Below are 144179 nucleotides of genomic sequence, written 5' to 3'. Positions count from 1 at the left end.
ATATACATTGTGTTGAAGTGGACAGTGCGTTATGAGAAGATTTATTGAAACTTGGTACAATGCGATACACCCATTGCACTGTAGCCTGATTTAGTGACCCAAGCCTGACATATACTGTTTGTGATCAGAAGATGCGTGTGACAATTTCCCTGTGACATCAATGCAAACTGTGCCACTATGCATAGCTCTCAACCTGCCGGCTTTAATGAGGGTCATCCAGGAATGAAACGTTGATCTAACTTGAAGTCACTGTCCGAGTTCTATGGAGGGCCACAACAAGATGCACGTTACTGGTGGATTAAAAGCAGGGCAGAGGTTTGGCACAGGAAGGGGTCAGCCTCTCTAAAGAAGCTCCGACATGAAAGCCTATGCCATTGGCATGGCCTGGGGAAATGACATAGTGCAGTGTTTTTAAGCTGTGTGGTATGCAATGCGCTTGCGGCACTGAAACGTGTTGCGAACGGAACCATTTCATTCTGAGAGTGGCAATGCGGTCTGTACTACTGGGACATATGCAGATTTGCCAATAATCTGGAGCCTGATTCGCGGGGGAGTTTTATAATGGCAGGATCCCATAAGAAAACGCTCAGTGAATCACGGTGGGATGCAAAGGGACGGTGCGCGCTAGGCACAGGAGTCTAAGGCAAAAAAGTAAACACAGTTCCCATCCTCCCACAGACCCACTTCAAATCACTCCCAGACCTCCTGCTGGGGGGAACGAGGCATGGAGTGATGCTGACAGCAGCGGGCCGCGGCACTGATTGCAGTAGGCCATGTGACTGCAACGGTATCCAGTGATATTAATCAAAACCATAACACTGAATCATATCGAAAGTGATTTGATATTATTTTTGAAAAGGCACTATTCAACACTTTCCCCAAATATTCTAGGACTGGAGTTTGATTATATAATTGCACCAGTCCGAAATTATGGTGGGGAGGGTGTTAAGTGCTTTTAAAAAAAATATCAAATCACTTTCGATGTGATTCGGTGTTATGGTTTTCGTTACTATCACCTAGCTCGGACTGCAACCTGCGTCTCTCAAGATGTTTTGGACTAAGACTGCTATGATCCCTCACCATTAACTGTGCTGGCAAGGGCGGATGGGAGTTTTAGTACAAAACCTCTGGCCAGCCAAATGTAGACCCATGAAGTATGCAGTGCTGGGGGAGGGGCTTCTAAGAAAGATGTTGTGCCCAAAGACTTTTATTTAACAAATTAAACACTGGGCTGGGGTAAAAGAACCTTCCCTCTGGTCTGCTCGGGGGAAAGCTGTTATTTGAATATTGATCAAATCTATTTACACAATAAGTGGCCTCGCAGCACCGCCAGGCCTCGAGGGACAGAAACCTGATGGGTTTTCAGGCTATCACTCATTAACATTCATGAGCAAAAATGTGCATACATTTAAAATCATTGCATGCAAATGTATCTCATGAATATTAATGAGGGATGTCCTGAAATTCTGACATGGATCTGGTCCTCAAGGCCTGGAGTTGGACAACCCTGCTGTAGAGCAAGGCTGCCTGTGGCACTCTGGGTGTTTTAGACTATGACTCCCATGATCCCACTTCATTGACTATGCCAGCTAGACCTGATGGGAGTAGTGGTTCAAAACACCTGAAGCGCCGACGTTTGCTGATCAAGGCTGCAGAAGATTCAGCATATACGCGGTATTGTTATTAATTGACTAATTAAAAACGATATGATCAAAGTTCCGGGAGGATAGCTCAGTGGCAACGTGCTCGCCTTGGAAACAAGACGACACAAAACAACGCAGGTTTGATCCCCGGATCCGCGCTTAGAAACCTCTGGGTATTAAGTGCGTTATAAATATGCAATTATGGGGCATATTCCTGAAACAACGTCTCGATGCCCGCGGGCAGTGTGAGCGCTTTAAAAATGCAAAAAATAAAAGTGCATTTGCCATGATCTGTTTTGTTGATATTTTTTTGGCAGGGGGAAATATTGATCATGTATGTGTGTTGATTAAACTGTGGTTCCGGTTGGAACATGGTGGAGCCGATGTCAATAACTGAACCCTTGACGCACTGAAATGTCAACTCTCGCGCACGCATGATCAATGCTGACTCGCTTGAGTGCATGTCTCGCCAGAAGCAAAACTGCAGTCAGTTCCCCTGAGCTGGCAACATTCTGGGCGCCCCGCATCCCTTAGCCTATGGCGACAAATGCATGTTTGCACCTGATTATTATGGGAGGAACTGTCTGGCCATGTGCAAAAGTGCAAAATGTGGTGCGCCCAGGATGTGGTGTGTGTTTATAAATGTGTAGCCTCGCTTGGTTTCCGGGGTGCTGTGCTCCCCAATAAGATACACTGTAAACATTTTATTTGCTTGATTGAAATTTTAAATTTGTATGCCAAAGGTTTCACTTAATTCATTTTATTGGAGTGTTTTTAGTAATGTTCTCAAGACCCCTGGGCACCAAAGCACACAGCGCCACACATCGGGGGACCTGGGGGAGGGGAGAAATTAGAAAGGCGGAGTTGGGGTTTTCTTTTCGGGGCACATGTGTGCAGTTCTTCGCTTGCCATGTCTGGTAGCATGTGAGATCCCATGTGTGCTGTAACCGAGAGGACAAGCTGCACACGCCTGCACATTCCCTTCTCAGAGCTGAAGCTGCTTGGCGCTGCTGGGTGATTAATGGCACCATGGACGCTAATCATTCGATTCCGTTGGTGAGATAGCTCAGTGGGTTGAGTGCCCACTACTGAGATCTGTGTGCTATCTGCAGGCATGTCACAGGTTCGAGGGCCGGCAGGGCCAACTCCGCTTTTCATCCTTCCAAGGTCGATGCATGAGTGTCAATACTGTGTCTGGGTGATAATAATGGGATATAGAAAATGCCCTCTGCAGCCTACCCCGCTGCTGTATATCCCTTCTGTGGTTACCACTGAACAGCGCTCCGTTATGCATCTGTAATGTTGTACACCCCTGTAAAGCGCTCTGCTGTGTGTCTGTATTGTTGTTACCTCTGTAAAGCGGTCTGTTATGCATCTGTAATGTTGTATACCTCTGTAAAGCGCTCTGCTATGTGTCTGTAATGTTGTATACCTCTGTAAAGCGCTCTGCTGTGTGTCTGTATTGTTGTTACCTCTGTAAAGCGGTCTGTTATGCATCTGTAATGTTGTATACCTCTGTAAAGCGCTCTGCTATGTGTCTGTATTGTTGTATACCTCTGTAAAGCGCTCCGTTATGCATCTGTAATGTTGTATACCTCTGTAAAGCGCTCTGCTATGTGTCTGTATTGTTGTATACCTCTGTAAAGCGCTCCGTTATGCGTCTGTAATGTTGTATACCTCTGTAAAGTGGTCTGTTATGTATCTGTAATGTTGTACACCTCTGTAAAGCGCTCCGTTATGCGTCTGTAATGTTGTATACCTCTGTAAAGTGCTCTGCTGTGTGTCTGTATTGTTGTTACCTCTGTAAAGCGCTCCGTTATGCATCTGTAATGTTGTATACCTCTGTAAAGAGCTCTGCTGTGTGTCTGTATTGTTGTTACCTCTGTAAAGCGCTCCGTTATGCATCTGTAATGTTGTATACCTCTGTAAAACACTCTGCTATATGTCTGTATTGTTGTTACCTCTGTAAAGCGCCCTCTGGCCTCAGGCCTCTGTGCATTAGTATCCCGGCGTCGGCATTGCAGGGTGAAGGCTGTATGGGAAGGCCAACCTTCATAGCAATGTATCCCGGGGTGACTTTGGCAGTTTTCCTTTCTGTGCAAATGTGTAGAAGCACTGACTTATATTTCTAAGTCATGTGTTTGCGGTAGGCTCACATTTAAGGCAATTGGCTACAGGGTTTCACGTTAACTCAAAGTGTTCATTAGGTTAAACATGTATGTTTTGGATGGTTATTAACATTAAAAAAGCACAGAAGTCTAAATCAGTGAATTTATGCATTTGTCTATTTATTCATGTAGTATCAGCTCTTTTATTCCTGACTTGCATAGCGCCAACTGTGGTCAGAGGCGCTTCCTGGCGCTTAGTCAGCAATGAACAACAAAAAGCTGCCTCTGCATGAGGCGTTAATCCCAGGTGAATTCTGCATGCAATGGTCATTTTTAATCCGAGGTGTGAGGGAACCCCTCAGCTGTATTCCGATGCATACATCCGTCGGTGTTCACATTCTATGCAGAGAACATTCACATCTTTTATTTCCATTTGCATCATAAAATGATGGCTATTCGTTATTTATTGTGAAGATGAGCACTTTTGGAGACACTTGCACGTTTATAGTGTTTTTTGGGGATGAAATATATGTTCCCTACACTTTTCAGCAGCCCGTTCAGTAGATTTAAATAAACATCAACACAGAGAAATATTTGATATTGACTATAATGGGACTGATTGTATTAATATATATATATATGTTTTTTGATCAGGCTGGTCTATTTTAGCGTGCTGCCAAAATACTGATTTTTAAATTGTACCTCGTGTGTGCAGTTGCCTGGAAACGTCGCATTTTTGCACAGCGTTCTGCTTCACTTCTGTGGCGGCATTTCTGGGCATCTTTCATTTAAAAACTAATCGAGGTTATAATACACGTGCGTTAATACATTGGAAAAGGGCTTAGCATTTTGGGGGGTCGAGGGGCCCCAATACTTAAATAGTTATACTGCGAGCATTGACATTTTCAGAAGCGGGGTAACCTTTTCTATGGGGAAGCTGCCAGGCCGTCCTGATTTCTAAGCGCAGGTGGAGGCGATTTGCATGATTCCAGCGTTGGCATAATGTCGAGTGGTCAAAAGCAGAGACATTCACGCTTCTCGGTGCTACTTACTGCGCTGGCTGAACTTTTCAAATGGGTTTAAAATACATGGGCTGCTCAGATAGGTGGGGTGGATAACAGCGATTTGTATCTAAATTAGTGAAAGTACAACTCTGGGGAAGTGCCGCAAGAAGCCTTTAGGATCAACCCATGACCGTGTAAAGTGTAAAAAAAAAAAAAAGAAACTGCAGCTGTTTAGGATTAGTGGAAATTCGCATATTTTGTGGTTCCCCAGTAGGAATTGGTTATACGGTGTAGGCTTACATACATTCAATTCCCGAGACGACAGCCCAGTCCTGGTTTCAACTGCGCCTTTTGGGGAATGTAGTCCCTGTATGCACCATTCTAAAACCAGGACTACAAGTCCCAGAATGCAAAGTAAACATCAGGACCGGGGTAGTGCCTCCCGAATGGAATGGATCATGTGTGTATGTATGATATAAGGGCCAGGCATAAGCAGGGATTGATGGGAAGGGGGCCTGGTTTCATGACACCCACCATGGGACAAGCAGAACAGCACTTCAGGAGGGCCAAAGAAAACGCTCCGTGCCACGAGAAAAAGGGTCTATACAACGGGTCACTGCTGCCTGGCATTCCACATAGTACTATATACAGGACTGAAGTCGAGGGTACACGCGGGTGGACGGAGTACACACACTTTTTTCAGATGGTGGACTCAGTCCCCCCCAGCAAAAAGGAGAAACATTGTCCGCTTTGAATTTATGAATTAAAGTCCACCTCAGAGAGAGAACTGCAGTTGTCAGGTTTGCAGGGCAGAACCTTCAGCACTACACTATAAAACCTGATGAAAAATAACAAACTAAAAGAGAAATGTCCCATCTCGGTACTGCATTTTCCAGGGAAAACATTGGTATTGATTCTTGGGGTTTAAAACATGCATACCTTCTAATGTTTTCAAATACACTATTCGAAGAAAATATCCTCTCTTGGTTTTGTGCGTGTGTTGATTTTATGAAAGGCAAACGCCATTTGTCCTGTGCAGTTTGGGTGGTTATGCCAATTTAATGAAATGTACATATGTCACCTTGATATGCTAATTTCTGGCGACGTCGCATCGCATTGCGTTTGTTGATGGGTCCCCTCACTTTAATTTTTCGTACTTGACCCCTGACTATATACAGTGCTGGCATCCAGCCGTTGCGGGCAGTGTTCAATGGTGCTGATGTCAGTGAGCAGGGGATTCTAGAAAGATCTTCTCTCTGGGTGTTTCAGAAAGTTGCTCACCAGCTTAGCGGAATACAGGCAAGCCCTGTTCTGATTGTAATTGCAGTCTGTTTCACTAGGCCATTGCCTCTATGGTGAACGCACGCCCTTACCCGTAGATTGGGTTAGCTCTTAAACCTCTTTCTTGCTGGTCCACCAGACTTGGAACTCCAGTTCGCGCCAAGCCAGAAGTCAGCGAGGAGGCTTCTTGAGAAAATGACGTATTCCCAGTCCTTGTATGTCATCGGAATCCAAGGCTATAAAGCACAGCAGTGTGGTTACTCCCCTGGTCACTCTGGGGCCAGTTGGTATCCAGGGATAATAACGAAAAGATAATAACGAACAAGATTTTTAACCAATCTTTTTTACTGAAAAAATACTGAATTATATATATATATATATATATATATATATATATATATATATATATATATATATATATAATACATATAAATATATATATATATATATATATATATATATATATTTTCAGTAAAACAACTTTGTTAAAGGGACGTTATGGTTCAAAGTAAAACCAAAAACCCCTGAAATTCACTAGTTATGGTAAGCTAAGCAACTATAACACGTGTCACCAATGTGCATTGCAAAGACTAACACCCAGGACATCAAAGATGACATCACATGTATGGCTCGCTCTTTTTTCCTTTAGTGATATATCTTGGCCAGTAATAGTTAGGAACCAAAAATTCAAAAAGTGCTATATTTGTAGACTTATACTTCCAATGTGTTCTTACAATAATTCACTTAGGGTGCACTCACAGCACATGAAACATATACATAAGGAAAATAGACACTTGAAAGACAGCAATGCTTTCTGTGTATATAGAGAATCGGTAAGGTTATCAACACTTTCTTATTGTTTTGCTGTTTTTCTATTACTGCACTTTCTCAGGATATGGTCATTTTTGTATTCGCATTACTTTCTTTAGGGTGCAGTCAGATCATGTGATAGTTATACATAGGGAAGTAGTAGGTTTGAAGCAGCACAAGCATTTCTGTGCATAAAGATAATCAGTTAGGTTATGAACACTTCTGTTTCTACTGCTGCTTTTCTTGCGTACTTCACTTTCCCTTTCTATACTCATATTTGTATGTGTTGTTCTGTCTTTGGGTTTTATATGTAATAAATATGTAGTAAGTGGGTTTTATTAGATACTTATTACATGTTGCACAGTACGCAAAACTCTAATAAGAAAGCATGTATCGTTTTTACTATTCAACATGGGAAGATTATGAATATTGCACTTCCATCATGTATGCTGCACACAACGCTTATGATTATACATGAGTAGCTTACTGTACTGTAAAGAACTTCATAATAGAATGCTATTTATATCAATGCATCGCTTAGTGCACTACATAGCTCATAATATTTATTCCAATGATCCTTGACCCTTTTTTGACAATATTATAATATGAATCCCTTGTACAGACTTTCATGAAAAGTAAATGAACATGTGATGTCATCAGTGATGTCATCAATGATATTTGTGATGTCCTCTTTGATGTCCTGGGTGTTAGTCTTAGCAATGCATGGTGGTGGCGCGAGTTATGGTTGCTTAGCTTACCATAACTAGTAAATTTCAGGGGTTTTTCAGTTTTACTTTGAACCATAACATCCCTTTAACAAAGTTATTTTACTGAATTTCATAGGTTTTTAGTAGCACAACTTAACCATAATGACCCTTTAACAAAGTTTTTTTAAAACTGATTTTCATAGGTTTTTACTAGCACGACTTAACCATAACGTCCCTTTAACAAAGTTTTTTTACTGAATTTCATAGGTTTTTAGTAGTGCAACTTAACTATAATGTCTACGAACATCTGACTTCACTGCACACCTTCCAGAGAATGGCACATGACCATATGCTTGTGCACAGCACAATGATGTGTCCGAGAACCCATACGCACTTCACAATAACATCTGTGCTTCATGGACAGTTTGGAACTACATTTTCTTCTCATGTAGGAACTTCAACATTTCCCTTGCACAGCTCCAACACCTATTCGTACTCATCCATTAACAATCTAGTACACAGTACATACTTTTGGCAAAATGGCTATTTACGTTAAAATGACATCAGCTAACGCCATCCCTCCTCCCCAAGAGACATCACCACTGCTGTAATCAAGCACCATGAGAAACACTGCCCTCTAGGCTGGCCAACTCTTTGATAGTCTGTCCCGGGACACTTGCCACAAGGGGGTGATAACGTCACTTCATTCACGTTTGGGCCACCTCTTTTTGATTTTTTTTTTAATGACTCTTAATTCCTTGCTTAATTTAAATACAAATGCTTTATCCTGGGGAGGCGATGGTCACGTTTTTTAACTGCAAACATGACCATCACGACCCCAGGAACAAAGCATTAGCATTTGAGTTAAGGCAGGTGTCTGAGCGTTACAACTCGACCTGGAGGCTCAAAAGGAGCCAGGGCTGCAGAGGCGCCCAGAGAAAGAAAGGAGCAGGCGGCAGCGCCGTGCAGAGAAGATGGCCACTTGAGTTTGCAGAGTGGCTGTGCTGGAGGCAGGTTGTCCGACGCAAGTCGGGACAACCTACGTCCCGCACAGCCACTCTGCAAACCGCGGGACGGAGTTTCCTAATTGCGGGAAAATCCAGCGAAATCGGGGACACTGTGCCACCCTACTACCTCCTACCTTAGAAATAACACACGCACAACATTTCCCCTTTTCCATCTGCCCCTCCATATTAGTGTTTGGTGCCTCTTCCCTCATTTCCGTCCCCACCTTTCGTTCTTAGCTCTCCTGCCAAAAAAAATCCATCCAAAAACAAAATAAATGTTCCTTTAGGAACCACCTCTCACAGTTAAAAAATAGAAGTAAAAAAAAAACGCATAGACTCCATCTTCTTTGTATTTTTCAGTAAAATAAATAGATGCAATAAGATTTTCCAACATTTCCATTTGCATTTTTTGTTATAGTAATGTGAATATTGTAGCGTTCATGCGCCGTTCCAGGAACTGGATCGGTGGATAACGGCCCAGTAGCCCTAGTAATCAGCCCAAGCGAAGCGAGGGTGGATAACGAGGTCTCTGGACCATTACCTCCCATTTCAGCCCCTAAACTGGGGGATGAACGCCATTACCAGCCTAGGTTTCCAAAGCGGTAAACCGTGCTACTAAAAATAGGATTTCTCATCCTATATCGGGACGCGGCATCCCGGTTTAGAAATAAAATCCTTTTCCAAGATAGCCACCATGGAAAGGGAAAGCACCAGTTCCATACAGGTCCCATCTTCCCTTTCCATGGCAGCCTCCAAAAGGCAAAAAGAATTCCTCTAACCATATTAACATAAGCACATTTTTCTTCCCTTTCAAATCTATCCTAATTGCGAATAACTTTCCTACAAAGCCAGTCCCAGGTGGACATGACCACTTTAATACTATGTTTTGTCCCTTCTGGTCATGGCCAGTAGCCACATTGTCCAGATCATGACCTTATACCATGACCCCGACATTCGGGCCACTGCCCATGATTACAGCCTACCCCTAAGGCACTAAAAAAACCATGCTTCTCGATCCTTGCCAATGAGCCTTACGCAAATTTGCTGTAAATCCATCCACGTTTTATTTTTTCATAACTGTCACAATAATACACAAATCATTCGTCATATAAGCTGTGTACAAAATTCCAACAAACTTGGTTGAGTCATTTGAAGTTACATCTGAAATATTCCAACCATGATCATCACCCCTCAAACATTATTGCATAAGTTTCACAAGTGCAATGCTCACAAAGTATTATTATCCCGAGGGTTTGACAATGTATTTTTGTACATACATTGATTTATCGCAACCATTTCCACATCAGTTTACCGCATTTCTCCTCTTTGAGAAACGTACGAAATCTGGCAACAGGGCGCGTCCATCTTGTGCTATTGTTAACCATTGCTGCGTCGGCCTAAGGTAAACTGGCCAGACGTCAGTTAAATAAATCATATGCCCCTCCTCTAACCCTCACATAACCAACCCTAGTGATAATGAACAGCTTTTTCAGTGACGTTCCTCTTCAGCTTAGCCAAATGCGCCCATAACCACTGACGTGACGCAGAACCCAAAAATCAACACACAGCAACAAACAACATACCACGTCACAATTCAAATTATTAAACCGCTCTTTAAAAGAAAACAATAACAGTATACAATTTGTAAAGTACTTTTATTTCACAATAAACTCTCCAAGAACATCCGACTGTTCCCATATTCAATCAAATTGCAAATTTGTTTCTTCGCTTGTGATCGAAAATGTTAATTCTGAGACAAACGTTCTTCTTTTTCCATACATAAAGTGTTCGTTTTTGATGAAGGAACCGCTTGGGTACCACAGTGAATTCCAGGGCGTCTGCATCAACTTATGCCTAGACCACCATATAAGATGTTATGTTACTCCTAATCGCTAGTGCAGCGTATGGACACATGGGACCGGGCCGATCGTCCCACAAAACAGTCACAGTAATCCACCCGTTCGCGACTACGTTCACCTGACAAATGAAGAACCCATCAGTTGGCTCTGGAATCCATGGCAATCGCAGTAAGGCAGCATGTAGCTATTTGGAAAACATAACAGAAAATATGTATCAATACCCGACCTTTATTACACTTTATTACAATATATGTATTATTTTCTTAATTCGGCATAGAGTTTAAACTAACGATTAGCACACACATCAAACAATCTCAAAAAAGACAAAAAGAACCTAGAAACTGATACACAATTCCATATAGTCATACATGACATTTTAAAGAGATATTAGCGTTGAACCTGGGTGAATCTAGTTTTAGTGGACATACGACTACATTTTGCACTTCCCATAAACACATAAAAAAGACAACCACACAGAAAAATAGTACTTGAGTTACATTGCCAAAAGTAATCTTCAGATAATAATAGGTTGAACCTCGTTCGGTATACAGTCGTCAAAAGCAAATTTACATAATATTTACTTTTTCCATTGTATTTGCGAAAATCAGTCCGTAATGCTCAATCCGCTTGCATCAAAGAATCTTCATGAACTGAATTCACATGCTCCGTACACACTTTTGGAATGCATAACTTATCAAATGTTCTTTATTACAAACCTCCTTTCACTGACTGTTCACGAAAAAATCCCTTTCTCTCAAGGTCAAAACACAATTTACCCTTCTACTTTCTGTCCCATGCATGGGCTCCCTTAGCTTGCAACCAAAAAATCAAAGTTGCTGACCTTCACTCAGAATCTGCAACAACACGGCTCAACCCACTCATGAGAACTCGTATTGTCATATACGTGCACGGCCGCTGTTTCCATTAAACACTGCAGGTGGCTGCCTCAGATGCCAAAGTCTAGGGGGCACCAATCTGACTCCAATATTATTTTACATACATTGTAACACAAACACATTACTCCTTCACCGGTATTTTACGCACAATATATTGAGGAATACCTCAAATAGGGTGGCCAACTTTGTCACATCCCTTTGCGGGACAAAAGGTGGTGATGACATCGCGGCGTCATTCACCTGGCAGAATCAATGCATTGCACCCGAAGCTACTGACATGACCGGCCTGCAAGCCTGTCACGTCAGTAGCTGCGGTTGCAATGCAATGCAATAGGACTCTTATTTACAGATTAGATGCCACTTGCCAGCCACAGTTATTCCCAATTGCGACCCCATCCCGCAAATTACAGGACAGTTGCCCACACTACCTCCAAATATACCGTATGACTTTCGTGACAAAAAAACACCACTTTTTTGCTTCTTGCTGCCACATCCCGTGCCATCCTCATCAACCCTCACCTCCCCAGACAGTATTTGATAAGTTTAACAAGTGCAATGCTGTGTTTTTTTATATGTTTTTGCAGCGATATCCGTGGACACCAAAACACGGATCAAAGATGGGGGATGCATCGGAACAATCTGACGCACTTGACGTCCTTCACCATCCAATGAGCGAACGCGTCACATATCCGTGGACATGACGCGCCCAATTACCCAATCGGTCTCCTGCCCACGGAGCGAACAGGGAAGTGTGTCCGCAGAGCGGACATAGATATCACTAATTTTTTCAGACCTACTTTTTGATCGTTTAAAAAAAAACGACTGGACGGATTTTCACCAAATTTACAAAGGCACGTATTCGGGACCAAACCGCTGCTCCTGCCGCAAATTAGGTGAAAATCCGTCCAACGGTTTGATCTGTAGCCTTGCGCAAAGTTATTCCCCCATTCAGTCTATAGAAAAAAATAAGCTTTGGGACCCCCCCTATAGCCTTACCGCCCCTGGACCAAACCTCACCAAACTTTGCAAATATATTTAGAGTGGGCGGTAAACTTTTTTTGCAAAGTTTGGTGAGGATTCGTCCAGGGGAAGCGGAGTTATAAGCCGCCCAAAAGTGCTCTTCCTATGGAAACAGCAACTTAACCATAACTATACGGCCACTAGCGTGGCCGTGATATATATATATATATATATATATATATATATATATATATATATATATATGATATATATGGTGGGGTAAGAGGTTAAAACTGGTGGGGAGAGGGTTGGAGTGAGGTTACAAACAAAGCAAAATGGGGGCTTGGGAGAGAACACCCCCAAATAGGAAAATATTTTTTTTTCCACGAAAAATGTTTAATTAAAAATGTTTTTGTTAATATCACAGTTAACCGTTCCAGCTGACTCAATGGTCCACCATGGCAAACCGCCTGGAGACTGGCCACAACTCCTGCTCTTAGAGTCCTCATGACCACTTACCGGCACGTGGCATGGTGGAGCTACGGGGATCGCAGAGCATGGCAGTGTCGGGCCACTTATAGATCAGACTCATACGGTGCTCACGGACGGTGGGCGTACAGCGGTTCCAGGCTTTTGAGGGTGATGCTAGATGTTGATCGCGAGCTGGGACTGCGAAGCATCAACCAGACCAGCTTTCAATTTCATGATGAAAAAGAGGAGATCTGTAGCCAAGGGCGACCTCTTAGGAGAATTGGAAAGATGCAAGAGAATCCAAGGTGAGTTAAAGGGGCCAGGAAGGGTGCAAGCCTGAACCCGCAGATGAATGCAGGAGAACATCCGGGTCATCCAAGCAGCAAGGTCAGAAACAGGAATTCAGAAGCACAACTCATCAAAGCGCAGTCTGAAGAGCAGCACGGCAAAAGGCTGGGTTATCTATATAGGTCCATGCATGCTTGCTGTAAAGGTAGGAAAATTAAGACATAGCTGATTCTGTTCCCGCCTAAACATCTTATAGGGGACTCTACATGCACGCCCATAATCGCATCTTATTTGGCATACCTATGACCGTCTCAATGAAGGTCTAAAGAACATAGGTGTTTTCCGGCAGCGAATCTAGAGTGTGAACAACACGTCGGAGACATTCTATTCTGCTAGTCATTTATATAGCACCTTCTACCATTATTATAGTCTCAAAGTGCTGGTGGTGGGAATGCCCTCGGGGACCGAAGTCAAGAGTGTTGGAGGTCATGGAGTAAGATTAGAAAGCGAATGTGCATTTGGCCAAAGAAGGCTTAGCAGGGCTGGCCAGGCTGCGGTAGAGAGGAAACCATGAGGTCAGGCATGTGGATGGGTGCTGAGAGGAGTCAGGAGATGGCGTGAGTGCTACAAGCACTATTTTCTACACTCTATGCCTGCTTCGGCCTGCTCTTCCTCTTCTTCATGAACGGATCATGCTGTTGTGATGGGTTTGCTGGCTAATTCCAAGATGGATTACGTGAATGGCGATCTAGCTGGCATCCCCATAAGACAGCTTCGTCGTCTCCAAAGTGCCCACAATGCAGCAGTTAGACTTATATTTAAAGGACCTTAAAGAGTTTCAAGTTCAGCCTTACGGACGTCACTTCATTGGTTACCAGTTAGGCAAATCCTCTGCCTAGTTTTTAAATGTATTAACAGACTCAGCCCTGCTTACCTGTCCTGTAAAATATCATACTATCAGCCAACGTGTTTACTTCGTTCAAACTGATAAGCACATATTGATGATCCAGTAGAGGAGCAGGTGGACACGTCACCCATAGCTCCCGCCCCCTCACCTTCATCATATTGGAACAGCAGGAGAAGAGCCTTATACACCAGGTATTGTCCCAGTACTGCACCGAGTGTATCAGAGACAATATGCACTCAGACAACCGTATTGAATGTGCCCTCGCATTGAGAGGGTGGAAGGATACCTGCACACACCATTGGACATCGAAGAGCTATAAGTGAAATCGGACAAGGACAGAATGAGGTCATGAAAGAAAGACATGAAGACGCAATGAAACGATATGCAAATACTTAAAACATTTAAAGAATGAAGGTGTAACTGAAATGATGAGAGAACCATGTAATCAAATAAGAAGAGATAGGCACCAAAGAAATAAGTGAGGAAAGATTAAATGAATGTATATACGCAGAAACGCAAGGTAGCTGAGACATATAGAGGCTTGCTGCAGAAGAAATCATAAGGTGGCTAGGCGGCCATGAGAAAAAGATGGACGCCGGACTTGTGTTGAAACTAATCAAGCTACCTCAGAGACAGACCAGGGGTGCAGAGGATACTGAAAAAAACTGCTTTTGGTTAGGAATAAAGAGGAATCTATTGGCCTGGGATCAAGGATGCCACATCAAGGAATAATTGCAAGGCACAAAGGGTGTCAAGAGGATAAGCCATGTACATAAGGCATATTTCTCTTAGATTAAGCAAAGAAGAAAACATCTCCAGATGCCAAGTATTGGACAGTCAAAGATGCAAAAAGCCTATGCAAGGTGTAATGAGTAAGTCTCCAGAGGCCAAGGGGAGTAATGACTCCCAGCTTCAATAAATCAATTAGCCGTAAATAAAAGGATGAAATGGACACAATTGTTGTCTCCTCACACATGTCCCAGTAGTTGAAAACAAGGGCTATTCATTCAGCTTCAGCCGAAGATAATGGTGTACCTACACTCCCTTGAAAGTCCCAGAACAGAGAGCAGGCTGCAAGGTCAACTATAAAGAAGAAGCCTTGGATCAGGGGCCTGACTGATGAGAGGTGATGGACTAATTGGACAAGAGGGTAGTAGTCTGACGTTGCTCTCTGCAACTGAGTTTTGTTTTTCTTACGTGCGGCTAACGAGCCGAAAGTCCAAGGTTGGGAGAGAATGGCAACCAATCAGAGGGTCTATGTAGCGACATGCTATACAATGTTGCAAAGGCTAACCCGCTGCTGTTATTCTGCTATAATCTGCATTATACATATTTAGAGGTGGTTCAGGGTGTGCCTTTTAGATAAGTGGCATCCAGTGATATTAATAATACTTATATGATATATAGGTACATATGTTCGCTTAACCAATCCCTCCCTTCAATAGGTTTTACAGTTTGTCCCGTAGGATGGCATCATAGCTGGTGTACATTGAAGTATAAAGACTTTGTCTAATCAAAATTGAAGTGTGAGTGCGTGGACTACAGTTTGTTGTTCGACAGGCTGCTCTACTTATTTTGAGCTGACAATAAAGTTGTACTTCGCCATATTCTTTTGAATCTATCCAGTTATTCGGGTTTGAGATCATTATTGGTAATTCCATCTAGCACATGAGAAGCTTCAAGGTGCTAGAGCACAATCCCACCATCCTGCTGTGTCCACGGAGGAGGCAGACAATTTGCTGTCTATGGCCCTCGGCTATGGAACTCACTACATGTATCCTTATCAAGTTTGACCTTCTTTGTTGTCTTTCAAAAAGTGCTCAAAACCCAGCTATTTAGATGATGTGAGCATACTGTGGTTGCTAGTTTTCCATTAGTTAATGTTTGTTTGTTGAAAATCCGAATCAAATCAGTCATGAAGGCAGAATCCAAAATTGGAAAGGGAATATCCAATGGGCTTCTCACCCTTCCCCCAGTACATGGAATACCCAATGGGCTTCCTCCCCCCCAGTACAGGGAATAGCCAATGGGCTTCCTCCCTGCCAGTACAAGAAATAGCCAATGGACTTCCTGGCCGCCATTACAGGGAATATCCAATGGGCTTTCTCCCTGCCAGTACAGGGAATAGCCAATGGGCTTCCTCCCTGCCAGTACAAGACATAGCCAATGGACTTCCTCCCTGTCAGTACAGGAAGTAGCCAATGGGCTTCCTCTTTGCCATTACAGAGAATAGCCACTGGGCTTCCTCCCTGTCAGTACAGGGAATAGCCAATGGGCTGCCAGTACAGGGAATAGCCAATGGGCATCCTATCTGCCATTACAGGGAATAGCCAATGGGCTTCCTCCCCGCCAGTACCAGGAAATGCCGATGGGCTTTGTCAGTATGCCCAGGTCCTAGGCGCAGGAGCGACGAGGTACCAACCACCCCCTCAATGGTCTCAGTGCCTGCAAGTCAAAGCTTACACAGGCCTATTGAACCAGAGCGGGGAAGGAGGGTTAGGATCTCGATGGGTGGATAGGTAGAGGAATTTTAGGGTAACCGGATTGAGGTTTAGGGAGAGATTATGGATGGGTGTGGGGATTTTGGGTAAACGATGACTGCACACTTTCCTCAAAACTGGCTGAAGGTTCTGTTTTAACACCTCCACATGTAAAGGTGTTTCCCTTCACATTTCCCTTCAGAACAAACATGTATGTGCCCCCAAGACTAAACATGTTAGAATAAACATCAAACAATTATTGGCAAGAGCCCATTGCAGTTTCATGAGCACAGTCACATGCACCAGCACACTTAGCTTTTGCTTCAGTCATTTTAGTCCTGTCCTGCAAAGGCTGTCGAGTCCTGTGCCACGTCCTTGCAATCTGAAGTCCAGGTTCAAATCAGGTTCAAACTAAAAGAAAACAAAGGACAAGCATTAGCGTATGCCTTTTGGCTCTGTCGGTCTCTCACTCCCATTCACTCGTAAAACACGCATTCAGCACTTAGTGTGCTTCAAGATTCTCAAATTGCTTTGGGCGCGCTGCCGCGCGTGGCTTGCTATTTCCAGGTTTTGCGGTTTTGCCCAAACGCGGTCTTTCAGTAGACCGGGGTTTTACGGTTGGCCCAGACACGGTCTTTCTTCAGACCGAGTGCCGTAAGTTGTACTTATCCGCCTCATGCGCCTTTCCGGCGTATTCTCCGCAGGACGAATGTAAATTAAAGTATAACACACTCTTGTTGACTTTCACACATGCGCCAATATGACTCCCATGAACCCGCCCACTTAGCTTTTACGTGGTGCGCAGGGGCTCTGAAGGGGTCGGGAAATGCCCCCTGCGCTTCCCGTAAGGGTTTCAGGATCTGCTCGAGCTGAGCGGTACTTATCTTTTCTCTGCGAGGGGCCGGATCGCTGTTCCAGAGGCTCTGGGCCCTTCGCGTGTGGATTCCGGGGAGCTGCTGGGCTCACGTCCTCACTCCTCGGTGTCTCAAGCACAAGCCCCGTGCCTTGGGGCTTGCGCATGCGCATTCGTCTCGCGCCACACCCAGCGCGGCTTCCCATTGGCTTGCGGGCCCGCGAAGCCTGCTGGGAATTGTAGTTCCGGCGGGCTGAATGCTGGATCAGTCTGCAGAAAGGGTACAACAGCCCTTTAAAGTACGGAAACCCTCTGGATCTGGGTTTCTTCATGGTCCCTGGCCCCACAGCCGCAATAGTACTGGGCCTAAGGCCAGTCTTACCCCTGACAGCACTCCCCCTCCCACGGAAGGCAGGTCCCCCAGGTTTCTCAGGGTAGTTTTTGTGGAAAGTGTGCAGCAGTCGTGGGGCATGTACATGGTTTGAGGGTTCCCAGGAGCGGTCTTCAGGCCCGTAACCCACCCAGTCAATCAAATAATAGATTTGGCCATTCTTTTTTTTTAGAGTTCAAAATTGCTCGGACTTCATACTCTGGCTCCCCCTGTACAAGTACTGGGGGTGTTTTTTGAGTGCGTACCCCAGGCGGGGCTGGCTTCAACAGTGACGTATGGAAAGTAGGATGGATTTTCATCTGGGATGGTAGGGCCAGTCGTACCGCTACTGGGTTGATTACTTTTTCAATGCTGAACAGGCCTAGATAGCGAGGTTGTAATTTTTTGGGTCCCTCTAATCGTAAATTTCGAGTGGACAACCACACCAAATCGTTTTTATGGTACACAGGGCTGGCATGTCGATGTTTATCGGCATAGGTTTTGTACGTTTTTTTGGCTTTTACGAGATTATCATGCACCTCCTTCCAAACCTGCTCTATTCCGATCCGTTGTCCTGCTAATGTAGGCAGTTCCGCTTCTGCTGTTGGGACGGATGAAGGTAAAATCCGTGGATGTCTTCCATACAAGCAGAAGAACGGGGATCGTTTTGTGGAAGAATGAACAGCATTATTATATGCCAATTCTGCTAGCCAAGTGTGTTGAACCCATGTTGTTTCTCGCCCTGCGGCTAAGCAACACAGGAACTGTTCAAGCCCCTGGTTCACGCGTTCGGTTTGACCGTCCGTCTCGGGATGATATCCCGAGGATAACCGAACTTCCATACCAATGATGCTGCAAATTTCTTGCCAGAACCTGCAGGTGAACTGTGGACCCCTATCTGTGATTATACGGTACGGAAGGCCATGAAGCCGAACCACGTTTTGCAGGAATAATTCAGCGATTTCTTTAGCTGTTGGAACCCCTTTGCAGGGGATGAAATGGGCCATTTTAGAAAAGGCATCCACTACCACCAGTATGGAGGTATAGCCCTGCACTTGTGGGAATTCGACTATTAGGTCTATGGTGACTGTATGCCACGGAGTAGTTGGTGTTGGCAGGGGACGTAGGAGGCCGGCCGGTTTCTGGTGATCGGCTTTGTTCAGAGCGCATACTGCACACTGTTGTACGTATTGCTGGACATCAAGCCGCCACTTTGGCCACCAAAAATGTCTCCCCACCAATACCAGAGTTTTTGCCTTACCGGGATGACCCGCTAGGGAGGAATCGTGGCACCATGACATCGCCTTTTCTCGTAGCTGGAGTGTAGGCAAGTACAATGATTGCCCATGATATGGGAGCCCAATCATAATGGTGTGCTCAGGGTCCTGCTTGCACCATTGGTGAAGGTCATACATGGAAAGTTCCTTTTGGATGCTCTCAAAAATGTTGGTAGTTAAACCCACTATTTGTGCCGGGGAGACTATTGGCTGAGACACAGTTTCTATTTCCTCAGAGACCTTCTCCGAGTAGCGAGACAAAACGTCAGCTTTCCGATTGTTTGCTCCAGGTCGGTTTGTGATAATAAAGTCAAACTCTGCGAAATATTGGGCCCAACGCAGCTGACGTGGGCTCAAGGTTTTGGCAGTTCTAATAAACTGAAGGTTGCGGTGGTCGGTGATAACCGTCACTGTGTGACGTGCCCCCATCAAATAGTGCCGCCACTCGCCAAAGGCTGCTTTTATGGCCAATAGTTCCCTGTCTGCTATGATGTAATTAACTTCTGCGGGGAGTAGTTTCCTAGAGTAGTAGGCTTCTGGGTGTAAAAGGCCCGTCTGAGGATCCCGTTGGGAGAGAACGGCCCCCAGCGCATAGCTGGAAGCGTCAGTTTCCACCACAAATGGCTGGGACAAGTCTGGATGTTTTAATACCGGTGCGTCGGTAAAGGTCTTCTTGAGCCGTTGGAATCCCTGCTCAGCCAAGACGTTCCGAACAAACGGGCGGCCTTTACGTAGAAGTCTCGTGATTTGAGTAACCAGCTCAGAGAAATTCTTGACAAACCGTCTATAGAAATTTGCAAATCCCAGGAAGGATTGCACATCTTTTACATTGGCTGGTGGGGGCCAATCCAGAATGGCCTGTACCTTTTCCTGCTCCATTTGTACGCCTGTTGGAGTAAGATAGTACCCCAAGAATTCCACTGTAGTCCGGTGGAATTCACATTTCTCTAGTTTGGCCTAAAGATGGTATTCTCTTAACTTTTGTAAAACAGCGCGTACATGTTGGACATGATCTTCAAGACTGTGAGAATAAATGAGGATGTCATCTATGTACACGACGGCACATATGTCTAAATATTCTCGAAGTACTTAATCTAGGAAATGTTGGAAGGCAGCGGGTGCGTTACATAGACCGAATGGCATAACCTGGTATTCATACAATCCGAATTTTGTTCGGAAGGCGGTTTTCCACTCGTCACCTTTGCGCACCCGCACTAGATGGTAAGCTCCACGAAGATCCAGTTTAGTATAGATGACCGCGTCCCTAACCTGATCTAGAAGGACTGGGATGAGTGGAAGTGGGTAACGGTTTTTGATGGTTATCCGATTCACCCCGCGGTAATCTATAGAAGTCTGAAGTTCCCCGGACTTCTTCAGTACGAAGAACAGAGGGGAAGATACCGGCGAATTAGAGTGTCTAATAAAGCCATTCTGTAAATTAGCTGTTATGTACTCCCGAAGGTGTTCGTTCTCAGCCTCAGTCAAGGCGTATATACGGCTGCATGGTAATGTTGCCCCTGGCTCTAGGTCTATCTGGCAATCGAATGGCCGATGTGGGGGCAGGGTTTCTGTGGCTTTCTTATTGAAGACATCTACATAGTCAGAATACTCTGCGGGTAGTTCTTCTGAGCGTACCTCGAATTGGACTCCTGTAACGCTTGCGACTTGGGGAGTCGCGGCCGCCGGCCGCTCACAATGTTCTCGACAGTAAGGAGAGCTAAATTTTGTCAAACCGGATGTCCAACAAATCTGAGGGTCATGTTTTCTCAGCCAGGGCAACCCTAAGATAAGGCCGAATTGCGGGGCAGCAATTAGATCAAAGGTAATAAATTCCCAATGCCCAACTCCACAACTCAAGGACACTAAGTGAGTATTATGTGTGATGGGTCCAGAGCACAGAGGTGTACCATCGACAGCACGTACGGGTTCAGGCTTCGCCTTTAACTGGATAGGAATACCCAACTTGGCCGCAAACTGGATATCTATGAAATTTCCCGTTGCCCCCGAGTCGATCAACATGGTAACCTCTTTTGATACTCCCCGAAACCCTAGACACCCCCTTAATGAAACGTGTGGGGCAAAATTGGGACTACCGTCAATTGGGGCCCTGCAATTAGTTAGGCTCGACCGGGTGACCCCCACTACCGACGAGCCGAGGCATTTCCCTGAGTCTGGGGCTTTGTGGGGCATTCGTGAACAAAATGTCCTGACTTCCCACAATACATGCAAACACCATCTTTCCTCCTCCGCTCTTTTTCCTCTTTGGATAGGGGACCTCGAACCGACCCGATTTGCATCGGCTTGTCTCCAGCGGACTTGTCCATCGACCCTCGGGTCCCTTTAAATTGGTCAAACCTTGCCACAGGACGCGACTCCCCTTTCTTCCTGTCCCCCCGTCGTTCCGCCTGACGGTGATCTAACCGCATGGCCAGATCAATCATATCCGAACATTCTTGGGGTTGGGGGTCAACTTGGGCGATAAGATCCTTTATGTCATCCCTCAGTCCCTGATAAAATAGAGACATACACTTATCGCGTGGCCACTCGGCTTCGGCTACCAATCGGTTGAATTGGGTGACTTATGTCACTAGCTCCTTATTTCCTTGCCTCAGGGTCAGCAATTCCCGATCCTTACATAAAGTGGCGGCCCTACGATTAAATATTTTCTCGAATTCACAGAGAAACTCATCCCAATCATATAAGATTGTATTGTCCTTTTGGACTAAGGGGTTCGCCCATGCTGCAGCATCTCCAGTGAGATAGGAGATCACGAATGCTGTCCTAGCCTGATTGGAACGGAATTCTGCTGGCTTCGTAAGCAAATGGAGGCGGCATTGAGTGATAAAGGTGGAAAATTTCTGCGGGTCTCCCGCATACCGTTCTGGTGGCGCCAGGGGAACCACGGCCTCTGGGGTGACTTGTACCTGTACTGGTGTATGACCAGGTAAGGGTGCTGTCTGGCGGCCAGGCTACGTACCTGCACAGACAGCGTGGCATAGTCCTGTCTGGACGCTGCCAACTCGCCCTGTAGGTCTTGCAAGACCTTGGCAATTTCCTCCATGACAGTGATGGGGATGGCTACGCCACTCAGGCGCCTGAATATTACGTGGGCTCGTGCTTCTGTCAGGATGCCCAGGTCCTAGGCGCAGGAGCGACGAGGTACCAACCACCCCCTCAATGGTCTCAGTGCCTGCAAGTCAAAGCTTACACAGGCCTCTTGAACCAGAGCGGGGAAGGAGGGTTAGGATCTCGATGGGTGGATAGGTAGAGGGATTTTAGGGTAAACGGATTGAGGTTTAGGGAGAGATTATGGATGGGTATGGGGATTTTGGGTAAACGATGACTGCACACTTTCCTCAAAACTGGCTGAAGGTTCTGTTTAAACACCTCCACATGTAAAGGTGTTTCCCTTCACATTTCCCTTCAGAACAAACATGTATGTGCCCCCAAGACTAAACATGTTAGAATAAACATCAAACAATTATTGGCAAGAGCCCATTGCAGTTTCATGAGCACAGTCACATGCACCAGCACACTTAGCTTTTGCTTCAGTCTTTTTAGTCCTGTCCTGCAAAGGCTGTCGAATCCTGTGCCACGTCCTTGCAATCTGAAGTCCAGGTTCAAATCAGGTTCAAACTAAAAGAAAACAAAGGACAAGCATTAGCGTATGCCTTTTGGCTCTGTCGGTCTCTCACTCCCATTCACTCGTAAAACACGCATTCAGCACTTAGTGTGCTTCAAGATTCTCAAATTGCTATGGGCGCGCTGCCGCGCGTGGCTTGCTATTTCCAGGTTTTGCGGTTTTGCCCAAACGCGGTCTTTCAGTAGACCGGGGTTTTACGGTTGGCCCAAACACGGTCTTTCTTCAGACCGAGTGCCGTAAGTTGTACTTATCCGCCTCATGCGCCTTTCCGGCGTATTCTCCGCAGGACGAATGTAAATTAAAGTATAACACACTCTTGTTGACTTTCACACATGCGCCAATATGACTCCCATGAACCCGCCCACTTAGCTTTTACGTGGTGCGCAGGGGCTCTGAAGGGGTCGGGAAATGCCCCCTGCGCTTCCCCTAAGGGTTTCAGGATCTGCTCGAGCTGAGCGGTACTTATCTTTTCTCTGCGAGGGGCCGGATCGCTGCTCCAGAGGCTCTGGGCCCCTCGCGTGTGGATTCCGGGGAGCTGCTGGGCTCACGTCCTCACTCCTCGGCATCTCAAGCACAAGCCCCGTGCCTTGGGGCTTGCGCATTCCTCACGCGCCACACCCAGCGTGGCTTCCCATTGGCTCGCGGGCCCATGAAGCCTGCTGGGAATTGTAGTTCCGGCGGGCTGAACGCTGGATCAGTCTGCAGAAAGGGCACAACAGCCCTTTAAAGTACGGAAACCCTCTGGATCTGGGTTTCTTCATGGTCCCTGGCCCCACAGCCACAATAGTACTGGGCCTAAGGCCAGTCTTACCCCTGACAGGCTTCCTCCCCCACCAGTACAGGAAATAGCCAATATGCTTCCTCTTTGCCATTACAGGGAATAGCCAATGGGCTTCCTCCCCGCCAGTACCGGGAATAGCCGATGGGCTTCCTCCCCACCAGTACAGGAAATAGCCAATATGCTTCCTCTCCGCCATTACAGGTAATAGCCAATGGGCTTTCTCCCCGCCAGGATAGGGAATAGAGAACACATGCACTGGAACTGTGTGAACCTGGAGTCCTTCCACGTTTAGGAAATGGTGGCCTGACTCAGGAGCAGACCATACTAAGTGACGGGAGGATGGGGAGATCATAGACTGTACACCCCTCTCCAGCCGTAAATAAGACTATGTTTGGGATTATTGATTGTCTGGGAGATGGAGCAGGTGTGGAGCGGGGAGTGGCATATCCCATAAAGTCAGAGTTTGGCAGGGAGCCACTCCTATATGACGGGCCACGTTTTGCCCCCCCACCCCCCCTGCAGCAGCAGAGCAAGAAGGGCTGCAGGGGTATCCACCAGGGCTCAAGTCGAGGGTACACACGGGTGGGCGGAGTCCACCCACTTTTTTCAGAGCGTGGACTCAGTCCCCACCAGCTAAAATAAGAAACATTGAATGTCCTCTTTAAATGTATGAATGAAAGCTGACCTCAGGGACCGGATCGTCAGGTTTGCAGGCTGGACACTTCAACACTGCACTTTATAACCTGATGAGAAACGATAAACAACTCAAGGTGAAATGTCCCATTTCGGTACTGCAAGTTCCAGGGAAAACAATTGTATTGGTTCTTGGAGTTTAAAACATGCACACCTTTTAACGTTTTCAATAACACAATTAGAAGAACATTTCCTCTATCGGTTTTGTGTGGGTGTTGGTTTTATGAAAGACAAATGCCATTCGTCCTGTGTAATTTGGGTGGTTATGCAAAGCCAATTTGATAAAATGTGCATATTTCACCTTGATATGCTCATTGCTGCCGACGTCACATCCCATTGCGTGTTTTGATGAGTCCCCCCACTTAAATGTTTAGGACTTGAACCCCTGGTTATCCTGATGGTTTGGACCCATGCAGCAGCCTAGAGTCCCAAGGAGAATGTCAAGCTGCAGGGCCCTAAAAGGGACTGCTTTGCACAGATTACACATGCAGGGTCCTCACTGTGAGCTGGGATGGAGTCAGACAGACACGTGCACTGGGCTCGTCCCTGCTGCCTCTGATCTCCTGATGGCCTAAACTCCTGTTGCAATCTAATAGCGTAGTGTGTACGCAGGGGGCCATGGGACCTGCTCTCAGGTGAAAAAAGAAGACCTATGTGGCCTCGCCAGGCATTGCAACAGTGACAAAATAGCAGACTGCCTTCTAGCATTCATCCGCCTCGCTGCACTTAGAAACACACTGCCTTCTAATATGCATCCACCTCGCTGCACTTAGAAGCACAATGCTTTTTAACATTCATCCACCTCAACCCACTTAGAAGCACACTGCCTTTTAACATTCATCGGCCTCGCTTCACTTAGAAGCACAATGCCTTTTAACATTCATCGGCCTCGCTTCACTTAGGAGCACACTGCCTTTTAACATGCCTCGGCCTTGCTTCACTTAGAAGCACACTGCCTTTAAACAGCCAGTCGTGGTTTGAGGGGTAGACTTCCTCAAAAATGTACTTAAAAGATGGATGCTGGTTGATGTTTGTGTGGCACTCCTCCTAGCTTCTTTGCTGGGCATGTGACATCCTTTAAGACAGACGGCCCAAAGCGGAGGAGGGTGTTTTGCAGGCAACAGCCTTGTCCTTTTGTCAGGGACTCTGGCACTTCCAACCTAGGAAGCTTGCCGGCAGAATCTAGCAGGGCATGCTGCGTGCTGGCTGGGTACCGGTTCTGGAGCTACTGGAAGGTCCTTTGGATTCAGTGTCTCCCTCTGTTCCCTGTGAGATCTTTAGGGGAGGGATTGTGCTTCCCTCTTGGAAATCCTGCCCTTACTTCACTGGCAGAAGCTGTAAGGCACACTGTACCTTCAGCCAGGGTCCAAATGAGCCCTTCTTCTTGCTCCCTTTGAGGACGTCGGATCATCTTCCAAAATAGGGGCTCAACCCTCTTTTAAAGCAAAATAGGCCCCAGTGATTGGTGCAAACTAAGCCTACCTTAATGAACTAATCCTGGGTCCCCACTAGCAATCTTCTATTATGTGTGAGGTCATCACCAGAATGCTTTGCAACAGGAAAGGTAGGGGGTGACAACATGTACTACTAGGTCCCACTCATCTTGCTGTCTGTAGTGGATCCAAGTGTCGCTCTGGTTAATTGAGCTCACTGTGACTCCTGATCAAAGTGCAGGTCTCCCTTGAAGTTTCTGGCGAGAACAGACTTTCTGTCTCCATCAAATCACATACTTCTTCCCTCTGAAAGGGTGTTGCCTGCACGGGTTGCTTACTGTAAACAGTTGTATGAGACATGACATTCACTGCCCTTCATACAGAGGGGTGGGAGCTAGTTTCAAGATGACACATTGCATATCAAAAAGGTGTTGGGGTTTCCTGCCCTTTGTTAATTCTGTGAACAGGTCTCTTCGTAGGCCTGCTTCAATTAACTCTCATCAGTATTTGCTGCCACCACACATAACTTAACAACAGGCAGGGTGGATCAATGTAGCCCTTGATATTTTAATTAGGCTGCCCATGGCTGAAGGAAAGTATTGCCTTTACCTTTCTTGAGATGCTTTTAATGTACTCCTGGCTGTCACATTCCTGCTGAACGTGAAAGGAGGACTGTGCCCGTAGGCTGTGTCCCCTAGAGTATACTTGACTATGTGTTTGTTGGGCAGTGAGCATTGGGAAATGTGTGCAGATTAGCCCCACGCATTTCCCGCAGGTTTATCTACCAACATGAGGATCTGTTTGAAGCTCAAATCCAAGTTCAACTCTTGGTACGATTCCGACCTCGTCACCCTTAAACGCAAGTGCAGGGTGGATGAGAGGAAGTGGAGGGCATCAGGCGCACCCTCTGACAAACTGGCCTGCCACCTGCTCCAAAGGCAATACAGACTCTCTGTCCTCAATTAGAAGAGAACCCACATCCAAGTCTGTGTCTCTGCGGCACATAACAACTCGGCCAAACACTTAAAAATCTGCAAGGATCTGGCCAATCTTGCTGCAATCTTTACCTCTCCTGTTCCCTCCCAGGCCCTCTGCACGGCCTTGGCTTCTCATTTCTTCACTAAACTCAGGACATCTCTCCTATCTCTCTCTCTACTTGTGGTGTTTCCCAGGGGTCTAACCTTTCTCCCTGGATTTTTAACCACTACCTGGCCCCTCTTGCTAACTGCATCGCTACTTTCTGCTCCATCTTTCAGTGTTATGCAGATGACACCGAGCTAACTTTCAGGCTTCCCTCATCCGCCTCTTCCCCTTCTCTCATTCCAGACTATCTGGCCACAATTCAGGAATGGTGACAGCTTATGATCTCTTACTTAATGCCAGTAAGACTGAGATCCTCCTCATCAGAATCACAGCTCCCTCCTTTCCTCTCTCTCTGTGGCCACCCACTCTGAGCCCACTTCCTGCTTCTGTGAGGCTAAGAACCATAGCGTCATATTTGACTCCACCCTCTCCTTTTCTCCTGACATCTCTGACATCTCTAAGAAGTCAAACTATCAGCTGCACCTCTGTGAGGAATTCGACCATCCGCACAGGGAGAGTGTGCTCGCCTGCACTTTTTGGATTTTTTAATAATGAAAATGAATGATGGGAAATCAGCCTCTGAGAAATGTGCAAGGCCATTCCGTGCATATTTCATCTGATTCCTGCACAAAAAGCATAGTCACATGTACTCTGGGAAGGTACTGTCTACAGGCACTGTTTTCCCCTGTCATATTAGGCGCACCTTCCTCCAGCCATGGCCTGTCTAATTTAAATATCAAGGGCTCCATGGATCTACTTTCCTTTTGTCTACTCCGGCTGGTGGAAGTGCATACTAACGGAGAGGCTTGATTGCCGGACAGACAACAGGAAGGTGGGACTAACACCCTTTGGTATGCAATGTGTCAACTTGAAGGTAGTTCCCACGTCTCTGTATGAAAGGAAGTGAATGGCCTCTCTGGGTCCAGCAGCTAACGCACTTGTCCCTGCAGAACAGACCCCTTTCGGAGGGATGAAGGATTTTATTTAGGGGAGACAAGAAGTCTGCTCCCAGCACACACTGCAATGGAGATCTGCGCTTTATTCAAGAGTCATAGAGGGCTCAGTTAACCAGAGAGGCACTTTGATCTTACACAGACAGGAAGATGGGTGGGACTTAGTTATATGTTGTCATCCCCTTGTCTGTCCTGTTGCAGAGCTCTCTGGTCCTGACCTCTTGCTTAACAGAAGAATGTTGGTGGAGACCCAGGATTTGTTCATTAAGGTAGTATTAGCCTGCACCAATCACTAGGGCCCATGTGGCTTTAAACTAGGGCTTAACCCCTCACTTCACAGATATTAAAGGAGTAAGAAGAAGGACTCATTTGGACCCAGGCTGAAGGTACAGTCTACCTTACATCTTCCGCCAGTGAAGGCCGGCCAGGATTTCCAAGAGGGAAGCAAGATCCCTCCCCTAAACATCTCCCAGGGAACAGAGGGAGATTCCGGACTCAGAGGACCCATCCAGCAGCTCCCAGTCAGCACACAGCATGCCCTGCTAGGTTCTGCAGCAGGATTCCTTGGTGGGAAGTGCCAGAGATGCTCTGGACAAAGGACAAGGCCGTTGCCTGCAAACACTCTCCTGAGCTTTGGGCCGTCAGACTTAAAAGGGCACGAGCCCTACGAAGAAGCTAGGAGTGCCACACAAGCATCACCCAGACATCCATCTTGTAAGGACATTTTCGAGACAGTTGAGTCCCCAAACCGCATCTGGCTGCACTGCTGACTGTTGTCACGCCGCAGTCACTAGAGCCGTCCGAGCCGCCTGGCCCAGCATTCCAGACTCGCCAACCAGCACAGAGACAACGATTCTTGGCCCTGAGCCACTGCGCCGGAGAGCCTGCATACGTCCGTCCAGCCTCACTTTCCCAACTGCCTGCCGTCTGGTACCCGCAGCTGTCTCCTGCAACTAACTCTGTGTCAAGGGTGGAGAAGTGCCCTGGAACCGCCTCAAGGCTGTTGAGCACCAAGAACTTCTTCAGCACCCGATACATTGTGGTTCTGCCCTCCCTGGTCCTTCTCCGAAGGCTCCCAGAGACAGTTACAACCCTTTGCGCCTTTGGTGCTGGAACCAAATAACCTTGTACAGTAAGACTGATTAGTTTACCAACTACCCACCTGTCAGTATCCGGAGTGCATTACTTTCCTTCATGAAATTGTCTGTCCTTTTTGTTCCTTTACAGGGTGGTCGTATTTGTAGTGTGCTGGAACTTTCTGTTGTAGCAATATTAACGTAGATATTTTGATACAACCTTGACTGGACAGTCCCTTTTATCATTGGGTAATAATTGTATTTTGCCACGCTGCAGCGATCCATGACCTTGCAGAGATAAGCCTGCCATTCCATCCACGTTACCAAAATTGGACAAGGAGGACTTATAATTCACTTGTATTCCAATCTGTTTGGATCCCTTCTTCCGTACTAGCGGTGTGGATTTAGATTGATGATTTAGAAACTGATATTCATACCTGGACCACTGGTTCCCCCGGAAGTTGTTTTGTCACAACTTCCTCAAAGGTTTTCTTCTTTTCCTCACTTTCCCCAGAAGCTCACTGTCTCCTACTGCAAAAGCCTCTTTCTAAATCTGCCTAACTCTACTCTCCGACCTCTACAACTTATCCACTGCAAGACTTGTCCTTGGCCACAAGCCAGGGATCGTATCTCGCCAGCTCTGAAATCTCTTCACTGGCTCTCTGTGGCGGTAAGGATCAAGTTCAAGACCCTGTGCATCGTCCACATGGCTTTTTGGGGCCTGGGACCGCACTACCTCCAACTCCCTCTTCCTAGACATCTCCCTTCTCTGCCTCACTGCTCATCCACTTCCAACTCTCTGAGGGTCAGATGCTTCTCCAAGCAGAGAGTTGGAGGCAGATCTATCTCTTCGGCTGGGGCCTCCCTCTGGAACAGCCTCCCCACCTCCCTGAAACCTGAGCAGAACCACCTGTGGTTCCGGAAGCAACTCAAGACCTTCCTTTTCCCTTCCGGTTTCTCTCTTCCTCTCCCCTGCCGATGTCCCGACTGCTCCACACACTGGTCACCTGGCTACCCTCTGAACTCGGGCCCAGGCTCCTGCATGTCCAGTTGCCCTGGCACTGCCTCTACGCTCCCGCAGCACTTATGGTCTGTATCTGCAACTCTACAGTCTCTGCGCTTATTAGCCACTTGCTGGCTGAACTTATTGGATTGCCTGCACCCCCTAATGCCCCCCCACAGCACTTCTCCCCTTCCTCTTCCCTGCGCGATCTGAATGACACAAGGCCTAGTAAGATCGTTGTTTTGTCCTCCTTGTTTCTCCCTCCTTGTCTTGTTTTGCGCCTAGAAACCCTTGTGTACAGGCGCGTTATAAATGCCACACCATGTCATATAACAGTCCATCTCTTTAATGAATAATATCATAACAGCCCAGGTGAGTGCACACTCCTCGTGCGGAGGGTCGAATTCCTCACAGAAGCACAAGCCTCTCTCCACTTAGAAGCACACTGCCTTTTAACATTCATCCGCCTCTCTCCACTTAGAAGCACACTGCCTTTTAACATTCATCCGCCTCTCTCCACTTAGAAGCACACTGCCTTTTAACATTCATCCGCCTCTCTCCACTTAGAAACACACTGCCTTTTAACATTCATCTGCCTGGCTCCACTTAGAAACACACTGCCTTTTAACATTCATCCGCCTGGCTCCACTTAGAAACACACTGCCTTTTAACATTCATCTGCCTGGCTCCACTTAGAAACACACTGTCTTTTAACATTCATCAGCCTCTCTCCACTTAGAAAGACACTGCCTTTTAACATTCATCCGCCTGGCTCCACTTAGAAACACACTGCCTTTTAACATTCACCCGCCTCTCTCCACTTAGAAACACACTGCCTTTTAACATTCATCTGCCTGGCTCCACTTAGAAACACACTGTCTTTTAACATTCATCCGCCTGGCTCCACTTAGAAACACACTGCCTTTTAACATTCATCTGCCTGGCTCCACTTAGAAACACACTGCCTTTTAACATTCATCAGCCTCTCTCCACTTAGAAAGACACTGCCTTTTAACATTCATCTGCCTGGCTCCACTTAGAAACACACTGCCTTTTAACATTCATCAGCCTCTCTCCACTTAGAAACACACTGCCTTTTAACATTCATCTGCCTGGCTCCACTTAGAAACACACTGCCTTTTAACATTCATCTGCCTGGCTCCACTTAGAAACACACTGCCTTTTAACATTCATCAGCCTCTCTCCACTTAGAAAGACACTGCTTTTTAACATTCATCTGCCTGGCTCCACTTAGAAACACACTGCCTTTTAACATTCATCTGCCTGGCTCCACTTAGAGGAGTGGTTTTGTTACACCGTACCACTGCTAAAACTGCAGACCGCCCTTTGCACCTCTGGAATGGAATTGGCGACATACAGGATGTTAAGTGGGCCGGGACTTCCTGGAGACAGTCCCCCCGTAAGATTTGAAAGTCGGCCTGGGTACAGGGTGTCCATGCAATCGTGTCCCGGGCAGCGTCTGCCCTTCACCCTGGCCTGCTGCTCCTGCAATGACAAGGCTTGTCCATCAGTGCCTGGAGGCACCGAAACACAAAGGAGGCCACATCGCTGCCACGGAAGACACTGCGACAGAGCAGTGCAGAGCGCCACTGGAAGACGATTCGGTGCTTCGTCCAAACGGGCCTTCCACCTGTTTGTCCTCAATGGAGAAGACGTTTTCGGTTGCATTGAATTGAGTGGCGATTTTTCAGTTTTTGTGAATGGGCTTGGCCACTGGGTGTTGTGCCAAAGACAGTCAGCTGTTTTGGGGAGGGAGCAGTGCCTTGTATGTCACGCACTGGTAGACGGAGCAGGCAGCGGGCACTGTCTACTTTTGCGGTAGGGATTCCAACCCTAAAACGTGCTGCTCCTCCCGTGAGTGATGTCGAGTGCTGCCCTGAAGCAGCGGAGCTGTCAGCCTCTCGCCGGAGAACTAGCTCTCTTCCGCGGGCCTGGCCGGGGCAGACGCCCTCCGGCTGCCTTGGAGGAGTGAGAACCCCCTGGGCCTTCCCTTGACAGAATCTAATAGCGTGGAAACGCTTCAAGCTCCCCGGCACGGGTAGGCCCGTCCCCGAGGGCTTCGAAGCGTCTGTTCCGCGGGAAAGGTGGTGATCGGCAATTAGCGCTGCTATTCCAGGAGGCGCCACGCAGGCGGAACGCTTGCTGACTGCGTCGTTAGCGTCTTAATATTGCATTCGCAACACTCTGCCTGCCTTGAGGATACAGGCGCAGGTGGCTGCCCTGCCGATGCCCTCCTCGCCAGGGGTCGGCGGAAGTCCTGCCGATGAAACGGAATTGGCAAACGTCGTAACAATTCCGTCATGCCGGCTCGACGGTTTCCCATCTTTTCTGTCACACTTTTGGCGGGATTTTTTAGGCTGCAAAAATTTCGCATTCCCCCCAAATTCCATTTTTGTGAGGTCCGGGGAAAAGCAAACTGTAATCGGGTGAAACACCCGTTTCTTGGCAAAAAAAAATAGGTAAAAAGAAACATTTTGAAAAATCAAAATTCCGGGCGGGAAGAAGCCCCACATTGCCAATTCCGCTCCACGCAAGAAATTGGCAGACTGGACACATTGTTTGCCTGGAATCTGCCAAGTTTCCAGCAGAACGGTATTGATCATTTTTGCCAACCCCTACTCCCACCTCTTGGCGATTCCTCAGGGTGGGGAGGCGGCACACCAAGTCCCTCTGCCCCCGTCAGCACCTCCAGCCACCTGGAGACTTTCTTACCCCCTTCAAAAGGCTTTTCTGGGTGGGGACCCGGAAGTAAGGAAGCCTGGTAGGCCCATTCCAAGATGGCTCCTAATCAAACAGCAAGGGAAAATTCAGTTTTGGGGTGAGCACTATAGAAATGGTCAATATCAAATGGTCATTATTACATCCCATGAAGCAAGAGTTTGCCATATCTCGGTTAATGTGTGTTTTGCATATATATTTCTTGCTGATTAGTGCCACCGCCAACAATTAACAAGGGCGGAGGAGAACAACCCGATTTAGCACTGCGTGAAAATATTGTATCCTTCCGCCTGCCGAAAAATAATTCCTACAGTTCAGAAGGTTCTGAAGTGCTCGCTCCCTTATGCACGGGGAGAGCAGCGTGTGCCTTTACATTACAAAGGTTAGAGGGGTTCCTAAGCTGTCAAGGCACAATGCAAGCGCCCACTCCAGCTTCACAATGGCGGGTCCAGTATGTGAATGTATGATTGCCCAAGCTGGCAAATGGGGAATGTTGGCAAATACCTGTGCAATGCCTCTGTGGGTGCCACATCAATGCTTGTTCACAAAGCACTCATGCAGCCAGAGTGCTTTCATAAAGCTCTGAGGAAAAGTATTGTGTTTGTCTCGGGAAGATAGCTCAGGGGCAAAGTGCTTGCCTTGGAAACAAGACCACACAGAGCAAGGTTCGAGCCCCAGGTCCGCACTTAGAAACCTCTGGGTGTCAAGCACGTTATAAATAACCAATCGTATCATATCATAAGTGGGTATAAAAGGGGTGAGGAGGGGCTCTACTGTCTGCAAGGGGCCATTATGGTACATTACTGTCCAGATCCTGGGTAATTGGTTTTACGGACTTTTGTTTTGTTCGTTCTCCTCTATTTGATCACCATTTGGCCGACCTAACTTTTTTGACCCTCCATAGGGCCCTCATCCTTTCTGGCCCTAGTCCTCTGCGCCGTAGACTGTCCCTTCGTCCACTTTTTCTTGCTGTGCCACAAGGCCTGCTAGCGCTTGCACCCTCCCCTTCCCTCATCACTTTCTAATGTGGGGTTCCCCATATCCCTGTCCCTATACCCACTTCCTCCAATGCACCCCCTTGCTATCGAGCCTCCCGATGCATACGATCTGCCCCCAGCGGTCTCCCTGCCATGCCTTCCGCTTCCTCCCCCGTGTATGCCAGCAGCTCTTCCTGCCGCTTTGGGCCAATTTCCCCATCCTGCCACTTTCGTTTACTGCCCCCCTTTGCCTTTCTTCCCTAGCCCAGCTCCCTTGCCCATATCCCCTACCCTGAGCTTGCTCCTTTCTTTGCCTTCCTCTCTCTGCCACTGTTACCCTCCAGCCTTTCCACACTCCCTGCCCCTAAACAGTCCTGTGGGTGCTACATTGACATCAACAAGGGGCTGCCAAGCAGGCATAGGTGGGGTCGGACTGTCTGTACTTAGCAGCACAACCAATCTGTGGTAGGGCAAACTGCAGTCATTGTAACCACTACGCGCGGGGAAGTTGTAGGATAGTGGTCGAAGTGGATAGGAACTAAAGGAAACTGAGTTCCACTCCTACTTGTTTTACTCTTAATAGTTCAAATATATATATTACAACCATTTGCACAGTCCATATCCGTTCAGCTGACTTTTAAAGCATGGCTCTTAATTTTACTTGATGGGCTCTTTGAAGCTAATAACATTTCTCACCCTGCAGCACAGCTGGTAAAAAGTAAACAAAAAATGTGCAAGACTGTGTTTAATGCCGTCTGGCCCATGCACGTGGAGCCTGAGGGGAACGCTTATTCTGCTTACAGTGACACATTTTCTGAAGCGTTCTGCACAAGAGGAGACACATGTGTTCATCACAATATGCATCTGTGTTTTCCTTAAAAGAACTGGCAGAACCTTCTTGCGAAAAACAAATGAATATATGTCTTGGCACTCCCTACTATGTTGTTGTTAATGTGTTCTTAAGTTAAATTGTGTACAGCTCAAACGTGTGGATATTATTGTTTACATAACACAACTAGGTAATGTTGATAATGGCACACAACGCGTGCCATTAGCAACAGCTCCAAGAGCCTCTGCAGAGCAATGGGGGCTTTTTGCAAAATTAGAATTTCCTTTCATAATTATAATTTGCATTTATTCATACTATCCACACGTTTTCAAGCACGGCCCGGGAATCGAACCAGTGTTGCACCAGTCATCTTGCTTCCAAGGCGAGCGTGTTGCCCCCAAACTATCCTCCCGGTTATCCACAGAGAGAAATATGAAACAGTCAGGACTCTCTCTTCTGGCTCTTAATGGCGTCATAGGCAAACCATAGCGTTCGCTGTGCTATTCATTTTCTTTAAACGTAAACTATCATAATTTGAACTTGTGTGTTTTACTATACAACACTATAAAATGTCACTTAAGGAGCGACAATGCAAAACAAAAATTAAAACTTCCCCAATGTTTTGAAGGAGGGACGCCTCCTAAAGCCCTCATAGAAGTTATTTTTTTTAAATGGAATCCGTTATGCGCAAAGAGAGCAAAATGAAAAACAAATCCTGGCTACCACCTTCTTTTCAAGATGCCACCCATCTTGGTCATTTGCCAGCTTGCCCCATGCTTCTGCTATCCCTGCGCACTCTCCTCACAACCCTCACACTGAGGTCAAAATTCCTCTACTTTCTGGGCTTCTCGTCTACCTTAGTTGCTGTCCAGGAGCTGGCTGACAAAGACATGCGGGGGGTTAAGGGGGGTTTCCTTTTGCTGATTAGGAGGATCGGTAAAAATGGCGGTAACATTTGTAGTCAATGTTACTCCCATTTTTGACACTCCATTGGTTTCTCTTCAAATTTTCAGGAGGAGTTTGGTATTCAGGACGGACTTAACATGCCTGCCTCTTTTTCCTGGCTATTCTGCCAAGTTTCCCACCCTTTCATGCTGACAGAAATCCAATGGATTCCTATAGAATCCACCTGAACGTAGCAACTGGCAAAAGTAGGCAGATTCTACGTTAATCTATTGTAAATTATTGTTGCCCTCGGTGGATGTCTCAGCCATTCAGGTTACTCGGAACGCAGGTTGAACTTCAGGGTAGAAGCCTGAGTTCTGAGGAATCTTAGAGCTGCCAGTGCCCTCCCTGCCATTTTCCACTCCCTCACCCCTGCCATTTCCTTCTTCCCTCCCGTTCATCTACGCTTCTCGCCCCACCCCTCCGGGCGTTGCCTGTGCTGAGGTGCTTTTGCTCATCTGAGCATTTTGAACGTGAGGCTGCTCGGTGAATTCCCCACACCTAGCTGCTCAAGACTCTCGCAGCGTGTTGCTTCGTTCCCAGGAGGGGGCGGAGCCTTGTTTCTGATCACGTGAGGAGTCACGTGACCCAAATCAGCCTGAAAACGCATTCACTGGCAGGCGAGCGGTGCGTTGCCTGTGCTGAGGTGCTTTTGCTCATCTGAGCATTTTGAACGTGAGGCTGCTCGGTGAATTCCCCACATCTAGCTGCTCAAGACTCTCGCAGCGTGTTGCTTCGTTCCCAGGAGGGGGCAGAGCCTTGTTTCTGATCACGTGAGGAGTCACGTGACCCAAATCAGCCTGAAAACGCATTCACTGGCAGGCGAGCGGTGCGTTGCCTGTGCTGAGGTGCTTTTGCTCATCTGAGCATTTTGAACGTGAGGCTGCTCGGTGAATTCCCCACATCTAGCTGCTCAAGACTCTCGCAGCGTGTTGCTTCGTTCCCAGGAGGGGGCGGAGCCTTGTTTCTGATCACGTGAGGAGTCACGTGACCCAAATCAGCCTGAAAACGCATTCACTGGCAGGCGAGCGGTGCGTTGCCTGTGCTGAGGTGCTTTTGCTCATCTGAGCATTTTGAACGTGAGGCTGCTCGGTGAATTCCCCACATCTAGCTGCTCAAGACTCTCGCAGCGTGTTGCTTCGTTCCCAGGAGGGGGCGGAGCCTTGTTTCTGATCACGTGAGGAGTCACGTGACCCAAATCAGCCTGAAAACGCATTCACTGGCAGGCGAGCGGTGCGTTGCCTGTGCTGAGGTGCTTTTGCTCATCTGAGCATTTTGAACGTGAGGCTGCTCGGTGAATTACCCACATCTAGCTGCTCAAGACTCTCGCAGCGTGTTGCTTCGTTCCCAGGAGGGGGCGGAGCCTTGTTTCTGATCACGTGAGGAGTCACGTGACCCAAATCAGCCTGAAAACGCATTCACTGGCAGGCGAGCGGTGTGTTGCCTGTGCTGAGGTGCTTTTGCTCATCTGAGCATTTTGAACGCGAGGCTGCTCGGTGAATTCCCCACATCTAGCTGCTCAAGACTCTCGCAGCGTGTTGCTTCGTTCCCAGGAGGGCGCGGAGCCTTGTTTCTGATCACGTGAGGAGTCACGTGACCCAAATCAGCCTGAAAACGCATTCACTGGCACCCTTGCGGCGCTGAGCCCGGAAGGAGTAGAGGGCGACGGCTGTTGTGCGGCTGTTTGGCGAGCGGGGGCGATACAATCAAGCACACAACATTGCCAAGAGTCGTGTGGGAGGCAGTCCTCGGCGAAACTGAGAGGGGAGAGGTAAGTCCTCTAAATGACCGACCAGGGCCCACAAACACGTGCCAAACTAAAGCATTCATTCCAAATGCGAGATTATAATGTTAACACGAGGTCATCATGTGTGCTTGGGGGGGTACATGACCAAACAAGGTCGCTTGATGGATATGATTGCACAAGAGGAGTGCTCGATGAGCATGTGGAAAGACAAACATTGTCATGTAATCCATCTTATGTGTTAAACCAGAAAGCCTGTAATACATCAGTACTGCACCCAATATGTGAACAACCAAAAACTTTAGTACACATTGTGTCAGAGAGACTAAAGATTTTAAAAATAGACACCAGACCAGCCGATGAAACTGAAATGTCCCTTAAACGTCCATGGATAAGAAATGAGCATCCACTTGGTTCTCTAGCGGACGCCGTCGCTGGCGCTTCGCTGGCGCTTCGCTGGTTGAGGCGGAGGTCTTGCCCCGTGTGGCAGCCGTGGAAGCTGAGCTTGGAGATATCGCAAAGACAACGATCGACGGCCGGGCGCTTTGGAACTTGGAGAACAACAGGGAAAGCGCCACTGACGTGATTGAAGTGAACATAACGGCCTTCCAGTCGCCGTTTGATGTAACTGACATCGAGTTACTAGAAATAGAAGTACCTGCAAACCAGAGCGACTCAGGCCTGGTAAAATTCACTTTTCCCTGTAATGTCCATGATGCCAGCTCTAGCGTGACCAACCCTGCACATCTTACATCCACCACACGTGATGCAAATCGGGCTCAAGAGCAAATGCCTAAAATGCCGCAAGTGATAAGTACACTCAATCTAAATCAAGAGCCCCTGTTGGAAACAAATAAACTAAAACCAGAGAGAGGAAAGGGTGTCTCTGGCAGCCTAATACAAAACACGTCGTCAAGACCAAACTCCAAATTGGTACTAGCGGAGACCAGTATTCCAAAGCTAAACACTTTTGGAGTGGACTTGGCTGGTCGTGAAGCTAGGCTGACTGAACGCCTAAAAGCCGACTTTGAAAAAATGAAGGAGCGCCTGTCGGAGAGCTTCATAACCGATAAAAATAAAAAAATAAAAATAGTGTGCTCCACCAATGTCAAATCCGCGATGGATGAAGGGACATATATTCATCAGAACACAGTTTCGAATATTACAGCCCGACAGTGTTCAGATGACCAAACGCTGAACAAAAACGGCGATGCTAACTGTGGTGAGAATCCGTTTCCGCGGAATCAAAACACCACCAATCAAGCAAACACTCTCCACTTGAATCGTCCTATAAATTCTTCGGCAGCTAGGATCTCCTCGTACTGCTCCACTCCAAATACACAACAACATACGAATGCAGCTTCGAAGTCGTGGAAAGGGACTGTGGATCACGGAGTTCAAGGCATTTCTGACTCAAGCTTACTGCTCGATGAAAACAACTCAGCTCATCACCACAAGGAGGCCCCTTCGTTTTCGAAATCAAATCTGTCAGCTGCTGCAGCGATACAGATACACAATAATGTCCTCGCAGCAACCTCACTAGCATTAATTCCATTCACAAAACTATATGAGAATCTCCACGAAGCAGTCCAAAACAATGGTGCATACATGGTCCAGCTTAACAACAAGCTCACAAAACTAGAAACCATGAATTTAATGCTGCAAGATCGTCTGGATAAAGAAGCAGAAACCTCTAAATTGTGGCATAACAGACTGAATGAAATCACAGGAAAAGACACTGCGGAAAGGAAAACAATGATGGATACACTGACTGCATGTACGAACCACCTGATGGAAACTAAGAGCGTAAAGCAAGCTAGTTTGATTGAATTTAGTACTATGGAATTTAAAAAAGCGAATTCCAAACAAAAATCGCCCGAAGCGGTTGTGGCTTTCACCTTGAGTGACGGGGGATGCCAGCTAAATTGTGGAAAGGGCATCAAGATCCCTGAGGTGATGGCGACTCCTGCAGTCCAGAGTGCCGTCATGTCGAGCGAGTCCACTTCCGTCATAACTGCTAAACAACTCCATAGCACCTTAAATGCAGTACTTGTCCCTGACTCAACTGATAATGTAGTAAAAATAGTAAGCAAACAGCTTCTTGAAACAACCGAAATACCTCATTCACCAGATGCTGCTCAGTGCTTATCAGCCAAAACATCATTTGGAATTTTCAATGGGCCTGCTAAAACGCTGACGACTAAGATCCCCATGCAGAATCTGCAAGGGACCAGCTGTGGTCCTACTAATAAGAAACATAAAGAAAAAAAGAAGCATTGCACAGTAAACAAGCAAACCAGTAAATCAAAGAAGTTTATAAGAAACTTGACTACACCTGCTAAACTGGGACTCTTTGAAAGAGGTAAAAAAGACGAGCCAGCAAAACCAAGAACCACAAAAGAAATGAAACTGGTGGGATCTAAACCGACTACACCTCTAAAAAACAATTCTAAAAAACGTCAAAGAATAGACTCGGATGTCGAATCTGACCACTCAGAGTCGTCATCTGATGACTTATGCAACCTCTCCACATATTACGACGAGAACGAGGAAGAGCCAAGCGGTCAGGAATATCTTGACACTATAATCGTTCAAAACAAAATGGAAGGCGAGGCCAAACTGGTTGGCAAGACAACATTAAATCCTTGGCTCGCTATCTCGAAGATTGGGAAAAACGAGACTGTGCATGAATATGGGAAATCGAGAGCAGCTGAAGTTCAACTGACGGGCAAATCAGTAGCTCCTCGTCAAGCAGTAAAACAAGTACAACACCCGGTCAGCGATGAGCGGAACCTAGTAATGAAGGAAACTCTGAACCCTAAACAAACGACCGCCCAGAGACTTATAGTACAAAAACATATTGAACAAAAAACGCCCAAGGAGTACAATGCCATGATAGCAAAAATTCTTATTGAAAATGTTTTTGTAGACGAAAATGAGGTTAACCTAAATAGAGGAAATATCATTCGACTTCTTCACTCAGTTCCAGCATTAAGAACGGTATCCTCTCAGGACATCCAAATCGTTGAGTACATCTCTGAGATGTATGCAGACAGAGTCTACCTCCATATAAAATCACAGGCGGTGCGCAAGACAATTCTATCGGCAAAAGATGAACTCTTGTTTCTGGGCTTCGAAGTCTCTGAAGTGCAGACTGAAAACCCTTCCATCCAGTCAGAAAACAGACAAAAAGCCTTGAACGAGTCTGTCCACGCTAAACGCCGTGAAGAGCTACGTCAGCAGCTAATGACTGCTTCACGACCACAATCGTCGACCAGTTATTGGAAATCAGGAAGGACTAATCATTAGCTATGCCAGAGTTGGGAAGGAATCCCGCTAACATTGATTTCCTGGAACACTCGAGGATTCCATCATTTGTATGCTGACTTCCCGGACGATTTGACCAACAATTTAGCAATTTGTCTACAAGAAACATGGATGAGGACTACACCGACGAAAGATGGATACGTGACCCTGTTAAATCCGGCAAAGAAAAATGCACAGGGCCGCCCGTTTTCTGGACTCATAACCATGATCAAAATCGGAAGCGCTTGGGAAATTCTCGAAACGGACAACCCAAATATCTTCGTACAAAGTACGTTATTACAACACCAAAACGGGAAAAACTCCAATAACCAGTACATCCTGCTAATTAACATATATTGGAATCCTGCTCAAATAACCCCCAAAAAATTCATATCTTCCGTAACGAAGATCATAGATAAATATCAACAAATAGATGGTGAAATTTGTATTCTTGTTTGCGGCGACATGAACACATCCTGGTTTGACTCAAACAGATGTTGCATCATAGAGACCAGGAAAGAACTGTCACGCCAACATTCGAGAAGTGCACTATGGTCACTCGCAATGGATTCACGAGATTGCGAAATGATAAATGGACGTGTAGAGGGCGACACACCACCGAAATATACCTGGAATAATATGGGCCACAAAAAAATTTTGGATTATTTCTGGATCTCAAAGCACTCATGGCATAAAATCAAGAACATGAGAATTTTGGAGACAATAAATAGTGACCATGATGCTCTAGTTCTAACTATGTCTCTCCCTTCAAAATCAGATGGAATGAAAATGACCCAGAGCTTAGAGATAAATAATGGGCAAAATAGACTAAGAATAAACACTAAACAAATAACAAAGCTGGACAAAGACTTCCAAAACTTGACATGGTCCAAGGATACAGCGTTAAACTATTGTGCGCTCTTACCATGCAGGAAAGAAATTTCTCTCTTGAAGATGCCACCAGACAAAATACACGCTCACGATTGGAGTCTCAAAGTTAAGAAGGAAAAAAAGAAATTGCATAAAGACATACATAGACTAAAAATAGAGGGAGTGGTGGGTATTGATGCAAGGATAAAAAAACGCAAACAAAAATACAGCAATTGGGTGAAATCCTATGCCCTTATGCGCGACCAAGAACGCGGTGAAGCCATGTTGAAGCTTATAAAATCAAACAACTGCAGAGAAATTTGGCGAATCATGAACAAATTTTCTCGTAATCAAGCCGACACAATGGCTAGTGGAGTCGCTGAGAGTGCCTGGAAAAGCCACTTTAGCAAAGTGTTTGCGATTGAAACCAACCAAACGATGCCAGCACAAATAGAAACTAAAGCCAAATGGGACTGTAACGAGAACATCGAAGATATCATTGCGGCCATACTAAAGCTTAACAACTCTCGTGCAGCGGGTCCTGATGGCATCACAAATATGATGTTGAAAGCCAACAAACAAGAATGGGCGATCTTCATTAGTAACCTGTTCGCAAAGATCGCTGAGCTTAGAAAAATCCCGCCTTCTTGGACTACAGCGATTATAGTACCCATCTTTAAGAAGGGAAATCGGGCGGATCCGGCAAACTACCGCCCAATCGCTTTACTCGATACAATCGGAAAGGTGTTTGCTGGCTTCCTACAAAAGAAACTCTCTGCTTGGGCTAAGTCGAAGAATATCAATGACTGCCGTCAAACCGGCTTCACCAAGGGAGTCGGCACAGAAATCAACCTGACCCTGGTAACCATATTAAAATTGAACTCCATAGAAAAACGGTCAAAATTATTCATGGCCTTTATCGATATGCATCAAGCATTCGATACAATAAATCGTACAAAACTATGGCTGAAGCTAACCACGTGGGGCTGCCCAGAGAACTTATTACAGCCCATTAAAGCACTACACACGATGACATCTATACAGATCCGACTAAACGAAAAAGGAAATTTATCAGACCCAGTGATGACACATAGGGGCGTGAAACAAGGCTGCCCGATTGCTGCGTGCCTATTTAAACTTTACATCGCGGACATCCCTTTGGCACTGAAAAATGTAAAGTGTTTTCCACCAAAAGTAAATGGACAGCACATCAATTGTTTAACGTATGCTGATGACATCGTTCTAGTTGACACAACCCAGATAGGACTGCAACGCCTCTTAACTAAACTACACCAATATATGACTACAAATGACTTAAAAATAAATGTAAATAAAACTAAAATAATGCAAATTGGATCGGCCAAAGGCGCCAAAAATAAAAAATTGTGTGGAAGATCGATGATAATCCAATTGCTGAAATCAACGATATCCGATATCTTGGGATAACGATAAATAAATCGATCCGAGAATGGGGCTGGGCACAGGATATCACACAACGTATGAAAACGCTGGCACTTCAAGGTCGTCGAATTCACAATCTTTATGGCAAATTTTCACTAATACCTGTCAGAACATTTTACTATCAAAAGGCAATACCCGCTATCACCTTCGGGGCAGAAGCTGGGTGGAACTTAGACTATCAAATTTGGGCCAAGCTAGAAAGCATGTTTTGGAAGACAGTGCTACAGCTACCAAGACACGTTTCAATTATTGCCATTAGACACGAGTTGGCTTTAGATGAATTATACTCTAGTGTCCTTTGGAAATCTCTAGCGCTCATACGAAAGATGCAGATGCTAAATCCGGAAGCAGCATACGAAATATTTGCTACATCAAACAGTCATCCGCACACAGATGTAACTTTAAAATGGGTCCAAGGTGTAAGGGAGATCATGCTTGCTGCAGACATCAAGATGGAGCTGCTCCTTGCGCAACCCCAAATTGCAAAACGCAAGATATATGAATGGGCCTGGATGACAAACTTAGAAAAACTAGATGGGTTAGCTTCTGCACTAAAACTTGGACCTATAAAGAACCAACGGAACGTAATGCCAAGCTAATTGGTGCAATTTCCATCACGTTACCATCGAGATAAATTTCTCCGCCTGCGACTAAATGTCGTTAAAGTAAAGGAAATGTTATTCATGAGACATGATCAGGCCACTTTGGATAATATCTGTCGACACTGTAGAGCTGCAGTAGAATCCTCTAGACATTTAATAGCAGAATGTGCAATCCTTAAAGATCTACGAACACTCCATCTAGCGAAGTTCGCGCCCTTGAACATGAATATGGATGAGTGGTGGGTTCGCGCTCTAAATGGAAGCTCGGTCCACTTGACATGCGCAGTGATAAACTTCATGGATTCAGTGATATAACGTAGATGAACAGAAAGCGATGTCGAAGATAGCGATGAGCAGATAGACCACCAGACTATAAATAGAGATGGGAAAGGGAAAATGGGAATAGTGGTGAAGTGAATGTTTTGTAACAAAAAGCGAATGTTTTGTAATAAAAGTTTGTAATAAACTATAAATTACAAATAAAAAAAAAAAAAAATTATAATTTTCCTTCCTCCCTCCCGTTCATCTACGCTTCTCTCCCCACCCCTCCGGTTCCCTCCTCTCCCATTCCACTTACCAGAAGAGGTTGTGGCACCACCTTGCTGCAGCGCAGCTCCTCTCATGTCTGCCGGCCGCCATGGAAATGGAAGATGGGCTCCAGTTGGAGCCTCGCTTCCATTTCCATGGCGGACATGTTACAGTAGTATTTCTTTGAAAGAACGGGGTCCGTGTTCGTCGCGACCGTTTTTTAACAAATAAATAAATGCCTCTTAGCATGCCGTTACTACCCAGTACGGCCCGGGGAACTCGTCATTATGGCTTAATTAATTGCAGGATGCATTTACATTTTTGCAACTACATAGCAGAAAAGTGAAGGGTAAAGGCCATTTCGTTTTTGTTTTACTTGGTGGAAATCTGGAAACTTTCATGGAGGTGACTATTTTGCAAAAAAGTGTGAATGGAGCCGGTCCCCCACATGCACTTAACACTTTGGGGACATGACCCCCAGGGGCTTTAATGTCAACATCGAACTAAGGGCTCGAAAGTGGGAGCTCCACATGAAGCGAGTAAAGCGCCATTGTGTGGGGCGCTTCTTATCACAATGCATTTGTACTCAGCTCGATGAAGAGACACTCTTTTGGAACACCCTGGAGTGATACCCCAGAGCGCCAGTGCTAAAAGTCTACCGAAAAAAATAGTGGACCTGTGGTCTCGGCAGGGCAGAGGGTAGGCAGAAGCATTGTGCAACATGTGACCAGGTGTCGCAGTCGGGGCATTGCAATAGTCTAAAGGAATAGTTTGTAACTAAACTCCTAGTACAGCTCTGCACTTGCACAGGGACATGCATGGAGAAATCCTCTGTATAGTATGGTGAATAAGGTTGTAAGAAGGGGAGAAGTGGAACACCGTTCCCGATCATTCCTGCTCACTTCGATCACTGCAGAATCCACAAAACCAAATAACACAATGGTTTGTGAGCAAGACAAGAGTATTTTTTTTACAAATATTTCTTTTCTGTATCGGGGAGAGATCAGATGTCTTCAGGCAGCAGATTTTGTACTGCAAAAATGACTTTGCACGGCAAAAATACACTTTGCACAGTTCCATGAATCAGGGTTTGTGTCGACAGTGCAAAGTCACTTTTCATCAGTGCAAGGTCACGTTGAACCGTGCAAAAAAATTCCATGAATCGGGCCGTTCGTGTGCATGTATGAGTCTGCGTACGCAATCTTGTATAGGTCTGTTTTGTGTATGTGTCTTTGTGTGCATGCACGCGCGCATTTCCATGTGCTGATATTGCTAGATGTCTGATTTACTTTGGGGTATATGTCTACAGGTGAAATACAAGTTCAAGCGCTTCCTGGGAACCATGTAGCGAAAAGCATAACATGGTAAATTAAGGCACAACTTGGTCAAACAAGCCTCCTGTGTTCTCCCACCTTAGAGAAAACCTACTTGGGTTCCCACTGGTGCAGTGGCATTCAAAGGTTTCATACCAAGTGAACCGCCCCCCCGCCCCGGAGTACGAAAAGTGTTTCAAGGGCCACCTAGTGGCACAAAGGATATCCAGGGGGTGAGGGGGGGAGGGAGTAATCCCTATAAAATATAAACAGATCGACTTCTGCTTTTATTTTCGATTAAAAGCAGTCATCTTAATTAATTTTTATATTAAAAACTGTCATATGAATCCCCTTTTTAAGAGTCTGCCCCCTCCCAGTCCCCCCGGACATCCTTCCGGCACCCTCTAGCCCATCACAAGTAGAGCTAAGTAAAAATACAAGCCTTTCCTGTTAGGCTGAGTAGTGTGGGCTCGCTTGGCTCTTCTTACCAGATCCCTATCGAAATAATAAATCACAGACCAATTATGTGTATGGAAAAGTTGTAGGCCGTAGGCATTTTATTTTCTTACAGAAAATACAACACAACAAAATCAATACACTGCCATATGCTTTTGGGCAACTTGTGTCGACTCTCGAAGTTGCCCAAGGCTCCTCCTGAGTCCTTGTTATCCCTGAGCCTTCGTTCCTGGGCACATGCCGCCTACGATGTGTCTTGGACAGTGTACCGAAAGAGTACTCAGCGTTCCTTCTTCTGCCTGCTCCTTCTTTTCATGAACCGTGTACCGAAAGAGTACTCGGCGTTCCCACTCCTGCCTGCTCCTTCTTTTGGACCGTGTACCGAAAGAGTACTCGGCGTTCTTACTTCTGCTTGCTTCTTCTTTTTTGGGACCGTGTACCGAGAGAGTACTCGGCGTACCGGCTCCTGCCTGCACCCCTCTTCTTCCGTTATTATTGTAGGGTGGGTTGGGTGGCAAACGTTTTTCCTTCCCCTTATCCAGGCACTAAGAGCCTACCCGAGAGAGGTGAGCTCTTACCTGGTTTGTGCCGCCTCTCCTTTTCCAGGCTTACTTATACCGCCCCGGCCTTTTGTTCCTTCCTGGGGGCGGCCGGGTTACCCCCTGCCCCCTTGCTGTTACATTTTGCACCTTCCCAGGTGCTGTTTCCTGCCCTTCCTGGGCTTTTGTTTCTTGTGGCGCCGTTAGGACGCCCCTCCCTACGCTTTCGCGCCGTTTTCCCCCAGCCCGCACCTAATCTCCCAGACCCTCTATCGTCCCGCATTTTATGCGGCCTGGGGCCTGGGTCATTTTGTTGGGTCCTGACTGGCCAAACAAGTCCTTGCTTCAAGCGCGGGAGCCCTCGTGAAACCCTCACACGAGTGGCAATGCTGGACAGTGGCCTGTGTGAGCGCGCGCGCCCCCGTGCCTGCTGAAATGAGGGTCTTGGATGTGAATTGGAGCCCCCCCCAGCACAGCGGCAGGATAAGGCGGCGCCCGTGACTGTGTTTAAAAGGGAGATGGAGTCCTCGCTTCATTTCTTATGAATTCTATTAATCTCGAGGTTAATTACGCAATTAAGATGGGATGCATTTTACAGGGACGATGTCTGGGGTGGGGGGGTGTGAAGGGTAGGGGGTGTGGAGGGGGGACTAATGAAACTGGTATCTGCTGAGTGCGCTGCCGTCCATCTGTATTAATAACTGTCCGTCGACCTCTGGTCGCAGATCTAGGAAGTCTTGGGTGATGCATCTGGGACAGTGGTCCTTCTCTCTGATGCTATTGAGATCTATTGCTCTCCCCTTCCCCGTTTGGTCTGTTTTAGATTTCTTTAGCATTATAGACATCCCCTTGTTTCCCATACTAATGTCTTTCCTTGCTAGGCCGTCTCCCGCCACCGTATTCCTGGCCACCAGTTCCCCTACTCTGAAAGCCCCATAATATGCTAGCGCAAATGCTGCCCTGAACAGAGCGGTTTTGTACGTGCTGCTGCATGTGTCACGTAGCACTTTTAACATAATTATCAACTTCCCAAAATGTACCGGCCTTCTGTTATCTGGGTTCTTTCCCTCTAACTTCGTCCATCCTCTCATAGCGTATTTTATTTTAGCGCTGTCGGTCGGGTCCAGTATGCCCGCCACTTTAGTGGTATATGCCACCGCCGCTAGGTGCGCTGCTGCCTAGCTTTTCTTTTTCCCTTTGGCAAATGCCCCTTCAAGAAATTCACAAGTTTTTTCCGTTGACATTTTTTCCACCTCTTTTACACCTGTTTCCACCAGCACATCTTTTACATGCTTTTCGTACTGCTTACCCGTTTTGTATGTTAGGGCGTTTCTGGTCAGCTTGTCGATGACCCTTTCTTTTCTCCGTTCTTCTCCCACTTCTTTTGAGTCGACCTTGTGGCCAACCGTGCTTTCCTTTCTAGTGCCTCCAACGGGACCCATGCCTTCCGCGGCGTGGGCATTCTTTCCTTGTCGGCGTCCGGTCTCAGCTCCCTGAATTTCTCCCACTGAAAGCGAGAGATGGCATCAGCCACCACATTTTCTTCCCCAGCGATATGCCTCACCTTTATGCATGTATTCATTTTTAGGCTTACCAGTGTGATTGCCCTCATTAATTCTAATACTAACATGCATGACACACTTCCTTTGTTTAATACGTGCACCACCGCCATGTTATCTGACCATACTGCCAACTCCTTGTTTCCTAGCTCTTCCCCCCATGCACATAACGCGACCCATATCGCGAAGAGCTCCAGCAGCGTTATGTTTTTTGTCCATTCCGCCACTTGCCGTGTTTTTGTTCACTTGCCTGCACACCATTTTTTCCCCAGTATTGCGCCAAAACCAAGGCCACCTGCTGCATCGGTGAACAACACCCTTTTACCTTCCTCATTCCACGGTGAGCGCCATATCACCGACCCCTTGAAGTATTTCAGAAATTCTGTCCACACTTCCAGATCTCTCTTTATTCCTCCCCCTAGCCTGACTCTGTGGTGCCCCTTGGTAGCACCTCTCGTTTTCAGCTCGATATGTCTCTGGAACACCCTCCCCTGTGGTATGACTCTTCCTGCGAAGTTCAGCTTTCCTGCCAGCGCTTGCAATTCTCTCACTGTCGCTTTGTTTTTTCCCTGTAGTTCCTTTATTGTCTTCAGCAGATTCATCACCTTGTCCTCCGGGATCCGACACCTTCCTTTGTTTGAGTCAATTTCTATACCTAGGAATTGGATTATATGCGTTGAGCCCATCGTTTTCTCCTCCGCCAGAGGAAAACCCCACTCGCTTGTTTCCACGAATTTGTCCAGGGTTGCCCTGCATAGCTCCGAACCTTTGGGCCCGACGAATAAAAAATCGTCCAGGTAATGTACCATCATGGACTCCCTCATCTCCTGTGCTACTGCCCATTGTAAAAATGAACTTACCCTCTCGAAATATGCGCATGAGATGGCGCACCCCATCGGGAGGCATTTGTCGATGAAGTATTCCCCCTCCCAATGCATACATAACCATCTTTGTGATCCGCCGTTGACTGGCAACAGGCGGAATGCCGATTTAATGTCTGCTTTCGCCATCCATGCCCCTACCCCTGCTTTCCTGACCAGTTCCACTGCCTCCTCGAAGTCTGCATATGATACCGTCGCCTCGCTCTGGGCGATGCCGTCGATCACCGAGGCCCCCGGGGGGTAGGATAGGTGGTGTATCAGCCTGTATTCCCCTTCGTCTTTTTTCGGCACCAGCCCTAGTGGAGAACATATAAATTCTTCGAATGGTAAGGCCGTAAAAGGGGCCCTCCACCCTCCCCAGTTCTACTTCTTTCCTGATCTTACTGGTCACTATATCCCTGTTTTCGATTGCCGATTTTAGATTCCTAGGAATGTCTTGCGCTCCCTGCCCGGTAAATGGGATGTTAAAACCTTCTCTAAAGCCTTGTCTGATTTGTTCTGCCGTTTCTTGGTCTGGGTATTTCTGGAGCCACCTTTCCATCCTCTCGATTTTTACTGGCGTGGCCCCTTTCCCGCCCCAGTTCTTATGTCCGCGTCTCATCTCTTCTGCGCTTGGAGCTGCGGCCCTTGTGCACTTGGAGCTGCTGTGGTCACCCTTGCATCTCTGGCACTTATGGCTGAACTTGCACTTCCATCCCCAGCTACAGGGTACCCCCTTTTCAAAGCTCCTGCATTGCCCTGGTTCCGCTCGTGCCGTCCCCGTGCTCCCACTGCCCCCTCCCGTGTTGTCGGGGGCAGGATGCTCTGCTACCCTCTCTGTGACCCATAATTTCTGCCCCGAAAACTCTGGTCTCTATTTCTGTCATAGCTGGACTCGTACTTTCTGCTATTGTATCTATAATCCACTTTGTAATCCTTCTGCCAATACTGACTTCCCTGCTGCCCCCATGTGCTCCGCTCCTTGGAATCCCATTTCTCCTTTAGCATGTTAAATATGTAGAGATTAAAGTTTTCTTCACCCCAACCCATATCCGGAAAGCAGTCCATCTCCTTTCTGAACTGGTGGTCATACTCCAGCCATGCGTCACCTCCAAATGCTGCGTGTACCTTCAGCACCCTCTGCTGATATGCCAATAATGCTGCCCCGTCTTCCAGGAATTTTTGTAATATAATTGTAGACATTATGGTGAAGGCCGACATCTAGTTGTCAAAACTCCTTACTACTGGCCCCTTTTTTAGTAAACTTTTCTCGTCCTCCTTCATGTCTTCTAGGGCCACATTCATCCCCCTCTTTTGACAGTCTAACAATGTAAAGATATCGATCAATTCATTCCTCCATATTTTTTCCTTTACTTTGTCATTTATGTACCAAGCCATCGCTTTCATTGACCTGCCTTGTTCGTCTTTACTCATGGTTGGCCTGCCATATTTCGTCATGAGTGGCCCCCCATTTTCTGCCGCTGGCACCGTCGGTGCTGCTCCCGGTGGTGTGTCCCCTGCTACTACGTTTGGTGCACCTTGCGGTGCCGGGATTATTGGTGCCCCTTGCGGTACCGGGACTACCGGTGCCCCTTGTGGTGCCGGGACAGGGGTTTCCCTGGGTTCTGCCCCTGCCCCCACTGCCCCTCTCTGTTTTTCCCTGCTCACCACTCCTCTCCATTTTACCCAAGCCCTTAGGTGATCCCTTTCTTCGTCATCACTGCTTGCTTCGGTTGAGGAACTCCCCTGCTGTTCCTCCCTGGATCCCTTCCCCCATCTGCTCTTCTTGTCATTGGTTCTGGGTGACTTACCCGAAACCGTGACGCAATTTTTTAACATTTTTACGATTTTATTCCCCACATTATTATTCACAGTACCTTTCTTTTTATCCTTTTTCTTTCTCTTGGTAGGTGCCTCTGCCTGTTCCTCTGATCTCTTCGACTCCGTTCTTCCCCTTTTCTGTCCTTGCGGTACCTCGTCTTCTTCTTCGCTGCTGCTGGGCTCTATGAACAGCAGAGGCGACGTTGTCTTCGCCCTTTCTTCTTTCTGCATTATCTCCAGCACCCATTGTGCCCCGTATTCCTTCTCTGCCTTTCTCGCCCATTCTGAGAATTCTTGGGCCCTTTTTGCTCTTCCTTCCGCCATCCTTCTCGTCTGAATTCTGTCAGCCACGCTTCTCGTTTGACCACGGTGAAAGTCCTTTGTTCGTTTGCAGCCAGTACTTCTGGGTCGCTCCTGCTCCGGCACCGTCGAGCGACTCGTAGTCACAGCGTTTAGAACAAATTCAGAGAGGTAGAATGCGTGAGCCCGCAAGAGCAAACGTTTTTCCTTTCCATTATCCAGGCACTAAGAGCCTACCCGAGAGAGGTGAGCTCTTACCTGGTTTGTGCCGCCTCACCTTTTCCAGGCTTACTTATACCCCCCCGGCCTTTTGTTCCTTCCTGGGGGTGGCCGGGTTACCCCCCTGATCCCTTGCTGGTACATTTTTCACCTTCCCAGGTGCTGTTTCCTGCCCTTCCTGGGCTTTTGTTTCTTGTGGTGCCGTTCGGACGCCCCTCACTATGCTTTTGCGCTGTTTTCCCCACCCCGCGCCTAAACTCCCAGACCCTCTATCGTCCCGCATTTTATGCGGCCTGGGGCCTGGGTCATTTTGTTGGGTCCTGACTGGCCAAACAAGTCCTTGCTTCAAGCGTGGGAGCCCTCGTGAAACCCTCACACGAGTGGCAATGCTGGACAGTGGCCTATGTGAGCGCGCGCGCGCCCCCGTGCCTGCTGAAATGAGGGTCTTGGATGCGAATTGGAGCCCCCCCGAGCACAGCGGCAGGATAAGGCGGCGCCCGTGACTGTGTTTAAAAGGGAGATGGAGTCCTCGCTTCATTTCTTATGAATTCTATTAATCTCGAGGTTAATTACGCAATTAAGATGGGATGCATTTTAAAGGGACAATGTCTTGGGGCGGGGGGGTGTGAAGGGTAGGGGGTGTGGAGGGGGGGACTAATGATGTTTTCCCCGAATGTTACTGTCTAATATTTACTTTGCAGTGCACAGTACTTGCCTCTGGTTTCCCTGGTGACTCCCCCAGCCCCTTCCCACACACACACACTCTTGATGCTGGGGGTGAAAGCCAGTGAATGGCTGATTACATGGCGGATTGCGACATCAAGGCCTCGCGTCAGAAACTGGCCCTGGGGTGTACATGGCGTCTGTGGCGGGGTTTACATGAGGCGCGTCAATTAGACAAATAATGGAAGCATAATAATGAAGGCCAAACCCATGCCTGGCTGGCAGAGCGGTGTGAGGGGTGCACTGGGACAAAGGGCGCCATTTTCATTGGATATGGTGTTAACAGAGATCCTGGGTGAAGGCAGGTGAGCCGCAGCTTTCCAACACCCCCCGGCTGTAGATGATGTCCTCGTACACTGCAACAGAGCCTCACACATTGCCAAAAAATACCCTCATACACTCAGGCGGATGCTTCTACATGGTCCCATCATGTCCTCATACACTTCCACACAGCCTCATACGTTGTCACATCATGTCCTCATACACTGCAACAGAGCCTCAAACATTGCCACAAAATACCATCATGCACTCCAGCGGATGCTTATACATGGCCGCATCATGCCCTCATACACTTCCACACAGCCTCATAGATTGATACAGCATGTCCTCATACACTTCAGCACAGCCTCATAGATTGATACATCATGTCCTCATACACTTCAACACTGACAGCCTCATATATTGCCACAGCAGGTCCACATACACCTCAACACAGCCTCAGACATGGCCACATCATGTCCTCATACACCACAACACAGCCTCAGACATGGCCACATCATGTCCTCATACAACTCATCACAGCCTGAGACATGGCCACATCATGTCCTCATACACTTCAACACAACCTCAGACATGGCCACATCATGTCCTCATTTCAGCACAGCCTCAAACATGACCACATCATGTCCTCATACACCTCAGCACAGCCTCAGACATTGCCACATCATGTCCCCATACACTTCAACACAGCCTCAGACATGGCCACATCATGTCCTCATTTCAGCACAGCCTCAAACATGACCACATCATGTCCTCATACACCTCAGCACAGCCTCAGACATTGCCACATCATGTCCCCATACACTTCAACACAGCCTCAGACATGGCCACATCATGTCCTCATTTCAGCACAGCCTCAAACATGACCACATCATGTCCTCATACACCTCAGCACAGCCTCAGACATTGCCACATCATGTCCCCATACACTTCCAACACAGCCTCAGACATGGCCACATCATGTCCTCATTTCAACACAGCCTCAGACATGGACAGATCATGTCCTCATTTCAACACAGCCTCAAACATGGCCACATCATGTCCTCATACACCTCAGCACAGCCTCAAACATGCCCACATCATGTCCTCATACACCTCAGCACAGCCTCAGACATGCCCACATCATGTCCTCATACACTTCCACTGTTCCTTGTACATGGCCAGATCATGTCCCTGCACACACCATGGAGCCTCATACATTGCCACACGTACACTCGAGTGGATGAACGTACATGGAGAAATCATGTCCTCGTGCACTATAAGGAGGCCACATTCATTTCCATATCACCTCCTCGTACACTTCAAATGAGACTCGAATAATGCCACATCATGACCGGCCACATCAAGTCCTCGTACACTTCTACCGGGTCACATTCGCTTCACTGCCATGTCCTCATATGCTTCAACAGAGCCTCGCACATTGCAATGTAAAAATACAACACATTCAGCCCAACAATGCCTCCCCATTGCCAGATTGTGTTCCGACCACTTCCATGGAGACTTCCACATGTGATTTGTATGTTGCTGATGTCTTACTTAGGGGCTACATGCTTTTAACAGACCAATTCCAGGTGCCAAAACCTCAGAACGTCTAGGGTGGGGGCGGAGTGAAAAGAGGTTGTTTGTTAGTTTATTGATTTATATCGCGCAGGAAACCCGAGGGTATCTGGGCGCATTGGCAAAAAAGATTACAGGTATACTTTGGCATAAGTTCCAATAGTCACAGTTAGAATGAAACATTACAGGAGACAGAGAGTATATACATGCCAAGACAGAGGGTACTACCACAGTACATACAGAGGGAGACACATGAGCAGCTGGTGGCATTAATTACAGCGCCAGGGTGTTTGGGTAATCCACGGTAAATCACAGGTCTTTAGTTGACCCAAAAAGAAAGCACAACAACTATTAGACAGGAGTCAGCATAGAATGTCTTCTTTGGGCAGACAAAGAGTTCAAGGTCCTAAAATCCTGACTGACTAAAATAAGGACACCCTTTTATCAGCATTGTGACGTGTTAAAGCTTTCCTGGGGGGGTCGATGGCCTTATCCTTACATGATGGGTTATTTATAACACACTTAATACCCAGTGGTTTCTAAGCTCGGACCCGGGGATCGAACCTGAACTGTTCCGTGTTATCTTGCTTCTAAGGCCGAGCACGTTGCCCCTGAGCTATCCTCCCGAGACCCTTGCTTTCAAGTCATACTGTGCAAGGTCAACCAACTGTTGATGGTCTAATGTTTCAGATAGGCCTAAAAGGCTTGGTCTAGTGGCTCAGACGCTTGGACCATTGGCCGAGGAAGCTTTGAGAGTCCAGCCTGCGATGAGCAATGTACTCCATCCCTGCAAGCATAGGCCCAAAAAAGGAACCCTGACCTTGGGGCCCATAAGCCGCCTTCCTCGGCACGTTCTGCTATTCTCCAACCTATCGTCAAGAGCAGGTCGAAGAGACTTTTCACTTGCAGAAACCTGTCAGCTGCCTCGATCTCTTGTTTCTCCCCAATAGCTCAGAACCCCTACAATGCAGGGACATGAGATTAAATTCTATGCACTGGGTCCAGGTCTGGTCAGTCAGCCCCAAGAGGGCATTTGTGTCATGCACAGGCTAATAGGCTGTGGTAGTCTCAGCATCTATCATGGAAGTACTTATCTGGTTAACCTATTTCTATGCTGGTGAAGGTCCATAAAACATTTCAACACCCGAAATATGTTACTATTGAATTATTGTAGGCCTATTTCAATGCAACACTGTCTTGGGAGAGCTGCATTTTTCCTGGAGCATACAAACTATTTACACCCGGAAATGGGACATCAGATGGCTGGAACAGTGGGTGAGAATAGACATTCGTACCCAGGGAAGGGTGCTCAACCAATCAGGTGGCTGGAACAGTGGGTGAGAATGGACATTCACTTGAGGCCCTTCCGCAGGCTCCTCTGCCCAAAATTCCCTGATACCCTTTCCCACCTCCTCCCTCCATTCCCACTTACCTGCGGGGCCGGAGCTCTGTGCTCTGGTCCCTGCACCCCGCACATCTCCCGGCCACTGCCATAGACATGGAAAAGGGACTTTGTTCCTTTTCAGGAGGGTGGCGGCCATCTTTTTCCTTTTTTTTCTTTATTCGTCAGAAGATCCAAAGTGCAAGCCTCGCAAATCTCCCGAGGAAAAATAATGAAAGTCCTTTGCACCCCGGATGCGAATGGCTTTCATACTCACTCAAGAGGGCGTGCATGGCCAGTAAAGGTCCACAGCCTGAGCTCAGGCCCTCGCTTCGCTCTGACCTGCCTTACTTAGTTCAGGCTGGCGGGCTCCTACCGGCCCTGCCCACCCTGCTGAGCGGGCATGAAAACCACATACATGCCCACTGTATCTTTAATATACTTTTATTTAAGTGGGAAATTCTAATATTTGGCCGCATACTGCTCCGTTTTTATAGAATGCGTATAATGTCTTGTTTTACAAGCAGAGAATCACCGGTCGATAGCACAGCGAGTAGAGCACTGCTTTGAGATCGCTGCAGAGCCTGCTGATGCAGGTTCAAATCCCAGCAGGGCCAAACTCAGTCGTTCATCCTTCTGAGGTCGATAAATGAGCACCACACACTGTGGGTAATAAGCAGCACTCAGATACCTGAGGGTTCGTAGCGCTATATGAATGCTGAATTAATAATATTGATTGCGTCTGATTTTATGCACCAATACGTGCTTCTTTGACTTTTAAAGCACCATTGGCATCCATTCTAGAACTTCACACGCATGAATATCTCCACACATCGCTGGAAGCTACGAACACATGCTTGTTATCAAGTCCAAGGGCGCACTGCATGTAGAACGTCGTCTGCAACTCCGCATCATCAATTTGGTTCCTCTTGCACATTTGAGCGCCTCCTTTTTTGGCCTTGTGGGTTACACATAGTATTTGGAAATTTACTTTTTTCTCCAGCGGGAATCAGGCCTTCAGTGCGGGTGTTTAGTGGTGTGAGAGTTTAAGGTACTGAATTATCATTGAAGCAGAATATTAAATGTCGGGGTTCCTCGGGAGGGGGAGGGGCTGTCTATACTTCCTAACAGTATTGCAAGCAGGAAGGCATCAGGGCCCAATCTGGGTCTGCCTTCTCTGGGAATTACAGCATCTATTCAGCGTGGGTGCTATTCCATGCCTCTTTCACCTGTGGCGTAAATACAGAGGGCCTCATCACGAGTTGGGTGGTATCCCGGTGGTATTACTGCCAGGATACTGCCGGGGATAATAGCATTACTGCCAACTGGATCACAGGTTTAGCGGAACGGTAATTCCCCATTCCCCATTGGGGCCATTTGGGAATTTCCCATTCCCCATTGGGCCCAATGGGGAATCTTTAGCACAACTACCGTCAGTGGTATTACAGCGCGGTAATGGTGCTCAGAGCTGGGGTAAATGCTGCCAAACCCATGATTTGGCAGAGCCTTAAATGCGGCGGTAATAGCGTTACCACGACATTTAAGGGTTACTGCCAAACTCGTGATGAGGCTGAGAATGTATTCGAATCAGACTCACAGTTTCTGACCTTCTATTAGGAGGGGGCAGCAAAGAAGTGACTTGTGTTGTGGGCCGCTCAGAGGTGCGGTAATCTAAGAACACTAACAGCAGCCATTGCACAGTAGATGACTCGCATTTGTCAAAAGAGAAATCATATTGTGCCTCCTATTGCAATAAATATATGAATATTGGCCTACGCCAAGCTGCTCGAAAGTCACTTGCGAAAGAATCCGTGTAGCAAGGTCCTGACCGTAAATCAATGTAAGCCGCCATTTTAGCTCAATCCGCCATTTTAGGATTCGCTTTGTAAAAGTCACCCTGTGAGTTAAAATGGTGGACAATGTCATTCCAGAATACAACATGGCCGTCTTGACCTCTGTACATAGCTAATATGTAACTTGCCTGCAGGCCACTTGTTGAGGTCGTGAACTGAGACCTTGTCCGTCGTTGAGCTCTGTGTAAAAGGATTACTCATGCAATGAAACTAATCCACGAGTATATGTTGAAACAATGTATTCAAATACTGAATGTAGAACATCTGTTTAACTACATTGTATTAATGTTTAATAAGGCCTGCATGGAAAATCTTAGAATACACAGTTATTGCATAGGCTTGTTGATACATGTATTAAAGGCAAACCAGTTATATGCGGTTGTTCGAGACTTGGCACAAACCCTAGATCGGTGATGTATTAAATGGAATATTAACCCGAAGTGGGGCTGGACATCGTGCCCACCAAGTGTATAAAAAGCGAATGCATTCTAATGTACAACGTCTCTCACTGAACACACTGAACCACGCTGGAGTTTGTTGTGTTGTACTGAGGGCCGATAGCTATCTGATTTTGCTCTTTTTTCGTAACTGGATTCAGTATAAAATAAAGTACTTTGTATGTTCCTTTGTAACCCGTGTTCGGTGTATTTCCTTTTGGGGTACTCAGCCTCGATATTTAGATTTTTGTTTTCACACACTCAGCCGCTGCTGAGCATGGGATAGAAAGATAATGTCCAGATTACTCCCAGAGCTGTCATCAGTGGAGCAGGATTGGAGTGTTATTCCTGTTCACATCTTTGGCCCCATACACGTTAATGGAGTCTTACTCATGGTCCCATCATTAGTCCCTTAGCCTTTAATGGAATCGCGCTCGTTCCATCATTATCACCCTGTGTACCCTTCAAAAGAGCCTCGCCCATTCCCACATTACTGACCTCAGATTGTTGGAGTCTCACTCATGTCCCCATCATTAGTCCCTTAGCCTTTAATGGAGTTGCACTCGTTCCCACATTATCACCCTGTTTACCCTTCATTAGTAACCGGCGTGGGTGTGTCCACGGGATACACATAACATGATTGGCTCATTTCCAAGCCATTCCAGAGTCTAATCCTGTGGACGCACCTACGTGCCTGCGTTTGTTCCCAGCCTCTGGGCGTGGCGGCCTTAGCCAATGAATAGGCTCTAAACGGGACAATCCCCCCTCAGAGCCTCCCCAAGGCTGGAGGCTGCCTTCGTCCCCCACTGGGGACTCGGGTACGTTTTTTTTCCCTCCATCTCCTCCACTCCAAACTATCCCCTCCCCCCTCCCAACCCCACTTACCTTCTTTCTTCTTCTTTTCTCGGGACTCGGGAGCGAACGCACTGGGCACACTTCTGTTCCCAGCGCATCCGTTCCCGATGGCCGCCAGGGAAAGGGAAAATGGACTACGTTTTCCCTTTCCCGCCAGGCATTTTATTTGACTTATTTTTAAATTTCTTTTTTATCTGTTCCGAAACAATGCTATTAGTACCCCGGTCTAACGGACTGGGGTACTAATAGCTATAAGCCCCTCGACGGCGGGCCACTACCGCCCACAGTAATGCCCCCCAGCGTGTTACCTGGGGCGGTATTGGCCCGCCCTCTCGTGGCTTATCGCCACAATAGAGTCTCGCCCATTCCCACATTACTGACCTCAGATGGTTTGAGTCTCACTCGTTCCCTCATCACTGATACCCCACTTTGCAAGAGGCTCGTCTGCTCTGTCAGTTTCGTGACATTACACGCATCAGCCGAGTGACACTCCTTCCCCATTGCTTAATGTAAGCCGTAATAATCCCTCAGCACTGATTGGATCCAATGCCACCCAACCCTGCTTGGTTCCTGTTTTATACAGTGCAATGCTGCCTCAATCATGTTGTGTATCAATGGCCTCAAATCCCCCTCACTCCCCACACCACTGCCCCCCAACAGTTCAACAGAGTCTCAATGACTCAGTGACCTCATGCACTTCACTGGTGCCTCATTCATTACCTTGCCACTCTCCTTATGCAGCTCAGTTGATGATTACTCATGGTGTAGACTTCAGCCGAGGCTCATTATTCCCAAACCACTGGCGCCATGCACGCCCAGTGAGCAGCGCTGATCCCATGACTGATTAGTACACTGCATTCCAGTGCAACTCATTTCCTTATCAGCGCCCTCACAGGCCTCAGTGACGTCTTACCTAGTCCCTCTGTCATCGACCTCACTCTCTTCAGTCTTGCTGCTCATTAATGTGAAGCGTGCCCTGTACACATCAACGAGCCTCCCTGGCCTCTCATTGCGCCATCCTGCCTTTCGTTGTGATTTCACTGATATCCTATTTCACTGCCCCCGTACACTTCAATGGAGACTCCTATCTCCGACTCCTCCTTCCCTGTCTTTCAGTCTGAACTCACTCAAATCGTATGTTACTGCCCCCATACACTTCAACTGGGTCTCCCTCATCTCCCACTGCTGCCTCCCTTCTTGTCACTGTAAACTCAATCATGTTTTATGACAGTGCCCCATACATTTCAATGGAGTCTCGGTCATATCCAACCGCTGCCTTCCTTGCTGTCACTGTAAAACTCAATAATTTCTTATGACACTGTCCCATAAACGTCAATGTCGCCTCCCTCGTCTCCCACTGCTGCCTTCCTTTTATTATTTTAAACTCACTTGTTTCTTATGACACTGCTCCATGCACGTCAATGGCGTCTCACTCATCTCCCACTGCTGCCTTCGTTCCTCTAACTGTGAACTGAATCATTTCTTATGACACTGTCCCATACACATTAATGGAGTCTCCCTCATCTCCCACTGCTGCCTTCCTTTCATGTTAAACTCAATCATGTCTTATGACACTGTGCCATACACGCCAATGGCATCTCCCTCATCTCCCACTGCTGTCTTCCTTCCTTTCACGGTGAACTAAATAATTTCTTATGACACTGTCCCATACACTTCAATGGAGTCTCCCTCATCTCCTGCTCCTGCATTTCAGTGCAGACTCATTCATATCCGGTTTTGCTGCCCATAAACACCACAATGGTGTCGCCCTGGTCTTGTGCACCCCCACACCTGTGCAATCCACTGAAAGCATCCCCAGCATTCACCCCTCTCCCTGGCCATGTGTCTTCACGTGAAGCAGGACCATTGGCAAAGGTGAACAGTTCTTCTCCGTTTCTCGTGAAGGAGGAAAAGGTCTCCCTAAGATTTTACAAAGACTCTGCCATCGGGCATGATCTTAAATAGAGGGAAGGATGCTTCCTGACTGGAGAATTTGTAAGCCTACTAGAGTACCACCATGCCATAGTCTGGTCATCGTCCTCGTGTTTCAGGCTAAGAGATTGTATTGGTGGATGTCCAAGTCTCCTGCTACACTTGCTCTAAAATCTAAGCTGTCGAGTCATCAGTCTCACTGTGCCATGGGCTGGTCATTGTCCTCGTGTTTCAGGCTAAGACATTATATTGGTGGATGTCCAAGTCCCAATCCACGATTGCTCTAAAATCTAAGATGTCGAGTCATTAGTCTCACTGTGCCCAAGGCTGGTCATCGTCCTTGTGTTTCAGGCTAAGACATTGTATTGGCGGATGTCCAAGTCTCATTCCACGATTTCTCTAAAATCTAAGCTGTCGAGTCATCAGTCTCACCATGCCATAGGCTGGTCATCGTCCTCGTGTTTCAGGCTAAGAGATTGTATTGGTCGATGTCCAAGTCTCATTCCACGATTGCTCTAAAATCTAAGATGTTGAGTCATTAGTCTCACTGTGCCCAAGGCTGGTCATCGTCCTTGTGTTTCAGGCTAAGAGACTGTATTGATGGATGTCCAAGTCTCATTCCACGATTGCTCTAAAATCTAAGCTGTTGAGTCATCAGTCTCACCGTGCCCTAGGCTGGTCATTGTCCTCGTGTTTCAGGCTAAGAGATTGTATTGGTGGATGTCCAAGTCTCCTGCTACACTTGCTCTAAAATCTAAGCTGTCGAGTCATCAATCTCACTGTGCCATGGGCTGGTCATCGTCCTCGTGTTTCAGGCTAAGACATTATATTGGTGGATGTCCAAGTCTCATTCCACGATTGCTCTAAAATCTAAGATGTCGAGTCATCAGTCTCACCATGCCCTAGGCTGGTCATTGTCCTTGTGTTTCAGGCTAAGAGATTGTATTGGAGTATGTCCAAGTCTCCTGCCACACTTGCTCTAAAATCTTACATGTCAAGTCATCAGTCTCACCATGCCATAGGCTGGTCATCGTCCTCGTGTCTCAGGTGAAGAGATTGTATTGGTGGATGTCCAAGTCTCCTGCCACACTTGCTCTAAAGTCATCAGTCTCACCATGCCATAGGCTGGTCATCGTCCTCGTGTTTCAGGCTAAGAGATTGTATTGGTGGATGTCCAAGTCTCATTTCACGATTGCTCTAAAATCTAAGCTGTCGAGTCATCAGTCTCACCGTGCCATAGGCTGGTCATCGTCCTCGTGTTTCAGGCTAAGAGATTGTATTGGTGGATGTCCAAGTCTCCTGCTACACTTGCTCTAAAGTCATCAGTCTCACCATGCCATAGGCTGGTCATCGTCCTCGTGTTTCAGGCTAAGAGATTGTATTGGTGGATGTCCAAGTCTCCTGCTACACTTGCTCTAAAATCTAAGCTGTCGAGTCATCAATCTCACTGTGCCATGGGCTGGTCATCCTCCTCGTGTTTCAGGCTAAGACATTATATTGGTGGATGTCCAAGTCTCATTCCACGATTGCTCTAAAATCTAAGATGTCGAGTCATCAGTCTCACCATGCCCTAGGCTGGTCATTGTCCTTGTGTTTCAGGCTAAGAGATTGTATTGGTGTATGTCCAAGTCTCCTGCCACACTTGCTCTAAAATCTTACATGTCAAGTCATCAGTCTCACCATGCCATAGGCTGGTCATCGTCCTCGTGTCTCAGGTGAAGAGATTGTATTGGTGGATGTCCAAGTCTCCTGCCACACTTGCTCTAAAGTCATCAGTCTCACCATGCCATAGGCTGGTCATCGTCCTCGTGTTTCAGGCTAAGAGATTGTATTGGTGGATGTCCAAGTCTCATTTCACGATTGCTCTAAAATCTAAGCTGTCGAGTCATCAGTCTCACCGTGCCATAGGCTGGTCATCGTCCTCGTGTTTCAGGCTAAGAGATTGTATTGGTGGATGTCCAAGTCTCTTGCTACACTTGCTCTAAAGTCATCAGTCTCACCATGCCATAGGCTGGTCATCGTCCTCGTGTTTCAGGCTAAGAGATTGTATTGGTGGATGTCCAAGTCTCATTCCACGATTGCTCTAAAATCTAAGATGTTGAGTCATCAGTCTCACTGTGCCCAAGGCTGGTCATCGTCCTTGTGTTTCAGGCTAAGACATTGTCTTTGCGGATGTCCAAGTCTCATTCCACGATTTCTCTAAAATCTAAGCTGTTGAGTCATCAGTCTCACTGTGCCATAGGCTGGTCATTGTCCTCGTGTTTCAGGCAGAGAGATTGTATTGGTGGATGTCCAAGTCTCCTGCCACACTTGTTCAAAAATCTAAGCTGTCAAGTCATCAGTCTCACCGTGCCATAGGCTGGTCATCGTCCTCGTGTTTCAGGCTAAGAGATTGTAGTGGTGGATGTCCAAGTCTCCTGCCATGCTTACTCTAAAATCTAAGATGTCGAGTCATCAGTCTCACCATGCCATAGGCTGGTCATCGTCCTCGTGTTTCAGGCTAAGAGATTGTATTGGTGGATGTCCAAGTCTCCTGCCACACTTGCTCAAAAATGTAAGATGTCGAGTCATCAGTCTCACTGTGCCATAGGCTGGTCATTGTCCTCGTGTTTCAGGCAGAGAGATTGTATTGGTGGATGTCCAAGTCTCCTGCCACACTTGCTCAAAAATCTAAGCTGTCGAGTCATCAGTCTCACCGTGCCATAGGCTGGTCATCGTCCTCGTGTTTCAGGCTAAGAGATTGTATTGGTGGATGTCCAAGTCTCCTGCCATGCTTACTCTAAAATCTAAGATGTCGAGTCATCAGTCTCACCATGCCATAGGCTGGTCATCGTCCTCGTGTTTCAGGATAAGAGATTGTATTGGTGGATGTCCAAGTCTCCTGAAACGCTTACTCTAAAATCTAATACGTCCTGAATCCGCTTTCCTAATTAAAAGAAAAAACACTCTGACCTTGTCGGACACATACAAGGTTTCTACCACCTGGCAAAGAAGATAATGTGCCAACAGCATTTCCTCCCTTGTCCTCATACACCTCAGTGCCATCTCGCTAATTCCCCTCATACTGAGATGAAATAAGAGTGGCATTGCCCGCACACACTTCAGTGCAGTGTTCCTCATTCACCTCATACTCATATTCAATGGAGTGTCATTGCTCTCATACACCTCAGTGGAGTGTCAATTATCGCAACATACTTAGGTTACATTGAGTGTTGTAGCCTTTATAACTTTCAGTGAAGTCTCACTCTTCCCTCTCATACTCAGGTTTAATAGAATCCCATTGGCCTCAGACCATTTGGTGGCATTTCACTCATTCCCCTCATTCTCAGATTCTATGGAATGCCATTGCCCTCAAATCTATCAGTTAAGTTTCACCCAGTCCCCTCATTCTCAGATTCTATGGAATGCCAATGCCCTTAAATCCTTCAGTGGAGTTTTACTCCTTCCCCTACTTCACAGGTTCTATGGAATTCCATTGCCTCAAATCCTTCAGTGAAGTTTCACTCAGTACCCTTTCTCAGGTTCTATGGAATGCCATTGCCCTCAAATCCTTCAGTGGAGTTTCACTCCGTCCCCTCATCCTCAGGTTCTATAAAATTCCAGGATCCTGAAATCCTTCAGTGGAGTTTCACTCATTCCCCTCATGTTCAGGTTCAGTGGACTGCCATTGCATTAAAATCCTTCAGTGGAGTTTCACTCATTCGCCTAATTCCCTCCTGTCAATGTGGTTAACACAACGCACTTTGGTATATCTAAGGACCACTTCTAGTGCTATAAATAGGAATCTATTACAATCACTATTTGGAAAGGTTCAAGGGCAAAGGAGTGCAAAAACAGGTTCTACAATGAACTAAAACAATTGCACTAAAATATTTGGCTATACTGGATATCCCACTAGAGGTGGCTCTGACGGCTCCTAATATAGAAGCATTAGTGAAGAAAAAATCTTTGGCACAAAGTGCGTAATGTCAATAAAACTGCAAAGATCAGAAGACATAGTGAATTTGCTAATCAAAGTTTCCCATTTGCCAGCCCTCGATCTTATCTGGCTAAGCATAGTTCGTACGAACTGAAACGCTTCGTATTACTAATGCGATTGAATTTGCTTCAGACTGAGGAACTCTTGGGGGAATGGAAAAAACCTCCATTGGAAGACCGGCTTTGTCGCCTATGTCACGGTAAAATAGAGTCCGTGCGACATATCCTTACCACTTGCCCAGTCACGAAAAAAGAACAATGCAAAAGGCTATAGCAAATTTGTTACCGAAATGTCGAACATTGAACTGGATACATTTTGGTCTCTTCTTTATTGTGCGGATTCGATGATAGTGTCGGCCTCAGCTTTTTTAATATGGAAAGAATTTCAAAAAATATTATGAAAGAGTATTATGTATGTATTGTATATGCATTGAAATGTGATTAATATTGTATTAGGATACATTTTAAATGTAGGTATCTGCTTAAGGTTTGTAAATAACCAGAAATTGCACAATAAAGAAAAAAAACATCCCCCTAATTCTCATGTTCTATGGAATGACATTGCCCTTAAAAACAACAGCAGAGTGTCATTAATTCCCCTCATTCGTGGGTCCAAGTGTCATTGTCCTCATACCCTTCAGTGGAGTTCTACTCATTCCACTCAGACTCGGGTTCAAAGGAATGCTGTTGCCCTCAAATCCTTCAGTGGAGTTTCACTCATTCCCCTCAGTGGAGTGCCACTGCCCTGAGATGCTTCTTTGGAATCTCACTAATTTCCCTCATTCTCAGCTTCCACAGAGTGCCATTGCCTTCATAGACTTCAGTGGAGTGGCATTGCCACCATATACCTTAGCGGCGTCTCACCCATTCCCTACATACTCAGGTAAAATGGGGTGCCATTGATCTCACACACATCAGTGAAGTATGTAATGGCATTTCCTCTATATACCTCAATCATATCTCAACCAGTCCCATGAGACTCAGATTCAATGTTATGCCATTGCCCTCAAATCCTTCACCAGAGTATCCTTAATGCCCCTCATTCTTGGGTACAAGTGTCATTGTCCACATACCCTTCAGTGCAATTTCACTCATTCCCCTCATTCTCATGTTCAATGGAGTACCATTGTCCTCAGAACCTTCAGTGGAGTATGGAGTGGTACTGCCAACATATAGCTCATTGCAGTTTGACTCATTCCCCTCACTCTCAGGTTCAATGGAGTACCACTGGCCTCAGAACCTTCCATGGAGCTTCACTTATTCGCCTCATTCTCAGCTTCAGTTGAGTGACATTGCTCTCATACACTTCAGTGGAGTATGGCGTCGTATTGCCACCATATACCTCACTGGTGTCTCGCTCATTTCCCACATACTCACTTTAAATGAAGTGTTGTAGCCCTCATGCCTTGTGGTGGAGCCTAACTCACTTCCCTGACAGAGAAACTGAAATCGGAATTTCGCCATTAGCATTCAATCTTCCGGCCGGAAATGGCCGTGTTTGAAGCCTGCGCCAGTGGCGACTTCCCTGCATCCGTGTTGCCCATCAGCGGCTGTGCTGCTCCTTCGAGGCACCTGCTGCTCCCCGTATATGGCAGATGCGTCTCCCTCGCGCTCTCCGTACCTCCTGCGTCCTACCGCCTGTCACCGTACCCTGCGGCCTGTTCACCTCCGCAGGCCCTGAGGCAGGGCGCGCCGTGGATCCATGCCAGCCGCTGTGCCATGCAATCAGCGGCGGAGCAGCCTCCGTCCCCCCGCGATAAGCTTGCCCAGGCCTGGGGTGACGCATTTAAGCATGGCAGTAAACAGACCTCCAATTTTTCACTTTCTCTTTGATGTGAAATGGCGCGTGAGAGTCGCCCTTAGGGGGCCGGTGCGCGTCGCCATCACGCCACTACGCATTGCATCGAGTCCCCGCAGCCCCCGCCCCTTCCCCCCCACCAACCGAAGCGCCTGCTCCAGGGCCTGCGATTAACTGAGTTATCTCATAGGAGGATGGATGGGGGAGGGGTGGGCAGAATGAAAAAAAACACACAAATATAAGACCCAACTACTTGTTCACTGTACTTTCAGCAGTGGAGTAACTTTGCTGAAAATCTGTGTGTGATGGGGGGGGGGGTTGCGAGGGGGAAGGGGCCCCTGCCATATGAGGGGGACAATATAGTGTGCCATGATAGTTTCGGGGCGGGGGGGGGGGGGTCGCAAGCATCTTTGCCCTCTCCCAAAATGAGGCCCATGACTTTCAGGGACAATTTGTAGAGCCAGTGAGTGGGGTATGAAGTCAAATTGTTCGGAACCTATTTCACATGAAACAAGGCCTAATTCTCACTCAAATAAGACGGGGGAGAAGGAGGTGTCTTTGGGAGAACGTATCATTTAAGTTCTCTGGGTTTTCCGATGGGTTTTTTACCTGATCTTTTTTTATTAAACTCATCGAAATGTATTATTTTTTTCATTTTGGGAGGGGTTCCCTCAACTGCCCCCTCCCCTATTAATGTAACATTATTCCCTACCCCCTACCCCACACATTTACCTATGAGATTTTTCGAGAAAGAATTTTCTTAAAAAAACATACACAAAGACTGTCGATGTAACAACGTTGTACCGTCAAGTGTCTGCACATTCTTTTCTCAGAACTGTGATGAGCCAAATGATGAGTTCCGAAGGCAGAGTTTTCCCAGCATTCCTTGCCCTGCATGGGATGGTTGATCAGAGGCTCAGAGGAAATGCTCGATTCTTATTCAGGTGTTTGGAGGGAAAGCCCTGGGGAGGCTTCCCTTCAAACATAGGGCTGAGTTCCCAGCATTCCTTGCCCTGCATGGGAGGGTTGATCAGAGGCTCTGAAGGCCTTTTTCCCTCTTCCAGGAATCTCGCTTCAAGGTGTTTGTGCTTTTTCTGCTGTATGTTGAAACCGAGGCTGCTCATCCTTATTACATAAAACTTGCTTGGTCCTCATTCGTATTCACTGATAAAGTTCCCCGATAGTCCGGACCGTGGTACTTTTGTGTGTTTTTTCCCCATCATTTTGACCACCTTTTCAGCTAAGAAGCAGTTTATTAAATCGACTGCAGCCGGCCCCGGAAACCTGTGGCTCTCCAGATGTTTTGGAATTTGACTCTCATTATCTTACATCTTTCATCAAATATGCTGGCTAGGGCTGATGGGAGTTGGAGAGCCAAAGGTTCCAGGCACATACACTAGCTGGCTAGGGCTGATGGGAGTCGGAGAGCCAAAGGTTCCAGGCACATACACTAGCTGGCAAGGGCTGATGGGAGCCGGTGAGCCAAAGGTTCCAGGCATGTACACTAGCTGGCTAGGGCTGATGGGAGGCGGAGAGCCAAAGGTTCCAGGCATGTACACTAGCTGGCTAGGGCTGATGGGAGGCGGAGAGCCAAAGGTTCCAGACACGTACACTATGCTGGCTAGGGCTGATGGGAGCTGGTAAGCCAAAGGTTCCAGGCATGTACACTAGCTGGCTAGGCATACCTGCCTAACCTCTGGAATTTTAACCATTTCTCTGGGTCTCCGGGAAAAACCCTGGAATCTCAGGAATTTTGGTGGGGGACAGCTTTCACCGATTGCTTTTTGTTTGTTGTTGTTGGTATGCTTGCCGGTCTGCGCCACCTCGGACTCCCTGCCTGAGTGTGGGTTTGTTTCTGCAGCAATGACTGTAACACTTCCAGCACATTGGCAAAAAGAATGCAGGTGAAGCAAAATAACGCGCGTTTATTTTGCTACACCTTTAATTATTTTTTGCCGACTTTCAATGAAAATGCGCGTTTGTTTTGCTTTCGTTCTTTTTGCCCAGGTTAGGGTGGACTCAGCTCCATTGAACCACATCCATCAGGTTTGCAGGCTGGACAACTCACCACTGCACTAAACAACTAAGATGAACTGTCCAATTTCGGTACTGCAAAATTCAATGAAAACCTTTGTATTGGTGCTTGGAGTTTACATGTGCACATTTTAACGTGTTGCTTTTAAGGAAGGCAAATGCAATTTGGTTGGTTGTGAAAAATACATTTAATTAAATATGCATATTTCAATTTGAACTGCAACTTTCTAACGTCACATCACATTACAACAGAGTTTAACTTTTTGACAAGTGGGTGGAGTCATGTGAAAATGTGCAGTGTTTTTTGTGTGACTGTGGGCGGGGCATACATCTCCGGAATTTTGATTTTCAAATGTAGGCAGGTATGTGGCTAGGGCTGATGTGAGTCAGAGAGCCAAAGGTTCCAGACACGTACACTAGCTGGGTAGGGCTGATGTGAGTCGGCGAGCCAAAGGTTCCAGACATGTATACTAGCTGGCTACGGCTGATGGGAGCTGGAGAGCCAAAGATTCCAGGCATGTACACTAGCTAGCTAGGGCTGATGGGAGTCAGAGAGCCTAAGGTTCCACGTACACTAGCTGGCTAGGGCTGATGGGAGTCGGACAGCTAAAGGTTCCAGGCACGTACACTAGCTGGCTAGGGCTGATGTGAGTCGGCGAGCCAAAGGTTCCAGACACGTACACTAGCTGGCTAGGGCTGATGGGAGCCGGAGAGCCAAAGGTTCCAGGCACGTACACTAGCTGGCTAGGGGTGATTGGAGTTGGAGAGCCAAAGGTTCCACGTACACTAGCTGGCTAGGGCTGATGGGAGTCAGAGAGCCAAAGGTTCCAGGCATGCACACTAGTTGGCTAGGGCTGATGGGACCCGGAGAGGTAAAGGTTCCAGGCATGAACACTAGCTGGCTAGGACTGATGGGAGTTGGAGAGCCAAAGGTTCCACATACACTAGCTGGCTAGGACTGATGGGAGCTGGAGAGCCAAAGATTCCAGGCACGTACACTAGCTGTCTAGGCCTGATGGGAGTCAGAAAGCCAAAGGCTCTAGACACGTACACTAGCTGGCTAGGGCTGATGGGAGCCAGAGAGCCAAAGGTTCCGGAACCATACACTAGATGGTTACGGCTGATGGGAGCCAGAGAGCTAAAGGTTCCAGGCACATACACTAGCTGGATAGGGCTGATGGGAGCCGGAGAGCCAAATGTTCCAGACATGTTCACTAGCTGGCTAGGGCTGATGGGAGTCGGAAAGCCAAAGGTTCCAGGCATGCACACTAGTTGGCTAGGGCTGATGGGAGCCGGAGAGGTAAAGGTTCCAGGCATGAACACTACCTGGCTAGGGCTGATGGGAGTTGGAGTGCCAAAGGTTCCACATACACTAGCTGGCTAGGGCTGATGGGAGCTGGAGAGCCAAAGATTCCAGGCATGCACACTAGCTGTCTAGGCCTGATGGGAGTCAGAGAGCCAAAGGTTCCAGACACGTACACTAGCTGGCTAGGGCTGATGGGAGCCAGAGAGCCAAAGGTTCCGGAACCATACACTAGATGGCTACGGCTGATGGGAGCCAGAGAGCCAAAGGTTCCAGGCACATACACTAGCTGGATAGGGCTGATGGGAGCCGGAGAGCCAAAGGTTCCAGACACGTACACTAGCTGGCTAGGGTTGATGGGAGCCGGAGAGCCAAAGGTTGCAGACACGTACACTAGCTGGCTAGGGCTGATGGGAGTCAGAGAGCCAAAGTTTCCAGACACGTACACTAGTCTTTCTGAAAGAACATCTTCCCACCGTCTAGTCCTCGGCCACCTCCTCCCAAGTTCTTGCGACACGCTGTAGAGTACGCGGTCTTCCACTAAATATTCATTGGCTATGTTTATTCCTTCGCCTCTGTGGTTCCCCCTTTACGTGTTTCTTTATGTGACTCAGGAGGATAGCTCAGGGGCAACGTGCTCGCCTTAGAAGCAAGACGACACGGAGCAATACAGGTTCGATCCCCGGGTCCGCGCTTAGAAACCTCTGGGTATTAAGCGCGTTATAAATAACCTATCATATCATATCATAAAGCTTAGATGTCCAGATGTCAGGATAGAAGCAGAGAAAGAAAGACATTTTGGCTAAAAAACAGCAGGATCACCCAGTCTTCTCTAGAAACTACAGAGTGCATGGTCTCCGGCTTCACACTCTTGACTTCCCTGTATCACTGCTCCCTCTGGAGAAGAGGAGAAGAGGGGGTGCTCATGCCGAGATAGACACGCCCCTCGACTGCTTTCAATCTGCATGCCTCTAACCCACCGCCGCCCACCAATGTTACCCTCCATCCAGCGTTTGCACAATCTTGTGCTTTGTGAACAAACGTGTACATCTGTGACCGGCTAAGCTCTGAGTGTGGCCCTTATCTGCTGCCTGGGCTCAGAGCCAAACTATAAAAACCACTCAGTGAAATTAAAATGCAAATAAAACCCAATATAATACAAATACAAAAATGAAAACAAAGCTACGTGCTCCAGAACAACACAGCGTGCACACCGTGACAAAAGTAGGGGTTTGCGTGACAGTGCTAACACAAACTGCAAGGACACCTTTTGTTTGAACTGGAATGCATATTGTTACCTGAATACTGGCCCTTGTCGGACTGCTTCGGTGTGGTTCATGGCTGTTTTTATGCTTCTTGCATGGATACTGTCCAAGGCACGGGAAGCCAGACAAATGCATGATTTTGGGTGGAGTGAGAGTAACGCGTGTGCGCTTGTTTTGGCAGTAAAGGACAGACCAGACCTGCCTGGTCTCCGGGTTTATCCCAGAGACTCTGGGTTGTTACGCTCTTCTCTGGGTCTCTGGGCAAGTGTGAGGAGTTTACGGGATTTTCGGCCCTCCCAGTAAGTCTGCACATGCCTCAATGTGATTGGCTACAAACAGACTGCTAGTGCACAATCACATAGAGGTATGGGTGGAGACAAAGTAGTGCAGGCATAGCCCGCTCAGATTGACGTCATTTGATGTTGGGATATATATATATATATATATATATATATATGTATATATGTATATATATATATATATATATATATTTTTTTTTTTTTTGGAAGTGGGCAGGGTGGGTGACTGGAGTCTCTGAGAAAAGGGGTGTGGCATCTGATGACGTCATTAACAATACATAGAACAACAGTATGCGCGCACAAAACAATTGTACAAAAAACATTGAGAGTAAATCCTAGTGCCTTAACACATATTCGTATAGTTAATTAATTGCTCACCTTGTCACGGGCGTTACTTGACCAATCGTTGGAGATATGCCCAGGTCCATATGAGCTATTCATTAATGAATAAATATTTTATAATGCGCTCAATGTCGTAGACCAGTCTCTAAGCGCAGAGCGGGATTGTAACCTGTGTTGCGTTGTCTTACTGCGAAGACAAGCGCGATGACCCCGAGCTATCCTCCCGGCCTATTCATGGTACGGAAGAGCATGCAGAGAGAAACAGAGAAATATATTAGGCTGACGGGATCTCTACCTCGGTCCATGGCAGCTATGCATGGCACACACCTTTCTAAACCCACACAATGCCACCGCACCTTTCTAAACCCACACAATGCCACCGCACCTTTCTAAACCCATACAATGCCACCGCACCTTTCTAAACCCATACAATGCCACCGCACCTTTCTAAACCCATACAATGCCACCGCACCATTCTAAACCCACACAATGCCACCGCACCTTTCTAAACCCACACAATGCCACGCACCTTTCTAAACCCATACAATGCCACCGTTCCTTTCTAAACCCATACAATGCCACCGCACCTTTCTAAACCCATACAATGCCACCGCACCTTTCTAAACCCATACAATGCCACCGTTCCTTTCTAAACCCATACAATGCCACCGTTCCTTTCTAAACCGATGCAATGCCACCACACCTCTCTAAACCCATACAATGCCACTGCACCTTTCTAAACCTATGCAATGCCACTGCACCTTTCTAAACCTATGCAATGCCACTGCACCTTTCTAAACCCATACAATGCCACCAAGCCTTTCTAAACCCATGCAACCGCACCGCACCTTTCTAAACCCATACAATGCCACTGCACCTTTCTAAACTCAATCAATGCCACTGCACCTTTCTAAACCCATGCAGTGCCACCACACCTTTCTAAACCCATGCAATGCCCCGCGCCTTTCTAAACACATACAATGACACAGCACCTTTCAAACCCATGCAATGCCACCAAGCCTTTCTAAACCCATAGCATCCCACCGCACCTTCCAATGCCACCACACCTATCTAAACCCATACAATGCCACTGCACCTTTCTAAACTCAATCAATGCCACTGCACCTTTCTAAACCTATACAATGCCACCACAACTTTCCAAACCCATAACATCCCACCACACTTCAATGCCACCACACCTATCTAAACCCATACAATGCCACTGCACCTTTCTAAACCCATACCATGCCACTGCACCTTTCTAAACCCATACAATGCCACTGCACCTTTCAAAACCCATACAATGCCACTGCACCTTTCTAAACCCATGCAATGCCACTGCACCTTTCTAAACCCATAACATCCCACCACACCTTCCAATGCCAACACACCTTTCTAAACCCATACAATGCCACTGCACCTTTCTAAACCCATACAATGCCACTGCACCTTTCTAAACCCATGCAATGCCAAAACACCTTTCTAAACCCATACAATGCCACTGCACCTTTCTAAACCCATGCAATGCCACTGCACCTTTCTTAACTCATGCAATACCACCACACCTTTCTAAACCCATACAATGCCACTGCACCTTTCTAAACTCAATTAATGCCACTGCACCTTTCTAAACCTATACAATGCCACCACAACTTTCCAAACCCATAACATCCCACCACACTTCCAATGCCACCATACCTTTCTAAACCCATGCAATGCCACCAAGCCTTTCTAAACCCATAGCATCCCACTGCACCTTCCAATGCCACCACACCTATCTAAACCCATACAATGCCACTGCACCTTTCTAAACCCATACGATGCCACTGCACCTTTCTAAACCCATACCATGCCAGTGAAGCTTTCTAACCCCATGCAATGCCAAAATACCTTTCTAAACCCATACAATGCCACTGCACCTTTCTAAACCCATGCAATGCCACCACACCTATCTAAACCCATACAATGCCACTGCACCTTTCTAAACCCATACAATGCCACTGCACCTTCCCAAACCCATGCAATGCCACTGCACCTTTCTAAACCCATACCATGCCAGTGAACCTTTCTAACCCCATGCAATGCCACTGCACCTTTCTAAACCCATAACATCCCACCGCACCTTCCAATGCCAACACACCTTTCTAAACCCATGCAGTGCCTTTCTAAACCCATACAATGCCATCGCTCCTTTGTGAACCCATACAATGCCACCGCACTTTTCCAGCCCAAGACCTACATGACCTAGAACACCAATGTATGATTAAAAGCAGAATCTTTGCCACTTGCAAAGGTGCTTCAGAGCAGCATGCAGTGCTACACACATAGTGACAGGACACAGGGCACCAATCGTAAGGCACGATGGGCCATTTACTCTACCGATTTCACCTGCTAAAGCCGCATTTTCTTTTTCCTTAGCCAAATCATCCGGGAAATAATATCTGGGGCTAGATTCCAGAAATGTTGTAGCGTTCCACGCGCAAAGTTGCACTGTATTTGCACTAGGCGAAAGTTTGCCCTGATGCAAAAACGCATTGGCAATGTATTTTTCTTGCACTGTGGCAATTCTTGCCCTGGTGCTTATAACATGCCAAACTGCACTCGTCATGGTTTTCTAATATGTCCCAGTGATGTTAGAAATAGGTCAAACGTTGCCCTACTGCTAATACTGTGCAAACTTTGCACTTGCAGCTGTGCACATTTTCTGTAACCTGGCTCTAGAAGGGAAGTTTGCCTGTTCTAGTCGACCCCGCTGAAGCAGAGACCCCAAGCAATAAGCATGCAAAGCTTCACCTTAACTTGAAACATTGACTGTTTAGACATGCAAGGAACAGGGGAGACCTGCCCGCCCAAAACAACCAGTTTCTGCCCTCTGCCTGGTTCTTTCTCCCTCCGTCCTCCTGTTCACTCTCCTCTCCCGCAGTCCTTTTTTGTAGTTGTTGGTGCTTGCAGCAGCTTGTTTGCAATATTTTATCAGCAATGTACATGCCTGCGGGGGAGGGGGAGCGCAGGATTACTTTTCCCCTAATGGGCAATTTTTCAAAATGTTCCATTTGTAGGCCTAATATCCCCATTTCCCATGGCTTTCCATTTGCCCGATAGAAAACGTTCAGGTCTGCGCCTTTAATCCAGTACGCGTGTTTGCCCGGCCAGGTTCCGCCGCTTTATGGTGATTGGCTCCAGGCATCTCTCATCTGCATCTATATCCGGTGAGGACTTCAATCGCTCCATCATCCTTTCGACGAGTAGCGCCAAAGGCTACCATTTAGAGTGTAAGCCGGAGGGACCTGTGAACATTGCCTGCGCACCTTTGCTGTATACTATAGCGACACTATAGCCGCTATGGCACAGAGCGGGAAACATACTTTCAAATGCTAGCGCAAATATTGCTCAACAAGTGTTCTTCAAATTTTCCACTTAGAATTTGAAAATCTTCAGGATAACTGGTACATTTTTGGGTATGTTATATATTAACATTCTGGAGTTTGACCTGGGGTGCAATGCACAGCGACGCCTGGGAAAATAAGCCACCAATCTTCCAGGATTGCCCGGGCACAAGCTTGGCCTCTCATGCATCCAACCTTACATCGTGGACTAACTTACAATTCTCCAAATCTGCCTTGGAAACGCAACCCAGTTTTCAAAGCACTTTAGACATATCCAGCTCCTCCCTTTTGAAGAACCGTGGTCCAGCGAACAGGACTGACGCGCACTCCAGCGATCCCAGACATCCTTTCCCGCTGCATCCCTCCCTCCCTCCCTGCGTTCGTAGCATCTATTTCCCACTTTCCCATCCTCTCAGCGTCCCCTTGCTCGTTTTATCTCCAGCGGGTTAAGGTCTGGCTACCCTCGGTGGGTGGGGTGGAGGGACAGTACGCCACTCCACAGACAAGTCTATGTGCTCTGAGACTACTACGTGGCGATTTAGCGCAGTATAAAAGCATTTTTACATAAAATAACATAACAAAACACTAATTTTAAAATGAATATGTACGTTTAAACGGTTCCATGTAATAATGTCCTCGCAAAAATGTCTCCTGACAAAAAAGTCACCATTTTCTGCAGCAACATTATTACATTGAACATGCGGGAGACACCCCGGCAACACCCGCTTTTCTTTTTTTACAAGGGGTGCATGGGATATCACCGCAACCCGTCCCCATACATAATGTCACCATATGTAATGTCGCCAATGGCTTTTCCCGGCCACATTATGAATGGGGACATTATTACCTGACACTGTGTAAACCTGAGCAAGGAATGGGTACTAAGAGATAGGATTTCCTATAGGGTAAATGTGTAAGTCCTGCTTCTACGCTTTGAACCGTGTTGAGAGGCACCCCTACATCTTTCAAGAGTTTTTGACAGCATTGATGAAGGGAATCTTAAAATCTTCTTGGGGGGGTCACATGAGTTTGGAATTGCAGCGGTGGACTGGTTCACCTACCTCTTGGCCAGAAGGTGGCATGTCCTGAACATTGGGGTCCGATTCCACCCATGTGCTCATCTCCTTTGGATCCAATGGATCCAGCAGGTCACCTGCTATTGCTCATGTATGTATGGAGCGGCTGGGATTACTCGTGGAATTAATAGACAATAGCAGTAGCCAACATATCACATGTGGATCTATCGCTTTTCTCTCTCACTTGCTCTCTCTCTCTCTCTCACACACACTCTCTCTCTCTCTCCCTTGCTCTCTCTCTCACACTCTCTCTCTCTCTCCCTCGCGCTCTCTATCTCTCAAACACTCTCTCTCTCTCTCTCTCTCTCTCTCTCTCTCTCTCTCTCTCACACTCTCTCGCTCTCGCTCTTTTGCTCTCTCTCTCTTTCTCTCTCTCTTGCTCTATCTTTCTCTCTCGTCCTCTCTCTCTCTCTCTCTTTCTCCCTCACCCTCTCTCCCTATCTCTCTCTCTCTCTCCTTCTCTCTCTCTCTACCTCTCTCTTTCACTCTCTCTTTCACTCATTCTAAGTCTCCACCCCTCTCTCTCGCTCAGTCTCTCTCTTTGTCTCATTCTATGTTTCTGTCTCTCTGTCTCTCTCTGTCTCTCCCCATCTCTCTCCCTCGCTTTCTCTTCCTATCTCTCTCTCTCTCTCCCCCTCGCTCTCTTTCTCCCTCGCCTTTGCTCCCTATCTCTCTCCCTCCCGCTGTCTCTCTCTCTCTCATTCTGTTTCTGTCTCTCTTTCCCTCTCTTTGTCTCTCCCTCCCTCTCTCTTTCTCTCTCCCTCTCTGTCTCTCTCTCCCCCCTCTCATTCTATGTCCCTGACTCTCTCGCTTTCTCTATATGGGGGAATGGGGCATTTTCAGGGGCCCGCTTGCTAGGGGCCACCCAGCTGTTGCTGACAGCAAGTGAACAGGGGTGCTGTGAGCACACAAGTGACATTAGCAGGGGTGGAGCCAGCCTGGTATTTGGTAACATACAATGTCATCACGTGTTTCCTGCAGGAATGTTGTCATCTCACTAAGGGCACATTGCCAGTAAGGGTGGAGCTCAGGGGGATGCGGGTAGGCTCTGCAGGGGATGCTGGGGTATCTAGGTGCAACGTTTATTTACACTATTGAAGTAAAGCTCCGTTTTAAGAAGTAGCCCCTGGCAGGGCCCTAGTGTTTTTAGTAGTAAAAGTTATACAACATTTAATAACATTTATCTGAAGGATCTCGAGGGGGAGAGGGTGTTTACACTTGCTCAGTGCAAAACTCCTGCCCCAGCCCTTAGTCTCCCAATTATGTTTTTGCGCCAAGTTCAAACATTGAAACTCATCAAAAGAACACATGACAATTGTGAAGATCACAAAACAGATAAACGTGGACTTAAGTTGCATAAGAAAACTATGTAGATGTGTTGTTTAGCATGACTAAGTACATTGTTGAAATGTGAATACAAATTGCAAAGTGAAATAAATCACGGAGCACAAACTAGAGGAATTGACATAGGTACAATAAAAAGTTGGCTTTTGTTTTTTCGCAGCTTGTGAGCGCACCCCCACCTCAGTGGCACGCTGACAGAGAAGCATTGCCAGCCAAACGAGGGCTGCCTAGCGCCACGGCGGCCATTTTATCCGTTGACATTCCTGGCTTTTTTCCCGCCTCCCGTTCCGCGGCAGCCATTCGTCATGGCTGGCAGGTGCTGGGAGGGAATGCTCATACAGTGTGAGAGATGCCCCCCCTCGCACTGGATATGAGACGCTAAGAGCGATCTGCCCACTCTCATGAGCGATGCCAGGCGGCCATACCATAGATCAGCGGCGGCCGAGGACAGGCCCTTGCTCGGCGAGAGATGTCATCTGGCCCTGTTCGCAAATTAATGGGAGGAAGGGACGTTTCTTCCGATACAAGACAAAGCATACAAGCTTGAGAATGTAATGGGTAAAACACGTGGCAAGGAATCAGTTATGTGCAGTAGAAATCTTTAACGGGGGAGCGGAGGAAGGGAACTTGTGCTACTCTGGCTGCATCCAAAATGGAGGGCTTCGGGTGGCAGTAGGTGTGGGGGACAGGGCGGGGCTTGGTCTTTGATATGCAATCCTTACTGGCTCTTGTTGCATTGGGACTTGTCCAGACAATGGGCCTCATCACGAGTTGGGCGGTAACTCTGGCGCTATTAGCGCCGGCGTTAATAGCCCTACCGGCAAACCCCACGGCGCTAATAGCACTGGATCACGGGTTTGGCGGAACGTGTATTGCCCATTCCCCACTGAGCCCATTCGGGAATTCCCCATTCCCCATTGGGCACAATGGGGAATTTTCGCGCTCTTACCGCCGGCGGATTTCCCGCCGGCGGTAAGAGCGCAAAATTTCAGCGGATTTCCTCCCAGCTGAGGGCTGGGGGGAAATCTGCCAAACCTGTGATTTGGCAGACCCTTAAATGCGACGGTAATAGCCAAACTCGTGATGAGGCCCAATGTCTGGAACCAATAAAAAAAAAAAACAATATATTAATAAATAGAAACCTTGCTCCAACCGTGCATGCAAATTGAGAAAGATACTATTTGGCAGAGAGATCCCTTTCAAGTACACTATTTTATTATTATTATTCTTATTATGGTATTTATTGAGCACAGACCTAGCTTCGAGAAGCAACGGAGCACTTTTCAGAGGTATACAACACGACAGCAGCGTAACGGAGTGCGTTTCAGAGGTAACAGCAGAACAGATATAAATTGGGGGTAGGATGCAGAAGGCCGCAGAGGAGGGCACAGCTGTACTGGCTGGTGGAGATCACATCTAGTACTGTCATACTTAACACTAAAACACACAATACAAACATACCTTAAACATATTGTGATTGCCATTAAATTAGAACTGCAGAGGGCTGTAAACACTGTAAGCAGGTAAACATGGCATTTTCTGACATGCACTATACAGGCCGTCAGTCCAGCTATGACAGGTGATGCTTTAATAATAATGTTATTTTACCACGTTGTCCTTTGTTCTAAATAAATAATGTTATTTTTAAATAGCACCGATGGAGCAAAGCAGATATCAGTACTTTGGTCAAACCTATACCCGTCCCTTAAAATCAGTACACTTTACAGTTGCCCGTAATTATCTGACTGCAGTCACTTCAACCGAATTCAAAGGACTGAAATAAAATTAAGGTAAAACCAAAGCCCAGAAGTGGAGTAGGGTGACCCTCATGGCATAGAGTCATCTGGCAACCCTACTCCCTTGTGAAATGCTCCTCTGTTCCATCACTCTTCTGGTCCTTGTCTCTCTGGTGAGTCACTCTCCTCTCATCTGTCACCCATCTGATCCTTGGCCGGTCTGGTCAGTTGCCCTTCTGGGCCATCACTCTTCTGGTCCTTGTCTCTCTGGTGAGTCACTCTCCTCTCATCTGTCACCCCTCTGATCCTTGGCCGGTCTGGTTAGTTGTCCCTCTGGGCCATCACTCTTCTGGTCCCTGTCTCTCTGTTGAGTCACTCTCCTCTCATCTGTCACCCCTCTGACCCTTGGCTGGTCTGGTTAGTTGTCCCTCTGGGCCATCACTCTTCTGGTCCTTGTCTCTCTGGTGAGTCACTCTCCTCTCATCTGTCACCCCTCTGATCCATGGCTGGTCTGGTTAGTTGTCCCTCTGGGCCATCACTCTTCTGGTCCTTGTCTCTCTGTTGAGTCACTCTCATCTGTCGCCCCTCTGAACCATGGCCGGTCTTGTCAGTTGCCCCTCTGGTCCATCTCTCCTCTGGTCTTTGGCTTCCTGGTGTGACAGAAGCAAAAACAAACATCAGCAAAACAGTGCTGCTGCCTAAAGTCCACTTTGAAAGACCCATATTCCCATGCGCTCATGGCGTGCCCATGCAATCAAATTTGGAACTGATTGATGAAACATAGGCTAACAATAACCATGTCAAAATAATTCTACCTTCCACCCTAACAACACAACTCGACACACAACTCTTCCATCAGAACAACACAGGTTACACCATCATTAGATGCACTGCATTTCACTAAAAACCACACTAGCCCACCCCATATGCACCGGCACAACTCTCTGCACTCTTTAAGCACTCCCCTGACAGACACCACGTGCAGCTGCACAATTACCGTTGCAACCTAGAGCAAACATTAACCACTGCTCTACACAACTCACAGCATATCTCAACCTTACACCCCTCAGATAGCCCGCTCTCCAATCTACAGACATCAACATTGTAATCAAGCAAGCTTGCCCTTCTCCTATTGCCACAATATTAGAAGCCTTGCGGGTCCTGAAGCTCCTAGAAATCATGACATTGGCAGAAGTCATTCTATACAAGATTCAATAACAGCATAACAGGGCATAGAAAAAGCGTTTCAGTCATTCTCCGTTCAGGCATTGCTCTGGACGGCACACCAAGGTCAGAGGCTGGCAGCTGGGGAGGCAATTATTGGCGATTTTGCCACAGCCCCCCACTATTGATTGATTGATTGATATTTTATTTCTATCGCGCTCGTACACAAGTGTTTCAGAGCGCGACAAGGCAAGGGAGGGGAACAGCGGAGAACAAAACAGCGATCTTACTAGGCCCAGTAACATTGTGAACGTGCAAGTTCATGGGAGAGGGGGAGGGGAAAAGTGTGTGGAAGGAGGAGAAGTGGAAAATGAGAAGCAGAGGAGAAACAGATAAATAATAATAACTAAATAAATAATAAAGGCAACAAACTGTGGTAATGCAGCCAGCAATTCGCAAGTGCTAGGTTTAAGGCAGCCTATAGACTATATAGCTGCCTGTAAAATCAAGTGCTATGGGACTGAGGAAGGATAGTGCAATACTAGCTGACAGGCTAGGGGGGCACTAGCAGAGGAGCAAGGGGGTACATCCCTTTGTCCCTAAAATCATTAAATATGCCCTATTGTAAGTGCACATTTTTTATAATTATGTGAACTTAATCACTTATAAGGACTCCAATTTTAGAAGTCAGAGTGAGATTAAATTGTTTGCCCAGGATCACACGCTTTAACTAAACAGTGAAGAAGGAATGTTCAGCCACTCTGTAGTTTAAGCACTTGACCACACACCTTCCAAGTTTTACTTTGTACACATGTGTTTGATTTAAATGCCTATAGTATTATTTATAGAGATTACTTGCAAGCTACACAAATTACAGTAACTTGACATGTTTAAATCCTTATTGAAACATATCAAGTTAATAAATATAATTGTAGCTTTGTTTTAGACATCCTGAAAAGAAAACAATAAGTCCCAGAATGCTAAGTCAAGCAGTTCTTTGGGAATGAGTGTTTCATTGCCACTCTCTAGCCAGGGTGCTGTTCACTGGTGTCCCTTTGAAGTCAGCAGACCTGGGAAGGGAGTGGAGGTAGAGTAGCCAGAGGAAAGAGTTAGGCTGGGCGATGGGTGGCACCATCTTTGTAGCTGCTCGGGCTCTCTACATCTTCCTGTTCCTTCCCACTTCCTGCATACAAAGCACTCTGGGTATGTTGTCAGAAGGCAAAGGATACTTGTTACTGCAGCTTTGTTTGAATCACTGACAACATACATGTTTTGGACCAAACCCTTATAGCATTGTGCCTGTTTTGTCTCGGGAGGATAGCTCAGGGGCAACATGCTTGTCTGGGAAGCAAAACGATACAGAGCAACACAGGTTCAATCCTCGAGTCCATGCTAAGAAACCTCTGGGTATTAAGTGTGTTATAAATAACCAATTATAGTTATGATTATAAGGAGAGGAAAGCCTCTCCTCAGTTCATTCATCTTTGGACCCCCAGAGTAAGAATAAGGATTTGATGGAACTCTGCAGGGAATGCAGTCTATTCTACAGTTCTCTGCAAAAGAGGGGAAGACAGGGAGCTGGAAGGCAACAAAAAGCTCTGCCCTCCAACCATCCCCAGGGAGCAGTGGGGGTGGTCACTGTGCACTGTAACCAAGACCCTGCTTACTGGAGGAAAAGGACCCCCGGTAGGTGCCAGGTACCTTCTTGGATTGGAACGGTGGACCTAAGGACTCACTTTGTCCCTGGAGACCCTGGTGTTTGCCACCCAGCAATCCAGAAGCAGCTTAGACCCTGTTTTATCACCCCAAGACCATTTTGCGGTGGATCGACCATGCTCGAATCACTTCGAGCCATACAGGGCCCACTGAGTTTCTTTTGGTATTCTTGGAACAGCTAACCTGCTCTTCGAGCCCTTCAGATGCTGATACGGCCAATTATAGCGGACTGCCTCGACTGAACCCGATTGTTAGCTCTTCAGTGGAAGCAACTAACTTGAAAGCTGACTCAACCTTCCAGAAGCCACCGACCTGTCATCTTGAACCTCATGTCGACCAAGCAGAAGCATCATTTTGCTGCCGACTTTGAAAGCCATTTTCTCGACCATCTCAAAAGCTGACTCGATCCAATGGGCGTCCAAGCCTCTAACCAACTCAACACTGACTCACCATTGTGAATGCACAACTGAACCGTCTCGACACCAAATCTACTGCAGCAAAGCCCCTAATTGCCCAACTCAACAAGATAATGAGAGTATTTGAAGAGGCCCTTTCTAAAGAGGACCACAGTGGCATGTCAGCCCACCTGCTTGCCTTTTAAATACATATTCTTGAACCATGACATTTTGCTGAAATGTTTTGTGTGAACACCCGTGCATATCAACCCAGAGTGCCCTTCCTTATCAAACTCTGCTTTTCCCTGTGTTCCTCTTGGGGAGGAAAGGGGCGGTTATTATTTTTAATTAACTGGTTGCCTTGATTGTTTTTTATTAACGTCCCTATTTCTCTAGAACCTTGGTCGGGCTTTCTTTTATTTTGGTACCATGTGCTCTTGTTGTTCATGTTGCAACTGTATGAGCTCACACCACTCCCTTGTGAAGAGTATAGCCTGCGCTCATCCTGCGCTACCAAAATAATCAAAGGAGGTTTACCTGTTGGCCTTTGGCGACTTCACCTTTATGATTGGGATCACTACTGTTCTAATAGTAGTGTGGGTCTGAGTAGGCGATGAGCCACTAATGGTCCCGTCACACCTGCAGAGCAGCAGTCCTTTTATCACATGCGATGAGATGAAAGCGGCAATCAATCGGTCACTGCCACTTTTTTACTGCCCGGTTACACTGGCAATGATGTCCATATAGCTAAGTAACCACGATCATGTTTTTTTTTCCACAGTTTGCACAGTTGGATTGCTCTCGCCTCTAAGCACTGTAATAAGAGCAGTACTTATTAACCAGTTTAATGTTACTCAGAGTATCGACCTTGGAATGATGGAGGGTCAGCCCTCCGAGGATTCCAACTTGAAGTGCAGACTGACCCCATGCCTGAGGTGAGGGCTTACATTGTGAGCTAAATTGCAGTTGGCCCTAGGTTGAACCACAGGGCTGGTTATAGGGCATCCAATGTTGAGAATAGGCTTATAGGTAACAGGTAGGCTGTGGGCTGAGAGGAAAGGTAGGCTGTCTTTTCCCGCAGCAGCTTGTAGCATTAAATGAAGGGGAGGAGATGGATGCTTGCAGAGAGGGAGAAGCAGCTGATCATGAGGGTTACTGCATGCAGCCTGCAGATAAATAACCCAAACGGTAAAGGAGCAGAAACAGTGTCTCGGGGAACAGCAGACAATACCGGAAGGAAATAAGCTCCTGTTGCTCCATCAGTTGGTCGGATAGCACAGTGAGTTAAGTGCTCATTCTGACATCTCTGCGCAGCCTGCTGGTGCAGGTTCGAGTCCCGGTCGGGCCAACTTAGCCTTTCATCCTTCCGAGGTTGATAAATTGAGTACCACGAGTTGGCTAATGATATCAACTGTGATTTTAGCGCCTGTATACCTGTGGGTTTGTAGCACTAGACAGTATTGTTATCAGGCCATGGGCTCTTTCTGCAGCTCGGTTTCTTTCATTAGATACATTAAAATAATCTCCCCTATTTCTGCTCCTCCCATGGAAGGAAATGAAGACCGGGCACAGGGTTCTACACAGACCTCCTTTGGGCAGCCCTTCCCTTTGTCGACTGCAGGATGGTAGATTGCTGGTCTCCGAGGTAGAAGTGCACAGTGAAGCTGCACATTCATATTAAGTGCTTCTTTACATATGAAGTGCTCTGCTACAAAGGAACGCACTGGGGTCATCTGCAGAAAGACCCTGCTGCTAAAAACACACACAAATAAAGTGCAGCAATAACTGAATATTCCACCTCCTCACACATGTCCCCTCCCCCTCTTCTATCCACTCTCTGTCCTCTTCACCTCCTCCCTCCCACAATTCCTTCCACTCTCCTTCACCTCCTCTGACCTCACCACTCTTCTCACCCCCACCTCGCCTGCCGCCTTCATCCCCACCTCTCCGCCACACTCTTCTTTTCACTCTTTGCCCTTCAGTCCACCTCCTGCATCCCTCTCACTTCCTTCCACTCTCCTTCCCCTCCTCTGACCTCACCTCTATGATATGGCATTTATAACGCGTGTTTCATTTATTTATTTTATTTATTTGCATTTGTATTGCGCAGCTTGCAGCCCGGAGGCATCGAGGCACTTTTACAAGAATATGAAAGAGGTTTGTCATACAGGTTCATGCGCACAAGGCTTCTTCGTTAGTTACACATTTCATGAAATACAGAGTGATCAACGTGATGGGCAAAGAAGGAGTAACAGTGTGGTGGTGGTACCTCAGAGGAGTGGTACTAGGTTTTAGCTTTTAGTTGAATAGCTTAGTTTTGATGGCTTTGCGGAAAACTTAGTGGGATTCGATCTTCATCCCCTCGCTCTGCATCCTCGTGCTTCCTTGAACCTTCGCTCCTTCTCTGCACCTCCCCACTCTTCTCACCCCCACTTCGCCTGCCGCCTTCATCCCCACCTCTCCGCCACACTCTTCTTTTCACTCTTGGCCCTTCAGTCCACCTCCTTCATCCCTCAGGTCCTTCCACTCTCCTTCCCCTCCTCTGACCTCACCTCTATGATATGATATGGCATTTATAACGTGTGTTTCATCCCCTCGCTCTGCATCCTCGTGCTTCCTTGAACCTTCGCTCCTTCTCTGCACCTCCCCACTCTTCTCACCCCCACCTCGCCTGCCGCCTTCATCCCCACCTCTCTGCCACACTCCTCTTTCCTCTCTTTGCCCATCAGTCCACCTCCTGCATCCCTCACTTCCTTCCACTCTCCTTCCCCTCCTCTGACCTCACCTCTATGATATGATATGGCATTTATAACACGTGTTTCATCCCCTCGCTCTGCATCCTCGTGCTTCCTTGAACCTTCGCTCCTTCTCTGCACCTCCCCACTCTTCTCACCCCCACCTCGCCTGCCGCCTGCCGCCTTCATCCCCACCTCTCTGCCACACTCTTCTTTCCTCTCTTTGCCCTTCAGTCCACCTCCTGCATCGCTCACTTCCTTCCACTCTCCTTCCCCTCCTCTGACCTCACCTCTATGATATGATATGGCATTTATAACGCGTGTTTCATCCCCTCGCTCTGCATCCTCGTGCTTCCTTGAACCTTCGCTCCTTCTCTGCACCTCCCCACTCTTCTCACCCCCACCTCGCCTGCCGCCTGCCGCCTTCATCCCCACCTCTCTGCCACACTCTTCTTTCCTCTCTTTGCCCTTCAGTCCACCTCCTGCATCGCTCACTTCCTTCCACTCTCCTTCCCCTCCTCTGACCTCACCTCTATGATATGATATGGCATTTATAACGCGTGTTTCATCCCCTCGCTCTGCATCCTCGTGCTTCCTTGAACCTTCGCTCCTTCTCTGCACATCCCCACTCTTCTCACCCCATCTCGCCTGCCGCCTTGATCTGCTCCCGTCAATCTCTGTGCTCTGCCTGGCTTCTCGAGTGGACGCACAAAGGCTGGTTGCAGACGCTTTGATCTACCAGGCAGACAGGGGCATACATCTCATGTAGACATTCTGCTCCATGCAGATGCCTAATTTATGGATGCGTTGTCATGTGCTTACACAGATTATGCGTGAAAAGGGAGGAATTCACGTTAATTGTACCCAGGGGCCTCCAGTGGTGTGTTCATAGAAAAGGAATGTGTGCTTAGCTTGGGTTGTAGGTAGTATGTCCAGTGTGCGCCCATCCTCAAGAGCAGCCATCCCCTCCCATCACCTTATTTGCATCAGTAGGCAGGGTTGGACTGGGACAAGAAATAGGCCCGGACACCCGAGAAAAGGTGGCCCACCCCTCGCCTCACGACCCTTGACCTCTGATGACATCACCGGAAGTGATGTCATTTGACCCCACCTGAAATGACATCCCGGGAAGCTATGAAACACAACCTTTCACCCCTTGACAAAACAGGAAGTGGCATCAAATAACATTGTTCCTAAGTACACTTCGAAAAATATGGTTACGATATCACTGTAAAGTGATATACATTTCATACAAGAATGGATCACCATATGTATCATTAATATCTCTGTGTATAGATCCATATTGTCAAATTACTGTGAATGCAAGCAGATGTCCAAAGCCAAATGATAATGTGTTATTGTATGGCACTTACGCTTAAGTGCTTTTTTATAGAACAAATATGCATACAATATTACTCAACCTGTGTTGGTACTCATTTATTGACCTCAGAAGGATGAAAGGGTGAGATGGCCTTGCTGGGATTCGAACATCGAGACCACACACACATCGCAGCAGCGAGTGCTCAACCCATTGAGCTATCATATCGGCTATAATAAAATGAGCAATTATTCTGTAGTGGATACCATTAAACTGGTAACTGAGATTTAACAGCAGACGAGTTAAATTCATCTCCAGGTCTGATACAAAGTTGGCCGCATGTGAAGCCTGCATGCATCTACTTTCAGGCTACAGAGGTTGGCAAAATAGGGAACGCAGCGCACTCACAGGGCATCCCATACTCTGAACACTCGTTACCTCATAAAATATGAGGTAACGAGTGCTCAGAGTATGCAAACAGACATCCCGAACAGAATGCCAGGGATATAGGAAAGATAGACACATTACAACAAAGCATTCATTGTGGCACAATGAAATCAAGGGCCACTTGATTTGCTATGGTCAAATATTTCTACACTGTACAGAAGCTTTTAGGCACAAGGATTTTGCCAAGTGACCGAGGACACAGAGATGGAATGTCTTATGATGATCGTAACAGAGACAACGGCAGAAAAAAAACATGCTATTACTACAACAACAAAAAATAATGTTTCCAAACGGGCCCAGGCGTGGGCAGAAACCGGCCCCCAGGCACTACACACAATTTCAGCGCAGACACGGGCTGAGTGGCCGATGGACCAATCCGGCCCTGTCAGTAGGCATCTCCAACTGGTCCACCTTCATCAGGTACAATATGGTTTGATGGGCCTCACAACGATGGGATGGTATGTTTGCACGTCTTATAGCTGATGTCATTAGTCCTTTCAAGCATGGAGTGTCAGTGTGGGACAGGATGTGATGAATCAATTTCCGGGGCACCAGTGGTCCAGGGATGAATATCAGTTTCTAAACCATCAATCAGACCCACACCTCTCGTACACCAGAAGGGATATGAACCGATTGAAAACACAGGTAAATGATAAACCTCCTTGTCCAATTTTGGTAATGTGGACGGATCGACAGGCTTATCTCCTCAAGGTTGTGGATCGTGGGTTAGTTCCAACACAGCGAAAATACAATTATTACCCAATGACAAAAGAAACTGTCAGTCATGGTTTTATACACATTTTTACTTTATTATTACCACAACAGACAGTTCTAGTACACTGCAAAATACAACTCACCCTGTAAAGGAATGCAGAGGACAGTCAGTTTCAATGAAGGAAAAGGGATGCACTCTGGATACTGACAGGAGGGTAGTTGGTATACTAAATAATTGCAATAGTTCAAGGATTCTTGGTTTCAACACACAAGGAGCAATGGGTCATTAAATGTCACTAGGGGCCATCGGAGGAGGACCATTGCAACAGAACCACAATATACCCTGTGCTGTAGGAGTTCTTGGTGCTCAACAGTTTCAGGGCACTTTGCAGCTTCTGTGACATAGTTCAAGATGGGAGACAGTTGTGGGTATCAGGCGGCAACAAGTTCGGCAAGCGAGGCTGGATGGAAGGCTGAAGTCTGGCCTACAAGGTGGCTCTGGGTCAGGAATCATTGCCCCTCATTCCGAGGTTGGTAGTAGTCATGGCACTATTTGTGCCATGACTGCCACCAATAACGGTACTGTGTCCGGTATGGTGCAATGGGGACTTACCGGTCTAGTCAGACCTTGGAGGGACCAGTAAATCCCCATTCACCAAACCATTCCCCATTCCCATTGAGCCCCTATAGGGCTCAATGGTAATAGGATGGGCACAAATAACGGGCCGGCGTATGCCAAGCCTGTTATTTGCGCCCAAGTCCCTTAACGGGTCCCGTTCTTAACACCTGGTCAGACCAGGCGTTAAGGAAGGGACCCGCTAAGGGACCTCGTAGTAGGGCGGTAAGGTATTACCGGCACCGGTCTCCTTATCGGTGCCCAGTATCCCTTACCGCCCTACTCGGAATGAGGGCCATTGTCTTTCTGCTGGTCGGAGGTTCTGAAGCACTGATCAAGGTGTCTCAGAGGGCTTTAGCAGCTGTGGTGTAACAACAGTCAGCGGTGCAGTCGGTTTCAGCTCAAGGGACACAACTGGCTCGGAAATGTGCTTTTAAGCGGACGTCGGTAGATGCTCATCGAGGCACTTCTCCTATCTTTTTCATAGGGCTTGTGTTGTCCTTTAAGATGGACAGCCCAAAGCTGAGGAAGGTGTTGCAGGCAGCTCTGTGCTGGCTGGGTAGAGGTTCCAGAGTTTCTGGAGGGTCCTCTAGATTTGGTATCTCCCTCTGTCCTCTAGGAGATGTTGAGGTGAGGGATCTTGCTTCCCTCATGGAGGTCCTGGCCTTCCTTCACTGGCAGAAGATGTAAGGCAGACTGTACCTCCAGCCAGGGTCCAATGATGATTTTGTCTTGTTACTTTGCAAAGTCTTCAGATGATCTGCCCAAAAGCGGGCTCAGCCGTCCATTAAAGCCAAATGGACTACAGGAATTGGTGTAGACTAAGCCTACCCAAATGAACCAATCATGGGCCTCCACCAACAATCTCCTGTATGTATGAGGTCATAACCAAAGTGCATTGCAACAGAAAAGGTAAAGGGGTGGAAATCTGTAACACTAAGTCCCACCCTATTACTGAGTGTTGTGGATTAATAGGCCCCTCTGGTTAATGGAGCTCTCTGTGATTCCTGTTTAAAGTGGCAGGTCTCCCTTGAAGCTACGGCAAGACAAGACTGTCTGGCTCCATCAATCCACATACTCGTACCTTCTGAATGGGGTCTCCTGCAGGGATGACTTCTGTAAACACGCAGTCAAAGACATGACCTGTCACTGTCAGTCGATACTGAGGGCAGGAGCTGGCATCTGATTGACACAGTTCATATGAAAGGATGTTGGGGTTTCCTGTCTCCTTTGTTTGCTTCTGCAGCCAGGCCCCATGTGAGCCTGTTTGAATTATACTCTGATTAGTATCTGAATGCTGCCACCAGCTACAGAGCTCAACAAAGGGACAGGGAGGATATATGGAGCCTTTGTTAGTTAATTATGCTGGTCATGACAGGGGGAAGGTTTGTCCTTCCCCCTTCTGAGATGACATGGTGTACTACTGGCTGTCATATCCCAACTAAATATGACGGGGGGACTGCACCTGTATGCTGTGTCTACCCAGAGAACCCGGGTCTATGAGTATGTCGTGGGGTGAGCATAGGAAAATGTGTGCGTATTTGCCACATCCTTTTTCCAGAGGTTCATCTACCATCCTTCAATTTCATTTAATATGTCAAAAAAGCCCAAGCGAGCTTACACCCACCGTGCAGATGGTCAATTCCTCTCAGTAGTCCTATTAAATAAAAGCTTTGCCACAGCCAGCCGTTTTGCCTTTTGCATATGTATTAGGCATATGCCAGAAACTGCTATTAAATGCCCAGGTACTCCCACCATTTTGCAGCTGCTGCCATTAATTGCCAGTTAATACCACTACAGCAGTGCCTGGTAAATGTCTTTCCCATGCGTACACAAAAGGCAAACTTGCTGGCATTGCCAGTGCATGTTTGCACTGGCGACCGCCAACGTACCCTTCACCGCACACATCTCCAAGCCATCTCTGTCATGTGTGGAGACAGACCAACATCATATTAAACTGCCCTACCCCACTAGCTAGTGTACCTTTTCTCCTATTTCTTTGCCAGCAGAGAGTGACAGAAATCGGAAGTCTCTCCGCTCTGACTTTCACCATTTCTCGATTCCTCTTTCTCTCACATGTACTCTCTCGCACTCTCTCGCTCTCTGCTTAACTCTCTTACCTCTCACTCTCTGCCCCCGTGCTGAGAGCGGTCTTTCGCGCCTTCCGCCCACTTCTAATCTCCACACATGTGCAGCGTGCCTATGATAAGAGGCCTGCCTGTCAATCCGGGACCTCTTGCTTTGTAATAGAAAGTATGTCTTCAGAGAAGAGTCTGTGGGATGGAGTGTCAGCTCGGAGCTGCTCCAGACTTTGTTGATAAAACCGTCAAAGTGTTTGGACTTCCCGGATGTCGGCAGTGAAATAGAACTGAACCCTCCTCCCCTGCAAGTGACTCAGAGCAGCAGAGCTCACCGTGCAGTGTCACACTCTGTCAATCACCTCTCTTGTTTTTCTACCCAGTCGCTTTTTAGTTTTGGTAGCTGGGGTGGCAGAGCCACTGGTTGCCAATTGCTGTCGTGCGCAATCTAGAAGTAGAGGGGAATGTCTGAACTAAGTACTGCATTCTAAACATGCCACATTGCCTGTATCCTTCCTCGTGCAAAGTAGGATGTTGCCAGATAATAAACAGATCAGTCAATGTTGTGTAATAAATGGTCCCCGAGACAGGGGAGAGAAGGATGAAGGTACACTGCAGCCATCGATTTATTATCTTACCACCCCTGCTCCACAAACAATAGAATGCAGCTATACCCCTCGATTAATATGGCCTGGCTGCACACATAATCATACACCAGCATGAGCACCTCAAAGATCTTTAGAAAGCAGCTTTCCCCCATGGAAATCGAAATAGTTGCACAGATAATCTCGTATACAAGCACCAGCTCTGCCAGAATGCACCCAAGTCAGTCGGCCTTGCTGCACACATACTACTGATGACAGACAACATCAACACCAGTCCTATCATTAAAAGGCAGCTACTCACCACAAACACATGGCATGGCTGCACAGGTACAGAGTGCACCCAAGCACCTAACTCTCGTACTCTCTCCACTGACCTGCACTACGGTCCACGAGGGTCTTCATCCCAGGGCGCTTTGAGATCATACTAATGTAAAAAAACAGCACTATACAAATACCCAATAACATGACATACCTCGCATTGCATGTGAGTAGGTGGGGATTTGGTGGTGATGCCTGGCAATGGTGTGAGTAACCAGCATTTGAAGACAACCCTTTTAAATGATGCGAGTGCTGTGATAATACCTGTTGTGTGATGTGAGCACCCCTGTGGCAACAGCATGGCAGATCTATCAATGGTTCACTGCCTGGTAAATGTCCCTGCAACTCCTAGTAAAAAAGAAAAAGAGATCCCTTTTGGCTTTGTCATTGCAGTGTTTTAAATAAGAAGAATTTCATATGTTCTAAGTTAAGGGAAATTTGTTGAATAAATGCTTGCAAAAATTGTTCGGCCTGTCTCATTTCCAATGATTTCATTTTTCTTACTGTAGAACAATGGCAAACTGTAAAAACATCTGCACTAAAATTAAGCCTGCTGAAATTAGGACGTAAAAATAGCGTTTCCTGAAAATAATCATGCGAAAACTGAAGAAAGCGAAATAATATGACTGTAATATTTAATTGAATAAAACAATTCTATGATCATTATTTCTGTAGCAGCACATTCTGGTTTAGAGCAGATGAGAACTGATGAAGGTTGGAACATGGCGTTTAATAGTATACATTTTATTATTATTATTATTGCTATTATTATTATTATGTTTTACACACTGCGCTAGTTCACCACCATAGTGGTCTCAAAGCGTGTAACCCTTGTCCGAGTTAAGAAGCTTCAGTCGTTCCTAGGGAACACTGAATGCATCTGGCCGGAAAATAGTGTGATACAAGAGAAATAATAGCATGTTGGAACAGGTGTGTGTTAGGAAAGATTTCTCTAAGTGCAATTTCCCCTCCATATTATGGACACCCCCCCAAACTCTTTGCTTTTGTTTGGCTGCCCTGACCTGACTTTTTCCAGTAGAGCACAGCCTTCAGCTGCCCCCTGGGCTTTTGCTCATTTGTTAAGGTGAAACGGGCACGTGTTTCAGACCGTCAGTGCTAGGAAACGATGTTTCCCTTAGTCTTTGGCTTTGTTGCCATTTCTTGGTAACTTTTTAGCAGTGCGCCAATTACCTTACTGTACCGCACACAGGGATCTTTTCATTTTATGGCCCTACACACCCTCTACGGATTTCTTGGTGGTAAGAAAAGTAGGCATAGGAAGAACTAGTGGCAGAGTTTACTTTACTGGTATGAGTACTTCCTTTTTATCGTACCAAACCGCGTTTATCGTGTTTGGTCCCAGACAGCAGCCAGTGCCGAAAATGGCCGTGCCACAAAGTCTTTTGTTCTGTCCTTTGGTCATCTTGTTCCTTTTCCTTCCCCAGGTCGAGCTGACCCAGAATTTCTTATTTGGGCGTGCAGCCTCCCACGAAAACGGCATCTTTCGCGGGCTCCTGCATGTCACGTGTGCCTGCGCCCAGGAAGAGGTTTTGGACTGTCTGGTCCCAATCCACACTAATGGAGCCAGTATGTCTGGTGTGCCTGAATGACTGAGACACCCGTGGGCCATGATTGGTCCATGCCTGGTGTGCATGGAAGAGAGCAGATCTTCCATTGGAGGTCCAAATCCGAGCACGGTTCCAACTTTGGATAAGAGAAGGGGCTCTGCATCCATTCCAGGTTGATCTACCATGGTTCACACTGAACTACGAAAGGAACCAAGTGTTCTGTAAGCCGAAGCAGACATGTTTATCTGCCGGAGACACGCTGGAAGGTTTTGCAACCTGAGCTTGCTGCTGTCCCGTCGGACCCCTGCTTTGTCATTGATCTTAGAAGTCCTGCAATTGGGAACTACTCTCGGCACCTACTGGTTTCCTGCCAAAAGAGCCTTCTCTGAAGTGTTCCTGGGCCATCTAGTTAACTGACAAGCTCTACTCTGGGATATCGCATAGGAACGCCATTGTGCCGAGTTGTGACTCAAACCTTGGGGAATCCCTAGCTTGTGGTCCTCGGCCCTCACCTGAAATAATTTCAAAGGTCTAGCTTCTCTGGATCATGAATTAGGAGAGTGCACCACGCCACAAGCCTGTGCAGTCCATCTGTCGCTACTCTGTGGTGACACTCACTGTGGGTGGACACCTGCCTGCTCCCCTGAGTCCTGCTGCGCTGGAATGTTCTTTGTCCTCCCTTCATGAGCAGAGTAAAGGCTACTGTCTCGTCTTAGATGACCATCCTGCCGCACAGCACCTGAGAGCAGGAACGATGAGCAACAGCAAGGTTTGAACCTACCAGAGACCTCCACTTGTCCGGAGTGTAACAAGGGGTGGTGAGTTCTTGCTTAATTTACCGGTGGGTCCTGCCACATCCATTGTACTTATGCGCATGAGGATTCCTTAAAAGAGCCTCACTTTGGCTGGTATAGCCTGCGCTCCCTAGCTATTCACGAACCTCGAAGGTCACTCTGCCTGCAAGGGCAGATCCTCCTCTTATATTAGGACTTTATTCTTCATCACTTCAAGCCCCTTCCTGAACTGCCACAGCCCCCTGAAGAGGTACCATTTTATATCCTTGCGCACAACCGTGTGTTGTAAATGCACTGCTGTACTTTTGAGCACAAGGCTCCCCACTTTTTAGGGTTTGACTGCTTAAATTACGGTTTGGATTCTGAAGTCTGCCCAATGCAACAATTTTGTTAGCCCCCCTTCTGTTAAAGGTTGTGGATCCATGTGTTTCTACTGGCCCTCAATGGGGGTCCAGGTAGAAGACCATTGTAGGAGCAGTGCCCCCTGCCAGATTTCTGCGAAAAGTGATACAACAATCCAGGCTCCATTGGTGCCACTCCCAGTTATGGGAGTGCCCTTTGAGAGGGTAGGGATTGGCATTTGTAGTCCCTTTGAACCTCAGATATCCTCAAACAACAGGTTTATTTTGGCTTTGGTTGACCACGCCACCAGATATCTTGAGTCCATCCCACTGAAGAAAGTGACTGCCAAGACAGTTGCTACAGCTTTACTTGGAATCTTTAATAGGGTTGGCTTCCCTAAAGATGTTGTGTCTGACAGAGGCAGCAACTTCATGTCCAAGTATATGCAAGTCATGTGGATAGAGTGTGGGGTCACTTATAGGTTTTCATCTGCTTATCATCCACACACTAATGGCCTAGTTGAGAGGTTTAATAGAACTCTCTCAAGAGCATGAATAGAGCTCTGACCCTTTCTAGTAGTGGGAGAAACTACTCTCAGCTCCTCCTGATTTCCTACCAAAAGAGCCATATCGGAAGTGTTCCTGGGCCGTCCAGTAAACTGGCTAGCTCTACCACAGGATGTCGCATAGGAGTGCCACTGTCCGGAGTTGCAACTTGAAACTTGGGGAATCGCTAGCTTGACATCCTTGGCCCTCTTCCGCTGTGGTGACGATCGCTGTGGGTGTCTTACCTGCCTGATCCCCTGAGTGCTTCTGCACTGGAATTCTCTTTGTCCTCCCTGCTTGAGCGGAGTAAAGGGTACTGTCCATCAAGGATGACCTCCCTGTCCTGCAGCACCTGAGAGCCAGGATGACGAGCAACGGCAGGGTTTGAACCTACCAGAGACCTCGACTGAACTGACAAAGTTTTGCCCGGAGTGTAACAAGGGGTGGTGACACTTGCTTAATTTGTCAGTGACCCCTGGCACACCCATTGGACTTTTACGCACGAGGATTCCTTAAAAGATCCTCACTTTGGCTGGGAGAGCCTGTGCTCCCTAGCTATTCCTGAACCTCAAAAGTTGCTCTACATGCAAGAGCACACCCTCCTCGAATATTAAGACTTTATTCTTCATCACCCCAAGCCCCTTCTAGAACTGCTACAGCCCCCTGAGGAGGAACTGTGTTCTCTCCTCACTCACGACTGTGTGTTGTAAATGCACTGCTGTACTTTTGAGAACAAGGCTCCCCACTTCGTAGGGTTGGACTGCTAAAGTTATGATTTTTCTAATTCAGGTGGAACATCCCGAAAAGTACCTACTGGGCCTCTTCTCGAGAGGGGGTAAGCATGAATCGCATCTGGCGAAGATGAAAGATTTGATAAGTATACTGGCCAAGAGAAGGATAGCAATGACATGGAAGTCAAAGGAGGACCCGTATGTGGAGGCATGGTGGTCAGACCTTCAGAAGTGGACGCAGGCAGAGACAGTGGTGTGGACAAGAGCAGTGATAAGAGGGGAAGGTGAAACTGTGCCCAATTTGACTGCATGGAACACACTAATACAAGACCTCTTTGGCCACCCGGAGGAAGGAAACTCCGAAGATCCCTCGGAAACAGAGGATCCATAGGTGAAATAGTAAGGCCAAGCACGAAGCCCAAGAATAGAACATTATGCTTACCAGACCTGGTGCTCGACCCCACGGGAGGTCCGGACTGAACTGATAAGGTCGCTGGGGAAACTATGAAACTACAATGGAAGGACAAGATCCGTACGAAGTGCTAATAAGCCATTTATGTTAACGTTGTTTTTATGTTATGTGTTTTGTTGTTGTTAAAATAAAGAAATAAAAAAAAAAGTTATGATTTGGATTCTGAAGTCTCCCCAATGCATTATTTGTGTTAAGCCCTCTTCTGTTACAGGCTGTGGTTGTGTTTCCCCATCTTGCATTAGACTAAAAGTGATTGTATATATGTTAAGTAGTGATACGCTTGTGTGGTAACTGTTTCTCTATTACTGTGGTGATTCATGTTTTGATTATAAGGCCTATAATAACTGTATATGTATTTTTGATATATGCCTGCCTAAGAGTATTATGTGGCTTGTTACTGTGTGTGCTCATTGTGGGCTTCCGATCACTCTCACCCCTCCTGAGACCTAGTCTTGGCCGCCCGCCAAGCCACCTTCATTGGTCTGGCTTGTGCAGAAAGTTGCCCTTTTACACTAATCTAGGGTGGCCTCCTAAACTTCTGCCCACCAGGTCAGAGTTTAGAAATCCATCTTTACAGTGTGTACGTGAGTGCAAGTAGAAAGGAGTGTATGGATGGAGAAAGATCAAAGCTGAGGGCCGATCCTGTTTCTTCTTGGGAAAATATGCATAATAAAAGCATCTTTGAAGGATAACGGTCTATCAGAAAATAATGTATCTGGTTGTCCGAGCTTCTGGTAATTGGCTTTTTTCAATAAGACAAGTGTAACATTAATATTATGACTTCAAAATGTACAGAAGGGATCATTAGAAATAGGCATTGTAACATTTTTAAAAACGCCAGTTTACAAGGTTTATACAATTGCATAATTTCCTTTTATTAATAGCCTATTTTGCTCAGAATACACTCCATTTTGTCTATCAAAGACTAGAAATTAACAAACACAACTGCAGACCTGGCATCCTAGTCCTCTGGCCCCTCACAAAGTCTACCAGAAGGCCTGTACATCTTTTGGAATCGATCCTCCTCCCCCTATATGGATAATGATCCCTCGGTGCGATGGAAACTTTCCTACGGGACACATGTGATGACAATTCTCTCCACCTCTGGGGATGCCTCTGTTACTGCTGCTCTCATTCTACTTTTAACCATGAAAGAGCGGCATCCCCACTTCAGGAAATCTGTGCTGTTTCTCGGTTCTCCAGTTGCTAGATTGGCATATGCTATGTGGGTACATCCAGTTCTTATTAAAGTTGTTTTCCACATCAGGCTCCTGAACCCCCCCTCCCGTATCATTTCAACACATCTCTCCACAGGACACATGCGCACAGTTAAAGACTCACACTACGACGCATCTCCTGCGGACAGCGCACCACCAGAAGCCAGGACACGTGCAGACTTGAAATCTGCTGCTGCAAAAAGGAAAGGACTAGAAAACAAGCCTTCGCTGCCTACGCCCCAAGACTATGGAACCTCCTCCCCGTTAGCATCCGACTCGCCCCCACGGTCCAGCAATTTAGAAAAGAACTCAAGACCCACCTCTTCAAGGAATCTCTCCTCCTCAACACCTAGGCCATCACGTCGCCCCTCACACCACCTGACTCGCTAGACACTGCCCACCGCTTGCCACCCGCTACAGCTGTAACCCTGTGCCTCTCTGTATCTCACATCCCGCTTATATCTGTTTGGTTGTTACCTCTGGAAAGCGCTCTGTTATGCTTCTGTACAGTTTAATACCTCTATAAAGTGCTCTGTTGCTTCTCGAAGTTAGGTCTGTGCTCAATAAATACAATAATAATAATAATAATAATAATAATAATAATAATAATAATAATGACACTGCATCAGTGTGCAAGGCTGCCTCTCCCCCAGCAACAACAAAATGAGCAAACATTAAACAGCCTTAATTCACCCTTAATCATATGTTGAAACTGTTAAATAATTATGAGTGCATGCTATTATTGCACGGAAACAAAGTGCTATTGTGACACTTATGTCTGCACTTCTGGACATGTAATCCCTTTTATTGGTTCACATCATTGTCTTCTGATATTCAATGTACATACTGCCCTCATAGTCTCGGGAGGATAGCTCAGGGGCAACACGCTCGCCTTGGAAGCAAGACCACGCAGAGCAACACAGGTTTGATCCTCGGGTCCGCACTTAGACTCTGGGTATTAAGCGCAGTATAAATAACCTGTTACAATAGCGATATTTGACACAAGTATATGCCATGTCAGTTGAAACCCCCCAAGTATGGCAGCGCCACCTAGTAGCCATCTCTGAAAGGTCATCTCCAATTTGGGAGCCACAGAGCAAAGCATTATGGTTATGCCTCCATTAAAAGAGGAGCCTGCATGTTTCCTCCCTATGAGATTAATGTTATTGTACTATAGATCAGTGATATGTCATTGTCCTTTAGGGCAGTGCTATTTTTACACAGCTTTATCATCCCCAGACGGACAGCTCTCAAGGATGCAAAAACCACAAACACATTGACATTTAAAAACATTTTAGACTTCGCAGAAGTCTATGTCGCATGTCAACCTGACAAAAGAGGTTTTTATGCAGGAGCCCCAATTGATAAATGGTAGCAATAACTACCCTTGATCTGGTGAAATGATTTGTTTACATTTATTTCCTGGCATGTTCTGTACTTAATTGGTCTAGCAGCTTCTACAGTGCCATTATCTATGTCTACCAATTAGCCAGCTTTATTTTTATTTTGTCAGCTTGGAAACAGTCAAGTTGACCTCGAAATACTGTACAAAACAAAACCAAACAAAATAAGAGGAAATTAGGAAAGTAAACCCAAGGGGGAAAAGTGAGTTGTGTTGGCTTCATACACTGATGATTTACTGGGCAAGCTTGATCAGAGCTGGTGCAAGCAGTTATGTCAAAGCAGAAGCTCTTAATCTGTGGGGTATTTGCCAGGGCTCAGCCCTGGAACCTATTTCTGAGCACCAGCACTTATTTTCTCAGATTTCGTTTGATTATATTATGATGTGGTGTATCGGCAACTTTATTATTTGACCTGTTAGTCAGTAGTCGTCACACAACAAGCAACAACAGTGTGCACTGACGTCGTGCCTCTGCATCCTGGGCCAGCCCATTGTTATTCATGAACGTGATGAGCCATGGTGGCGCCGCCGTGCTAGTAATCCATTTTCATGAATAACCATGGATTGCAAGGTCACAATACTGGACACGCATGCTGGTCTTGCCTGCGTACTGCTCCAGTCAGCCCGACATTGGTGGGGCTCTGCCACAGTAGCACGTGCCAGCTGGGCCTCAGCAGGGTGGGCTGAAAATAACAGGACAGCCAGCACAGCGCCAATGGCAGGAAAAAGGTCGCTGTCAAAGAGGAGTTCCTGCCCTTAGAAGGTCATGGTGCTATGCTTGACAGGCACGTTCATCAGTTCAGTAAATGATTTTGACTCCATTTGTCATTTCATTTAGCATAGGATGAAATCATGGGTGCTCTGTTTTGTGCAGATAAAATGGTCCACAGGTTCCACTTGTCACCTATAAAATCACAGCAAAACCTTAACAATATGCATGTGCTTAAAGAAACACGTAAACACGTGTCTCATTTGAAGACACATCTAGAATGTTATGTTATTTTACGTTGATTGGAATTGTAAATCACACATCCTCTGTAGTTAGTGCATACATCAGCCCCAATCAGATGGAGGAATTTGCAGCTTAAACTGCAAATACATTGGCCGGGTGGGCAACAGCCAGGGATGGTGGCAACAATGGGCGGTACAGCTGCCAACCCCAACAATTCACGGGATTGCTAGGGAATGTGTGGGCTCTTGCACCCACCTTTTACAAATGATGCTTGCACACAGGGAGAGCGTCATTTTGGCAATTTACCATTTACAATGGTGACAGTTGTTTGTTGTTGTTCTTTATATTTTTTTGTTTGGGCTATTCAGGTAGGGTGACCAGACGTCCGGGTTTTCCCGGGACAGTCCGGGGAAATCACCTGACGTCCCGGGGTCCCGGGAGTTTTTTTAGTTTATAAACCCCGTCCGGGGTTTTGATTACAGACCTTTTTTGCGGTTTTTTTTTTGCCGGGCCCCGATTTCGAAATACCGAAATCGGGTCCCGGCGCAACTTTTCCTGTGAGAATGGGCCCCCATTTCCTCCCCTTTCCCCTCCCCAGCGCTCTCCTCCAATGCGAGGAGTGTGCCTGTTAGCACACCCCCTCCATGACCCCCGCAACGGGCCAACGAAACAGAAGTAGGACTAAAGTCGAATGTGTATTTTCTTTAGTCCTACTTCTATTTCCATAGCCCGTCCGGGTTTTTTTTTTAGAAAATCTGGTCACCCTATATTCAGGTGACTCATGCAGACCTCTGCTGGTGTTAGCTACCTACTACTGCCCAATTATACAACCAGCGCTGAGCTTGTTCACCAAGGGGGGTGGGGGGAATCACACTTTACATAGAGTACTCTTGCTGGCATCACGCTTCAGGGTCGCGCATAGAGTCACACTCCCCGATTCATGGAATATTTGCCCAGTTCAAAGTGCATTTTAACTGCTGAAAAGTGACTTTACACTGCCGATACAAACCCTGATTCGTGGAACTGTGCAAAGTGTATTTTTGCCGGGCAAAGTCAGCGCATAGTCCTTTTTGCAGTGCAAAATGACTTTGCCCGGACTTTGCAGGGCAAAAATACACTTTGCACAGCTCCATGAACCAGGGTTTGTGTTGGCAGTGCAAAGTCACTTTTCAGCAGTTAAAATGCACTTTGAAGCGGGCAAATATTTCATGAATCGGGCCCCTAGTGTATCCCAGTGATCAGGCACTACTATGAGGATCCCCAAGTCTACTTACATTAAAGCGGGAGACCAAGTCGCTCGGGCAGCGCGGCCATCTTGAACTGAGTTCAGAACCTCACTGGAGCAATGATGATGGGAGTTTTGTGTTCAAGGTGGGAAGACACATCGCAGCATTGAAATCGCAGGGTTTTGCACGTTTCATGTATTTATTGTATTGTTTAACATGCAGACCAGGCTTCAGAGTAGCAGAGCTTTCTACAAAGTGTGCGTAGCCAGCTTTTGGGCTGCCATCTTTTAACAGTAGCGCAATCCTTGAGTTGTGGTATGTGAGTCCATTGGAATTCGGCCTTGGACGGGTGTTATCGAAAAAGTACAAAGTGGAAGGAACTGCTCTGGGTATGCAGGAGGGTTATTAATAGCGATGGCATTCTCAAGATGTGACCCCTACTATACACCGAGAAGCCATTTTACCACTGATGAAAGGGCACGCCTGTGTTATTTATTTATTTATTGGCGAATTATAAGATCCAACTGCAAACTAAGTCACTATGCAGCGCCCTAACAACAAAAGTTGGGGGAACGGTTACTGGGAGTGGAAGAGCGAAGGAGGTACTGGCCATTTACAGCCTTGGAACGTTCTGGATTAGTTAAGTGCAGGGACAGAGGAGGGCAGAAGTGCCACTGTGAGGAGAACATCGACCCCAGGCAGTTATGAAAATGCATAGGCAACAAGGAGACATGCATTTCCATCTCTGCACTCACATCAATGACTGTTCTTCGGATTTGCTCTTTTTCAGGGAACAAGTTGCATTTGCCTTTATTCGGCTGTCAGAGTAATTGGTAGTTTGTCCAACAAACTCCCCCCTCCCCCCAGTGTCCAGTCTTCTTGCACTGACATTCATTTTCGGGTGGGGCACAATGAAAAGAGACATATTGATATTGATATTTTATTTCTATCGCGCTCATACACAAGTGTTTCAGAGCGCGGCAAGGCAAGGGAGTACAAAACCCACGATCTTACTCGGCCCAGTGATATTGAGAACGCGCAAGTGCATAAGCCTGGCAGGCTTCAGGTGTCCCGTTGGGCAGCACGTTTTGTTGTTTTGCTTAATGTTTAGAGCCTCAGGGTTGGTGGTCAATATAGAGAGTTTTAAACATGATGCAAATGTGCACTGGGAGCCAATGGGGTGATTTCAAAGCCAGAGCATAATAATAAGAATAATAATAATAATAATAATAATAATAATTTGGCACTTATATAGCGCTACGAACCCTCAGGTATCTGAGCGCTGCTTATCATTACCCACGGTGTGTGGCGCTCATTTATCGACCTCGAAGGATGAAAGGCTGAGGTTGGCCCTGCACAGATGTCAAAGCGAGAGTTATCCAGTATTATGTGCCCTAGGCTTTACCAGCAGGATTCCTTAGTCCAGCAGCCTTACACTGCTTTTGGGGGGCCCATGTAAAGACTGTTACAGTAATCCAGCCGAGAGAGAACCCTAGATTACTCGCCTCCTCTTTCTGTGGCATGGTAAGGAGTGGGAGGGTGCAGATAAAAAGGAGATTGTTTGGCTTGTGAGCTTCTGAACTAGTGGAGCAAAGGCAGGCAAACCACCATGCATGGCAGCCAGGAGTTATTTCCAATAGTGCACGCGGCAGGGGAGCGTATAGTGCCATCCAGGTGACAGGGAGAGGAAGCGAGCCTGTAGAGCCCAAGTGTTGCCCGCAACATGCAGAACTGGGATCCCAGTGCTTAAGAGGATCTCAAGACCTCGGGCCACGCTCAGAACCCACACTTTTTCACATTTTGGGCTGTATTTTCAATTGATTCGCTTCTATATGTGTGGGGGCACTGCCCAGACGAGCTCAACGGGCAATGGGCTCTGGGGTGCTTGGCGAATAGCCATACATGTTCATGACATTGACCTTCTAATGGCATTTTAGATCAAGTAAGGGGATATCACGTCACACATTGGCCTTGAATGCTGCTTGGGTAGAAGTGGGGATAGACGTAACACCCAATGGAGAAGAACCCTTGGGTGACACAATGGGCAGCCATGGCGACCCTTGTGGCCCGGCCCTACAGGGAACGGGTGAACATCAGCAAAACAGACCTACAATCACTCGGAAAAGACCTGCAGCCACATATACACCACGAGAACTAGTGTGCAAGAAATAAGGCATGTGCCATGGAAATCAAGAGTAGTTATCACTGCACACTTTCGGAGTAGTTATCCCTACACACTTTTAGAGTAGTTATCCTTGCACACCTCTGAAGTAGTTATCCCTGCATACTTCTGGAGTAGTTATCCCTGTACACCTTTGGAGTAGTTATCCCTGCACACTTGTGTAGTAGTTATCCCTACACACCTTTGGATTAGTTATCCCTACACACTTTTGGAGTAGTTATCCCTGCACACTTCTGGAGTAGTTATTCCTACACACTTTTGGAATAGTTGTCCCTGCACACTTGTGGAGTAGCTATCCCTACACACCTTTGGATTAGTTATCCCTTCACACTTTTGGAGTAGTTATCCCTGCACACTTCTGGAGTAGTTGTTCCTACACACTTTTGGAATAGGTATCCCTACACACTTTTGGAGTAGTTATCCCTGCACACTTCTGGAGTAGTTATCCAGGGATACTTCTGGTGTAGTTATCCCTGCACACTTTTGGAATAGTTATCCCTACACACTTTTGGAGTAGTTATCCCTACACACATTTGGAGTAGTTGTCCCTGGATACTTTTGGATTAGTTATCCCTACACACCTTTGGAGTAGTTGTCCCTGCACACTTCTGGATTAGTTATCCTGCATACATCTGGAGTAGTTATCCCTGGATACCTTTCAATTAGTTATCCCTACACACTTTTGGAGTAGTTACCCTTGCACACCTCTGATGTAGTTATACCTGCATACTTCTGGAGTAGTTATCCCTGCACACTTTTGGAGTAGTTATCCCTACACACCTTTGGAGTAGTTATCCCTACACACCTTTGGAGTAGTTGTCCCTGCACACTTCAGGAGTAGTTATCCCTGCACACTTCTGGAGTAGTTATCCCTACACACCTTAGGAGTAGTTATCCCTGCACACTTCTGGAGTTGTTATCCCTGCATACTTCTGGAATAGTTATCCCTGCATACTTCTGGAATAGTTATCCCTGCACGCTTTTTGAGTCGCTATCCCTTACACTTTTTTCGCCAGAGAGTTAATGATTCTTTCTCAGAGAGAACACTTCTTGATCAGTTGGGTGCTGGAACAGTTGGTCTCTTCGTAGCTTCATGCCCACCTAGCCCAATGGTATGTTGCTATCACTCAGTGGATACCCTTCTGTGTAATACTGAAACAACTTTCTAGCAAGGTCTCAGTGGTGCCCTCCAGGCAACTGATGGTCGAGAGAGATACGTGTTTGTTCTGCTTGATCTCTCAGCAGATTCTGATGCTGTGCACCAAGGGGTGTGCCCTGTTATTCTCTCTGAACACATTGGAGGTCAAGTTCTGGAGTAGCTTAGACCTCAACCCTCTGCCGAAACGTGGCCTTCTAGGTGTGCTTCAATGACAATGCAGTGTGGTGTACCCCACGGGCCTATTCTGTCACCAATTGCATTCAGAATCACTGGGAGATCGTGTTGTGGAACGTGGAATCCCCAGCAATCAGTATTCTGGTGATTCCAAGTTATATCAGAGGATCCCAGTGGCGGAGGCACATGTCACTTATTGAATCATGGATGATGGCTACAAGCTTGAAGCTCAATTCTATCATGACCACTTTTCTTCCCCGCTCATCCGATAAGGCTAATCGCATTGTTCAAGCTCAGTTTTCAGTTCGAGCTCAAGATGGCATCTCCACTAACCTGCCACCCGATCATTAGGTTGTTCCCTCAACAGTAAGATGTCTTTGAGAGAGCAGGTGACCAAGGATTGACTGGAAACCAAAAGAGACCCTGGAAATCACTGCCAAATTGGCCCCAAATTGCATATTATCAGCAAGCCCAACCCTTTCCCTATGAGAAAATGTGGAAATAAAATAGGTTACCAAACAAAAGAGGCAGAGGATGCAGAGGCCTACCCGGAAATCTCCAGAGTTCCCCATATGCCAGTCCACCCCTGCCTAGGGTGCAGAGGCCTACCCGGAAAATCCCAGAGTTCCCCATATGCCAGTCCACCTGTGCCTAGGGTGCAGCGGGACACCAGGAAATCCCCAGCGTTCCCTATTGGTCAGTCCACCCCTGCCCAGGGTGCAGAGGCATAGCAGGAAATCTACAGAGTTCCCTATAGGCCAGTCTACCCGTGCCTAGGGTGCAGAGGTCTACCAGGAAATCTACAGAGTTCCCTATAGGCCAGTCCACCCCTGCCCAGGGTGCAGAGGCATACCAGGAAATCTACAGAGTTCCCTATAGGCCAGTCTACCCGTGCCTAGGGTGCAGAGGCCTACCCGGAAAATCCCAGAGTTCCCCATATGCCAGTCCACCTGTGCCTAGGGTGCAGCGGGACACCAGGAAATCCCCAGCGTTCCCTATTGGTCAGTCCACCCCTGCCCAGGGTGCAGAGGCATAGCAGGAAATCTACAGAGTTCCCTATAGGCCAGTCTACCCGTGCCTAGGGTGCAGAGGTCTACCAGGAAATCTACAGAGTTCCCTATAGGCCAGTCCACCCCTGCCCAGGGTGCAGAGGCATACCAGGAAATCTACAGAGTTCCCTATAGGCCAGTCTACCCGTGCCTAGGGTGCAGAGGTCTACCAGGAAATCTACAGAGTTCCCTATAGGCCAGTCCACCCCTGCCTAGGGTGCAGAGTTCTACCAGGAAATCTCCAGAGTTCCCTATAGGCCAGTCCACCCCTGCCTAGGGTGCAGAGCTCTACCAGGAAATCTCCAGAGTTCACTTTAGGCCAGTCCACCCCTGCCTAGGGTGCAGAGGCCTACCAGGAAATCTACAGGAAATCTCCAGAGTTCCCTATAGGCCAGTCCACCCCTGCCTAGGGTGCAGATGCCTACCAGTAAATTTCCAGAGTTCCCTTTAAATCAGACCACCCCTGTGGGTGACTAAATAGACCCAAATTGTGCAGTTGTATATCACTTTGCTTCATCGCCTGAGTTATACTTACCTGCTAAGTTGTGTCAGTAAACAGTCCAATCATTATTACATTCCAATACTGATGGAAGAATGTCCCTCTGATAAGTGGGCCAAGAGCTAAATAATCCACACAAAGAGCCAGGCGTCCTCCACGCAAACCCAGCTTCTGGAATTCACCACCGGTTGCTTTGGACTTTCTCCCAATGTAGCACTTTTTCTAAATGGGTTAAAATCATTCTTATTCAAAATAGATTTCTATGCTTCTCCTGTGGTTGGGTAGTGCTGGGGGTGGGGTCTTTTGGGGGGTTTAAGTATTTCAGGACTTATTCTAGGACTGGTTGGCCGCTGGGCTTACGTGTTATTGCTGCTGTTGAATTAACTCTATGTTTCCTTTCCTTGGATGTATTGTCCTCTTTAGGTGATGTTTAATTTCTTGGCTGTCACTGCACGTGTCTGTGGGAAAAGATCGTGCTTTGATCAAAGCATCAAAAAGAATAAAAATATATAAAATAAATCTAAGATGTGGGCCCACAGCTCTGATAACTCTATGCTGTTCTTGACCATGCCACTTGCGGTGTTGCACTGACCTGCTGGAGTGTGTACCCTTGTCAAGCATTTTTGTCCAAGGAATCCCCCCAGAAGATCTGGGTAAGGCTCTTTCTGGATAACTTTCTAAATTAAGAGTCAATTACTGTGCAATTTAATCATTTGTTTTCTTGCCCCAATGACCTAACTCAATCTAAGGAGATGTGTAGAGCAACTTAACTCATCTTATGGGTCTTTTTTAGACTCCTTACTGTGTGTTTGCATGCTTCCCCGTAGGATTTACCACTTCACATTCTGCCCCGAGGAAGGCGTTGTCAGATTTTGAAGGCCTACAGGTGGCCCCGCCGAAACGTAATCAGGTCCTTGTTAATGGGAACTCCTTTTGTTCCTTGTATTCAAAACACCTTGGGACCCTTTCTTTTTGATATGAATTGTGATATCTGTAAATGAAGAATCGTACGTAGGCAGACCTGTTAATTGACATTTATTGTCTGTTTTTACATGCTTTTTCATGTTTTTCACTATACATTCATCTACTGTGGAAGTATATAATGTTTTGTTTGTTATTTCAGATTTGCAGACTTGCAAACTGATTTCGAATTGATTTCATAAGATCCATTTTTGTTAAGCACCACTGTTTCTGTTTCTAATTAATATATGTCCAATGTAATGTTCAATGAAATACAGCACTATATATTTTTTTATCTCTGAGTTTTGGTGTGTTTTATCATTATAATATTAATGTTTTCTTCTCTTTGTTCTCTGTTCCTGATTGAGTTATGTTCCTAAGGGAATTGAATAAGGATATCTTTGGATACCATGTTTTGAATAAGTAATAGGATTTATCTCTCAATTTAGTATACAGCTTTTTGGATTTCTTGTTTTCACTTTATTAGTCCCCCACCATAGCTGTACCACTATTCGGGGCAACCCATTTGTTTAGCCACAGCTCTGATAACACCTCCTTTTAAATGTGCTTATTGGAAGAAGAAACAGCTCTGTAGATAAGGCCATCTGCACCCCCTGAGAATTCCTCTGTGGGTTCAGGCACAGGAGACTGGCCTAGAGTGGAATTGGGGGAATTCCCCCAAGGGTCCTTTTCTCTGAAAGGCCTGTATGGGTGGGATTCGAGTCAGTCACATGTAAGGCAAGCCTGGAGAGCTGTCATTTTACCCCGCAACAGGCGGATTTGACCTGCCAAAAAACAACAAACCCTTGAAGCTGCAGACCATGTTAGGAAACCTGTGAGCAGGAGAGGATGAGAAAAAGGTCACCACATACTAAAATGGCCATCCTTTTACATAGGGCCTTTTATCTCCCTATAGTGGCTTTACTGAGGTCTGCTTCTGCCAGTGACAGAGCGCTGACTCCCTAAAGCTAGCAGATATGTAGCCTAGACGTGTATAGTTTTGCTGCCACATCTCCCCCGCCCCACCCAAAAAAAAACGATTAAAATACTTTGGAGCCAGGCACCAAAGTTATTGTTGGGGATGGATTGAAAAGCAAATGCTAATTTTTAAAAACAAATCAAACACTCATATACAAGTGTTTACAAATGGGTTAAGACATTTCTCTTCTGAAATGGGTCCCCGTCTTTTTGGCTTGTTCCTCACATTGAACTCCCTCCTCTTAGCGCCAAGATGCCCTTGGGCGAATGCTTGCGCTCTATAAGAGTCATTAACATAACATAACATAACATTAATTCTAAGTCCAGATAATATGAATTACTGGTGTTCCAATTTGTCAAGAAAGGCACTGCTAGTGAAGACATGATCTCAGAACAGATTTGCCCAAGATCACAAGGCAGTCCAGTTCAATCCCATCACTTCTAATTTCCTATTAAAGGGTAACTCGAAAGTATAATGCAGTGCACACTCTAGCTGAATGATGCAAATAAGATGAAGGGCTTACCCATGGGCGTAGTTTGAGGGGGGGGCAGGGGTGTTTGCCCCCCCCCAACTCACATGGCACAACATTTTGTACCCATTCATTTGGGTGGAGCACCTTTTCTTCAGATGTCATGCCCCCCCAACATTTTCAGCAAATTTACTCCACGGGGTTTACCTGTCAAAGTAATGACACATCACAACTGTCACCTCTATTAAGGCAAAAACCCTTATCTGTGCTATTAAACACGATTTACAAAGTGTAAATAAAAGGGGGAAGTGCTTGTTTCTAATTCTAATGGAATGGTCCTCCATGTGGTGGGGTAACAATGTATTTTGTCCTTTAAGTGAGGTGGGAAAATCTATGCAAACTATACACATGTGTGTAGTACGGGCCATAGGGGTGTCAGCAACGCATAGGGGACCCCTGAACACAGTGCTGGGTTATCCATTAGGCCACGTAGGCACTGGCCAATGGGCCGCACTCCTTTTAGGGGCACCACACCTGCCAGTGCTTAATTGGATTTCGTATTTAATTTGCAGCCCCTGCCACGTTAGCCTTTTTTTGTGTGAAAATCATGGGACTCTGTCTCCCTGCATCCGCGGAGTCTGCAGTTTCCATGCTTTTCAGTTTCACTTCCTACATGCGGGCCCGCGCATGCTCGCCAGGGCCCAAGCGCCGACAGTGAGTCCAGGGCACACCCGACTGGTGTGCACGGGCAGAGGCAGGCAGGGGGCCCCGCCACCAGCAAGCCAAGTCATCAGAGGGTCACAGAGGACGAGCAAAAGTGAGCAAGAAAGGAAGGACCGACAGGTGAAAAGGCTGCAGAGGAGAAAACGCAGCAGAGACGGGGTATTACATGTAGGTGGCACAATATTAGTAGGACATCGGCTTAGTGGTTGAGGACCAAGAGGAAAATAAAGCTGTCGTCCCCTCCAGCTAAACCTGCAGGTGTGCACGGGACTTTGTAGTCTTGGTGTCTCCCACGGGCTGCAAAAGTCGGTGCTGTGGTCTTGGCACCGACATGGGAACACATCCGTGGCCCCCGCACTGCAATGTTCCATGGTCAATATGGGGTCCTAGCACACCCTAAAATGGTTTTGGGGTCACCAGTCTCGGTTTTGTGGCTCCCGTGCAATGAACACTGATTACTGTTGATGCTCTGAAAGGCCGCGTGCGTTGGGGACTGGCGATGGGTCCTGTGGCTCTCTCAGGGTGCTGTAGTCGCTGATCTCCGTTCCTGGGGTGCGTTGCCAGCAGCACTACCATGTGCTGGCACCATGCCCCCCCTCCATCCCCGAGAGGTGCTCGGGGCAGGCTCCCTGTAGTCCCCTGCAGGTGCATCGCCCCTTGATGGTATCCTGGGACCGCAGCAGGGAGCGTGTGTCCGTGACTGGCTCCCGAGACCCCCGCTAGCTGCACGTGTCGGTCCTGGGTACCCTGGGGTCCCCCAGCCTGCACAGCGACAGGAGATCATTTGCGAGGAGGGGTCCCACAATTCCGACTGCCTCGGGGCCTCCGCAGGGTTTAATCCGGCACTGCCTGGACACACTGTGAAAAGTTGCCATCTCTGAGCTTGGCGCATGCAGAGAAACGTGGAGGGTCACGTGCCGGGCAGAGAAGGGCATGCGCAGTGATTGACTCCGCTTTGACCCACCAGGCGTTTTGCATGCACGGGCCTGCTTGAAATCCCCCCATAGTCCAGTCTCCTTGCGCTTTCATGGCAGGACGTCCGGCTCCCTGCCCCCACCGGCGTCCAGTCTAATCCTTCTTCCACAGCTCGGTGAACGATTCCCTTTGATTCCGCTAATGTATGCTAATGTGGGAGCGGTGTGGATTTGATTGTCAATATCCTGAAATACAGCCTGCTCCCCAAACGCCCAGCCAGGCTCAGCCAGGGATTAAGCTCGTGTCTCAGCGTCGTTGGCAAAGGGCAGGACAGCAAGAGACAGGCGGGCTTTGGCTGGCTTCTCTCTGCAGCATCTCCAAGCCAAGCTGGGAGGAGGGGAGGCAGGCTTGCCAGGGCGCCCGGCCTCCTGATGCCCTCACAGTTCAGAACCTAGACAGGGAGCAAAGGTGAGTAGTAGGGTGGGATACCGTTCATCAGGCGTTTCAGTTGCCAGGGGTGGGAGAGGCCGAGAGGGTCCAGGGCAGGGAAGTAGCTTCAAAAGAGAGAGGAGGGGGCAGAGGAGCAAACACGGTGCATGCTTAAGGAGAGGAAAAAAGAGCGCCCCCAGGTGCACAGACATGCACTGCAGATAAGAGCAATGAGGACCAGCTTGAAGATTCAGATCTATCACTCCATGTTTCTTACAGATCCTACTTGGTCTCCAGCTTTACCTTCCAGAATGTGGTTATTTTATCTCACTCTCAAAAGTACAATACTTAGTGTAGATAAGAGATACCAGGCCCATCAACAAAGCCCATTCTCATGAGTGAGCCCCTTTGATACAAAGATCCTAAATGGTCACCAGCTTTACCCTCCATAATGTGGTAAAAGCGCCAGACATCGAGAGGTGCATACATAGTAATTGTCGATAAGACATGCCAGGCCCATCTAGGAGGCCCATCCTCGTGAGCATAGCACAGGGTCACTGGCTGCACAACAGGGCCCTTCTTCAGAGCAAAGGCTGATATAGTGGAATGCACTAAATGTCGCGACTGAGACCCCACGGGAAGTTCATAACATGCATGATATAGTATGACTGAATCTTACCTTTTTTGCTTAAGGGGCATCATGGCAAATTGCAATATGCACTAAATGATACATTATAGAAAAGACATAGGTTTTCCTTCTGGGACATTGCAGATGTGTTCAATCTAAGCCGAGGGTGGTATAATATGTGCAAACCCAGCTGATATGACAACTTGTAATTTCTGCTAACAAAGACATTGCGGACACTTTTCCTGTGCATTAATGTGAGCTTTCGCAAACTTGTGATGTGTGTGTGTGTGTGTGTGTGTGCGTGTGCGTGTGTGTGTGGTGTGCCCTCGTGGGTGCACTTGTGTGTGTTTGTGTGTGGCATGAAGTGGGGGCAGTCTATAAACCTGAAGCGTGTGCATCGCAGGGGATTCTAGACACTTGAATAATAATGGCTATGCAGTATGCTGGGAAACTCGGGGAGCGTGCAATATATGCCCACTGAAGCATTACAGAAACTGTCACTATATGGTAACACCTGGGGCAGCATGGGAAGTTTGGCTCTGCACTTTTTCACAGGAGTGTTCGTCACAGAGGCATGAGTCACTATCAGTGGAGAGCTGGAATGCTGGCACTGATCATGGGGTCCAGCATGAGAGCAACGAGGCATGAGTTACTATTAGTGGAGAGCTGGAATGGTGGCACTGATCATGGGGTCCAGCATGAGGGCAACGAGGCATGAGTCACTATCAATGGAAAGCCGGAATGCTGGCACTGATCATGGGGTCCAGCATGAGGGCAACGAGGCATGAGTTACTATTAGTGGAGAGCTGGAATGCTGGCACTGATTATGGGACCCACCATGAGGGTATTGATTCACCGAGGCATGAGTCACTATCAGTGGAGAGCTGGAATGCTGGCAATGATCATGGGGTCCAGCATGAGGGCAACGAGGCATGAGTTACTATTAGTGGAGAGCTGGAATGCTGGCACTGATCATGGGGCCCACCGTGAGGGCATTGATTCACCGAGGCATGAGTCACTATCAGTGGAGAGCTGGAATGCTGGCACTGATCCTGGGGCCCACCGTGAGGACATTGATTCACAGAGGCATGAGTCATGATCAGTGGAGAGCCGGAATGCTGGCACTGATCGTGGGGTCCACCGTGAGGGCACCGAGGCATGAGTCACTATCAGTGGAGAGCCGGAATGCTGGCACTGATCCTGGGGCCCACCATGAGGGCATTGATTCACCGAGGCATGAGTCATGATCAGTGGAGAGCCGGAATGCTGGCACTGATCATGGGGTCCACCGTGAGGGCATTGATTCACCGAGGCATGAGTCATGATCAGTGGAGAGCTGGAATGCTGGCACTGATCATGGGGGCCACGCTAAGGGCACAGGGGCATGAGTCCCGATCAGTGGAGAGCTGGAATGCTGGCACTGATTATGGGACCCACCATGAGGGTATTGATTCACCGAGGCATGAGTCACTATCAGTGGAGAGCTGGAATGCTGGCACTGATTATGGGACCCACCATGAGCGTATTGATTCACCGAGGCATGAGTCACTATCATTGGAGAGCTGGAATGCTGGTACTGATCATGGGGTCCACCGTGAGGGCATTGATTCACCGAGGCATGAGTCACTATCAGTGGAGAGCTGGAATGCTGGCACTGATCGTGGGGTGCACCATGAGGGCACCGAGGCATGAGTCACTATCAGTGGAGAGCTGGAATGCTGGCACTGATCGTGGGGTGCACCGTGAGGGCACCGAGGCATGAGTCACTATCAGTGGAGAGCTGGAATGCTGGCACTGATCGTGGGGTCCACCGTGAGGGCACCGAGGCATGAGTCACTATCAGTGGAGATCTGGAATACTGGCACTGATCATGGGGTCCACCGTGAGGGCATCGATTCGCCGAGGCATGAGTCACTATCAGCGGAGAGCTGGAATGCTGGCACTGATTATGGGACCCACCATGAGGGTATTGATTCACCGAGGCATGAGTCACTATCAGTGGAGAGCTGGAATGCTGGCACTGATTATGGGACCCACCATGAGCGTATTGATTCACCGAGGCATGAGTCACTATCATTGGAGAGCTGGAATGCTGGTACTGATCATGGGGTCCACCGTGAGGGCATTGATTCGCCGAGGCATGAGTCACTATCAGTGGAGAGCTGGAATGCTGGCACTGATCGTGGGGTGCACCGTGAGGGCACCGAGGCATGAGTCACTATCAGTGGAGAGCTGGAATGCTGGCACTGATCGTGGGGTGCACCGTGAGGGCACCGAGGCATGAGTCACTATCAGTGGAGAGCTGGAATGCTGGCACTGATCGTGGGGTCCACCGTGAGGGCACCGAGGCATGAGTCACTATCAGTGGAGATCTGGAATACTGGCACTGATCATGGGGTCCACCGTGAGGGCATCGATTCGCCGAGGCATGAGTCACTATCAGTGGAGAGCTGGAATGCTGGCACTGATCGTGGGGTGCACCGTGAGGGCACCGAGGCATGAGTCACTATCAGTGGAGAGCTGGAATGCTGGCACTGATCGTGGGGTGCACCGTGAGGGCACCGAGGCATGAGTCACTATCAGTGGAGAGCTGGAATGCTGGCACTGATCATGGGGTCCAGCATGAGGGCAACTAGGCATGAGTTACTATTAGTGGAGAGCTGGAATGCTGGCACTGATCATGGGGTCCACCGTGAGGGCATTGATTCGCCGAGGCATGAGTCACTATCAGTGGAGAGCTGGAATGCTGGCACTGATCGTGGGGTGCACCGTGAGGGCACCGAGGCATGAGTCACTATCAGTGGGGAGCTGGAATGCTGGCACTGATCGTGGGGTCCAGCGTGAGGGCACCGAGGCATGAGTCACTATCAGTGGAGATCTGGAATACTGGCACTGATCATGGGGTCCACCGTGAGGGCATCGATTCGCCGAGGCATGAGTCACTATCAGTGGAGAGCTGGAATGCTGGCACTGATCATGGGGTCCACCGTGAGGGCACCGAGGCATGAGTCACTATCAGTGGAGAGCTGGAATGCTGGCACTGATCATGGGGTCCAGCATGAGGGCAACTAGGCATGAGTTACTATTAGTGGAGAACTGGAATGCTGGCACTGATCATGGGGTCCACCGTGAGGGCATTGATTCGCCGAGGCATGAGTCACTATCAGTGGAGAGCTGGAATGCTGGCACTGATCGTGGGGTGCACCGTGAGGGCACCGAGGCATGAGTCACTATCAGTGGAGAGCTGGAATGCTGGCACTGATCGTGGGGTCCAGCGTGAGGGCACCGAGGCATGAGTCACTATCAGTGGAGATCTGGAATACTGGCACTGATCATGGGGTCCACCGTGAGGGCATCGATTCGCCGAGGCATGAGTCACTATCAGTGGAGAGCTGGAATGCTGGCACTGATAATGGGGTCCACCGTGAGGGCACCGAGGCATGAGTCACTATCAGTGGAGAGCTGGAATGCTGGCACTGATCATGGGGTCCAGCATGAGGGCAACTAGGCATGAGTTACTATTAGTGGAGAGCTGGAATGCTGGCACTGATCATGGGGTCCACCGTGAGGGCATTGATTCGCCGAGGCATGAGTCACTATCAGTGGAGAGCTGGAATGCTGGCACTAATCGTGGGGTGCACCGTGAGGGCACCGAGGCATGAGTCACTATCAGTGGAGAGCTGGAATGCTGGCACTGATCGTGGGGTCCAGCGTGAGGGCACCGAGGCATGAGTCACTATCAGTGGAGATCTGGAATACTGGCACTGATCATGGGGTCCACCGTGAGGGCATCGATTCGCCGAGGCATGAGTCACTATCAGTGGAGAGCTGGAATGCTGGCACTGATCATGGGGTCCACCGTGAGGGCACCGAGGCATGAGTCACTATCAGTGGAGAGCTGGAATGCTGGCACTGATCGTGGGGTCCAGCGTGAGTGCACCGAGGCATGAGTCACTATCAGTGGAGAGCTGGAATGCTGGCACTGATCATTGGGTCCAGCATGAGGGCAACTAGGCATGAGTTACTATTAGTGGAGAGCTGGAATGCTGGCACTGATCATGGGGTCCACCGTGAGGGCATTGATTCGCCGAGGCATGAGTCACTATCAGTGGAGAGCTGGAATGCTGGCACTGATCGTGGGGTGCACCGTGAGGGCACCGAGGCATGAGTCACTATCAGTGGAGAGCTGGAATGCTGGCACTGATCGTGGGGTCCAGCGTGAGGGCACCGAGGCATGAGTCACTATCAGTGGAGATCTGGAATACTGGCACTGATCATGGGGTCCACCGTGAGGGCATCGATTCGCCGAGGCATGAGTCACTATCAGCGGAGAGCTGGAATGCTGGCACTGACCGTGAGGGCATTAATGTGCACCAATCAGGAATATTATCAAGCTGATAAGGCCAAGCCCCGTTTTATAATTGGTATTCAAAGGCTTCCAGCTTTCAGCAAAGATGTTGGTCCAATGTGCAAAAGAAATAACTACTTCTCATTAATTGCCAAAACAACTCCTTTGAGAGAACCGACCGACCCTTCTGAAAATGTATCTTTAAATTGTATCACGTCTGGATCCAATGCGCTTGAAATGCATCATTTGTTTTCATGTATAAAATTTGTCAATTTGGAATGCATTACACATTATGGCGATACATCCTGTTTAATGAGCTGTTTAATGTGCTATGAAATCTTCATGTGCGTGACTGTGTTCAATGGTTTCCTCTGACAGCCCTTTGGCAGGCCCATATTCCCATGATGAGATCAGGGCCGGCTTCATCGCTTGCTCCCCAACTCCCACCCCGGCCTGGTGGGATCGGCCTTGCTTTACGCCTGTGCGCCTGCCTTTACTTACCACAAATACATTGAGAGGGAAACATTTGCAGTATGTGTGTGCATCTGAATGCCATAGACACAAGATACACATCTGGATGCCTTCGGCACAGGATACAAATAGGGAAGCATTTGCAGCATGTGTGCACATCTGGATTCCTTAGGCACAGGATACACATCTGGATGCCTTATACACAGGATACAAATAGTGAAACATGTGCAGCATGTGTGCACATCTGGATTCCTTAGACACAAGATACAAATAGGGAAAAATGTGCAGTACATGTGCACATCTGCATTCCTTAGACACAGGATACACATCTGGATGCCTTAGACACAAAATTCAAATGTGCAGTGCGTGTGCACATCTGGATTCTTTACAAACAAGACACAAATAGTAAAACATTTGCAGTATGTATGCACATCTGCATTCCTTAGACACAAAATACAAATAGCAAAACATCTGCAGTGTGGGTGCGTATCTGGATGCCTTAGACACAGGATAAAAATAGGGAAAAATGTGCAGTACGTGTGTGCATCTGGATTCCTTCAATGCAAGATACAAATAGTGATACCATTTGCAGCATGTGTGCACATCTGGATTCCTTACACAAAATATACAAATAGGGAAAAATGTGCAGTACATGTGCCATCTGGATTCCCTAGACACAGGATACACATCTAGATTCCTTAGACACAAAATTCAAATAGCGAATGTGCAGTATGTGTGCCATCTGGATTCCTTAGACACAGGATACACATCTGGATTCCTTAGACAAAAGATACAAATAGTAAACCATTTGCAGCATGTGTGCACATCTGGATTCCTTAGACACAGGATACACATCTGGATTCCTTAGACAAAAGATACAAATAGGGAAAGATGTGCAGTCCCTGTGCACATCTGCATTCCTTAGACACAGGATACACATCTGGATGCCTTAGACACAAAATTCAAATAGCAAATGTGCAGTATGTGTGTGCATCTGGATTCCTTACACACAAGATACAAATAGTAAAACATTTGCAGTACGTGTGCACAACTGGATTCCTTAAACACAGGATAAAAATAGGGAAAAATGTGCACTATGTGTGTGCATCTGGATTCCCTAGACACAGGATACACATCTGGATGTCTTAGACACAAGATACAAATAGTGAAACATTTGCAGCCTATGTGCGCATCTGGATTCCTTAGACACAAGATACAAATAGGAAAACTGTTATAATGTGCGTGTGACAGTACATGTCTGTAAGGAATGCACTGCAAGGAATGTTGCTGTGAGCCAGCATGGAATGCTGGAATGCTGTGTGAACCAGCAGAATGTTGAGTAATGAATCCAGTTCCAAGGTTCCAGCCTTGTCTGTTGAGCCTGGGTGATGGGACCCAGTGGTTCCCCAGTTAACAGCTTAATGTAACTTACTAATAAAGTTCCTGTACATAAGATCAAGAAGACAATAGATGTGCTTTTTAACAAAAACATTTGCAGTACTTGTGCGAATCTAATTGCCTTAGACACAAGATACAAATAGTGAAACATTTGCAGTGCGTGTGTGGATCAGGATGACATATAGACAGGAAACACATAGTGAAACGTTTACAATTCCTCTGCGGATCTGGAGGCTTCAGATATGATCTATAAATAGTGAAAGGTTTTCAGTATGTGTGCACATCTGGATGCATCAGACACAAGATGAAAATAGTAAAATGTTTACTATATGAGTACACATCTGGATGAATTAGACACTAGACACACATAGTACAATGCTTGGTGTATGGGTGCACATCTGGATGCCTCAGACACAAGATATACATCGTGGAATGTTTGCAGTATGGGTGCACATCTGGATGCATTAGACACTAGACATACATAGTAACATGTTTGCTGTATGTGTGCGTACCTAGATGCCTCAGACACAAGATATATACATTGTGACATGTTTGCTGTACTGTACGCATATGGATGCCTCAGACACAAGATATATACATTGTGACATGTTTGCAGTACTGTACGCATATGGATGCCTCAGACACAAGATATATACATTGTGACATGTTTGCAGTATGGGTGCACATCATGCTGTCTTATACACAAGATACAGATATACTTCCCTAACGCTCCCCCTATCCCTACCCATCCCTTCCTTCCCCTACACCCCGATGACCTCATGTCACACGCTGAATGTAAGCCCTTGCTCATCAATCCCCCCTGAATCCTTCCCGACCGCTCCCCAATTATCATCTACCCATCCCTTCCCCTCCCACCTTCCTCCTCATCCCGATGACCTCATACAGGAAGTTGTAACCACCTAAGGGTGTTATACTCTCCCGTGAACTCCCCTCCTCCCCCCGCACCCCCCTTCCCACGCCTCCTACTGAGTTAATTGTTCCATATACTGCACCACTGGTTTGTTTCAATGTTGTAAATGTGCTTCTTCTCATGTACTGTTGTTATTCTGTAAAGCGCTTTGGTGTAAAGCGCTATTTAAATTCAATAAACATAAACATATAGTGACATTAGTATAGTTAGTCTGTGGGCCCCGCTGCAACCGCTTCATATAGTGTGTGAAGAGGTAACATGTGTCGGACTGCACCAAGCACATGGAAATATAGGGTGGTGTTTGCCTTCAGTATGGAGGGTATTTCTGAAGTGCAAACCTAGCTGGGTGAAGAGAGGGATGGGGGGGTAAGGCCACGCCTATGATTCACGGGTCAGTGTCCAGCGAGGTGTTCTTGGAAGAGCAGGGGAGTGGAGGCCAGCATGATGGGAATCCTCGGGCATGACAGGCTTGCTTGGTTTCCAGGGTGTAGGTGCCGCTGCTTCTCGTGGTGCATTGGCCCACGCATGTGGCACGTGTTGCGGCTTGACGTGCCTTGGTCACTGTGGCCATGCAGGTGGCAGGGGCTGATTTAAAGAGGATGCCAGCCGGGACGGGAGCCCTTGCCATTACTTTAGGCTGGAAGTGACGCATTTGAACATCTTCTGACCTGTGATTAGAAAGGCGGTGCCATGCATGCATGAAGCAACTGTTAGACATAGCACCGTGCTTGCAGTGTGTGTGTGCCCACATACAGAAACCAAATAATGCAGGAAATGCAGCAAATGACACCGTCCGTGCACCGAATGAGCAGATGGTACAAACAGCTCAGTGTTGGCAATCTCTCTTTGCGCCTGCTACACTAACATGTCTCAAGTAGTACAGTGTTGCAATCTCTCTGCATGTCAGCCTTCACTAACTTGACTCAAGTAGTACCGTGTTGCAATCTCTCTGCACACCTGCCTATACCAACATGACTGAAGCAATGCAGTGTTGGTAATCTTCTCCATACCCGCCTGCACTAGCATGACTGAAATAGTACAGTGTTTGTCCATCTCTCTGCGTACCTGCTTACACTGACACGACTCAGGTAGTGCAGAGGCCATAATCAGCGGAAAACTCTGAGATGCGCACTTTGAAAATAAAGGATTTCTGCATTTTATATGCACAAAACATGTGCCACATTTCACATATATAAACAACCAAACCGAAAGAGGTGGGGGGGGATTTAAACTGTTTCACCAAACTGCCCCCTAACTTTATTTACACCTACATTTCATAAACTAAAGAATTGGTCAACAGTGTGTTGTCACAGGGTAAGATATCCCCCCTTGCTTACAGGAAAGATGAAAAGGGAAAGGGATCAAATTCCCATATCTCTATGCGGTTGATAACCACTACTGAGATTGTACAGTCGAGAGTGGATTCACGAAAATATCCAATTACCAAAATGTTCACATAACAATTTTATTAGACATTCAACAATAATTAAAAGTCATCATAAAAATGGCAAAGTGGCATAATTCATTATTTCATAGAGATCTTTGGCACAATCCCTAAAAATTGGCACAAAAAAAGAGAAAAAGGGAGAAAAACAAGCAATCACGATAGTGACAATTTAAGTACACCAGGAGTCGAAGTGTAGAAAAACCATAGAAAAACATACGGTTAAGGAAGCAATAATGTGAACACTTGTGTCTAAATCAGCTAGCTCCTTCTAAACCCAACCAAAAAAATAGGTTATCTAATATAGAATAATAACACAGCTACATTGACTACTAGATGTCACACTCCTTCACGCCCATTCAACCCAACATGTATCATTTCTCACGCATTCCATACACACATAGTCGGGGGAATTCATCAGCGGCATGCACTTAAAAACAATATGTACCAAGGTTGTAAATTCAACAGGCGGAACAGTTTTCAACACCAGACGTCCTGATAAATTGTATTCAGGGCGTAAAATACTCTCAACTGTACTGAGCTAACACCACATTAACCATGTTGCATGGGGATAGACTTATACAAAGCACAGAGACAAGCAGCTCATTCCTGCTGCTGTAGTGAGTTTCCAAAGTACTCAAATTGATTACTTCGGAGCACCAAAAAGAGCAGCTATTTCCTGCTACTGTGGTGAACTAGAGTTTTCCTCCAGCAAGGAAAGGACATCAAGCACCAAACTTAAGGCCTTCAGTGCCACTTAAGACGGAGATGTACATCAGGTGTAGGATTGATTAGTCCCATGTAACACGACTTGCACTTAGTTCAAATTTAGTGGCCAGGGGCACTCTTGAATTAGAGTAAATAAACCATGTGTTCAATTCACCAGGCGTATGAATCGTATTCCGCTGGGGTTATAGCGGGTACTTCAATGGCTCGCCTCCCAACCCAGGTATGTCATTATTAACAGTCTCCAAGGAGTAAAGCCCACGGGGTTCTGCCACATCCAAGAGTCCGTCACGATGGAGCGTTCGTCTTTCCTTGCTACCAGTTCATGGCGAGCAATCCACATATATCCACAATATTTCACATATATGTCATACAAATTACATATATGAAACATATAATGCATGCTTGACAATATGCATAGTTTTCTATGCCATATATTCATCACATATTTGAAAAAATATTAAATGTATGATAATGCATTGTTATTCACATAGAGCTTATGCCTCATTAAATCAGTTATAGTTCCTTTGATCACTCCATCTGTCACTTGGATAACTGTAGTAATTCTAGAGCTAATATATTGAACATTGAGCTAGCACATAGCTAGTACATAGAACATAGTTTCATGCATTAATCATCCCAGCTGAAGTTAGTACTCTTTTATCGACCTCGGAACGATGAAGGGCCGAGCTGGCCTTGCCAGGACTCGAACCTGTGACCTGCAGATCACACAAAGATCACAGCAGCGAGCGCTCAACCTCCTGAGCTATCTTACCAGCAAATATAGATAATAAATATGATGTTTCTGGATGACATATGTTGACTACCATCTCATGCATGCCATCCTCAAACCTCGCATTGCAGTCCCATAACGGGAGTCGCAGACTTGTGTAGCAGCGGTGCAATGCTTTTCAGAACAAAGCGTAGCATAAAATGCTACACAGTCGTAGCTTCCATGCTGTCCTGGACCCTCGAAAAGTGATGCCACAACCCGTTGCTGTGACAATTTAAAGTGTTCCAGCATCATCAGAGATAGCAGCGCACACCCATTGGTTCGTCATGTTGCGCTCCTGAAAAATAAAAGGTGAGCGCAAAAGTGATGCGCTGAACGATGCATGACTTTAGCAGCATTTGGAGCCATCATGATGGGCGTGGCATCTGGGGCCCCATATCATCGCCCTCTCTTGATTAACCTCTACACGTGCTAAGAGTAGAGTAATGCTGCAGGGCTCAAGTTGAGGGTACATGCGGGTGTACAGAGTCCATCCACTTTTTTAAGACGGTGGACTCAGTCCCCCCAGTTTAATGGGAAACATTGAATGTCCTCTTTGAATTTATGCCGTCAGGTTTGCAGGCCGGCCACTTCCCCACTGCACTACATAACCTGATGAAAGATAACAAACAACTAAAGGTGAAATGTCTCCTTTCAGTACTGCAAGTTCCAGGGAAAACATTTGTACTGGTTCTTGGAGTTTTACACATGCACACCTAAAGTTTTCAAAAACATTATTCCAAGAAAATATCCTCTATCGGTTTGTGTGTGTGTTGATTTTATGAAAGGCAAATGCCATTCGTCCTGTGCAATTTGGGTGGTTATGCAAAGCCAATTTAATGAAATGTGCATATTTCACCTGGATATGCTAATTTCTGGCAACGTCACATCCCACTGCATTGGTTGATGAGTCTCCCCAATTTAATTTTTAGGACTTGACCCCTGGTAAAGCAGAGCATTTGGGGGATTGTGGCAACCGAATGCAGCTTACCACCATGTCGGACCACCTTTTCTAACGCCCAGATAGACTTCAGAGCCCCACCCTCCTGCACCACCAGACTGAAAACATTGAATAAGCAGCTGAGACTTTAAGGCCCCTCATTCCAGAACTCGTCTGCACTCCTTAGTTCTATCTCCCACCCTCTGGAATAGCCATCCACTAGAACCTGAATTACACAAGAAATTGAAACTATTCTCTTTGTGGCACAGAGCACGTATATCCGGCTTTTAATCTGAGCGTGTAGCGGCCGTCACAATGGCGAGCATACTACTAAATACTTATTAATAGCCCTACTGATTCTTAAGGAAGCAATTTCCAGTCATTGGTAACTCTCATCCTACCTCCTTTTTCCCAAAAGCCAATCATGTTTGTCTGAGCAGAAATGGTGGTGGAGGATGACTGAAGCGAGAGAAGCGAGCTTCGGGCCCTCAACCGGAAAGCAATTCCAGATTCTGGAAGCCTGAACAGCAAATCTTCCGCCTCCTTTTCAGAAAAGATTAACAATATTAGAAGGTAAAATGTAAAAAAGAAAGAAAACTAAAGGTTTCCGCCAATGGTGCATACGGGGTCCTCTTTCTATGTCTTCTACTAATAACACATTGCAGGGATACCTCCTGGCCCAATCGTCCTCTCTCTATGTTCACCATGAGCTGACATAGCCAGAAGAAAAAGAGGATGCAATGGCAGCACTGGAGGCCTCCAGGTAAGAAGTACCCCAGCAAGCCTTGAATGTGATCATGTGATCATCAAGAAGGGAGCCGGTGAGGGGCAAGGGAGAAGAGGTCACAAAAAACAAGGCAGGAACAAGGAAGCAGCAGGGGTGTGGCTGCATTGTGACTGTAGGTTCGAGTGGACGTTTATATGCATTTGAGATTTTAAAAAATGACCAACGTTGAAATTGTGAGACAAGCTGGTTCAGAGCTCTTAAGCAGAAGGCTAAGAAAGCAAGCACCATACAAAAGAAGAGGATTACTACAGACATCACGTTTTGAGCTACACGAGAAACTAGGAGAGAATTCCTCTATCGTATCCATGATCCGATATTAGAAAGGGTTATTTTGTTTGTTTACTTATTGTCAAAGTTTTTAGTTCGTTATCTCTGGAAATATCAAGTGAAACAAGTAGCATTGCTGGTATCCCAGACTAATGAAGCAACGTCACACATTTGGTGGGAATACGGTGTGTATAAAGTGAAGTCAGGGGGAATGGCATGTTATAATGAGAATTTATTTATATAGTGCCTTAATCCAAAGCGCTTTACAGAGCACATATTTACATACAATATCACCCAAACGAAATTGGTACTCATTTATCGACCTCGGAAGGATGAAACGCTGAGGTGGCCTTGCTGGGATTTGAACCAGCGACCTGCAGATACCGCTCAGATCACAGCAGTGAGTGTTGAACCCACTGAGCTATCTTACCGGCTTAGTCCGTATCGTTGATGATGATTGATATCACTGAGCTAATTTCCTAAGATTCCTTTTGGGAATTCCCAACTCTAATGACTCGCATTAGGCCTTTGGTATATTGCCTCCAATTGGCAAGATCCCGCTGTCTGGTAGCGCATTAGTGTCGTTCTGACCCAAGTGAGTCGGGGTGATCCTCTATCTCGTGCTAGCTGGTACAGAAGCCGGCGCTTCGTCATGCTCGGTCTCCTGGGGTATTGTAGGTCTTTATAACAATAGTCCTCATGTCTGTAAGTAAGCAAGACTACAAGTGACTATGCTCCCCTCGGCTAACTGTGACCATGATCATTTAATTCTTGACTCACTGAAACCCTCAGTTAAGGTGTTTTTGACCCTTTCTTATATGAATATAAATACAGGTTCTTGTGTTAAATGAGTGCACACGAGTTGTTCAAGAAAATCTACTGGTTTTAGTTTTTGGTTTTTGATTTTGTAAATTTCTATAGCGCATGCCCGAGTGGGGGTCCCGGCAGAAACCTGCATCTGGCCACAGATGGCAATTAAGCAAGAAACCACACAGAAACTGCATGCATGCTGAAAGGCAATGATATCACATGAATAAGTACGTTTTCAGTCGCTTTCTACATGTACTCAGGGAGTCACTTTGTCGTAGGTTATCTTGGAGTGAGTTCCAGATTCGAGGGCCTGTGAAGGAAAAACACCTATCACCCCACGTAGAGGTTCTAGAAGCGGGAACCACCAGCACACCTTGTTCCACAGATCGTAACATACGGTTGTGACAGTGTGTAGTTAATCTTAGATGATAGATAAGATGGGCCAAGCCATGAGTACACTTAAAAATCATACACAGGATTTTGAACAAGATAATTTGCCGCACCAGGAGCCAATGAAGACTCGTTCAAAAAGAAGAGATGGCAGTCTTCCTGTGTAGATCAGAAACAGTCGTACCGCAGAGTTTGGAACTACCTGCAATCTCTGGAGCTGAGATTTAGGAATGCCCATCAGAAGGGCATTAGAGTAATCAAACCTAGCATTGTTAGTGTTCCAACCACAATAGGTTGATCTTTCTCCGAAATGAGAGGTAGTAATGGTTTTAAGAGTTTTATCAGAAAATAAAATGACTTCATGATCTGGTTGACATGTGAACTAGAAGTCAGACTAGACTGCAAAAGGCAGCCTACATTTTTTGCTTTCTGAGTGTAATTTAGTCAGAGTCCCAAACAAAGTTGGACAGGGAATAGAATGCAGGGTATTGGCTACCTACCTTACAATAATCTCAGTGTTTAACGGGTTTAGCTGGAGTTTGTTCTCCAGCATTCAATTTTGGATATTATCGGCACAAGCGAAAGCTCGGTCCAATGCCTACAGCGCTTGCTTTAATCTGACGTAGTCAGCACAGGAATGATAGCAAAGATCAAATAGGGAAAAATATAGAGCATTGGGCAGATGTACATGTCGAATAACAACTGCGACAGGGAACAGCCCTGAGGGACTCCACAGGTGACGGGCAGGTGGTCGGACAGATATGGACCTACTTTAACCTGTTGAACACGGTCAGGCAAGAAAGACGTAGACATAAACATAAATGTACTACATGTGTTTGTTTTTATAAATGCCATCTGCCCTTACATTGGGAGGAATTTGCAGTCAGAAATAATGGTACTAGTGGAATTTCCATTGAATCCAATATGCACCTTTTGTTTTTTTGCCCATGATAGGATCATCCCCTAAGCTTTATTTGATTGCCCTGTAGAAACGTTCTGAACTACAAAACAGAAGGAAACAGGCTACCCCACCCTTACTCACGTATATTCATGGACTAAAGCTATAGAAAGTACTAAAGTACAACAACCGACAGCACACGTATTTAGATGAATACATGAATATGCTATACTCCAATGTGAGAACATATACACAAAATTGCATCATAAATCTAAAGATTACACATGTCTACACATAGATACCAACTGGAGATTACCACTAATTAACCTAAGCGCCATCATCTCCGAAACAAATTACAAAATTGTGAAACACCAACTTCATCAACAATGTGGGGTTAGTAAAAAGTGTGACAAAATTATACACAATTGATGGTCTAAAAAACCTCTATCTTGTGAAGAAAAACAAAAGCAAACAGGCATCTCATTATACGATATCTGTACTTTACTGGTAATTGCTAAAAGGAGAAGTGCTTCCTAAATTCACTGCACTCTAACATAACATGCTGTATCTGCGTATACTGGTGAATGTATCTCCAACATACACGCAAATGTTCACTAAGTCCTAATGTACAGTAAGACCCACTTTATAGAACGAGCGGTCACATCGATCATGAAAAAAGGCAGACTTTTCAAATTACTCCCTTAGGTCTGACGCAGTAATTTGATATACATTGCGCGGAACGATACGTATTAATGGATCCGACCGCGCAACCTTTCGGCAATGACATGGCCACGCAAAGGCCTCATTCTATTCCCCTACCGAAGGCAGGCGTAAGACACTTGTGCATAGGATTCACAGCGCAGAGGTAAGATCGGGTGTCCGATATAGGGGTGCATGTATGCAGCTGGGGTACCAATCTTACTTAGGGGCAGTGGACAAAGTGGGTGGGAGTTGTTGGGAGCGGTGCTCCCCTACTTTTTTAAATGATGCTTTACTGTTCCTATACTTTTATTTTAAAAAGAAACCGTTCTGGAATGGTTTCGTTTTTAAAATAAAAGTGTAGGAAGAAGTTGAAACTTGCACTTTCACTGCACTGAATGGTCCCTTAAACAGCAGGTGCAGGTGTTTGGGGTTTTGTATTACACGTGGGAGGGGGCGTGGTGATGGGGTTTGTGTGGAGCGGCGGCAGGCAGGAAAGGAAAATAGTTCCACTACTTCTTTTCGTACACTTAGGCCACTGCTTAGGGGTGTGCGTACGCAGTGCAGCGGTGTGTCGGTACATTTCATGGGAGGTCGCTCACTGATTTTCTGGATTTTAACTGCGTTACGATAAATCGCACGCATGTTGTCGGAGTGCTGGTAACAGTTACGAGGGACCTGCGCGCAAGGTCCCCGAGATGCAGGCCTGCGTGCAGGGAACCCCACGCACTGTTTTAAGGCTGCATGTATTCGCGCCCAGGGAGCATGCAAAGGTAGCTGTTTCTAGCTCTTTTTGTTTTGCATGGGGGCATGTCGGGGGCGTTCCAGCCACGACTTGCATATACAATGACTTTGCATGAACAGTTCCAGGAATACGAAGGGCGCGCAGATGAAATTCAGTGCGCAGGCTCACGCAGATTTGTTCTTGGCACGCAGGCATTGCAGGATCTTTGCGCATTATTCCATGAATCGGGCCCATAGTGAGCTATAACATTTGCCTGTGATCAAAGATTATTTTTAAACTTACGGAGGCATAACATTATCAATTATGGGATTGTTTACTTGTGTTGTTTACGGTGATAAAATCAAATATTTTGTAAACTGAACAAAAATATAAGGATATACAATGCCTTGCCTTTGTTGCTTTCTCCAATCACTCTTTGCCATACCTATTTACTGGTAATTGACTGTACTGTTAACTATAGTTTTGTCATAGGTCTCCCAACATGTTTCATCCTATAACTAAGACATGGCTGAGGTTCTTAGATAGGAGCAGGAGAATGGCCAGTCAGGTTTCTCAGATCACGAGCATTACCTAATGGTTCATGTTTGCATGTCAAGCAGCCATTTGTCTTTCTTTCTTACCACCCCTCTCACCCCATTGTTAGTCTTCCTTCCTCTGCCATCACCCTTCACGCTCCCCCAGCTGCCACCCTCTCACCCACCTGCCCAAGACGAATGTCACCACGTGTGTGCGTCCACTCCCCCTTCTAACAAAGAAAGGTCGCTTAGAGCCGGACATCGTTCCAGGGCATTCATGGAAATAATGCTGTGTGTAGTGGGCTGTATGGGATGGTAACAGCTCGCCATCCTTGGTAATGGTCCTTTTTATGCTAGTGTTTGGCTGGTACCACCCATTATGGCCCACCACACAGGGCGTTATTGCCTAAGTAGGTGTGCCAGGGCATGATAAAAGGCCATCCAATGATCTCTAGACTGCCTTTAGAGACCAGTCGATGGCTTTACATTTTAGTGAGTAACTCTTTTCTTCTGTCAGGAGTAGCTCTCGCTATAGGAAAGGTTGGAGACCCCGGCTTTACAGAGTTTTGCAGTGCAGTCCAGCATATAATCGTGCAGTGCTAATGACTTATGAGACCGCAAATCTCCCAGTGATTGGGAAGGATTGCTCTGGGGTTCGGGTATGGGTGAGCTCCGGTATTGCATCACCTGAAGTGCACGCCTCCTTCTTGGAGATCTGGCTCTACTGCTTCCTTGAGCTAGCCCCTCACTTTGGTCACTTTGGTCACTGTCTGCTCTTCTTGTGCCTCTCCTTCTGAGCTGCTGCTTCAAGTCTTTTTCTGTGGTGGCAGCTGCGAATTCTGCCGCGGCCTCATTTTGCACCAGTGGCGCTAACTACGTGGCGGCTGGGGGTTTGTGACCCTCTCCCTGCCGCTTTAAAAAATCTTTGAGGCAAGGCCCTTTTCAGTGATGGAAACTTCAGGTCCACGAATAGCATGGCAATTCCTGTGTTCATGTCCTGCCCATACATGTGTGTGTTGCTCTGCACAGTGATGTATTTGGGCCCACGGAAGCCACAGCACCGAATGCCTCCATCCTCAGCAGTGGGGCTGAGGGCCATTCACAGCTTATACCAAAATTCCCACCTGCTGAGCACACTACTGTTTGCTGATCAGGCTTACATGTGTTTAAAAGCTATCATGTGGGCTACATTTACAAGCCCTAACAGAAATTCCCTTCACCACAAAACCGCATTTCACCACTTCACACCAAAAATTGCATTGGAATAATGGCACAGAAGTGGCAGCGCTGTTCTTCCCTTGATTTGTGGTGAGCACTGAACCCTACCACTCAAAGAATGACTCTGCATTATTTTATTTTCAAAGTAAATCATCAGAGAATGACCTACACTCAGAACGGCATCACATCTGCTGTTCTGTCATTTGGAAATACTAAAGCTGCGTATGACATCCGAGACGCCTTTTCCACTTGTTCTTTCTTCATGTTAAACCCCACAAAATCGTGCCCTTCCTGGAAACACACCCCTGCATACTGTATTTCTTCAAACTGCCAAGACGTGAGGCAATATATCCCAGGAAGGGCATTGCTACTGAAAACTCCCTGGAGGAGCAAATAATTATGTGTTTTCATTCAAAACGGCTTTTGTTTTCTTTTGTAGTGAATCATTGCACTCGAATTGCATGAAATGAAAGTAAAGACATGGCATTTTGTTTTTCCATGTCAAGATCAAAGACATTCTTGGTAGTATCTCTCTGTGTCCAGAAACCGACCGTATATGAAAAAGCCCTCCAGAGATTTATTAACAAGAAACTGTGAGCTGCAGAAACCACATTTGTGAACTTGACATGTAAAGAAATAAACACACGTATAAATCTGCTCTTTTGCAAATCAGGAAAATGCTGTTTGAAAGTTAATTGTCAAATGACACCCGTTGCTCGCACAAAAATGTGATTGAATATGTGGGTGGGGGTTTTGCTATAAAATGTACATTATATTTATTCCCAAAAGACTTGGGGCCTGATTCATGGAACGTTTTCCTATGGGATTGTGCCATTATAAAACACTTCCATGAATCAGGAACTTGGTTTCTGTTAAAAAAAGAAAACTCTGAAACCAGCAGAACTGTTTTTTGGCCCAGGCACTGACTTCAAGGATGCCCGACCTCCCATGGAAAGAAATTGCACCCACAAGTGAGCCAGCCCACAATGACACATGAAAGGCCCAAGAGTGTGAAAATGTGCGGCCTCGTCAGACTGTCCAGCATCTCTGCAGAAAGGAACTAAGGACCCAAGTGGAACCAGTATTTCACTGAGAGGTGCAAGTTCCTCCAGCACCCATTCCCAAGACAAACTGTAGAGCTTCAAAGGTCGTCATAAACGTCCTTTGTGCAGACTGACGCAGGAGGCAACAATTTGGTTGTGGGGGTTTGCAGGACCACCTGCACATGTGATTAATGCAGCCCATTGACTTTACATAATTGTTGTACATTAAGACATTTTTCCCAGCACTCTGAATAAGCAGTAATGTTATAGTATGCCAGTATTTAATTTGAGATGTGGACAAACACAAAGAGACAAAGCACATGTTTCTAGCACATGGTAAACTGGAATGGCAGGAAAAATGTAATTTAGTGTGAAGTATAAATGGCACAGACATGGAACTTGGTGAAAAGATTCAAAATGTTAGTGGGCATATGTGTAGCCATTTGCAAAATTCTAAATGTTATGCTTTTTTTAAAAAATGCCGACTTTGTGCCAAAGGGCAAACCGACATCACACAGAGTTGGCGATTAGATGTCCAATTCCCTCTGACATATGGAATACGCATATCTGATTCTTATGGTGGTGGCTGGTACAGATTTGAAGTTTTGGTCAATAACTCATTTTTGGTAAAAAGTAGCTTTTGTGAGAAAAAGAAATGACATAAATGCAGACACAGAAATTATGTAATTTCCCCTGAACCAATCAGCCCAGGGAAATGAGGGGACACTGTGAGACTGCCCTATCTCAGCAGAGGCGTAAGTCCAGAGTACTCCCCCCCCCAGGTTGTAAAACCAATGATGTCAGTCTGCCTAATTAAGGGGGAGACAGGGAACACAAGCCATAATCAACAATCCACTGAGAATCCACAATCCACTGACAAGCCACTGGAATTCAGACTCAAAACCAGATCCAGAGACAGCTGATCCCATCCAGGCAAACCATACATCCAGATACAGGGATACCCAAATCTGAGTAGGCCATTTTGCTCCTAAATAAGGTTTTCATTTTCGTTTCTGGCCTCCCATCTTGAGATGGTGGGCTGGATTCAAAATTCGATATTTCCCTCTTCATTCTGACTCCTTGCCACTACTTCCATCCTTGAAGAATTTAGTTAGCAGTTGTTTGGGGGAAGTGTTGCAGGGGGAGCGCTGAACTTTAATGACAACTGTTGTTCTGAAAAACGATTTTGCTTCTGTTTTCTATTAAAGGTTTTTGTAGATTATGTTAGGAGTTTGAAGTAACTGTATTGTGGGATTTTTGCATTTGTACTGCCACACAGTGGTGGCTGCTGCCATATTATTTGATTTTGCTTTGATTTTTCATTGAATCCTACATTTAATAAATATTTCATTGTTACACACCGGCCTGGTTCAAAGTCCATTGGGACACAGGGTGTTTGTTAAGGTGGGTGTGAGACGGGTTGGGGGCCTTCTCAAGAAAGAACCCAGGGTTCAAATAAAGATGACAAGCATTTTTATTGTGCGCCACTTTCATTGTCAGTGGAAGAAGTCCCTGGCTGGAGTGTGCCGTGTTATAAAACAGGTAAAATCATCACTGCAAGAGCCTGTGTATTCCAAGCAAAGACTTAGGGCCTAATTTGTGGAATTTGTAGCGCAGAGCAAAGTGACTTTGCACTGTTGCAAAGTGACTTCTCATTGCCAATCAACTATTCTGATTCACAGAGCGGTGCAACGTGCATTTTTGCTGAGCAAAGTGACTTTGCACTGACTTTGCACAGTCACTTTGCCCTGCAAAAATACACTTTGCACCACTCTGTGAATCAGGTTGCTCATGGCTGTGCAAAGTCACTTTGCACCAGTTCAAAGTCATTTTGCACCACACAAATAATTCCATGAATCAGGCCCTTAGTTGCAACGTAAAGCTGTTTTCTTAAGATCAAAAGGTCCAGTAAATGTACAGTATTTTTTTGTTTGTACTTCTAAAGTCATGCATAAAAATAATATGTATGACTTATCAAACAAATGCTAAGGGATGTGATGTTATCGCACAATGTATAACCAAGGGGAGAGATTCAAATCTTGAATTTTGTAAGTGACTTCAATCCAGCACTCCAACTAAGTCAATGCCTAGTCTGGGATGCCCAATGGAAGCCCTTATTTATATATTTTTATGTCAAAGTTCTTTAAATCTGGATGATGAACCCTTATATAACACCCCTCTCTTTGAATCTCCCCAACCTCACTGAGCCAAGAAGTAGGTTTGTTTTGCAAATTAAAAGGTTTAGTGGAAGAATTGAACAATATATATATCACACTTTTATGAAGAGAACAACATCTGAATAGGACACTTATGAATATGAACGGTGACCAGCAATGGGTAATATTACAATATCAACAATCTCTTTAATCAGTTAGGAGTAGGAATAGAAGAATAAGGTAGCAGAGAATACTTTTATGGTTCAAGGAAATGCAATGATGGGAAAATGCAACACAGAATTTAACTTGATATGGTTTCAATCAAAAGACAATATGATCACTCTTTCCCCTGTGACTACTCACTCCCCCCACTATGCAATATGGAGAGATTGAAATGAGGGCACACAGGTTTCAGGAACATTAATCAAAAATGCAGTTCAATTCCAGTTCCCCCAGCAAGCTTAGAGAAAACAGGTATGATTTTAAACACAGGCCAAAAATGCTTTTGAAGGTGATTGCAATGAATGGGAAAATATGCTAATATGATTTTAATTCACTAAAGGAGATTCAGGATAAGTGAGAGTTACTTTGGATTGGTACAGGTCAACGCTAGCAATGATTCATGAATGATTATCAGATTGAAAACGAATTTCAGCAGTTGAAAACAAGAAACAGCTATTTTGACATGTGGTGAAATGGAGCTAAATTTCAATTTGCGGCAATTTTTGCGTGTGCGTGAAACGCAATTACGGAAAAACTATAAGGATCTTAGCTTTAAAATGACAGTTAAATTTCGGTTCTAGGATGTGTGGTTCAAAAGGTACAGAGGTTTTTGTGAAGGTAGATTTTTTCCAGAAATAAAGTTAAGATTTCAGAAATGACAGATCGCGCTTTAAAGATTTAGCAACAAGGATAGGCTTAGACTAAGGATCTATCAAGAAGCAAGACACTCAACGGGCAGCCACCAGAACAGGGCACCTCCGTTCTGATCTCTGTCCGTCAAAACACTTGTCCCTCTTCAGAAAATATCAGCGCGAAGATGATTATTGCTACAATTATCACAAACAATATAATGAGAAGAATTCAGGATGGACACAGGATTCTATAATGCAGTTCTGGATAAGTGGAATGGATGGAAGATGTATTAATTTAAACTAAGAGATGACTATGGACAGTTCTAGACTAAATACTCACTCCTAGGATCAAAGATCTGGTCAATGGTTTGGCTGGAATTCTCTCACCACTGGACAGGTCTCAGGCACTCTGGGTTCTGCTCTCAGCACTGCACTGCGGTCTGCATGGCCTCTTGGACTGGATCTGACGGGTTCTGGATACAGCGCTGCTTTCTGGGTCTGGATCTTGGTTCTAGCACAGGGTTCTTAGCTAGAAGCAAAACAGCTCAGCCAGGCTGTTGAATGGTTTAGTTAGGCCCTGTGGAAGTTTAGGGGTTAGAATCAGTTTGCAAAAGATTCTGAAGGCCTGCTGCAAAGAGTTCAGTTTGGGTTAGGCCTCTGCTTCAGGGTTCTAGAGTTTGGTTCTAGATCTGCAGTCTGGAGTCTTCCTGCAGGGTGCTGCGCCAAGAAATCAGTTGAGTAGTGGAAAAATGTGTGCTATCTGTCCTCACGGTCCCTATTTATGTATTTCCAAAGTGGGTGGGGAGGCTGATTCTACAATGCCCAACCCTCTAAGGATGTGATAGGTTAGAGGATTTCCTATCACCTGATTGGAGAAAGGATCAGTGTGTCAGAATGAGTCAGAGTGATGCTGTGTTTATGGTCCAAAAGAAATCCCTCCCTTTTGCTTTTACATAGAAAATCTATTTTTCCCAAAAAACATATTTCCCAGATACACAAGTTGTTGAGAATACATAATTACATGAAAGATTGCTTAAGGTACATTTCTGTTCAAATCCCATGTTTCTACGAGCTTGGGTTCAGAAATGACAACATTTTCGCGCTTTTGGAGGGTTTCTCAATATTAATTCTGCACCAAATTTGATACATGCATGCATATCCTCTCTGAGTATATTACTGTAAGTTTTCATGTTTCTAGCATAAATACAGTATATACAATATGAATAAATTCCGGGGTTTAGTCTCAGAACTTTGCACAGAGTCCAGGTTAGTCTTAAACAGTGAGTGAATTTTTCATTTTCACAATCTCAAAGTTTCACATTTTTGTCAGTTCAGTACATTTTGTTATAAGCATTTTTATAAAACATACATTTACTCCAATATTAAATCCACATCTCAGTCTGGCCCGCCCCCAGAGCTGGGCTGACTCAGAGGGTCACATGTCTTGTTTCCTGCCAGCAGTTTGTGGTCAGTTACACCCCAAATTAGCATTCCCTATTCAGTCCAAGGACCCCATTGTTTCTTTCTCTGGGTTGCAGAGAAAATCTCCTCCCCTCTTGATTAGCATGCCAATGCGACATCCTTCTTCTGGTGGGAATGACAAGGTGTGAAGGGTTCTCAGGGGAAGCAAGCCTTTTGGAGTTTTAACTCCATCAGGTTACTTTCTGATCAATTGTAACATAGTTCCTTGTGAAAAAAATAACATTTATAAACTTAAAATAAGCAACATATCTTTAAATCAAGTCTTTTTCAACATGAAATCACTGTGTGGCACTCTATATGGCTTTCTGATGGAATTCTCTTCTTTGGAATAGTTTGAGTTCAATTGTTCAACTTTACACAACATGGATTTAAAACGCCGGCTTTCTGGTAGAGGTGAGCAACGGTATTGCACCCATTTTGACAGCTGTATTTAAATCAAGTATCTTTAAAATAGGATTTTGTTCTGAGAACATATGATTTTTGCTGATATGGTATTTGTGTGGATTCTTGCAGTAAATGATGTGAAACATCCAAGAGGTTGGATCTTTTAGGTGATTTGTGAGCCATGATTTTAGCAACTTTTGACAATCAAGAAAACGGATTTTCAAACAGCTGTGTGTTTCTTTTTCAATCAGCATACCTATTTCCAAGTGGTTTCAGGCTACTTTGTGGGTAGCCCAATGGTGGTTTTTGGCATTGATCTCCTGTGCTCACTAAGATAGGCAAAAGTAGATGGTGGCCTATTTTTCAGGTTTTCACTGCGCAATTTCAGGTGATTTCTAGCGAGCAGCATGCTTTCCAGTGGCCATTATGATGTTTCTGCTGCCAGCAATGCACAGTGATATGGCAGGGCTTGGATGAGTGGGTTGATACATCCCACAATTTGCCTTTGTCAATTGTGAGATGATTAGTCAGTCCTGACTTTTGCATTCCCTTCACATTGCATTCTGGTACTTTGAGTCATTTGTTGAGAGCACTATTGAAACTACAAATTTGCAATTTGTGCAACCAGAACACCTAGTCTTGCAGCCTGCTTCCCCCACTTGACCAATCTGTGGTACGGGGGAAAAGACTCTACCCACATGTGTTTAATTTTGTTTGGTTGCCAAAATTAGGACAACCTAGAAGTGATTTTTGAGTGTGCGCTGCAAAAACAAAACAAAAAACCATTTTAGTCATACCTGGTTTGATAGTGTTTTGTATCATGCATCGCCATCATCATCATATTAAAAATAACAACACTATGGATCATATATATGGTACACACAGCATGTTATATTGGCCCTTAGTTTGCTCATGCCATCGTCACATGCAAGCTATGTTTCCTTGATAAGAAAAAAGTAAAATAAACGATCTCCCACAATGTTTGGCAGATCTGCCACAATGTTTGGTGGATGAGGGGTCTTGGTGGGCACATGGACTTAGGCCCCGATTCATGAAATCATTTGCACAGCAAATAGGGACGTTGCGTGCCAAACTGCGTGCAAAATTCAATTTGCCGATTCATCGAATCAACTGTGCAGCACTTTTTTTAACTTTGCAGGGACTTCGTGCAGGCTCGGCATGTCTCTGCGATCAGCAGCGTACCTTGCTCGAGACACCACGCAGAGCATGGGCGTGGCTTGCCCAGAAGCCAGGGAAGGGAGCGGAACTCAGAAAATGAGGTAGAACAAGGGAAAATGTGGGCGTTACGAGGGACGGCCTGCAGGTAGTCAATTGCACGCCTACTATTGCGCAGAATGATACGTATTCATGGATCCAACCGCGCAACCTCTCGGCTTGGAAATGGCCACGCAAAACCCTCATTCTATCTGCCACCGGAAGGCAGGCATACACACACTTGTGCATAGGATTCACCACACAAAGGTAAGATTGGTTGTCAGATTTAGGGGTGCATGTACACAGCCAGGGTTCTGATCGAACTTAGAGATGCGTGTACACAGTGTAGCGGGGTGTAGGTGCAGTTTATAGATCTTCGCATGCAGATTTTCAGAGTTTTACCTGAGTTAGGATAAATGTATTTATTTTATTAAATTGTTTTTTTATAACGCGTTTAATACCCGAGTTGGGTTTCTAACCAGGGATCCGGGATTCGAACCTCTGTTGCACAGCATGCTTTCAGGGTGCCGGTAACAGTTATGGGGGACCCCATGCAGGGTCTCAGAGGCGCATGACCACTTGTGAAGAACCCCACGCACTGTTTAAAGGGTGCATGTATTTGTGCCCGGGGAGCACACAAAGATAATTGTTTCTGGCTGTTTTTGCTTTGCCTGGGGGCGTGTCAAGAGGCGTTCTGGCCGCGACTTGCGTATATGGTTACTTTGAGCAAACATATCCATGAATATGCAAAGCACACAGAAAAACGTCTGCATGCAGGCTCGTGCAGAGTCGTTCACGTCACGCAGGCTTTGCGGGATCTCAGCACACAATTCCATGAATCGGGGCCCTAACCTGTAAAATGAGTCCACCAGACCAATTTCTTTGACCCCTCTCTCCCCAGCCTAGGAGCTGTGGCCATGGGGTCTGCACCTACTATCCTGTTTGTGGGTGGGGTGATGGAAAGCGCATTGATTTTGGGCACAGGGGATGCTTGCCGCCTGCTACAGATTGCGTTAGTTTCTCTCCCCTCTCGCCCACCGTCCTGAATATGTAGGGGCTGCCTGTGCCTGTAACTTATTCCTGCCTTAGGGCTGGGAATAGCTCCCAGAAAGCTAGCTGCTCTGTTTGCCCATCTCTCCCGCATCCACCTCGTCCCCAGGCAGGAGGGCAGGAGCCAACTCAAGCTCACTCATTTCATCAGCCTCAGAAGTGCTTTGCCAGCTCATCTATAATATAGCTTGCGACCTGCGGCTTACACAGAGATCTCTGCAGCAGGCGGGTAAAAGAGAGAGAGGGAGGGAAGAGAGGAGGTAAGAAAGAGAGGGAGAGAAAGAGAGACGGTAAAAGAGAGAGAGGGAGAGGGGGAGGGAGGGAAGAGAGGAGGTCAGAGAGAGAGGGAGGGAGAGAAAGAGAAGGCGTGAAAGCGAGAGAGAGAGAGAGGGAGGGAGGGGGGAAGAGAGGAGGTAAGAGAGAGTGGGAGGAGAGCAAGAGAGGGGGTAAAAGCGAGCGAGACAGAGAGAGAGAGAGAGGGGAAGAGAGGAGGGAAGAGAGAGACGGAGGGAGAGGAGGTAAGAGGGGGAGGAAGAGGAAGGGAAGGGAGGAGGTAAGAGAAAGAGGGAGAGAAAGAGAGGGGGTAAAGAGAGAGAGAGATGAAGGGAAGAGAGGAGGTAAGAAAGAGAGGGAGAGAAAGAGAGACAGTAAAAGAGAGAGAGCGAGAGGGGGAGGGAGGGAAGAGAGGAGGTAAGAGAGAGAGGGAGGGAGAGGAAGAGAAGGGTAAGAGAGAGAGAGAGAGAGAGAGAGAGAGGGAGGGAGGGGGAAGGGAAGGGAGGAGGTAAGAGAGAGAGGGAGGAGAGCAAGAGAGGGGGTAAAAGCGAGAGAGACAGAGAGAGAGAGGGGGGGGGAGGGAAGAAAGGAGGGAAGAGAGAGACGGCGGGAGAGGAAGAGAGGGGGTAAAAGCGAGAGAGAGAGAGAGAGAGAGAGAGAGAGGGAGGGGGAAGGGAAGAGAGGAGGTAAGAGAAAGAGGGAGGAGAGCAAGAGAGGGGGTAAAAGCGAGAGAGACAGAGAGAGAGAGGGGGAAGGGAAGAGAGGAGGGAAGAGAGAGATGGCGGGAGAGGAAGAGAGGGGGTAAAAGCGAGAGAGAGAGAGAGAGAGAGAGAGAGGGAGGGGGAAGGGAAGAGAGGAGGTAAGAGAGAGAGGGAGGAGAGCAAGAGAGGGGGTAAAAGCGAGAGAGAGATAGAGAGAGAGAGAGAGAGAGAGAGAGAGAGAGAGAGAGAGAGAGGGGGAAGGGAAGAGAGGAGGGAAGAGAGAGAGGGGAAGGGAAGAGAGGAGGTAAGAGAGAGAGGGGAAGAGAAGGTGTTAAAGAGAGAGAGAGAAGGGCGAGAGAGCGAGGGAAGAGAGGAGGTAAGAGAGAGTGGGAGGGAGAGAAAGAGGGGGTAAAAGAGAGCGGGAAGAGAAGAGGTAAGAGAGAGAGGGACAGAAAGAGGGATAAAAGAGAGAGGAGAGGGAGGGAAGAGAGGATGTAAAGAGGGAGGGAGAGAAAGAGAGTGTGTAAAAGAGAGAGAGCGAGAGTGGGAGGGACGAGAGGAGGTAAAAGAGAGAGAGAGGGGGTAAAAGAGAGAGGGAGAGATAGAATGAGAGGGGGGAAGAGAGAAAGAGGGAGGGAAGAGAGGAGGTAAAAGGGAGAGGCAGAGAGAGGGGGAGGGAGGAGAGCAGGTAAAAGAAAGAGGGAGAGAGCGAGAGGGAGGGGGAGGGAAGAGAGGAGGTGAAAGAGGGGATAGAAAAAGGGGTTTAAGAGAGAGAGAGAGAGCAAGTGAGAGGAAGGGAAATTAGGAGGTAAAAGAGAGAGGGAGCGAAAGAGGGGGGTAGAAGAGAGAGGGAGACAGAGAGAGAGAGGGAGAAAAAGAGGGGGTAAAAGGGAGAGCGAGAGGGAGAGAAAGAGAGGGGGTAAAAAAGAGGGAGAGAACAGGAGAGAGAGGAAGGGAGGGAAGAGTGGAGTTAAAAGAGAGGGAGAGCGAGAGAGAGGGAGAGAAAGAGAGAGGTAAAAAAGAGAGGACGTGAAAGGAGAGAAAGAGATGATGTACAAGAGAGAGGAAGAGAGCGAGAGAGAGAGGAAGAGAAAGGGAGGGGTAAAAGAGAGTGGGAGGGCGCGAGAGGGATATTGACGATATACAGGAGCTGATGATGTGCTGCCTGTTTGGAAGGGGCGTGTTTACACATTAAGTGAAATGCAGTAAAGAAAAGCCATAGAAATAAGAAATATAGAAAGCTATCAGTATTGCAATGAGCTGTTTAACTGCTGCGCTTTGTTAGCAAGCACAAGTGGCATCAGCTGAGAGCATTGCTCCTTCCCCACTCCCTAGCCCTGCAACGCCCCCACGATTCCTGCTCACAAAGTCTGGAAGCTGGGGTGGGGGTGAGGTTCTGCTTTTCATCAGTAGTCAAGGCTGCCTCCAAGTACTGGGGAGTCAGGGAGCCCCCATGGCCAGGCTGCCCCTTTCTCCCGTCCGTGCCCAACCACAGCAAATAATATAAGCACATACACATTGGGACACAGACATAATTAGACTCATAGGCGAGCAGGACACCACAACTTGGCTTGGGTTCAAAATAGGCCACAACCTGATGGTTGTTACTAGACACTGGCATGCCGGGAAAGGCGTTGAGCCAATCAGATGGCTGGAACAGCGGGCGAGAATACACATTCTCTGACAGCTGATCCAGCCACCCGAGGCCCTGCCCCGGGTGGCGCCATCTTTTCTTTTTTTGTAATGTGGGGAGGCAACGGGACGTCTCGCTCTCTTTGTCGCCTCACCACCTCCTCGCTTCCCCAAAACCAACCAAACCCCTTCCCTAACCCATCCCACCCCTCCCCACTGACCTGCTGGACCAGAGCTTTGTGTCCGTCCCGGCACTCCTCCCGTCTCCCAGCCACCACCATAGACGTAGTCCCTTTGCCCTATGGTGGCGCCCATCTGCTTTTATTTTCTTTTTCTCCAGATCTCTCACGAGAAAAATAAATAAACCATTCGCACCCCGGATAAATCCTGGGTTGCGGATGGCTTTCACCTCCACTGTGGATGGCCTTTAACAGCCCCATACCATGCCGAGGCCCTCGATTTGTTCAGGCCTACCTTGGCTCAGACTGGCATACATTAAAGGCCATGTCCGCCCCTCACAGCGGGGCTGAAAGCCATATTAGAGGATAAATGATTGTGGGGCGGAAAAAGCTCCCCTGCTTAGAAGAGTGCACCCATTTACACATGCGGCCAAGATGGTGGCCACCAAAAGGTGTGGCCCGAGGGAGTTATCACATTTCTGAGCCAATGCCCGTTCTTTCAGGGGTGCATGCTGGTTGCTTAATGAGTTCAGCATCCTACCCCTCCCCCTCAGATCTACTCCAGAATCAGTCATTCCTTTTGCATTGCTTTGTAAATACTCACCCAGCCCATTATGTGACAGGGTACAAGGTCACCAACCATCTCGGTTCTGGTGGCACGATAAGATTTAACAGACACTGGATATTAGCGTTGCCTGATCTCTCGGTTCTGGTAGCTCATTGTGCGTACCCCGGGAAGTAGCGAAGTCAGATCCTACCGACGGCAGAGAAATTGGCGGCGCAGGTGCCTCAACTGGCACCACCTCTCCCGTTTCTGGTTACGCCATGTGAACTGCTGATCTCTAGCCCGATCTAAGGGAGGTGAGGCCGCAAAACGAACCGCGCACCGCCACCACCCCGAACTTGGCAAAGGGCGACGCCTATAAATTTTATGGCCTGGCATGAAGTGATGCCATCCTTCGCCAGGTCTCAGGTCATATGTTGGCATTGGTTAGGGGAGGTCCTAGCAGCAGTCGTTTGGTGGCCCCTCCGCCACACAAAGCTCCCAGGCCTAGAAGCCCACATCCCTGGAGGGGGGCATTTTCTCCGCTGAATCTGAGAAGGTTTGTCTGTGTGCAATAATACCACACCCTGGCGCTGACCATGTGCCCCGCGGTACACACAATGTTTTCTCTTTCAACACTGTCTTTGGAACGCTCATTGCAGATCACATGACAGCAACTAGAAAGGCGCGAGCTTTGCAGATAGAGGGGCATGCTGGGAAATTGGAAGATGGACTTCGAACGGAAATTCAAACCAGGGCAGTTCCAGTTACATGACAGGTAAGACTGTAAGTGCCACCTTTTGAGTATGGCAGTAACGGTAAACACATTTGATATTTCAAATACCCCTTTGTTTTCTAAATACTGCCTAATTAGGAGTTGACTTTTGAGTGGGGTATTGACTGCATCGGATACATAGAAAGTACTGCACCGCACTCTGAGGCCTTCAGTCATGTAGCGCCTTACTTAAAAACTAAAATAAATAAATAAATAAAATGGGGCGTGGTAAATATCCCAAACGATTCCCAACTTCTAAATAGTTGGTATTTTGAAAACAAGTGCTATTTAAAATACCACAAATAACCCGTACTCTCTCCGTACACCTGGCCCTAATTATGTAGTGTAGTCCCAACTCATAATAATACGACCTGCTTATAGGTCGAAACACGTGTTGGCTGTAGTGTTACACGCGTGCATATAATTAACTATCTCTTATATGCCTGTGGGCTTTGGGGAGGCCTACATGCACCGACCATAGTGGCAGTCCAACCAATATCGCTAATCCTGAGCGCAGTCGAGCTGAGTTCACCCCAAGACTCACCCATTGTATGTATGCAGTTCACGATAAAGAAGTCACATACACCTAAACATATGACTTTGGAACTCAGGTGTGTGCCATGAAGCCTACTAAAGCCTAATACTTTCAAGGCTGACCTTTTATGTCACTTTGTGGAGCGCCTTTGTTGCCTGGACATCATTACTAACTGTTCGCTTCTTTTCATGGCATTGGACATCGCTGCGCCTTTGGCCAGACTTTTGCTGCCGGCTACGAGATATATTTATTTGTTAGTAGGATTTTCTGTGGCTGAGTTGCTTGAACCTCCGGAAGCCCATCACATAACTAACCCCAACTCTTAATGAGTTGGCATTCTGACTTGAGGCAGTATTTAAAATACCACACACAAAACTCATAACTGATTCCGTGTACAAAACGCATAAACACTACACACAACCCCAGCTCGTAATTAGAGGGCATTATTAATATGGCATGCAGTAGATCAGGGTCACTGCACATCTTGGTTTGGGGGTTAGGCAAGGATGTGTGCTTGCCCCGATTTTCTTTTCTTTGTATATAAATAAGCTATACATGGTACTTGTAGACTGTCAGGTGGATGTTCCCAAGATAGAGGGTTTGTCACTGTCGGTCCTAGTCGACGCGGATGATTCCGTGCTTATAGCTCGATCTCCTATAGCTCTGCGGTGTCTCGTCAATAGCTATGTAGCATTCATGGGAGGGTTGGACCTCCAGGTCAATTCTAAAAAAATCTGCTGTTATGTTTTGTGGCCCATCTAGGAAAAAGGGGAATTTTAGGACCATGTGGTGTAAGACAGATCTGATTCCGGGGGGTTCAATCTTTTGATTATTTGGGGTTCCACTTTTCCGAGGTCTTTTCTCTGGAGGCACACTTTAAAAAACAGCTGTGTAGTCTGAGGCAATCACTCGGGGGTATTTTCCGCTTTATGGGTCAACAGCCATTAAAGAAAATTTGAAATATCTATATGGCTAGGTCCAGGGGATTAGTAAAATATGCTGCTGCTATTTGGGGCTACGTGAATCAAACGGCCATTCAATATGAAGAAAATCGTTTTCTTAAAAATGTGTTGGCCCTACCATTATCGGCCCCAAATTTTGCAGTTCGGAACGAGCTGGGCTTGAGTTATATTGGAGATGAGATAGCAAGTGAACCCACAGCGTTGTGGTTCAGGGTCTGGGCGAACCCCAATGCCTCATTATCCCAGCATTTAATAAAGAATGATATAAGGCAGAATTGTGCAAATAACATTAAATGGCTTCCTCTATTAAACAAATGCTTCAGAGTGTAAAGTTGGTGGGGCACTTTGAGGAGCCAAGGACCACGGTAATGTCCGAGACCTGAAAAAGAGAGTGGCCGCCTGGCTTCACGACGCAAGGGAATCCCAAGAGACAGTGAAACCCTCGAATAGACGCTTCATGTTACTGACCACAAATGATATTAAGGGCCATTTGGTTTCCTTGTAGTTCCAGTGACGACTCTGACTTCTAGCCCAAGAGACCTGCCTTTTATGGGCAAAACCCCCATTCACACAGCCTGGCTGTCAATCACGCAGCAGGGGGTTGTCCAGCCGGGACAACCACCTCAGCCAATCATGGCAAAGTGCGACTTGGGTTTCCTAGGATACCTTGTGCAGGGGGTGACTACACCCCTTCCCCACATTCAGTCTACCTAAACACCCAGGCGCACAAGAAATCTTATCGCTGTCACATAACAAGAGCAAGCTTTAACTACCTAACTGTAGGGGACATGATAGCAAACTGAACCGGATTGAGCATTCATGCAGGATGTCCCGTATGTGGGGCTTGGTTGGAGGATCTCGCGCACTTCCCATTCTTTTGCCCCTCATAGGAGAGGCTTAAGAGGTGGTTGCTGGTTCCTGTTTGTAGAGGGATAGATTTTTCCCAGTATTGCCCAGCGCTCCCATTCCTGCTGGTGGTGGAAACCCCCTGACAGGTCGGGCTTCGCCGACTTTTATAAGCAGGGCATTGACAATCCGTCAGAAGTTTATACAGGAAACGGATGTGGCTTATTCATAGTCTTTGGAATAGAGATGATCTGTAAGGTGATCAGAGACCGGCGGGTTTAGGTTGTTGCTTAGTTTTAAAAGGGTGGTCAGGGGGCATGTTTTCCTGCTTTTTTATGTGTGGTATTTATGATATTGGCCCTCATTACGACCCTGGCGGAAAGTGACTGACCGGACCGCCACAGCGTAAATAGCGTTTCCGCCATTGCACGAAGGAGCAAAGTGCGGCCCATTCCGACCCATCGGGCACGAGCACCACGGCATGGCGGAAGTGCAAAGTCCGCGATGGCGGAAATGACCCCAAAACGGCCCACACCGCCGCCGTACGGCGCCCTAGGTGCAATACCGCCACCCATCACAGCGGACACCGCAGTGTGCGCCTACAGGAAAGTACGGTGACCGGAAATATACGGAAACGGAAGTAAAAACATGGGCCCGGAACGGGAAACATCCCGCCGTACACCTATAAAACCACAAACACCACACAACCACCAAAAACACTACCCTGAGACACACCCCAACCCGTCATCCACCCTAGCGAAACCAAGAAAAATGGGAAAAGTAGCGAAGAAAGCGTGCGACCGCAAGCGGCAGGTCCACTTCTCCCGTGAGGAACTCACCGTGCTAACAGAGACCCTCCAGGAGAATGCAGCCGTCGTCTTCTCCACGCAAATGACCAGGACGTCACTTGCGAACAAGAAGGCCATATGGGCTCTGGTGGCACAGCGGGTAAGTGCGGTGGGGACCGCACCCCGCAACCCACAGCAATGCAGAAAGCGATGGGACGACCTGCGGATACGCGTCCGCAGCATACTCTCTGCCAACCGCAACATTGCCACAGCCACCGGGGGAGGTCCTGAATCACCCATCAAGTTGACCCCCTGGGAAGAAATCTGTGCCTCCACCATCGGAATGGAGAGCATAGAGGGAGTCGGAGGGATGGAGAAAGGAGTGCAGACATCCGGAGAATCAGGTAGATGGCCCAAATGAAACAATGCTAAATCCACAATGTCCAATCATGTGAAGTACCATGTGTCCACATAGTGCAACAGAAACACATGTCCAGGAGAACGTCCACACACATCGGCCTGATAGCGCACGTTAAAACCCACAATAAATACATAATTAATCAAAAACCCCTAAAACACGCACTACACGTGCAGCAGGCACACCCTAACTGCAGGCTGCCAAACAACTGCACCCTCACTCCACACACAAATGAAACCACCTCCAAGGCCCCGACCCAAATCACCCTCAGGTACCACCCCAATGCATGTGATACAATGCCATTCCAATTTCCACAGACCCATTAATAACCCTCGCCCTCCTTTACTCCACCACAGGGTCTGATCCAAACGACGAGCATCAGGACACCCCTACCAGCACACCTGCAAAGAGGGCCAAGACCAACGGCCAAAGACCCTCCACCTCAGCTGCACGCATCAAGACACGGCAGCAGCACAAATCAGGTGGCAGCACAGAGGAGGGAACATCAACAGGCACCCCAGCAACCAGCATGCCCACACCACCACCACCACAGGTCCCCCCAATGGATGCCACAGAAGGCACTGCCTCTGGTGGCAGCAGCACCATAGGTGACACCCCATTGATGGCAGCATGCTCCGACACAGAAGACGGGGATGTCGAAGTCAGATCCATCCATGACCTGTCCCAATCCCCCTGTCTGTCCCATCCTGTACAACATGAGGATACCACGCAGGGGCACCCACAAGACGACGACTGGCCATCCCCCACAAGCCCTGTGGCAAGGCAACATGAGGTCAACAGCCCCTCTGTGACACCCCCGCAAATGGCCATGGCCCAGCAGAGGCAACAGTCCCTCGACCAGTTAATCGTGCAACAGCAGCAACTGGCCACGCTCCTCAAGGACCATGCCGATGAATGTGGGGGCACTAAGGCAGACATAGAATCATCAACTGAGACACTTAGGGCAGAAATGGAGAGAGGTACAGAGACACTAAGGGCACAAATGGAGAGTAGCACCGAGAGCCTGAGAGTCCAAATGGAGAGAAGCACCGAGAGCCTGAGGGGGGAACTGCATGCGACGTCCAAAGACGTATGTGCCGAACTTGCCGCAGTGCGCCGTGTGCTCACTGAGCTCTCGCAAACCCTTAGGGACATGCATGGACGTGAGCAGGCAGAGACATCATCCGTTGCAAGTTCCGTCCAGGGCAGCCCCCAACGTAGATCTGGGAG

Source organism: Ambystoma mexicanum, chromosome 9 (genome assembly GCF_040938575.1).
Source record: "Ambystoma mexicanum isolate Mex_15411 chromosome 9, UKY_AmexF1_1, whole genome shotgun sequence".
Lineage (NCBI taxonomy): Eukaryota > Metazoa > Chordata > Amphibia > Caudata > Ambystomatidae > Ambystoma > Ambystoma mexicanum.
The sequence above is the reverse complement of the archived record's forward strand: the minus strand, read 5'-3'. Positions refer to the sequence as shown.